At 42.8% G+C, this 144,179-nt stretch overlaps 2 protein-coding genes across 2 annotated transcripts in view; both read right to left on the reverse strand.

Annotated features, from left to right (window-relative positions):
• Positions 1-801: 801 nt before the first annotated feature.
• LOC137383848 (plakophilin-1-like) lies at positions 802-68,505 on the reverse strand. Its single transcript, XM_068057152.1, has 14 exons — positions 67,976-68,505; positions 67,171-67,274; positions 41,328-41,800; positions 36,531-36,660; positions 34,789-34,996; positions 30,931-31,096; positions 23,147-23,264; positions 19,637-19,804; positions 17,406-17,582; positions 16,837-16,990; positions 13,694-13,880; positions 12,745-12,829; positions 11,342-11,465; positions 802-4,647 (listed from the first exon to the last, which is right to left on the reverse strand). The coding sequence occupies exons 1-13, from the start codon at positions 68,163-68,165 to the stop codon at positions 11,361-11,363; spliced, it is 2,265 nt and encodes a 754-aa protein (XP_067913253.1). The 5' UTR covers positions 68,166-68,505; the 3' UTR covers positions 802-4,647; positions 11,342-11,360.
• Positions 68,506-139,640: 71,135 nt separating this feature from the next.
• LOC137383849 (tropomyosin-1-like) overlaps positions 139,641-144,179 on the reverse strand; it is a 15,610-nt gene continuing 11,071 nt past the window's right edge. Inside the window, exon 5 of the mRNA XM_068057153.1 lies at positions 139,641-144,179. This exon is cut by the window's right edge and continues 1,265 nt beyond it. The gene's annotated coding sequence lies outside the window, so the exon portion shown is untranslated.

Raw genomic sequence — 144,179 nt, forward strand, 5'->3', positions numbered from 1 at the left:
TGATCTGAACATTGCTGTGGTGGACAGATTTTTGATCTAAAGGGAATCAGGGATTATAGGCGTAGGCAGGAAAGTGGAGCTGAAACCATGATCAGGTCAGCCATGATCTTATTGAATGACAGAGCAGGCTCGAGGGGCCAAATAGCCTACTCCTGCTCCTATTTCTTATGTTCTTATTTCTTATGAGTACTACTACTTCCATGCATGTTACATACAAATGTTGCACCAACTGAGCTGCTGTGGTACAGCGGGCCAAATCTCATTCTCATCCCGACAGCGGGTTTCATAGTGAGGGGGCTGGAGAATCAGGATAGAATCGTTCAACATAGAACCCGACGCTGGGATTCCTGGTTCCAATACTCCAGGGGTTGGGATAGGCAGGCGGTAGCCTGCTCACCCAGAGGCCAATTTAAGCCCTTAAGTGGCCTTTTAACGGCCACTTAAGGGTCTCTTCCTGCTGCTGCTGGGATCTTGCCAGCTGTATGTTAATGAGGCCTGGCACTCTAAATGAACCAGACCTCCCACTGTCAGCAGGCTACCCAGTAGTTAAAATCCCCTCTGTTGGATTGTGACAGTCTCATGGATTTTAACTTCATAATTCATTTCTAGCTCCAGATTCAATTGACGTGATGAACTACAGATGGAAGTGGGCCATACCAGTTTGTTCAGATCCAGTAATATTACTTCACTGGACTTTCAAGTCATAAATTATGTAACTAACATAAAAACACACACAGAGCACAGCATCAACTTACAATTAAATCAAGTCAATGAGCCACCAAAACTCCTTCACTTAAAATAATTTTTATTCAGAAAGAAATTGATACATTTTACTGTAACATCAGAAATAAGGGCTCCAACTAGACATGATTTTTAATATTTTGTCGTTATACAATCTCAGACAAAAACAAAGTCTCTCCACACCACATTTCGAAAATATTAGCAAACAAATTGCATTGTAGCAGGTGTACTGGAGGCTCGGATTCCAGGCATCTACACACCACCCTTTCACATTTCCTCCCAAAATCCCTCTGGTTCTCCACCTCCCTTTCCTCTTTTAAAGGCCCTCCTCAAAACCTACCTCTTTGACCAAGCTTTTGGTCATTTTTTTCTAATATATCCTTCTTTGGCTCAGCACCCTTTTGGAAAAAAAAAATGATTACATCACGTGTAATATTTTAGAATTCTTTTCTACATTAAAAATGCTATATAAATGCAAGTTGTTGTTGTACTCAATAATATTGTAGATACAATGATCTGCACCCACACCCCTGCCACCTGCACTACTACTGTCACTTTCTCTCTAGTTTCTCTGTACACTCTCTGTTTTTATTGTATGCATTATTTAGTCTTTCTTTCTTGGTTTACAGTTCTCTATTATTTGTTTCACTGTTTTTCCATTCTCTCCATACTTCTTTCCATTTCCCTGACGTTCTGTATAAACAATGGACTGAGGTCAGGCCCCACTGAGGCCAGGAACAGATGAGGACGGGGCCTGAAAATTATGAGGCTGGCCTGTGTGCTGGTTTCCTGACCCCGTTCCCGATTCTTGACTTAACGGGAGCAGTTTAACTGCCTGGAGGTGGGCACCCAGTGCCAGGGCTCCAGACTGGCCTACAGGCCCTCACTGACTGCTTGGGTGAGAATGCAGCCAAAGGCAGCCCTGCAGTGGGGCACACCAACCCCCCAATGCCCAACCAACCCCCAACTCTGGTGGCCTAGCTGCTTGCTCTATTTTTAATTAAGTTTCGAAAAAAGTGGCTGAGAGGGCACCTTCCTGTTGAAGTGCCCCCTCAGTCACTTAACATTTACTGTGCTTCTCTGAAGTTGGAAGGCCTCTGATTGACCCTTCAGCTTAGAATGCCTGCCCGCTGGCCTTAATTGGACAAGAAACCTTTCTCCATGCCAATTAAAGGGGCACATGGTCAAAATTCCAATGAGCGACTGCTTCCCCCACCCCCCCAAACCAGGATGGGCTTGGGACCTGGAAACAGCTCCGGCTCCTGTTTCCCAGCCGCACAACGAAAATTCAGCCCTATACTTCTGCCCTGTCCGCCTGCCTATTCTCCTGCAGAAATTAAAACAACTGGAGGTGTAACCCTCCCATTTCTAGCCACATGTCAAATATGCAGTCTGGGGGCTCATTACATATGTAATGCAAAGCATGAAATGAGGCTAGAAATGTCAACAAATCAATACTGGATACAGGGGTTTCGGGAAGAAATACTTATGAGGTCTTTTAATAGTTAATGGTACTGTGCATTAATATTGGAAAACCAGCATGCTTTTGTAGTACAGCCACCATAGCAGGTAACCACAACAAAAGCACATTTGTTTTGAACAACTTACCAAAATAATATTTTCCCCAAACTACCCTCAGATGGAAACTGTTTTGGTCGCTCATGATAATGGTGGATGATAAGGCACTGTACAAGAAGTGTCAATGGCACAAAGTGAAACAGTAAATCAGCAACTTAACAGTCTCGGAATTGGTTGGAGGACAAATGTTTTATAATGAACAAGAAATGACTTTAGCAAATTAGTGGGATATCTCTACCTTACTGTTAGTTATGAGACAGAAGCTCAAGTATTACGGGTACAATTACAGGTCTAATACTAATTAGTATCAATGGGAATAACACTCAACAAAGCCTTACTTTTGGATTTATAAAATATTCTGCACAGTACAAGCTAGTACTTTTTAAACTGATTGCTGAAAAGTTCCCCCAAAGTCTGATTTTACAGCTTAGGTCGTTTAAAAAAGACACATTCAGCAAATACAAATCTATAAACACACAAAAAAGCATAAAGTGAGAATTCCCAAACTAATTTTCTTTATAAAACTAAGCAAAAGCTACCTTAAAATATTTTGAACCTTCTCTGTGTCTGTCTCCATTACCATTTTTTAAAAATCAGCATTCAATGCAATTAATTAAGTTTTGAGCATTTTGTGGATGTTTTTAAGAACATATTTTATAATACAAAGTTGGAATGTGTGCATTACAACATTATGCAACATTCAAGATTACAGGTTATCGTTATCGATTCCAAAGTAAACATACCCAAGTTGACTGGCAGTAAAACTTTTCTGTTAACGATAAGTATTACATATACTGCATATCAGATCAGTAGACCAAATAGAATTTTTCTGCATGGTTATAAAGTATTTTGTTGAAAGTCTGTCCTCGTTCAGACCCTTTAGATTAGGGCACATTCCAAGTATATTGCTGTAAAAGAAGGTGGTACATTTGGAATGACACACCTATTTGTCTTAAAGAACAAACCATTAGCATCATCAATCCAAAAGGTTTGTTTGTGGCATGCAATATTTAAGCATGCTAGATCAACCAAATACTTTCATGCAACTTTGAAGATGGAGAGGCAATTAATCCAAACTAAAGCTAGGTTTTCTTTTTATTCAGAAGAAAATCAGAATGTATTATTTTAAAAAGGTCACCGACAATGCTTACCGTCAGTGATTGTCATGCTAGTTCACAGTCATTAAAATTATAGTATTAGAATGGAGCCCAATATAAATGATTGGCTCAGAGAACAATCCACAAGTTAGTGACACCAATGGTAATAGGCTGCTTCTGTTCACTTATGTTTAACTCCTTTGGTACCAGATTCTTATTACTGGGAAGTTGTGTTTAAAATTTTCTCTAAGCTTTTTCTATTATTGCAGAACTATTTTGTGCAACATGTACTGTACATAGCAATCCCACAGAACCAAAAATGTTATGGACATTACAGAGAGATACAGATCTAACATATGTAAATTCCCAACATGATTTTAACAATGTATCAATGGTTACAGAGAAAGAAAGAAAGAAAGCATCATAAAGTATGTTCGTATACAGTGAATGTGTGTAAGCAGCATTACAAAAATGGCATACATGAAAGTGAAACAAAAAAAATCAAATAGATGGTCAATTAAACAGTGAAAAATTTGGCATTGTCATTTGTTATCTTTGTATTACAATTAGATATGTTTATAGTAAGTCACAGCATTTGGGCTGCAACATTTGTCTTCTGTAAATGCACGTTCATTATTCCTGCATTTTTAAGGAATGTTCGCAGAGGCAAATCAGAATGATGAGGAATTGATGCACATTAGAAGGATTTTTAAAAAAAAGCTTTATGTACTTATTTGAAAGGATTGGAATTATGAAGTTCTATCTGACACATACCTAAATATAGCAGTTATTCTAAAAGCTTTTCCACTGTAATAAGGTGGCAAAATTATCTGAAGTTCTTTTACACGCGCCTTTTCAAAGTGTTAACATCAGCATCAAATATACCCCAGAGAACACTGCACCGTGACTTTGAGCCAGCTTGCTGATTGTCACCATTATTTCAACTTGACTGAGGAAATGCTACAATGCAAACATTGAAATTTTAGTGCCGAAAAAAAACTTACCACACTGACTTATCAATGTACATTATGAACTGTAAGCCTGCAACGCTTAATTTTACAAACTAAAGCAAAAGAAGAGAAACAAAATTGTTATAATTTTAATTTCACCCCTCCCAACCCTGACCCATTAAATTGACTTGTGGATCAAAATACAGATATTCTGCATAAATTCAGCATAACTGGAGTTTTGCTGGGGTGATCTTTAGTCATCAATGATGAAGAGAATCCATCTGGAAAATAAAGTGGATTATTTTAAATACAGTGGATTAATTTTAGATGGTCAAATATTTAGCCCAACTAAAAAGCCTTTTTGTAGTATAGTATAGTAGAAATATAGAGAATAATATATAAGTTAGAGGGATTGTGGGAAATCGTATCAAGCTATAACAAGCTCACTGCAGCTGAAGTGAAAGGTCCTTGAAAACTGTCTGAGACAGAGTACCGTCTAGCAGGAACGCAGAGGCTTATCTCAAGTACATAAGAGTCCACAGGATGCAGGAACCTTGATATAAAGAACAGAGAACAAAGAACAGTATAGCACAGGAACAGGCCATTCGGCCCTCCAAGCCTGTGCCGATCTTGATGCCTGCCTAAACTAACACCTTCTGCACTTCCTGGGCCCATTTCCCTCTATTCACTTCCTATTCATGTATTTGTCAAGATGTCTCTTAAATGTTGCTATCGTATCTGCTTCCACCACCTCCCCTGGCAGCAAGTTCCAGGCACTCACCACCCTCTGTGTAAAAAACTTGCCTCGCACATCCCCTCTAAACTTTGCCCCTCGCACCTTAAACCTATGTCCCCTAGTATCTGACTCTTCCACCCTGGGAAAAAGCTTCTGACTATCCACTCTGTCCATGCCGCTCATAACTTTGTAAACCTCTATCATGTCGCCCCTCCACCTCCGTCGTTCCAGTGAAAACAATCCGAGTTTTTCCAACCTCTCCTCATAGCTAATGCCCTCCAGACCAGGCAACATCCTGGTAAACCTCCTCTGTACCCTCTCCAAAGCCTCCACGTCCTTCTGGTAGTGTGGCGACCAGAATTGCACGCAATATTCTAAGTGTGGCCTAACTAAGGTTCTGTACAGCTGCAGCATGACTTGCCAATTTTTATACTCTATGCCCCGACCGATGAAGGCAAGTATGCCGTATGCCTTCTTGACTACCTTATCCACCTGCGTTGCCACTTTCAGTGACCTGTGGACCTGTACGCCCAGATCTCTCTGCCTGTCAATACTCCTAAGGGTTCTGCCATTTACTGTATACCTCCCACCTGCATTAGACCTTCCAAAATGCATTACCTCACATTTGTCCGGATTAAACACCATCTGCCATTTCTCCACCCAAGTCTCCAACCGATCTATATCCTGCTGTATCCTCTGACAATCCTCATCATTATCCACAACTCCACCAACCTTTGTGTCGTCCGCAAACTTACTAATCAGACCAACTACATTTTCCTCCAAATCATTTATATATACTACAAACAGCAAAGGTCCCAGCACATATCCCTGCGGAACACCACTAGTCACATTCCTCCATTCAGAAAAACACCCATCCACTGATACCCTCTGTCTTCTATGTCCGAGCCAGTTCTGTATCCATCTTGCCAGCTCACCTCTGACCTTTTGTACCAGTCTGCCATGCAGGACCTTGTCAAAGGCTTTACTAAAGTCCGTATAGATAACATCCACTGCCCTTCCTTCAACAATCATCTTCGTCACTTCCTCAAAAAACTCAATCAAATTAGTAAGACACGACCTCCCTTTCACAAAACCATGCTGTCTCTCGCGAATAAGTTTGTTTGTTTCCAAATGAGAGTAAATCCTGTCCCGAATAATCCTCTCTAATAGTTTCCCTACCACTGACGTAAGGCTCACCGGCCTATAATTTCCTGGATTATCCTTGCCACCCTTCTTAAACAAAGGCACAACATTGGCAATTCTCCAGTCCTCTGGGACCTCACCTGTAGCCAATGAGGATGCAAAGATTTCTGTCAAGGCCCCAGCAATTTCTTCCCTTGCCTCCCTCAGTATTCTAGGGTAGATCCCATCAGGCCCTGGGGACTTATCTACCTTAATGCTTTGCAAGACACCCAACACCTCCTCCTTTTTGATAATGAGATGACTGAGACTATCTGCACTCCCTTCCCTAAGCTCATCATCCACCAAGTCCTTCTCTTTGGTGAATACTGATGCAAAGTACTCATTTAGCACCTCGCCCATTTCCTCTGGCTCCACACATAGATTCCCATCTCTGTCCTTGACTGGGCCAACCCTTTCCCTGGTTACCCTCTTGCTCTTTATATATGTATAAAAAGCCTTGGGATTTTCCTTAATCCTGTTTGCCAATGACTTTTCATGACCCCTTTTAGCCCTCCTAACTCCTTGCTTAAGTTCCTTCCTACTGTCTTTATATTCCTCAAGTACTTCATCTGTTCCTAGCCTTCCAGCCCTTACAAATGCTTCCTTTTTCTTTTTGACTAGGCTCACAATATCCCGTGTTATCCAAGCTTCCCGAAACTTGCCAAACTTGTCTTTCTTCCTCACAGGAACATGCTGGGCCTGGATTCTAATCAGCTGACGTTTGAAAGACTCCCACATGTCAGATGTTGATTTACCTTCAAACAGAAAATAAGACCATGGTGAATATAAAGGGCATTATGTAATTATGTAAGATTGGAAGCCACATGAAGAAATACCTGATTGGCCAAAAAAGACATACACAGCGCATGACAGCCTCAGGGATGAACATGATTGGGCACAGGGAGGGGTTAATTGGATAAGAGCCAGGATTAAAGGGACCCTCCTGGTTGGGTCTGCATGGTGGAGAAAAACAGAAACAAGAAAACAAAGAGAAAAGAAGAGAAGTTTGAAGACCAAAAGCTGCAAGAGAAGAGGTGTGCTCCCCGTCCAGGTCTAATATGGGAAGTATATCGCCTGTGTTAGACTGTAAATTGCTGCCTGAGTATATTGCATTGTTTGCATGAAACTGAAGAAAACTTGTTCTGACTTTGTCTCAATAAGTAGCTTCACAACTGAACTTTTGTCACACCGATCCTGTTGTAAGAGGTTAAATCCTCACAGATCAGCTCCTGACTACAATATATAAATTAGGAATACTTAAAAATATATTTCACATCAAAGAGTAGTACAAATTGTTTTGGTCAACAGAAACATTTTTGGTAGCTTAGAGCTCCCTTTTATTTATTTTTTATCATTTATATTATTCCCTATGTTTCTACTATACTGTCACTCCAGTATTAAATGTTAAATCATGTTATGATTTAATATTGTAAGGGTTCTATTTAAAGCGCCCCAGCACCTGCTTCCTGACAGCTGTCAAAGAATACTTACCTGACTGCTGTAGAGTGCGGCTGCTGTGAATCTGGCAGCAAAGCAGAAAGTGCTGGAGAAATCCAGCAGGTCAGGCAGCATCTGTGGAGAGAGAAGCAGAGTTAACTTGTCCAAGTTCACAGACCTGAAAGTTAACTCTGTTACTCTCTCCACAAATGCTGCCTGACCTGCTGAGTTACCACAGCACTTTCTGCTTTGCTGCTACATACTTACCCTGCTGTGTCCCACTGTCCTGTGAAGTTGCGATCCTCTTCTCCCACTCAAGAGTAACATTCTTTCTTGTAGGCATGCCGCACCTGGGTGAATAATCTTAATTTTGCACATTCCAGGATGTGATACTTAAATGTACCATCAGGATGTGTCCATGGAGAGGCAGCGGGTTGCATAATCTGCAGAGGTAAGTACCATTTAACATATTCTAATTGGGGTGCTGCCGCCATGCGGCCCGGGGGGGGGCACACCAAGGTCCCCCCCCCCCCCCCCCCCCACCCCACCCTCCGGTAATTTGCAGCGGGCCTTCTCAATGTCACGGGTCGAGGCGGGCTCTCCCTGCAGAGTTTTAGGGGCCCTTAACCCGCGGCGTTGAGGGGCCGGTAACATTCAGCCCACTATGTGTGCCATCTCGGATGAGATAATAAAACAGATGGCTGCTAGGTGACAGGCAAATAACATTATTTATGGGAAGTCTTTCAAGGATGTGTTGTAATGTATATAAGCCTGGACTTGGACCATAGATATTAGAATATTCTTGGAGAGGAACTTGACATGCTGACGTAGCTCAAGGCTATTCTTAGTCTGATCAACCCAAAACCTTTTTATTACTCTTATTGTGCACCAAAAGTTCATTCACCGTTTAACTGTTTAATAAGAAGAATCACTGTATTTTAACTTTTTATTCTTGCCTCTTTTATAACTATAATCATTCCAGACTCGGAGTTTCTGTTTCCCAATCCATAAGGGTCCAGATAACTCTGAATTTGCTTTAAAAGCATCGTGTATTGAGACAATTTTTAAAAATAAAAGGCTCTAATGCAATTGGTAGTAAAGATTCTGATGAGCGAGCCTAGATGCTGTTTCTCTACAGGTTGTTAATAAGCAATTCATTAGCCTGTCCTGAAAGCCAGAAAACACATCCTTTCTAACCATGAGCAGGGATAAAGATAGAACCAGTCAGATTCAGCAGAGGCAGTGACAAAGAGGTTAGAAATGTCACCTAGTTTTAAAGAGGGAAATTACATTGATATTTTTAAACTGATCTTTGAATTATTAGCTGGTCACTACCCTTAGCTGGAGAAAGAGTTAACCAGCTGCAAGACATGTGGCAGATGAATCTGGAAAGTGAGGCCGTGACAGATGAAGATGATCTTTGCCATTTATTACTAAATATCAGATTTCTGTCAATAGATCCAGATGACTTAAAAACCTGGTTATTTGATCAGAAATATAAAACTCTCAAACTGTTAGTCACATGGCCTCACAAGCACTGGTAGGCCATTGTGTGGAAGATAGACCAGGTGTGCCTCACCATCCTATGGTCAAACCAGTGATTTGAAGACAGGGAGGTCAAATGTTTTAAATGTGCTGAAGTAGGTCACAAAGTCTGATGGAAATGGGCTCACAAACTACAATATGGACAGTTAAGCAGTGACTACTGATGTAGATAGGTTGACCCATCACCTTCATCGGAAAATAGTGGGCTGAATTTTATAGACCCCCCCCCACCGCCATCATGGGTCATGGTGGAGGGCACCAGAAAATGTCTCCGGGAGAGGCCCGCCACAGACCCCGATGCCGGGAAGGCCGAGAGCCCCATTTAAATATTTAAATTAATTTAAATAATCAAATTAATTACCGTTACACTCCCGCCATATGTCCCAATGCAATATTCGTGCCAGTGGCTGGCACTCCCGCACCTTCGGATCCCCGTCCGGGGAACCAAAGTGGAACACGGGTGGGGAGGGGGGAGCAGGTAAGTTTCTCAGTGCGGGAGGGTGGGTGGTGGAGGAACAGGGTCAAAGTCATATCATTGGTGTTGGGGATGGTGGGAAGGGTTATAGTTTAAAGTTTATGCACTTTGCGGGGGAGTGAGGGGGGGGGAAGGTCAGGTGGACAAGGTAAGTGTTTTGTTGGAGCGGTGGAAGAGGGCAAGTAATTAATTCTATGGTTATAGGGGGATGAGACAGGAGTAAGATAAATTTATTTAGTTTTTTTAAATCAATGTTTCTTTAAATATTTAAATTAAACAGCAGGGCTTGAAGCCCTTTAAAATTGGCGTCAGCGCCTGCGCAAAGGCAGCTGACCCCATCGCCGGGGACGGACTGCCTGCCCCCTACACGTCATTGGGGTGGGCAGTCCACGCCGGCTATTTAAATAAGTCACCGCGCTTAATATCGGGCAGGCGGGCCACCATTGTTTTAGCCTGCCACCGATTTTCGTGGCGGGACCATAAATTTCAACTCAGTGAATGAGATACATACAAGGAAATTGCGAGATATTGGGTGCTGTTGCACAATAGTACATGGCATCCTGGTGAAGGACCAGCATTACATAAAAGACAAAGCTGCATTCACAGTCAGGAAATATGACTGACCGTAGAATCCTAGCAGCACTGTGGGTATACTTACCCTACATGAATTGCAGCGGTTCAAGAAGGTGGCTCTGCACCACCTTCTCAAGGGCAATTAGGCATGGGCAATAAATGCTGTCCTAGCCAGCGACAGCCACATCCCATGAACAAATAAAAAAAGGTACCCATGGTCAGAGTTTGGCTGCAATATTCTGCTTATGTAATTATCACTGGTGTGTTTTTATTTGTGCTTACTGTTTGATGTTTTAACAGAGAATGACATAGATGCCAAGGAGATGAAAGGAAAATAGGTCAAAGATAAGGAAATCAAGTTAATGCAGTGTGAGGCCAGCTTTATTGGCCCAGTGCAGGCAGCTGGTGGGTCAGCTCCCACCACTGGTGTGTGTATGGTGGCAAGTGGGACACCAGTCTTGCAGGGTTTCATAGACCTGAATATTAGAAAACTAGTAGGATTAAAAGCAGTAAACCTGCCACCCATGCTCAAAAGCTTCACGAAATGCAGACAGAAAGCTCATCCAACAAACTGACTTCGAAAAGGAACCACGTCTCAAGAGAAAGGGTGTTCAGTCATACAGGGAACAGAGTATTTGGGAAACAGGCTTGTACAAAACCTTGAGCAGGCAGACCCTTCTTTAAATATGTACACTAGGGCCACTTTATGTCATTCGGCCTCAACTATTTTAACTCTGGTCTGAGGTGAGAAGCCACTGCAGCTTTTCTGCCAGGTGAAGACAGTGAGAAGAAGATTTTGCTCAAGCTTGGTGACAATCTGAATTTAATGGGTTTCAGCCCAATTGTGGCCCAGAATGCCACAGGTTTACGTTAACTCAGATAAAGTCACTCGGGTTCCGACAAAGAATATGACCTTATAAAAAAAAGATTACCAAAATACAACATGTTAGAGCTAGATCTGACGCAAATCACACTCTGAAATTTTATTTAAAGTCAATGAAACTTAAGAAATTATTTTTACAGTTACCTTTAGAGTACTGAACATTTCAGTTAATGAATTTTTTGCTTAGAAACCTTCCAGAATTCTGCTGAGCTAATTTGACAACAGCTGATGTCAGATCATTTACAAAGTCTTTCTTGCCAAACCCTTCCTGTTAAAACACAAAAATATATTGGCACATTAGTGCATCTTTGTATTGAAGTAGTTATTTTTCAGCACTGTTAATCAAAACCCAAAGACCTTTCACTGTATCAAACAAAAAAAAAACTGGTATGTTTAATTTTTAAAAATCTTTTAGAAGACAAAACCATCCAAGCATTAGCTTTTCACTTGGACCCATAGGTTCCCCAGTGCAGTCACAATCCAGGTCCATAGCATTTTAAATCTTTAAGTCTCTCAGATTTTCAAGCTCTTCTTGTAGTACCCAAATTCTTATTTTCTTTACTTGAAAATGCAGTCTCATAGTAAGTTCAAGTCCTACTATGTAAAAACATCCCTCATCAATTAAGCCTTTACTTTCACCTTCAACTTTCAGAGGTGAGTGGCCCACCTCTGACTCCCCAAAACATCACCACCCACAAGACACAAGTCAGGAGTACAATACTCTCCACTTGCTTGCATGAGTGTAACTGTAACAGCACACAAGAAGCTTGACAACATCCAAGACTATCTGCAGGATGCACTGTGGCAACTTGCCCAGGCTTCTTTGACAGCATAGAAACATAGTGACAGGAGTGGGCCATTCACCTCCTTGTTCCTGTTCCGCCATTCAGTTAAATTATGGCTGATCAAAAGCTCAACTCTATTTACCCAACTGTTCCATATCCCTTGATATCCTTACCGAATAAAAATCCAGCAATTTGAGACTTGACACACATTCCAAACTCTCAACTTCTACCAATTACAAGGACAAGGGCAGCAAGTGCATGGAAACAGCATCACGTCCCAAGTTGCCCTCCAAATCACACATCGAACAGAATCGTACAGGAGCGGGCTGGTGGCGGGGAGGGGTCATAAAATTGAGTGGGAGGAGGTGGGGTGCCGTTCCTGACGCATACCCACCCCCGCTGCAGATTTATGAGGGGTGACGGCAAGTAACAGCCAGCCTGCCCCAGGCCAATCAAGGCCCTTAAATAGCCAATTAACTGTCACTTAGGGGCCTCCTCCCACTGCTGCTGGTATTTTACCAGTGGCCGGCGGGTGGCTGAGGTCCCCCAGGAGGCCGCAAAGTAAAATCTGGCGGCCTTCTTGCAGGTTGGGGTGGCCCTCATGATTGGGGACACACACCATAGAATTTTGGCTTCTCCTGAGATTGGAAGTCCTACCAAATGCCCCACACATGTGGCATGGCAGGGCAGTTAAAGCAAATTTTCACACACGCAAATGTTAATGCATAAAAATTAAGCTATGTCTAAGACCTTATTACGTACCCTTCTGAAGAAACTGTGCAAGTCTTTCTGTGCCCACATTTCATACAGGAAAAGACAAGCAGCTTTGCCAGCTGAGGGATGAGTACTATAAAAAGAAATAAATAAAATAAATAATACTTACATACACACTGTTTAGATGTACACAATTCTAATTAAACACATCATAAAATGTATTCTTGGAAGAGGGGAATGAATTAGCACTAAAGCTCAGAATTATAAACATAACTGATTTGAGCACATAGCTACTTTATGCTGGAATATCTTTTACATTGGTTGAAAAGTAATTTTGTCCATAGCAGTCCCTGCCCACAAAACCAGCCATGCCCACAGGACACATCTGTGGAGCTGCAATTGACTGCTGGTCACAGATCTTATGTACCAAGAACAGATGAAAGCAGTCAATTGAAGCCAATTTAACAGCAAGACTAAGAACAATAAATCAGGCAGTTGAAGAACGATCGATTTCCTGGCAATCGCACACTTTGTTGTGATGCTGGAGAATGCCCTGTTCCAGTCACAAATCAGTTAGACTGCTTCAGAATTCAGTAGTAGAGTTAGCAACTGCTTCACCTTTCCCGATTAATGTGAATTTAAATCTCAGTTATTTAAATATGAAGAAATATTAACAAATATTGGCAGATTTTACAGTCACATTTAAAAATAATTACTACAATACAATCTCTAGCAAGTTCCATTCTGAAGCAGGGGCAAAAAGCAGATCGAAAAAATATCAAAGGATTAGAGGAAGAGAGGAAAAAAAAATTAAACCAGGTCGAGAAAAACACCAACAGTGTTAAAAAAGAGTCAAATGGCCTATTCTTGCATAACAATGTTGATTCTACATTTGTTTTGAATAATAAATCACTCTTATTTGGCAAAATAAAGTTGACTTCAGTTACAGGCGAAGTTTGCTATAAGAAAACATCTCTGATACAGATCGCACAATTACCTGGATTTACTGAGGTTCATCAGATTTTTCAATACAGAACCCTGTAATACTGTTTTTGCCATGCTGGTATTACCGGGTATCAGATTTCGCATAATGTTACAGGCAGAAGCAATGGTATCATCCGAAGTCTTGGACCTATTGCCTCCCCCAGGGAGAAGTCGTGCTAACTCTGGCAATGTCTGAGATGCTGAGAGAGAATTTAAAAATTGGTTAATCATTTACATTTTTTGGCACTAATATTAAAATCACAGCCTTGCCGCTCCCAACACCTGAAATTTTTCATATTCTACTTGCTTTGTTTTAAACCACACTGCCCCTCCCCCCAACCCATGGTTTACAGCTGAGTGAGTTTCTGATGGACACTGCCCCAGAATAACTATATACTATATAAACTACCCTCTGCAAAAATTAGAATACAAATGCTTTCTGTGTTCGCACTGTATTTCTGTTTCCAGTATTTTGAGAGAGGTGTAGGCCTCTTAATAATTTAGTATGGATGGGTCAAGTGGTCATATAATAATCTTTGCATGGTGTCATTTCAAGATTTATAGAACAGAAATGGTAAATGGTTTGAAAATTCTGCATGAGCAATCCTACCCTCTTGCCGTAACTTTAGGAGGAGGCCAGTGGAGCCTCCAGAGAAATGGAATATGCGGTCATTTACACTGTTAATTCTCAAGAACCTTAACTAGATCATCTTCTATTGTACATAGTAACAGGAGTAGGCCATTCAGCCCCTCAAGGCTGTTCCAAAATTTGTACCTCAACTTCATTTACCCACTGTTGGTTCATATTCCTTTATGCCCTTACCTAACAAAAATCTATTGATCTCAGCCTTGAAAGGTTTAACTGACTCAGCATTCAGCCTGTTGAGGGAGAGTTTTCCAGATTTCCACTGCCCTTTGTGTAAAAGCATATCTTGTTCCTAGTTCCAAATGACCTAGCTCTATTTTTAGATTGTATCCCTTGGTTCTGGATACCCCCACTAGAGGAAATAGTTTCACTGTATATAACCTATTAAAACCCTGTATTATTTTAAACACCTCAATTAGATCACCCCTAACATTCCAACCTCAAAAGGAAAATACAAGCCAATTTTATGCAATTCGTCCTCTTAATTTAATCTTATAAGCCCCAATCTCGTTCCACTAAATTTGCGCTGTTCCCCTTCCAAGGCCAATAAATTCTTCCTGATGTGGTGCCAAAAATGAAATGCAGTACTCCAGATGAGGTCTGACCAAGGTTCAGTATAACTGAAGCCAACTCCCTCCCCTTTGTATTCCAGCCCCATTAAGATAAGAGCCAGCCTTCCATTTAAGTAAGTATTTTCGCTTGAAACTGTCTCTACTTCAATTGTTGACCACAGTAACTTAACTGCACTACTATTTGCAAGATCTTCTCTTACCATCAAATTGTTAACCAATTCTGGTTCATTACTCATCAGAGTCTAATACAGCCTGCTCCCATGTTGGTCTAAACATATTGTTCATTGTCACACCTATTTTCCTCATTACTTAAATGATGAGTCAACCACATTATTCAGATTAGGCCTGAGCCCAACTTTGTGCAGCTGCTGGCCTCCCAGTTCATGTGCATGCTATTTGTGTGGTGCCCAGATCTCTGCCCAGTTTATTTTTTACCCTATTGTTCCAGAAACTGTCCTGGATACTTTCTAGAAATTGTGGTTATTATTACTTGAGCTCTTTAGCTTCTCCCGGTCTGTATGAAAATTGAAATCTCCCATTCTAACCACATCATTTCTGCTACATGCATCCCTCATCTTCTCTGATTATACATCCCTCAAACTCCCATTAATATCTTGCATCATTTATTATTGCTTAGTTCTAATCAAGTTTTCATTGTCCGACCACCCTTACTTAAATCCCTTTCTCTCTTTTCCTGTAACTTTTTAAATCAATATTGCTACTTAAAAAAAAATATTCATGGAATATAGGCATCACTGGCAAGGCCAGCACTTATTGCCCAGCCCTAATTGCCCATGAGAAGGCAGTGGCAAGCCACCTTCTTGAACCTCTGTAGTCCTTGGGGTGTAGCTACACCCACAGTGCTGTTAGGGAGGAAGTTCCAGGATATTGATCAGTGATGATGAAGGAATGGTGACGTATTTCCATGTCAGGACGGTGTGTGGCTTGGAGGTGAATTTGCAGATGGTGGTATTCCCATGTGCCTGCTGCCCTTGTTCTTCTAGTTGGTAGCGATCACGGATTTGTAAGGTGCTGGCTATGTGCCAGTGGTGGAGGGACTGAATGTTTACAGTGGTAGGTGGAGTGCCTGTCAAGCAGGCTGTTTTGTCCTGGATCATACAGAGTGTTGTTGGAGCTGCACTCATCCAGGCAAGTGGACAGCATTCCATCACATTCCTTGTACATTGGGGGAGTCAGGAAGTGAGTTACTTGCTGCAGAATTCCCAGCCTCTGAACTGCTTTTAGCTACAGTAGCTCTGTGGCTGTTCCAGTTAGTTTCTGATTCACAAGTTCCCAACTTCTCTTTCGAAAGATCCTGGAGCCTGGAATATTTGTCTCCCAGTTATACCCAGCTTGTAAACAGATCTCTGTAATGGCAACTGCATTACACCCTTTAAGCTAAATTGTATTGTTTACGCTATGTGAATTTATTTACAGAACTCTTATGTGAATAACCATCACACTTGTTCTGGCTAGCATACAGTACATTGTTATACAACAACTTAAATATTTATCATTCCTGTAATTTTTAAACAGATATCATCATGTAATGCACATTGACATTTTCTCATAACACCTCTTTTTCTTATTTTTGGGTGACTTATTTAGTAAGCAAGTATGTAAGACAAGTAATACCAAGATTGAAGAAAAATATTTTAAAATGTCACCTAAGTATTCAATTAGACAGCATAAACACTTAACTATTGGTCATGGGACAGGGACAACACAGGGAAACTGGTATGACATATTCGAAAACAATGATCACTTGCAAAATGGGAAAATGTTTTATAAAATTTACAATTTTCGTTTATGAAAATGGATCCGACTGACTGACTGGTATCACCTCTAGCTGAATATGTGTCACAATTTTGGTTGTCATATTCAATTATATAATCAATTGCCCTGTTTGGGAGAGAGTGTTATCAACAAATGTCTCACCCAGTTGTGCTTGGAGGTTATTATGCCTTGACATGTTGTTCAGCAATGAAACTGCAGTTTTCTGTATGTCCGAGTTGTTTGAATTGAGAAGCTTTGCGACCTGAGGAAGTGCCTTTTCTTTATCTACTATTGCTGAACTCATCACGTATGATGACTTGGAAAAAAGTCAAAAGAAATTAAATATTTCCAAAACTGTGCAAATAGGATGAATGCATCTGTTAATCACATGCCCGTTTCGCCAAATACATCAGTCAGTGAATATTAACTGCAAGCTTTAAAGTTGATACTAAAATAGGAATGTGCTTCTTATTCTATTGCAACAAAAAAATGTAAGTAATGCGTTGTGTAAATGACTTGTGCATTCAATGGTTTGGCTGATTCTACCAAGTCTAATTTTGCATGGGATCATTATAATTAGCAGAGAGGGCACCAGATCAGGCTGATTTGACTCCAGAGATGAACAGGCAACATAATAGCCTGGTACAATCCCTCTTGTATGTTAAACAACAATGTTTTGCTAGCCCATCTTAAAGAACCCTACCCCTTCCCTTTATTGAAAGTTTTTGTACCATTTTGTTGCTGGCAGTAAGATTCTGCAGAGTTCCAGCACAAGCTTCCAGTGTAGCATCAGACTTGGATTTACCCAAAAGAGCTGTATACATTTTGATTGCTTTTGAATGTGAAAGGTTATTAACACCTTTGGGATTGTCATCCTCTTGAGAGAAAGGCATATTATATAAATCAGTCTGTGGAAGGAAAAGAAAATACTTAGTTTAAAAAGCTCAATACAAATATTCGAAGGGACGCTTTTCACTTTTGGCAGCAATGGTATATTGGTGGTTGCAGACTGGCCGTCTGATTTTCAGTTCTATTAAAGCCAATCGAGAGAAAAATCAGATGGGTCTTACAACAGGAAGCCCACCTGCCAAGAATGAGGCACATATTTCGCCACATGAACGTTAAAACTTAAAATTGTTGCTGGGAGGAAAAGAGGGCCTATCACAAGGAATTGCCAGGCCCCTCGCCAGAAAGACCTTTTTTGCATAGTAACAGACAGTACTTGGAAAGGACAAAGGGGTCACTCCCTACTCCATTTTAATCCACAATGGACTTTTGATTACCAGACGTTGAAGGTGGAGAGGCTAGCATTCCAGGTTAACTGCTAAAATGGCCGAATATACAAACAGACATGGTCAGACCAGATTAGTCAGATGGCTACAACAAAAACAAGAAATGCTGGAATCACTCAGCAGGTCTGGCAGCATCTGTGGAAAGAGAAGCAGAGTTAACGTTTCGGGTAAGTGACACTTCTTCGGAACTAGTCACATGGCTAACTGGCTGTTGGAGTTTTCTGAACTTGAACTTGCCACAGAGAATTTGAACTCGAAAGCTGTTTGCTCCTGGACTGAAAAGACCTCTCTCCTATCTGCTCTCACCTTGCTCTCTCCAGCTTCGGAAATCATTGATGACATATGGACCCCAAGAGAGAAAAGTCTCCTACAGTGAACAAGGTTTAAGAAGAATACTGGGCCCCAATGAAAAACAAGACTACCTACAATCAAGGACTCTACAGCGAGCTCAAAGCACAGTAAAAATACCCCTATTCAGAGATTGCCTCAAACCTCTCCACTATTTTTCTTATGCTCTTTTCTGTCTATATTTGCATCTGTGTATCGGGTATGCATGCTAGCGTAGAGCGCGGCATGTATCCGTAGGCATTAACCAAATTAGAGTTCAAGTTTAAGCTTTAATAAATTTCACTTTTCTTCTTTAAAGTGCCTTATAATTCTTTGCCTTATAATTGGAAAGCGGTGAACAAGGATTCACTAAGGGGGTGCTCAAAACATGTGTTTAAAATCAAACCCTGTTACAATAAGAATAGGTGAAGGCTGAGAAAGACCCCTAGACCCCTTTCTCACCTGGTCGTAACAATAATATATGAATATATGTTGGAAACTATAAAAACTCATCATTCAGTAGTTAAGCCACCTACCAGGGAAGGTGCTGCAGTGTCATCACAGACAGGAGCAACCTATAAAACTTCAGATCACCAATTTTTTCCAAATCATAGGAAATGCCTCTGTGAAAGTTCACATTGCTGATCTGTGCTACTGAGTAAGGCATACCAGCTTCCCTTCATCTTTTAAGAATGGCACAGGAAGCATTTTAACGTTCGCTGTTGCATAGATTAGGCATCTATTCCCTTGAGTATAGAGGATTAAGGATGAGCTAACTGAGCCATTTAGAATGTTTTAAGAATTTGTTAGTTTCTTTCCATCTACACTATTTCCTCTTGTGGAGGAGTCCAGAACAAGAAGGCATAAGCTTAAAATGAAAGAGTTAGGCCATCTAAGGTTGATATCATGAAATACTTTTTTACATAAAAGGATAGTTGAAATCTGGAGCTCTCTTCCCCAAAAAGATGCTGGGCTAGGTCAACTAAAAATGTCAAAACAGAGATAGATTTTTGTTAGACAAAGGTATTAAGGGATACAGAACTAAGGGAAGGGAAGGTAGATGGAGGTAAGATACAGATAAGCCATGATCTAATTGAATAAAGAACAGGGTCAATGGGCTGAATGGTCTACTCCTGTTCATATGTTCCTGGTGTTCAGAGAAAATTTGCTAAAAGAAACAGACTTTACTATGCATTTATCTTGCTCAGGGTTAGCAGAATTCAAAAGATGGAGAACTGGACTTACGACTTTAGAGGACTTAAAGCAGATCTGGATTTATTGAAATATTGTAAAAGCAATACTAACAGCATCTTTTCAAAATTAGAAAACATATGTATAGTTACCTCATCAAACTGATCACCTCCAGGGCTAAAACATCCTACAGAGGACTTCTTTGTTGCTTTATTTCGGCTGAGATTTTCATTCTTATTAATATGGGTGAAAGCAGTTGGCACTTCAGAATCCAAGTGGTACGAGAGGTTGTGTAGGATGCAAACACAGTTTTCAACAGACTGGCAGAAATAAAAGATGGTACCACACAGTTAATAAACAGAAAAACTCATTTAGCGTTTATGCTTTTTATTTAACAGGGGCCAGTTGGCTTAACATCTGTCATTGGAAAAATGACAGAATCCAAGTAGTAGAAGAACAATTAAACAATCGTAATAAAACCATGTTGACTCTACCTGATTGTATGAAAGGGAAATAGTATGACAAATTTATTAGAGGTCTTTGAGGATGTAACAAGTAGGGTGGATAAAGGGGGACCTGTCGAAGTAGTGTATTTGGATTTCCAAAATGTATTTGATAAGGTGCCACATAAAAGGTTACTACACAAGGTGCTCATGGTGTTGGGGGTAATATATTAGCATGGATAGAGGATTGGCCAACTATAGGAAGCAGAGGTCAGGAAAAATGGGTCATTTTCAGGTTGGCAAACTGTAACTAGTGGAGTGCCACAGAGATCAGTGCTGGGGCCTCAACTATTTATGATCTACATTAATGACTTGGACGAAGGGACAAAGTATATTGCAGCCAGATTTGTGGATGATACAAAGATAGGTAGGAAAGCAAGTTGTGAGGAGGACACAATGAGCTGCATTTTCAGAGACCTCTGCCGAAGTAGGCAGCGGACATAAAAAATGCAACCTGCGCACACGGATGCCACGTCACGTAGCCGTCTCTAATTCAAACGCGGCAGCTCATTTGCATGGCCGCGGTGCCTGCCCTTCACACTGACGTGGAGGGGGCGGGTCAGCAGTCAATGGCAACGGCGTCCGGCGCCACTGCGCAGGCGTCGGTGCCATTTTTAAAGGGCTTACAGCCTTCAATGGAGATTTCAAAATTAAAGGGCCAGGTCAGTTCAATTACCAAAAAACAGAATTAAATTTCTGTTGCATTCATTTCCCCACATCACACCCTCTCCCCAACCCCCCCATGGCATTTCAAAACATTCTCACCTTTTTCCCCCCCGGAATTTATTTATTAAACATTTGACCTTCCCCACCCCCCACAAAGTTCTATACCTTTGACCTTTGACCTTTACCCCTTCCTGTCACCTCCCTCCACCAATCCGCAGAGATGTCACCCCATTCCCCCCCTCCCGCACAGAGAAAAAATACTCCTCCCCCCTCCCCACAGGTGGAAAGTACCTGACAATTGGTTGTTTAACAATCTTAATTACCTGCCCGCCACCAATGTGTTTACCACTGATCAAATCTAGCGCCCGCATCTTGCAAAATTGGTCAGTGGTGGGACGATGTCGGGGAACTGGCCCAACACCGGCCCACACCATGGGCTGCATTTTAAGAAGCCCTTGACTTCGTGATCCGGGATGGGGGAGGGGGGGTCCCTGAAGATGGCTCTGGATGAGGCCCGCCATGGACCTCGATGCTGTTGGGGCCCAGCTCAATCCTCCCGGAGGCTGTGAGGCACCATGGCGGGTCCCCCACTGCTGGCAATGGGACCACAATTTGATTATTCAGATCAATAAAATTAATTAATTTACACACACTTATCTTGAGTGTCTGCCGCGATCTTCGGCACTCCCGTGCCTTCAGATCCCCATCCGGGGAAACGTGGCATGACACTGGTGATGCGGGAGGAGGGTGGAAATGGGGTCAAATACACGTAATGGGTGCAGGGGATGGTGGGCAGGGTTGAAACCTAGCTTTGTGCAGTTTGGGGCAGGAGAGGTCAGATGCGAAAGGTAAGTGTTTTGGGGTGGGGGGAGTGCAAATAGTTATCGTAATTGTTATTGGTGGGGTGGGAAAGCGGCAAAAGAAACGTATTTAATTTTGGTGTATATTTCTTTAAATATTTAAATAAGCTGGCAGGGCTGGCAGCCCTTTAAAAATGGTGTCAGCGCCTGCGCACAAGCAGCTGCTGCCATTGCCAGAGACAGACAGCCCACGCCCTCTACGTGAGGGCCGCCCCAACTATTTAAATGACGCGGTAGCACTGGCGATTTTTTTGAGCTCGCCACTGAGATCTGTGGCAACCTTGTAGAATCCAGCCTCATGTTACCACTCCGAGCCTCCATTCCCTCCACTATGGGGCTGATAAAATTCTGCCCACAATGTTAGAAATAACATTTTCAAGTTAGGTACAGGACAGATGTCTGCTTTGTAAAGGTGAGCCTGGGGGCATGCAAAATCTCAGGACTGTATCCTTAGGTTTACTTTTAAAACCTACATTAAGTTTCAGTTATTTTAAACACAATATTAATCCACTGAGTCATCAGTAACGAATTATTTAAAAAAAGTTCGCTTTATGATTGCAATTTCCCTTTAAATACTCTCTCATTCCATCTTCGCTGCCTTCGGAGAATACTTGGCATCAGGTGGCAGGACTATATCTCCAACACAGAAGTCCTTGAAGCGGCCAACACCCCCAGCTTATACACACTACTGAGTCAGCGGCGCTTGAGATGGCTTGGCCATGTGAGCCGCATGGAAGATGGCAGGATCCCCAAAGACACATTGTACAGCGAGCTCGCCACTGGTATCAGACCCACCGGCCGTCCATGTCTCCGTTATAAAGACGTCTGCAAACGCGACATGAAATCGTGTGACATTGATCACAAGTCGTGGGAGTCAGTTGCCAGCATTCGCCAGAGCTGGCGGGCAGCCATAAAGACAGGGCTAAATTGTGGCGAGTCGAAGAGACTTAGTAGTTGGCAGGAAAAAAGACAGAGGCGCAAGGGGAGAGCCAACTGTGCAACAGCCCCAACAAACAAATTTCTCTGCAGCACCTGTGGAAGAGCCTGTCACTCCAGAATTGGCCTTTATAGCCACTCCAGGCGCTGCTTCACAAACCACTGACCACCTCCAGGCGCGTATCCATTGTCTCTCGAGATAAGGAGGCCCAAAAGAAAACTCTCTCTCTTTTACAATTGATATGCTAGTGACTGAGCATAGTCAAAGTAAACAACAGGCTCTTTGTTAGCATTACTCACATTGGGGCATAACTGCCAGCTATTTCAAAGCTACAGATTGATTTGTTATTATGACAGATACAAAGAGGACTAATTTTTCTTTTATCATATTACAAGCCTTAGGACTGCTATATACATTAAATAAGCAGAGAGTTGGCAAGCATGTTGTTTCCTTACGGCAAGAATGCCACGTTATGTTTCTCCACCCTGTTTTCCGTAAATGGAATGAAATTGAGGAAACCCATCGAATTAATCAAAAAACATAAATTTAATACCTCACAATTATGCAATTTTGGAATGGAGCTGTACTGTTAATGGTTATTAGGTTAGCCCACATTTTCATAATTTGGCGATAAAACATACGTATGCATCTCTTTCAACATAATCATGAACCAATTAGATTAATTATGTTACTGACCTTGTCATCAGCTTGGTTGGCATCAATACATGTTTGAATATGAGACATGAGAGAATCAATTAAACCATGAGAGTTGCGCATCAACTGGCGGCTGGTCTGACCGGCAGAGCTCAGGTTCCTACAGAACAAGACATACAATAAGTTATGCATTTTTTTAAAACTCAGAATTCAAATTCGAGTGTCAAAGCCCAGAGTGCAGAGCACCAAATCTGAAAAAGCGAGTAATAGAAATGAAATAAATCAGGAAGTAATGATTACATGATATTAAGCTCAGAATTTAACGGTCTTCAGATTGCAGAAAAAGGAAGCATGGATTAGCTAAAGATTTGAAGCGTTAGGTGTAAGGGACCCGAGTTTTGGTGTCCGGAGAAATGTGTCAAGAACAACACAAATCCTTAACAAGTCTATTATGTTGTACCTTATCAAGCATCTTTTGAAAGCTCATCGACATATCCCTCCAGTTCAAACAACTCAATCAAGTTAGCCAAACATGATTTGCTTTTAACAAATACGTGCTGGCTTTCATTTTATTAACCCATATTTTTCAAAGTACCAGAAAGGGTCAGAAGGAAGGTGTGCAACTGAAGCTGGAACAAGGAAGCTGCTCTCACTCTCTCTCGCTTTCTCCCAAGCCACTTGACCCACGGAAGACACATAAACCTCAAGAAAGAAAAGACTCCCACATCGGTACAAGTTGAAGCGTGAACTGGGCCCCAACGACTTGCAAGACTTAGCGGCAACCAAAGACTCCACATTGAACATAAAGGACTGTAACTACCAGATATTGCCTCAAACTTTTCCCCTTTATTCTTTTCTATTTTTTCTGTCACTATCTGTGTGTGTGTTTATTGTGTATGCATGCTAGCGTGGTCGCGTCGCATATCCGTAGTCGTTAACTGTATTAGAGTTTAAGATTAATAAACTTCCACTTGTTTAAATCTAAGGAAACCTGTCTGATTTCCTTGCCTTTACAATTGGAGCAGTGAACAAGGATTCACTAAGGGGGGGAGGGGGGCTGGGGAGGAGCTAAAAACACAGTGTTTCTAAAATTAAACCCTGTTACGGTTAAACCAGGCAAAGGCTGAGAGGGAACCCCTAGACCCCTTCTCATCTGGTCATAACAATGTTGATTCAATACTTTCATTAAGAAATGGAAATTGTGTGTGTTGAAGAGATACAATGCAAAACAATATTAATAAAGTGAAATAACTACCAAAAGTGGCATACCTCAATGACGATTGGAGGTCTTTTACCATGAAACAGAAGAGAGAAAGCAGAACCCTAAGGAATCCCTAAATTAGTAAGACAGGAGGAGTTTCCGTAACAGTGTCATTGTACATGAGGTTACTGTCCGAGACTATGAGGAATGCATCAATAATTCCTCAATATTGCGCTGGATTTTGATCTCCCCCTGGCATCAGGTCCCATGGCTTATGGCGGGGGGAGGGGGGCACCTGAAGATGGCTTCGGATGAGGCCTGCCATGGACCCCGATGTCCGCCATGAGGGCCCAGCTTGAACCTCCCAGTGGCGATGAGGTCCATGATGGCCTCCCCCGCCACTGGGCGACAGGACCTCAGTTAATCATGTCGGGCGTTATAAATGTATTTATTTAATTTTGGGGAGGGTAACTTCTTTAAAAATGTAAATGTGCCGACAGGGCTGGCTGCCTTTTAAAAATGGCACCAGCACACAGTCAGTTAATGCCATTCCCAGCAATGGACAGCCCTGCCCCCCAACATGAGTGGGGGGAGGAGGGGGGGAGGCTGGCCCACCCAGGCCATTTAAATGAGCCACCACACAGGAGATTGCGGCGGCTCTTTGGCATGTGGCCCACACGGGCCGGCTGTCATTTTTAAAAAATTCAGCCCAATTGTTTCTAAACAGTCAACCAGAAAGTGGTACATATGATTCATTACAGCACTTCCTTGTTTTAATAGCTTTTCTTGAGATGCAATCATCATTAATTAGATCATTTGAACCACCTTATGCTCAGAACTGAAAATAACCACCACATAGTTAAAAGAAATTCAACTGATGCATGCATATTATATCCTACTTCTTATATTCTGCTTTATGTCATAAATAAATTACTGATCGAAAATTCATAATAGTTAGCAGATCTTCCTTATTTAATAAGCATATGAACAGTAGAAGGATAGCCAAAAGAAAGGTGGAGACAATTAAGGACCTAAAGGAAAATTTTCTTGTACAGGTTGAAATCATATCTGAGGTATTAAATGAGTATATTACGCCTGTCACCACTAAAGAAAGAGCAGGTACTCAAAAGGTTGGCAGTGCTCAAAGAAAAAAAAGTGGAGGACTTCAAATGGTGCACCCTTTGTTCAAAAAAGATGAAAGGGATAAACCCAGCAACTACAGGCCAGTCAGCCTAATGTCAGTATTGGGGGGAGCTTTTAGAGACATTTATCTGGGACAAAAATCTATTGTTACTTTGAAGAAATGGGTTAACAAAAAGAAATCCAGCATGAATTTGTTGAAAAGCAAATCATGCTTGACTAACTTGATTGAGCACTTTGATCAAGTACTGGAGAGGGTTAATGTTGTGTTGATGGGCTTTCAAAATGTGTTCAATAAAGTACAACATAACAGGTTTGTTAGCAAAACTGAAGCATAGGGGATTAAAAGGGCAGTGGCTCTGTGGATAAGAAATTGGCTAAGGGACAGAGGCAGAGAATGAAGGGTTGTTTTTCAAAATGGAGAGAAGTGTGCATACGTCTCTCCCGGGTTCAGTGTTGTGGCTACTGCTCATTTTGATATATATTAACCTGAACTTGGATAAAAAAGCCAAAATTTCAAAAGATTGTAGATGACACAAAATGCAAATGTGGTGAACAGTGAGGAGGATGGTAACATACTTCGAGAGGACACAGACTGGCTGGTGAAATGGGCAGACACGTGGCAGATTAAATTTAACGCACAGAAGCATGACTTTATACATTTTGGTAGGAAGAACTGAAGACAGGCAATATAAACTAAAAGCACAATTTTACAGAGGCTGCAGGAACAGAGACACCAAAGGATATATTTGAACAGACCTTTGCAGATGGCAGGATAAGTTGAGAATGCTGTTAAACAACATATGGGATCCTTAGCTTTATAAATAGTGGCATAGAGTACAAAAGAAAGGAAGTTACACTAAACTTTTATAAAATTCTGGAAAGGTCCCAGCTGAAGAACTGTGTCCAATTCTAGCCACCACAGTTTACAAAGGATGTCAAGGCCTTGCAGAGGGTACAGGAGAGATTTACTAGAATGTTACGAAGATGAAAGACTTCAGTTATGTGAAGAGACTAGAGAAATTGGGGTTGTTCTCCTTAAAGAAAAGAAGGTTAAGGGGAGATTTGATAGAGGTGCTCAAAATCTTGAAGAATTTTGATAGTATATTCAAGGCAAAACTGATTGCAGCAGCAGAAGGATTAGTAACCAAAGGACACAGAATTAAGGCAATCGTCAATAGAACCAGACACAAATAAAACTTTTTTTTCCCACACACAGAGTTATGGTGATCTGCAATGCACTGTCTGAAAGGGTGGTGGAAGCAGATGTAATAGTACCGTGCAAAAGGGAACTGGATAATATTTGAAAGGGAAAAATTTACAGAGCTGTGAGGAGGAGGCATGGGAGTAGAACTAATTAGATAGCTCTTTCAAAGAGCCAACACAGGTACGATACCTTCGTTGCTGTATTATTCTCTGAATCTATGATAATAGTGGCAATGATGCACCTGATTTGTTTCCATTTAATAATTGAATAATCTGGAAAGCCTGCACAGTGGAGGTGCATTGATGCATTACTCACAGCAATGCAAGAGAACCTGCTTGGCTGCACATTATACTGTTCTGATATATTGTTATGTTTTGAATAAAGTGCATGTTTTATATACACCAATAAGTTTGCAAGACAAAATGATACATCCATTCATAAAAGATTGAAAGAAGGTCTTATCTAAAGTTCATGTTGCGAATGGTGTGATCAATATTAAAGTCAACCCAAGACTTTTCTTCATGCATCACACCCAGTACACAGTAGCAGCTTTGTTTTTTTAATTAAAGAAATATATACTCGCCAACTAGAAATAAATCTCCAGTACACACCCTGCTCAAACGTGTAACATGATTTTTCAGGAAACACAGCACTATTCAGAGGAATGTGAAGGAAGTTGCTTAACTACAAATGTATACTCTTGATTTGATGTTCACATATTCATATTTCTAGCATTGCTTGCTGATAGTGGACAGGAGTGGAACCGCTGGATAATTTCCCCCTTCCAAACCCAGGGGCACTAAAGATCATTGCAGCCACCAATCTGGTTGATATCAGTGTTTCTAATGTAATGAAGAGAATTAAAATAGCCTCAAATTCAGTAAATTACATTCCTTAATGAATACAAGGGGACATTTTCATCTTTGGTGCCCCCAATCCAGATCTCCACAACCAGGAGTGCTAAAAGGAAAATTTACCATGTTAACTTTAAAGCATAAGAGAACTTTTCTCTGCTAAAGTGTGTAATTGCTGGTATTTATTTAGGGCTATATGAATGCCAAAGAGTAAAAATATTGCAATTTTATTAAAAGTTCAAATTCATTGTACTATGAAAGTTTTCTTCAATTAGAAAAAATATATATAAAGCTCCAGAATAAACTTCACACAGAAAGAACTACACTGGTTACTATGTATAGATTCACTACAAATGTGATCATGTAGATTACCTCTGATGTTTTTATTGCAGAAATAATCCTCATTCTAAAAGAATCCAGTTACAACTTTGCTGAAAATACTGAGTAAAAGGAAATTTTCAAGAACACTAGGACATTTCTGTATGTAGTGATCACAGCAAATCTTTCTCTATGGTACTTAGAGAAAAAAAAATTCATTTTTTCCCTATCCTCAAGTATAACAATGTAGTGCATGACCATTAAAGCCTGGCTACCCGACCCAACCTGACTACATTTGTCGGGTTCGGGTCAGGTCGGGTCTGTATTCGGTGCCCAGCATTCAGGCTCGGGTCGGGCTGGACTGAACTGTTTTGGTCATAGAGAGATGCAGCACTGAAACAGGCCCTTCGGCTCACCGAGTCCATGCCGACCATCAACCACCTATTTATACTAATCCTACATTAATCCCATTTTTCCCTCTCACATCCCCACAATTCTCCTACCTACACTAGGGGCAATTTATTTTACAATGGCCAATTTACCTAGCAACCCGCAAGTCTTTGGCATGTGGGAGGAAACCAGAGCACCCGGAGGAAACCCACACGGTCATAGGAAGAACTTACAAACTTCGCACAAGCAGTACCTAGAACCGAACCCAGGCCGCTGGAGCTGTGAGGCTGTGCCGCTTACCACTGCGCCACTGTGATTGTTTTCTGTTCCAAAAATATGTGTGTTATTTTCTGTTCGGGTCGGGCATTTAAAAAAATTAAAGGACTCAGGCCCGAGTCAGGCTCGGGTTGGCTGTTGTCGGGTCAGGCCCGGGTCGGATTTTAATTTTATACCCGAGCCAGGCTTTAATGACCATTGTGTCTATAAATACAAAAAGTTTTACAAAGGATTTGTAGTATATTGTACACTCTAAAAATTTAATCATAATTATCAAGCTATTTCTTAATTCACATTTGAAATTCTGGCTCCACAGCAACTGCAAGCATATATGTACAAACCGACATTACTCTTCAAATCTACTTGCCTGCCTGTTCCAATAACTTTCAACCCCCTTACAGTTCAAAAATCTGACTAACTCAGCCTTAAACATATAAATGACCCAGCCTCAACAGCTCTCTGGAGTAGAGAATTCCAAACACTAATGACCTTCGAAGAGAAGAAATTTCTCATGTCCGTCTCAAATGGGTTACCCCTTATTCTGAAACTATGTTCCCTAGTTCTAGATTCTCCCACATGGGGAAACATGCTGTCAGCATCTAGCCTTTAAGCTCCCTGAGAATCTTGTATGTTTCAGTAAGATCACCTCTCATTCTTCTAGACTCCAATGAGTATAGGCCCAACCTGCCGACCTTTTCCTTGTAAGACAACCCTTTATCCCAGGAATCAACCTAAGTGAACCTTCTCCAAACTGCTTCCAATTCAAGTATATTCCTCTTTAAATAAAACGAGACCAAAACTGTGTGCAGTACTCTAGGTGTGGTCTTACCAACATCCTGTACAGTTGTAGCAAGACTTCTCTCCTTCTATACTTCACCCCCTTGCAATAGAAGGTCAACATTCCATTGCCTTCCTAATTGCTTGCTGTACCTGCATGCTGACCTTTTGTGTTTCATATACAAGGACACCCAGAACCTTTGTACTGCAGCATTCTGCAGTATCTCTCCATTTAAACAAAATCTTGCTTTTCTATTCTTCCTACCAAAGTGGAAAACCTGATTTTTCCACGTTATACTCCATCTGCCAAATGTTTGCCAACTTATTTAACCTTTCCATAACACTTTGCAGACTCAGTGACCTCCTCACAACTTGCATTCCAATCTTAATATCATCAGCAAATTTGGCTACAATAGACTTGGTTCATTCATCCAAGTCATTAATACAGGTTGTAAATAGTTGAGGCCCTAGCACTGATCCCTGTGGCACCCCACTAGTTACAGTTTGCCAACCTGAAAATGTCCCATTTATCCTGACTCTCTGTTGTGTTAGCCAATCCTCCATCCATGCTAACATATCACCCCAATACCACAGCTCTTATCTTGAGCAGTACCCTTTTATGTAGCACCTTATCAAATGCCTTTTGGAAATCCAAATACACTACATCTACTGATTCCCCTTCATCCATCCTGCTCATTACATCATCAAAGAACTCTAATAAATTTGTCAAACACTAATTCTCCTTCATAACACACTACTGACTCTGCTTGAATGTATTATGATTTTCCAAATGTCCTGCTATTACTACTTCCTTAATAATGGATTCCAGCATTTTCCCAATGACAAATGTTAGGCTAACAGGCCTATAGTTTCTTGCTCTCTGTCTCCATCCTTTCTTGATTCGGGGCATTACATTTTCAGTTTTCCCAGTCTGCTGAGACCTTTCCAGAATCCAGAGAATTTTGGAAGATTACAACCAATGCATCCACTATCTCTGCGGACAATAAACAATAACCAAGCATATAAAGCAGACACAATGATAAAAAGAACACTCACATTTTGCTTTTCTTAACATTTTACTAACGCATGCACAAAAAGGTTAAAGTCCACATGCATATGCCGCAAGCATACGAATATTGGAATCACATGCCCAAAACTGGTGTCAAGTACCTTTTTTAAATATTTGTATAGCTAACCATGAAGAATGCATCATTTGTGACAGTAACTACTCTTCCTTAAAAAAGCTATTGGTTCCCCTTCCACAGTTAGGTATTCCGACACTATGACCTGTTTTAAGACCTTGGGGGATACAGTTTGGCCAACAACAGCAACAACTGGTGCCATGTGATTTGTGTAAACTTTACGAATCAAAAATTCAATTGGCCACTTTTGGATGCCCAATTAGCTTCATGTGGCGAGTCTCAAATGTATTGGACAACATTGCCCTAATGGCTAATTTCAGAACAGCATTGCTGTTGTTGGCCAAACTGTATCCCCCAAGGTCTTAAAACAGGTCATAGTGTCGGAATACCTAACTGTGGAAGGGGAACCAATAGCTTTTTTAAGGAAGAGTAGTTACTGTCACAAATGATGCATTCTTCATGGTTAGCTATACAAATATTTGAGTTTTATTTCCCCACCAATGCAACAGTGACTATCGTACCTTAGACATCCTGTAGCATTGTAGAAAACCTCTGAGTTAGTAGCTTTTAGGTTTCTGTACTCTTCAGAAGCATATGGAATAATCACAGATTCATTCAGGACTGGCAAGGCATCATTAATAAGGTCTTCCTTGAGGTTCTCACATGATGAAAGGTTCCATAAAAGTCCTAATAACATGAAAAATAATTAGCAAACCAAATATGCAGAGTACAAACTGAAGCAATCTCTTGTTTAGAAAGTAACATTATTGTGTATTCTGAACTTTTTTCCTCATTTTTAAAACAGCTTCCTTCAGACCACTCTCATGGAACAGAGAACTTGGCAAAAGGGCACACACAGCCTGTGCAACTTCAGATATCAGTTCCTCTTTATGAATCAATTGACAGCAGTCTATATGCAAGTGATTAACAGTGGCAAACTTCTACAGTGAACCACAACATTTGGCAGCCTACATCATGAGAAAAACATATTAAGTGGGTTGGACTAGTGGTCTGGTAATAAATACAAACAAAATGTTGGCATATAGGTGGATGTGCCCTTCCATCAGCTTTCATAACCTGCAGAAGACCAAGGAACCCACAGTAGTAAGTAATAGTTGACTGGTGCTGTTTTCCAAGAAAGTTCCCATTCCATATTGAAGTTTAAAAAGGTTGGCCAAATTAATAACATTTAGGAGGTATGTTAGAAAGAGTAGCATATCTAGATCTGTTTAACCACTTGGGACTACTGGTGCCATGTGATTTGTGTCAAGAAAATTATACATAGCTAGTATTATTATAATGGAAATGTACATTAATTAACCTTCCAGCATCATTGCCCATCCATAATAACTAAATTCCAAGTGAGCACAACACAATCATTTTTAGATGAATAGCATGTCAACCAGTAATTTAATCCAAATGATCTCTCGGCACAGACTAGGTGCTGATTTCCTAATGACATATTTCAGGATTCTTGATCCTCTTTTTGGACTGAGCTATGCTTAAGGGTTATGTTTTAAAACAAAGCAAATATGCAAAGATTAAAAGGGAAATGCTAGGCATTGGAGAACATAGATCAAAACCAGGTCAGCAGTTTGGGGATGTGGGTTGTTACAACTCAAGTCAGTTTCAAACTGAGAATGCGGATCTGTTGCTTCATCCCATACACTTTCTGTCAGAATGACCGGTGACTTTAAGCAACTCATCATCCCTTCTCAGATGGCCAGAAAAAATATTCACATCCAGTGAGGACAATTCTATTAATGTGGACACAGCGGGAGATATACTCCTTGGAGAAGGGGTAGTTAATTGGGATAAAAGTCTTGCTGGAAAATCCCTGGATGAGAATGTATTAGAGTCACAACTCTACCTTTTTTTTATTATTCGTTTGTGGGATGTGGGTGTCATTGACTAGGCCAGCATTTATTGGCCATCCCTAATTGCCCTTGAACTGAATTGCTTGCGAGGGCATTTAAGAGTCAGCCACATTTCTGTGGGTCTGGACTCACATGTAGGCCAGACCAGGTAAGGACGGCACATTTCCTTCCCTAAAGGACATTAGTGAACCAGACGGGATATTACAGCAATCGACAATGGTTTCATGGTCACCATTAGACCAGCTTTTAATTCCAGATTTATTAATTGAATTCAAATTTCACCAGCTGCCGTGGTGGGATTCAAAGTCATTTCCCCAGGACTAGAATTAAGAGAAAGATCAAAAGGAGCAGATCACAAGGGGATACCATAATTACATCCCTGGGTTATGCTTTTCTATAGTTAGATATTGAGCATTGCAGGCACTCCCCTAAATCTAATCTAAATCAGACCAGATATGGCAATGATCTGAGAGAATATCTGGAAGGTAGACACTAAACGTTTAGTGCCCAAGTTAATCTTTACTCAGAAACTAGGGCAGCTCATTCAGCTAAGGCGGTTACTCCACCATTTTTCTTTTCTTTTGCAGCTCTTAATCTTTTTAAATCCAATTTTCACTTTTCTCCAAAACCCTAAGTACTCTTACTCTGCAAGTGAGAGGCCCTTTTAAACACTTAATTGGCTCTGTATCAACTGTTTTTTAGGGATAGTGCACTGCTCATTCTCAGAATTTTTTTTGAGGAGATATTTTTGCCAAATTCAGTTTAGATCAAATTGTTTCAAATTCTAGAATTTGACGTCCTCATTGTTCAGTCATGTAAATGACCATCTTTCATCTCTTCCTTTCCAGTTAAGAAATTTATTTTCTCAACTACTCAAAAACAGTCAGAAGAAACTCTTCCGAGAGATCAGAGTAAGATCCAAAACAGCTGTACAGGCAAGTCTGTGCAGGTTTCAGTGAGAAAACTCAAATTTGGTTCCTTCAATGCAGTATCACCTCAAGGACACTGCTGTGCTGCTAATGCAGTCATTTATATAATGGCAGTTTTCAGAGTTGGGTTTTGGAGCAAATGGTATGGGGATGTTGCCTAAAGTCACCCGATGACATCTACATGTAAAGAATTGAGCTCCAAGTGGGCAAGATTACAGATTGACAGATTTTCAGGATAGGGAACTTGGTGAAAATTTTTTGGGGTGATATTGTGATCATATTGCTCCACTTTACTTGTTTCAACTTCCCAACACCACTTGAAAATGGGCAGTAAAAATAGGTAAATCCAGCACATGTGGTCCATTAGAGTTTTTTGTCTACTTGTTTGAGAGACTAGAAGAGTATGAGGCATCTCATACTATTTTCAGGAGTGTAGAAAGTTTAACTCATACTTTAGTTCATCATGATCAGGAACACGGGCTCACCCTTTGGTGGTGGCCACAAGAAATCTGGTGAAAACTTAGATGTTAATAAGAAGATAAGCTGCTGGTGTACTTTGGGAAGGCATATCCATCTTTCACAATATTTGCAAAAGTATTTTCTAAAAATATTTCTGGCTTGGAAACATGTGACAATTTTAGTAGACAGTTCTACTATCAACAGGGAGTGAAACATATCTGTGATGAGTGGCTCGCTTCCTGACCCCTCAAAGCTGATCTACCATTTACAAGCCTTAAATCAGGAGTGTGATGGAGTGTGCATCACTGGCCCGGATGGGTGCAGCCACAACAATGTTCAAGAAGCTCACCATCCAAGACAAAAGGGTTGACTTGATTTGTTCCTCTGCCACTGGACTCAATATCCATCCCCTCCAGCAGCAGCAATATGTAACAACTAAGAATGGCCAATAAATGAGACCTTTCCAGAGTCACCCATATTGAAAATGGTCAGTGGTTTCAACATTCTACTGATACTGAGTTTGTCGGAGGAATAGAGCATACGGTTGTCCTTGACCTCCTGGAGCAGTAGAGGAATTTGGTTGAGGAGAGTGAGACACAGTGATGTTTTAAATGGTTGAGCCAGTTCTGGCTATGAATGACTAGATCAGTTGTGCGCTATGAGATTTCAAAGTTGCAGCCCTCAAACTTAAGGTAATGGAGATTTCGAATGTACTGGGGGAACGATGCTTGTGGCACACATTGAGCAAAATGGTGGGACAAGCTGCAAGAGAATGCAGTGTTGTAGGGGTGATTGCAGACAGAGTTAAGGGAGTTTACGTGAAGGAGGAAACTGAGTAAATGACATGGCAGAGAAGTCAGAGCAAAAAGGTGTAAAAGAGTTTAGTTATATTTTGAAATCACTGAGTATGAAAAGTGACTTTTTGCAGAGGCTAAGGGAGGACATCTCAATGTTGAAGTTGACATGGGGTTTGGGAGGGTGGTACATAACAAGGAATTCCAGTGAGAGACAGGAAGGATGGAAAAAAGGTGGAGGTGCTTAAAAGAAAGTACCAGAGGAATAGGGGATAAGAGCTACTCCATAAGAAATCCTACAATTAATCAGAAGTTTGTACCAGTTATTTGCTTCTCTGTTTCTGGGTCATGGGTTTCTCTCAATAGCTGAAGTACTCGCTTGATTCCATCATTTCTCTTTACTTCAAGCTTGTTGGTGACGTTCTTGTAGACTGCATTTCGAAGGGCTCCACAGACAGATTGCTGAACATTGTTATTTTTGATTCCCAAGAGACTGATTAGTTGAGGAATTGCATTCATTTTGCAAATCTGGAAACAAAAATAGGATTTATTAATTCTAGCTGGATAAGTAATATTACATAATGAATTACTCAGGATGAATATTAGGAAGTCAAGCATCCAAGAATTAAACAAACAGTCAAACAGCTAGTGCCAGATAATGGTTTAAACTTTCAATCACTGAACAATTAATTAGCCTCAAATGTTTAAAATCTTGTATTTACATACAGCTTTTCAGAAAGGAACACCTTAGACTTTTTTTAAACGGGGAGAAGTGGATAGAATGCAAGAACTAAAAGACTTTGGAGGTAGCATTTTATGAGTTCTGATGAAAGGTCATTGACCTGCAACATTGGGCTGAATTTTATGGGCCTCCTTGGGACGGGAACGGAGGTGGAGGGAGAGGGCCATAAAATTGCATGGAAAGTTGCGGGTGGGGGGTGGGAATGGAGTGCCCGTCGCCTTCCAATTTAATCCAGGCCAGGGAAGGGCGAGGACAATTAAGTGGCCAATTAATGGATTCAATTTATGTGGATTCAAGCTCCACACCAGAGACCTGAACACATAATCTAGGCTGACATTTATGTGCAGTAATGAGGGAGTGCTACACTATCAGAGGTGCACGTCCTTCTCATTTGGAAGAGACCTCAAACAAATCCTGTCTGCCCTCTCTGCTGGAGATGTGAGATTCTACAGTAATATTGAAAGAAAAGCAGGGGAGTTCTTCAGATGTCCTGGCCAACATAGCTGCCTTAGCCAACAGCACTAGAAAAGATTATCTGGTCATATGTCTCATTGCTGTTTGTTGGGCCTTGCTGTGCACCATTAGGCTGCCATGTTTTCCTCATTACAATAATGATTAGACTTCAACAACAATTAATTCATAGGGTTAAATAAAGAGGGGTAGGAAGTGGCTTGTGTGGAGCATAAACAACAGCATGGATCTGTTGGGCGGAATGGTTTGCTTATGTGCTGTAATTTGGCTGTCATGCACTTTGGGACATCTTGGGATCATAAAAAGAAGTTATATGAGTTCAAGTTCTCTCCAAGTCCTGCAGGAAGATTCTGTGGTGAGAAGATTCTGTAAACTGCAATGGACTAGAGAAATTATGCATTACACTATTTCCCACAGCGCACAATCAGGAATTACACTGACAGGAAACACCGCGCCTCCCCACTGCTCCCCTCCCACTCCACCCCCCCCCCCCCCCCCCACCCCCCCACCTCCTTACTGGCCAATTTAAAAAATATATATATTACAGTACTTTGCAAACAATCAAACTTTCCTGTCATGTCTGAACCAAGTATATATGCACTATGAACTAGGATACTCTAGAATTGTCTGGATTACAAACGTATCCCTCAAATGACTACTGAAATTAGATACACATTTTAAAAAGAGATCAGTGTTACAAATCTACAATAATGTACAGAATTTACTTATTAAAATTATCAACCTTGTGGGACAAAAACACCACAGTGGGTGGCCAACCTTTATTTTTCTGCCTTTCTATTTTGTTCAAAGTTTTCTGTTTCAAGGGATATTTTTAATGTTTTACTTTACCGCTGCTTTAGCACTGTCCTCCTTAAAGCACTCATGCTGGATGTAGGAAGAAGCATATGCCAGAACTCTGGGATCATGACTGGATAAAAGCTGCACTGCTTTTTGTAGGTTCATGCCTGAATCAAGTTCTCTGGAAAGATTAACATAAGAAAACATTGAAGTATGCAGCTCCCCATCTTATCTGGATGAATAATGCATGTTTTTATTTACTATTGAGTAATATATTTGGATAATATCAATGTGGGATCCAACCATATAGTATTTATGAAGTGTTTACAAAACACCAATACATCCAGCCACCACCACATAAGCAATTGCCTAACTGCAGCTAATTGTATGATAGTTAGCATTGCAATATGTAGTTGCAGATCCTATTAATACAGCAGAATAAACAAAATAAATGTAAAAATAAACTTAAATCAAAGAAAGCTAATAGTAAACAGTAGTTGATACTTTTTTTTTGCATTTTGTCCCTCTTTGCTACTCCAGGCTATATTTTGTACCACTACAGTACAGTCCCCACCACTTATAGCAAGGACATTGGTGCCAACATGATATGCCCACTCGATGTATTGAACGGTTTATCCCCTCCATCTACAATACTCATGATGTTCAGAATAAAGAACTGAAATATCAATGAAATAGATTTAACGTTAAAATGATTCATTTTCATATTCAGCTATTCTTTTGCAGAAAGAATGACTGTGGATATTTTAAAATGCTCTTATAGGTAGGTGTAGTCATAAAGCTGATAAAAAATAAATGATTAAGCACAATTGTAAGAATAGGCAGTGGGAGTCATACTTCAGAGGAGATGAAAGATATTTGCCAGCTACTTTGTACTTTGAAATTTAACAAGATTCTATTTGCTCTGCTATTGCTGAGGAGTGCAATCTGTAATCCAACACCAGTTAGACACGCAAAAGCAAAATACTGCAGATGATGGAAGTCTGAAATAAAAACAGAAAATGCTGGAAATGCTCGGCAGGTTCAGCAGCATCTGTGGAAAGAAAAACATAGTTCACAATTCAGGTCGATGACCTTTCCAATCTCCAAGATATTCAACGTTCCTTGAACGACTGCTTTCGTCGCATCCCAAGATCCAAGCTCAACGCCATGTGCTGCTACATACAAGCTCCTAACCTTCTCTTCAGCAGCAAAGACAGGAGATTAAGTATGCAAGATATAAATTATAAAATATAAATGAATAATATGAAATACTTAGCGAACACCTGTTTCTGCCTGAAATTCCTGACAGGGTGGTACACTTATCATGCTCAAAGTGACAACTCTGTAGCTGACTATAATAGAAATGGAAATAGCTAGTGGATTTTGACGGAATCAAAAGTAAGTGGTTTTATCAATGGGAACTGTGCCATAACGAGATCAATGCTCCCATTTGCATCATAAAGATGATCACATTGGCTGTTCTGATCATTCTTTCACTAGGTATCTGCAGTTAATCTCCCAAGATTTTCTGAGCAGAATTCATTTAACAGTTGAAAAAAAAGACTGAAAACTGATGTGATCCAGATAATCTGGAAGAATTTATGACCGGAATCTACTGACACACAATATTCAATTCTCAGGTCCTTACTGTTCCTGGGAGGCTCCAAAGTCCTGCCATATATTTATCTACTACATTGAGAACAGGTTTTATTCCAGTGTTGACAAGCATAGGTTGTAAAGTTTCTCCCTTCATCAGTGCAAATACAGACAATGTTAGGAACAGTAGGTAACTAAAATGAGACTTAAGATCCAGGAAATGCCCATCAAAAAGTTTAACTTGACACCATTCTGAATCAGAAACTGAACCTCAGAGATAACCAGAGTAACAAGGTTATACTGTCTAGTGTCAAAAGACTGACAATAAATCGAGCTAACTCTCACATATAGTGTGAAAACCAAGGGCGCGAAATACTAATTTTTTGCCTGGTGCAAAAGTGGCATCATTTGGGCAAAAAGCAAGCCAGAATTTGGGGCTAAGTCAAATACACCAGTCATATCCCTTCTAGTAAACAGCTGAATTGGCTTCTTGCAGAAGAGACTCTCTCCCACACCTCCCCCACCCCTGCAAACCCCAAATGGTGCATGGATGTATATAAATGACAGGATTACGAGGGCCAAAGCTGTCTCCCAGAAATGTTGCCATTTATACCAGAATTGCAGAGGATTTAAGTTAAGCCTGTAGAAAAAAAAAACGACGTTACCCCCATGACTTGTCAAATCACCAAGTGGCTGAGTTCACAGGCTTTGAATGTCTACAAACTTTGTCTGGGACATCAGCTTTGACTGAAGCAATTAGAAAAATCAGTTGTGAACTAAGAAAGAGCTCTGAAAGCTGCCTTTCAATAGTTTCAGGTGCAAAATCCTTTCTTGCTACCATTCTGTCATGAACCTTTACCCTGGGGTTCACAGTGGGTATCTGCATATTTGTCTTTATGGTGGAAGGAGAAGAAATGAAAGAGACATGCAGAATAAGGCTACACCCAAAAAAGACCAAATAGGAGCACCCTTCCTCAACAGTCTATACACCATACTGCTAACTTCAAGATCACTCAGATGAGGTCTGATTAAAGAGGCAACAGTTCCATAAGTAAAGGAGCTCAGTGTCCATTACAAGCTGACGTTCAAATATCCTCTTAAACACACAGAAAAAAAAAATCAAAGAACATACTATCTTCAGAAAACTTCACATCACAAGGTAGTTCAACTGTGCACATCTATATTTATAGTACTTCTCATTCCTTGTATATTTACCCAGGTCTCTCTCTGTGTTAAATCTATCTCAGTGCTGCTCTGAGGTGGTACACGAAGACTAGGGATGCTAGTCGGGCTTGGCTGTGCTGTGGTACCATGAGCTTCTGGAGTCCAAAGGTCTTTTGCCTCTTGGCTTCTGAGGCCTATTTTCAACAGGCCACATCAACAACAGGTACATGGTAACCAAGCCCTGCATCTCATTGTTTACGTGAGGAAGAAACTGAGGAGCTGACTAATAAAAAGAAATCATGAGAGGATGGCATAATGAAGGTGAATTCTAGCCATGGCACTTATACAGTGTTTTAGATTTGAGTGCTCAATGATCAGTGGGAGGTCAGACCTCATGGTATCGATTAGATCCTTCAGACCCTGAGAGATGGTATCCTGCATCTTGCAGAAGCTGCTTTCCATCAGGTTGTTAAATTACTAGCACTGAGTCCTCAGGTTCAAGGCAGTGGCACTCACTGCCACAGCCACCTCCCTCCACAAAGTGTGTACCACATTCTTGACAGGACACAGCACCTGACCCCAAACAAACAGCCTGTCCCATCTGCTCTATATATTAATTACAAGGGCTGCAGGTCTGGCTCTCTAAAGATTTTGCTGGTTACCTTGACCTGGCTGTCTACCTCATTGCCCAAGCTTTATATTCTGCTGCTACACTAACTCTCTGTATATCTTCCAGGTATTTTCTAGCTGCACCTCAGTGTACTCCCCCCGCCATCTCTTGCACCTACATCCCCCGAATCCCCCAACTCCTTCCCTCCAAGGTCCCTTCAAGATACTTTCCATCTTCACTCTCTTCAATAGCCCATTTGAAGCCCAGCTCCCACCTGTGCTACTTCCACCTTCCCCCCGCCCCCCCCAAGTATACTGGAAACAGTTCAGGCAATATTTTAACAAAAATTTACTGACCTTGAAAGTTACAGCAGGATCAGCACTGCTACCTGAAGAAAGGTAGAAGTTGCACGCCACCATAGTTCTAACAGTGCAACATTGCAATGTATCATATCATTTCAAGCCCCTGGTGTTGCTATCCTCCTAGTGGACAACAACTCTGATTTTGCAGGGCATTCACTAAAATAGGAAAGTGTTAGATGCACAGATATGACCTACACACTAGATGCCACAGTAATTATGTTGTACAAAATGCATATGCTGCATTTTGACTCACGCTGAACTTTGTCTACTAGTAAGTAGCTTTAATGTCACACTCAGGTGTCAAATCTCACCATTAGCAAGATCTCTGTGTGTGACTCCTATGGTGGGACAGAAACAAGCAAATCCCTAAAAAGGCTAATGCTATTTTGGATTCATAGCAAAAATAATCGAATCTGGGAGGCAGTCGATAGAAAGATTTAGCAAAAACAATCTAGATTTATGGTTCTGAGAAAGCTCTGCTATTTCTTCCATCTTTATTGCTTTCTTTGTATGTGACTAGGAACAATGGGACCTTTAACACCCAGGACCATGAGCAGTAATCTTTTCTCAGTTGTATGACTGAAAGAAATGCACTATAAAATAATTTGAGATGGCATGTGTGAATTTCCCATCATTGCTACCAAAGCAATGCTGCACACAAGGAATACAAGCATATTAGTAGCGTCCAGCTTGCTAAGCCTTTTGGAATAGGTTTTAAAATTTAACCCCCCCCCACCAACAACTCCTCCCGTAACAACTGATCACTGGGCAACTGATACTCTTAAACTCTGGAAAAATCTGACTGTTCAGGAAAGACCCAGCATTATCTTTTATGAAGGGGAGCAGGCAGGCCCCTTTAGTACTGTAGGCAGGGAAGTCCTGCAGTTGTCAGAAAAATCCACATCTCGCCATGGCTTGTTCCCCAGTGCAGGCATGACTACCACTGGAAGCCTGCCAAAACTATTCTAATTAAGCTGACCAAGGGGAAATCTGCTGGGGCCAGGTTCAAGTTCGACAGGTGGATAGAAATCTTATCCCACTGACACTTCTGACAGTATTGTTGCCAAAGAGGAAAATTATAATCAAAATAATTAATTAAATCAAGATCAAACTTACCGAAATCCGTCTGTTCTCAAAATACTGCTTCCTCTTGTTGCCGTGTGAAATTTTGGGGTCAATGATGCTAACTGAACACTTTCCTTACTTATAGTATCTGGAAGCATTGAAGAAGGTTGGGACTTGATCCCGCCTATAAAAAGACTTCTGGTTCGGTCTTGAGATTGGTACTTCCTTCTCAGTGTTCTTAACGTCTGCGCATTTTGTAGATTGAGGAGATCTGGTTCACTTCGACTGGTTGAAATGCCTTGGGAGAAGACTTCATTGTCACCCTGTGGACTTTGTGGACTTTGTGGACTTTGTGGACCAGAACTTTTTCGATAATGTGATGGCATGCTGATAGATCTGTTTCCCTTCATGCTATAAGAGCTGAACTGGCCCCTTTGCCGGTATTCTCTCGTGATTCCTGCTCCATAAGTCCCACTATTTTCCATGCTAGAAATTCCATTCATGGTACCATTGTACTGTGAACCCTGGAAAAACAGAAAATGTGTAAGTATAGAATTGAACATTTTCAGTCTTTTTATTAAAAAGTGTTGAAAAAAAGATCCATGTAAATATATTTACTGCAGAGTAAAAACTAAAACCTAGAACTGCACGGTAAATATATGTATTCTCGGTACCAAATATAGTTAAGATCCTACAAGTCTAAATTTAACCTTGTTGCACCCATTTTGTAGGCCTAAAATGTGGGCAATGACAACCAAAGCAGCCACGCTTGATCTCTTTGGGAGCTCAGGCCACTGCGAAATTGATCGGGCCTTTATTTTAGGAGATCCAGAAATGAGCACAGGGGTCATTTCAATATTAAAATGAAGCTCCTCTGCTCATTTCAGACTTTGACTCATCTTTTGTTTGCCTTAAAATCATTGAATCTTACAGTACAGAAGGAAATCATATGGCTTATCATGCTTGTGCAGTCTCTATGAAATTAGTCCCACTCTCCAGCTCTTTCCCCATAGCTCTGTAATCGTTTCCTCTTCGAGTATTTATCCTAATTCCCTTTTGAAAATATTATTGAATCTGCTTCCAACACCCTTTTAGGCAGTGTATACCAGATCATTACCATTTATAAAATGTTCTTTTGACAATTACCTTAAATCAAAGTCCTCTGGTTACTGAATCATCTGCCACTGGAAACAGTTTCTCCATATTTTCACGATCAAAATCTTTCACGATTTTGAACACCTCCATCAGATCTCTCCTTAACTTCTCTGCTCGAAGGAGGAGAACAAAACCAGTCTCTCTACATAACTGAAGTATTGCATTCCCAGAGCCATTCTAGGATATATCTCCTGCACCTTGACATTCTTTTTAAAGTGTTGTGCCCAGAATTGGCCAAAATATTGCAGCTGGGATTTAACCAGTGTTTTATAAAAATTTAGCATAGCCTCCTTGCTTTGTACTCTATACCTCTATTTATTTATTGAGCCAGGGAAGCCGTATACTTTTTAAACAGTCTTCTCAATTTGTCCTACTGCCTTCAAAGAATTATGTACATATACTGCCAAGCTTCTTTTCCTGCAACCCCTTTAAAATTGTACCATTTAGCTTATATTGCTTCTTCTCATTCTTCCTACCAAAAGTGAATAACTTCACACTTCTCTGCATCAAATTTACTCTGCCACCCGTCTGACCATTTAACCAGTCTATGTCCTTCTGAAGTCTGTTACTATCTTCCTAACTGTTCACATTTCGTAGTTTTGTGTCCTATACAAACTTTGAAATTATGCTACATGTCCAAGTTCAGGTCATTAAATATGTCAAAAACAGCAGTGATCCTAACACTGACCCACAGCACACTTCCCGCCAGTCTGAAAAACAATTGTACATCATTACTCTCTGCTTTCTCTCCCTTAGCCAACATCATATCCATGCAGCCACTGCCCCTTTAATCCCATGGGCTTCAATTTTGCTACAATTCTGTTATGTGATACTTTATCAAATGCCTTTTGGAAGTCCATATATACATCAATTACACAATCCTCATCAATCCTTTCCATCACTTCAAAGAAAATCAATCAAGCAGTCAAACAGGATTTGCCACTAACAAATCCATGTTGACTTTCATTTACTAACCCATATTATTCCAAGTGCCATATAATTTTGTCCCAGATTATGACTCGAAAAAAAAATTCCCCATCAGCAACATTAGACTGAATGACCTGTATTTGCTGTATATCCTTCTCTTCCGTGTTGAAGGGGTGTAACACTTGCAATCCTCCAGTCCTCTGGCACCAATCACATTTCCAAGGAGAAGTGGAAGATTGTGGTCAAAGCCTCCACAATTACCACCCTTACTTCCCTCAGCAGCATAGGATGCATCCCATCTGGATTGGGTGACTTTTCTACATTTGTACTCCACCAACCTGTTAAGTACCCCCTCTTAGGGGCGGCACAGTGGCGCAGTGGTTAGCACCGCAGCCTCACAGCTCCAGCGACCCGGGTTCAATTCTGGGTACTGCCTGTGTGCAGTTTGCAAGTTCTCCCTGTGTCTGTGTGGGTTTCCTCCGGGTGCTCCGGTTTCCTCCCACAGCCAAAAGACTTGCAGGTTGATAGGTCAATTGGCAATTATAAATTGCCCCTAGTATAGGTAGGTGGTAGGGGAATATAGGGACAGGTGCGGATGTGGTAGGAATATGGAATTAGTGTAGGATTAGTATAAATGGGTGGTTAATGGTCGGCACAGACTCGGTGGGCTGAATGGCCTGTTTCAGTGCTGTATCTCTAAATCAAAATCATTTATTTTTACCCTATCCATTTCTCCACTACCTCATCTTTTACTGCTATATTGGCAGCATCCTCTTCTTCATTGATGACAGGTGTAAAGTACTCATTTGGAACCTCAGCCATATCCTCTACAACCACAAGACAATCTCCTTTTCAGTCCCTAATTGACGGCACCCTCCCTTGACTACCTGTTTACTATTTATGTTTATAAGAAACTTTTACCTTCTCTTTCATGTTACCCGTTAATCTATTCCCATATACTCTCTCTGCCCCCTTAGTTCATTTTTCAGCTCTCCCCTGTAATTTTGTATTCAGCTTAACTCTCTGTAGAATTATACACCTGATGTTTCTCATAAGATTCTTTTTCTGTTTCAGGTATGGCAAAGAAACATTTATACTTGCATGCTCTATTAACAGCAACAGCAATTTTTAGCTCTCTGAAAAGTTCAATGCTCAGTTTTTAAAAAGCTATTTGTTGTAGAGTTACTTCAGTAATGGCATTTCAAACTTAAAGAGAAATCATTAATGGAACGCAGCTTCAAGTTCAACTCAAAAAATGTATGTGTCTAAGTTTCTTTGTTTGTCAATTGGAAATTAAATTAGAAACGGGAAAAATTCAATGTGAAAATATCAAGGCTGATTTTACTCTTACAGCACATGAGTGTTAGAGATCACCCAGGGCAGAAAAAAAAAGGAATATCTCTCTCTGATAATGATACACCCATAACAGAGCCTTCCAAATGGTAATTAAAGTAAAATTAATGGGTGAAAGATGTGGCAGACTCTGTTTTGAGTGACTGTTTCTGCCTGACGTTTTTTTTAATGTGCATTATTCAGGTGATCCCTTCAGCTCAGATGCTTAAAAGGAAGACTTTCCCCATCACACCTTGGCTTATCCCCTCACTCCTCTGAGCATCTCACATTGTTCCACCCTTCTTATCTCCCATTTAAGATCCTTGTTTCTCTACTGCCCACCTAAAAGTACCATAAAAATTTTCTATACAAGCTATCTTCACTCCTTTCCTCCCTCAGCCTTTTCACTGAGCGACTTCTCATCCTTGATGATTTCAACCTCTGTCTCAATTTATCATGCTGTCTTTCCTCAGTTCACTGCCGTCCTTTCCTCCCTTAATCTCTCTCTCCATTTAAATACCAAAGCCATATTCACAACCACCAACTTGACTTGCCATCTCATGCAGTTTCACTACTCCCTTCGTATCAATCACAGATAAGGCAGTCTCTGATCGCTTCCTTGTATCACTCTTCAGCCACATCGTCCTTCCTTGTCTTAATCCTTCTTGCTTCCCTCAACTCACTCACAACTGCACTTTCAATGTCCCAACTGTTTAGCCTTTGGCCTGGCATTCAGTACAACATTTCTGTAGCCAATCTGCTCAACCACATCCTCACCCCTAACTTTACTGCATAGTTCCCACTAAAACCATGGCTCTCACACATCTTGGCCAACCTCCAGTATGGCCCTCATCTCCACTCCCTGAAGCAGATCACATAAAGCACTATCAGGTCCTGCTGTGGACTTCCAAAACTGTTCACTGCAAGTTGGAGGAGCTCATAGACTTCCCTGCCTCCAAGTTCGAGACCATCTGATCAGTTGCACTTGACCCTTCTCTCTCTTCCCTAGTCCACCAAACCAAACTTTCTCTCAAGTTCCCCCAATCCCAATCCTAGCCCTGAACTCATCATTCTTTAGTTTCCCTCCAGTATCCCCTTGGGCACTCTCTGAACTTATCTAGTCGATGGGAACCATGTCCTATTTCCCTCGACCCTATTCCCACTAAACTGCAGATCCTACAACTTCCCTTCCTGGTTCCCATGTTAAATGATATTGTTAATGATGCTCTTTCTTCAGGTATGTCCCTCTCTCCTTCAAATCTGCCATCATCACCATTGTCCTCAAAAAAAGTCCTTGATCCCATCATCATTGCAAACTGCCGTCCCATCTCCAACCTCCCTTTCCTATCCAAAGGCCTTGAATGTTTTGTTGCCTCCCAAACCCCTGCCAACCCTTCCTATAACTCCATATTAGATTCCTCCAATCAGGTTTCTGCCCCACCACAGTACCAAAACGGCTTTTATCAAAGTCACAAATGACATTCAATGTGACCATGACAAAGGTAAACTATCCTTCCTCATCCTTCTCGACCTGTCTGCAGCCTTCGATATGGTTGACAATATTATCTCCTCCGACGTGTCTCCACTGTCGTCCAGCTGGGTGGAACTGCACTCAACTGGTTCCATACTTAACTATCTAATCATAGCCAGAGAATCAGCTGCAATGTCTTCTCTTCCTGCTCCTGCACCATTACCTCTGGTATTCCTTATTTCTATTCTTGGCCCCCTACTAATTCCAATCTACATACAACTCCTTGGCAACATCATCTGAAAACAGTGCCAGCTTTCATATATACGCTGACGATACCCTGCTTTACTTCACCATCTCTCTCAACTCCTCCACAACCTCTAAATTATCAGATTGGCTGTCTGACATCCATTACCGAATGAGCAGAAATTTCCTCCGATTAAATGTTGGGAAATCTGAAGTCATTGTTGTCGGTCCCCACTACAAACTCCGCTCCCTAACTACCAACTCCATCTCTTTCCCTGACAACTGTCTGAGGCAAAACCAGATTGTTTGCAAACTTGGTGTTATATTTGACCCTGGGATGAGCTTCCAACAACACAGGCACACCATCACGAAGACTGTCTTTTTCCACATCTGTGACAACACCTGACTTCACCCCACCTCAATCCATCTGCTGTGGAAACCTTCATCCATGCCTGTTGCCTCGAAGCTTTAACATTTTAATGCACTCCTAGTGAGCCTCCCGCATTCTCCCTTCCGCAAACTTCAGATGACCCAAAATTCTACTGCCCGTGTCCTAACTTGCACCAAGTCCCATTCACTAGAGGTGTGCAAAGGAACCCCGACGCAAGCCTGAATTCTGGACCCAGAAGTCTGACCCCACTCGACCCGAACCCGACACATGCCGTCGGGACCAATTGGGGTCGGGTCAGGTGGCAGGCCTTTACATCAGTACATGGGTAAAGGCCTGCTACCCAACCTGACCCCGACAAGATCTGATAGCATGTGTCGCTTCGGGTTGGGTCAGGTTGGGCTTCTGGTCCAGCATGCGGACTTGGGTCGGGTTTCCTTTGCACACCTCTACCATTCACCCATCATCCCTGTGCTTGCTGACCTATGTTGGCTCCCAGTCATGCAATGCCTCAATTTTAAAATTCTCATCCTAGCTTTCAATTCCCTCCATGACCTCGCTCCTCCCTATTTCTGTCATCTCCTCCAACCCTACAAGCCTCCGAGATATATATGCACCTCTAATTCTAACCTCTCAAGCATCCCTGATTTTAATTGCTCGAACACTGATGACCATACTTTCAGCTGCCTGGACCCTAAGCTCTGGAATTCCCTCACAATACCTCTCCATCTCTCTTTCCTCCTTTAAGATGCTCTTTACAAATTACCTCTTAGGCCAAGCTTTTGGTCGTATGCCCTAATATTACACGTGGCTCAGTCTCAAATGTTGCTTTATAATGCTCCTGATGTGCCTTGTGACATTCTATTATGTTAAAGGAGCTATACAAATGCAAGTTGTTGTTGTATTCACTATATTATTTGCAACTTGTGAAATTAGTATTCCATTTGTTGATTCAAATGAAAACATTGAACTTATCCAAAGTTTAACACGAGTAATGGTAGCCCTGGAACTCAAACTCATAGTTGCCTGGTTAATAGTCAAGTTTGGATTCAAGTGCATCTGAACATTTCAATTATGGGCAACATTATCTTTAAAGAAATATGTGCATGCCTTGCAGAGACTAGAAAGGGTTAATGTTCAATTATTTCATTCTGGCAATTGGCCTAAAGTTTGATCAAGAGATACAGAACTTCAGAGCAGGGTGTGGCACAGCACAGCCTTCGGTGAAACAGAGTAGAAAAAAGAGAATTTGTCACCCACTATCTACTTAGTAACAAAAGATGGATAATTGCCACTTTGCCACCTTTTTAAAAGAAAACATTTTGCCCCCTTGTTTCACTTCTGAGGATATTGACTACTTAGTTTAGAAAATGAGTGTGTTGTTGCACTATTTGACCGTAAGGAGCTCCTTAGCTAACATTCCCATACATGCACTTTCAGGGTGGATCACTAATTAGTGATCAAAGAGTGAAAATTTTGATTGATTCTTTCATTGCCCCAACTACTGCCCTGACTGGATCCCCTTAGTGCAACTAGCCCACTGAGGGAGCAAGCAAGTTGCTTTATTAAGAAAATGACTAATAATGCAAATCTGGAATTTTTTGGAAATCACGTACAATCGTGGTTCAAAATCAGGAATGATACTGGAGCGAAATTTTGAAGAACAACTAACTCGGCTCAGGAAATCCTAAAGCACTTTACAGCCAATGAAGTGTATCCACAGTTATAATGTAGGGAATCACATCAGACTTTTCCTACTCTTCTTAGAACAGTGCCATGGGATCTTTAAGTCCACCTGAGAGCCAGATGAGGTTTTGGTTTAACATCTGTCCAAAAGATAATCACTGGGGAGCGGAGGTAGAGTGGACCCGGAGGGGCAGAGCATCGCAGCTGTGAGTATAAATAACTTACCTCAGGGATTTTGCGGCCGAGTCAATGGTCAGCGGAGGAAGAGTGGACCCGGAGGGGCAGAGCATCGGAGCTGTGAGCATAAATAACTTACCTCGGGGATTTCGTGGCCTAGTCACTGGGGAGCGGAGGTAGAGCGGACCTGGAAGGGCGGAGCTGCTTTCACTGCTTCAGTGTTCCAACTGAAACTGAGAAAAATCTGAAAAAAGTGACGTCACAGGAAAACTGGTAGGGAATCTGCACTAAATTTGAAAAACGAACTTGAAAAATTTGAAAAACTAATTAACTAAAGTAGAGATGGCAGGGCAGGCGATGTGTCTTGGCTGCATGATGTGGGAGCTGGTAGATCCCATTGCGAGCCACAGTGACCACATCTGCAGCAAGTGCTTGCAGCTCGAAGAACTTTGGCTTACAGTTGACGGGCTGGAGTCCGAGCTTCAGACACTGCAGCACATCAGGGAGGGGGAGAGGTTCCTGGATACTGTGCTTAAGGCAGTCACACCCCATAGATTAAGTATCTCAAATTCGGCCAGTAGTCAGGGACAGGAGGGTGTGACTGCAAGTGAGGCAGGTAGAAGGATCCTGAATTCAGCAATGGAGGAGCCTCAGTTCTTGACCTTGTCGAACAGGTACGAGATATTTGCTCTGTGTGGATGAGGAAAAGGACTGTAGGGAGGATGAGCAAACTAACTACTGCACTGTGGTAGGCCATTCAAGTGGGGGGAGCAAAAAGAAAAGTGGTCGTGGTAGGGGATTCCATAATTAGGAATACTGATAGCATCCTTTGTAAGCAGGACCAAGAGTCCCGCATGGTATGTTGCCTACCCGGTGCCAGGGTGAGGGACATCTCTAACTGGCTTGAAAGGATATTGAGAGGGAGGGGGAGGATCCACTTGTTGTGGTCCACTGGGACAAACAACATAGGCAAGACAAGGCAACAGTACCTGTTTGAAGATTATCAGGAACTAGGAAAAAATTAAAAAACAGGTCCTCAAGGGTTATAATCTCTGGATTATTACCCGAACCACGAGCAAATTGGCATAAGGATAAGAAAATTTGGGAAGTAATCACATGGCTAAAGGAGTGGTGTGGGAAAGAGGGGTTCCATTTCATGGGGCACTGGCATCACTTTCTCCTTTGTTATCTCTTGCCCCACCCCCACCTCACTTGCTTATAACCGGTGACATTTTTAATATTTGCCAGTTCCGAAGAAGGGTCACTGACCCGAAACATTAATTCTGCTTCTCTTTCCACAGATGCTGCCAGACCTGCTGAGTGGTTCCAGAATTTCTTGTTTTATATTTCAGATTTCCCGCATCCGCAGTATTTTGCTTTTATTATTAGAGAGAAATAATAAATAGGCGAATAAAGCATCAGTGCTGAGGGACAGGTTAGGGGGTATCGCCCAAATAAGAGTTCTATATACAAATGCATGGAGTATAAGGAATAAACTAGATGAGCTGCAGGCGCAAATTCAAATGGAAGATTATGATGTGGTGGCCATTGCGGAGACGTGGCTGCAGGATGGTCGGAACTGGGAACTAAATATACCTGCTTATAAAGTTTACAGGAGGTATATTGATATCCCTCCAGGGAAAATGGCAGAGGGGTGGAGTAACCTTACTCATTAGAAATAATATCACCTCATTGGTGAGGGAGGATATAATGAGGGGAAAGCATCCAATGGAGACCTTATGGGTGGAACTTCGGAACAGAAAAGGATCTAAAACTGTAATAGGTGTTGTGGATAGACCTCCTGGTAGCAGTTCTGAGGTGTTAGATTGTGTAAATGCACAAATTAGGCCAGTGTGTAACAAAGGCAGAGTAATATTAATGGGGGATTTATAACTTACACATAGATTGGGAGAGGCAGACTAGCACCTGTCAGAAATGTAGTGAATTTCTGGAATGTGTCCGGGATAGTTTCCTGCAGCAATATGTCCTAGATGTAACGAGGGGACAGGCAATATCAGATTTAGTTATGAGTAATGAGCCAAATTCAATTAGTAGCCTAACTGCGCGTGAACATTTATCAAATAGTGATCACAAGATCAAATTCAAGGTAGCGTTTGAAAGTGAAAAGCATGAATCAGCTACTAGAATTTTAGACTTGGGTAAAGCTGACTTTAATGGGATGAGACAGAGACTGTCCATGGTAAACTGGGAAAATTTGATAATGGGTCAAATGACTGAAGAACAGTTGAGAATATTTAAAGAAACATTTAACAAAATACAATGTACCCTCTTAAACTGTTTAAATTCCCCAGGCTCTTTGATCAGTACATTTTAGCCCTAACTACAAGTTAACAGCTAGTTTAATGTTACCAGGGCCCACTGCCCTCTCCCAGCCATACCTGCTCTTTGCTTTCTTCATTGAGCACTGAAGTTTGCTCAAATTGACATCCAGTTTTCTGGACGCCTAGGCTACACTTCTCTACCGGACAAAATTGCAAAGTACAGCTGGTGAAACTCTGATCTTCTATCCTGTTGTCTTCATCGTCCAGAGCATCCGCGGCCACGGCGTGCGGTAAGTCCAGTGCAGAGTGGAAGGAGCAGCGGAACCCTAGGGTAATAAGACCTAGTACAGAGGGGAAGCATTGAGAAAAAGGTGCCCCCGAACACGTAAAAAGCCACGACCCGGCCCCAGTTGACTACATCGCGGAACGGCTCCTCGGCCACAACTTCAAAGTGCCCGCGGGAGATGTGCAGCTCGTAGCGCATCTGCAGCGCAATGTCGGCGAATTTCTGCTGATACTGGCGCCCGAGGCTGTTGCCCACCTCCCGGAGGACGCGGATGAGCTGTGATTCCTAGCTGCAAGGTTTTTATGAAGATATGAAACAGGTTGCAAAGCAGACCCCTGTGGGACTCCACTGGTAACATTCTCCCAGGCTGATGACAATTGATGTACGGCAGTGGTTTTGTGCTGGGTTATGAACCATACCCCTTTGTCGTCTCCATTAGTAATCCTTGTGAGGAATCCTGTTAAACACAGCAGCAACCAGCACACCAAGCACAGCGAGGTCTTCTGGGATGGTGGGAACTGATGAAATGATTTATTACCTGCACCCCCTTCCCCCACCACCCCCGCTCTCCCCTCCCAGCTCACCCCCCCGCACCCTCTTCCCCCACCCCCTCCCCCCTCCCCCCCTCGCAACCCCTTCCCAGCTCCTCCTCGCACCATCTTCCCCCCCGCACCCCCTTCCCCCGCACACCCCCTACCCCCCCTGCAGCCCCCTTCCCAGCTCCCCCTCGCACCTCCTTCCCTCCACCCCTCCCCCTCGCAATCCCTCCTCCCACCGGCATCCACCTATGCCTGAGCAGGGGCCCTAACAACCCCACTGCCATGTGGGCGTCTCTAGAATCCAAGGCTAAGGGAGTTAACCCCAACAGAAAATCTGGAGCGGAACCCGTAGGCAGTTGTGTGTCACCTTTGGCATGTTTACGGCAGTTCCTGCAGCCATATCGGTGCCAAAAGTCATGCTCTGCACTCCTTTGGACCCCACCAGAAAGGCTGAGAGGGGGCTTTTGACGCTTGGGCAACTCACAATCCCCATACATTCGCCCAGGCATGCACCATGGAGAGGTCACGCCATAGTCGCCTCACAGCGACCGAAACAACACGGAAGGCAGCAGTTACGGGTTATAAGTCCAGCTCAATTGGTGCAGAGACTGGGCGCCATGGGTTGCCTTTGTCGGTGGGAGAGGTCATCGCACCTCACTGGACAGCTACCGCCCGCCTCAAACCGGGCATCTTCCGGTCAATAAGGTTCTGTCCTGCCACATTCCACCTGCTTCAATGGGTGCTTGGAACTCAGGGTCATTGCCGGAAAAGCGGACTGCAACACTGCACCAAACAGCACGATAAAAAAAGGAAAGGTACCAGCCCTCCGTTTTGCAAGCTGGAACGTCAGAACTATGTGTTCCTGGCATGTCGGAAGACTTTACACAAATCAACGATTCTCGGAAGACCGCCAACATTAACAACGAGCTCAGTAGACTCAATGTGGATATTGCAGCACTTCAGGAGGCACACATCCCTGCAAGCGGATCTCTAAGAGAGCAAGACTACACCTTCTACTGGCAGGGTAGGGATCCTGAAGAACCAAGACAGCATGGAGTGGGCTTCGCCATCAGAAACTCTTTGCTCAGCATGATAGAGCCACCTTCAAATGGCTCAGAACGCATACTGTCCATCCGACTGCTCACCGCCTCTGGTCCAGTACACCTACTCAGCATCTATGCTCCAACACTCTGCTCCCCACCTGAAGTTTAAGACCAGTTCTACGAGGAACTCCATAATATCATTAGTAGCATCACCAATACTGAACATTTGTTCCTGTTGGGGGACTTTAATGCCAGGGTTGGGGCCGACCATGACACATGGCCCTCCTGCCTCGGGCGCTATGGCATTGGAAGGATGAATGAGAATGGACAGAGACTGCTGGAGTTGTGTACCTATCATAACCTCTGCATCACCAACTCGTTCTTTCACACTAAATCCTGTCACCAGGTTTCTTGGAGGCACCCAAGATCACGTTGTTGGCACCAGCTGGACCTCATCATCACAAGGCGAGCCTGCTGAAACAAAGTTCAAATCACACGCAGCTTCCACAGTGCGGACTATGACACCGACCACTCCCTGGTGTGCAGCAAGTTTAGAATCAAATCAAAGAAGCTGCATCACTCCAAGGAGAAGGGCCCCCCGCGCATCAACACGAGCAGAATTTCTTATCCACAGCTGTTACAAAAATTTCGAAACTCACTTGAAAAAGCCCTTCAAAACACTCCCACAGGGGATGCAAAGACCAAGTGGGCCCACATCAGAGACGCCATTTATCAGTCCACTATGACCACCGATGGCAAACGTGTGAAGCAGAATGCAGACTGGTTTCAATCTCACTTTGAAGAGCTAGAACCTGTCATAGCCGCTAAGCGCATTGCACTGCTGAACTACAAGAAATCCCCCAGCGAGTTAACATCTGTAGCACTTAAAACAGCCAGAAGCGCTGCACAAAGAACAGCCAGGCGCTGCGCAAATGACTACTGGCAACACCTATGCAATTATATTCAGCTGGCCTCTGACACCGGAAACGTCAGAGGAATGTATGATGGCATGAAGAGAGCTTTTGGGCCAACCATCAAGAAGATCGCCCCCCTCAAATCTAAATCAGGGGACAAAATCACTGACCAACCCAAGCAAATGGACCGCTGGGTTGAGCACTACCTAGAACTGTACTCCAGGGAGAATGTTGTCACTGAGACTGCCCTCAATGCAACCCAGTCTCTGCCAGTCATGGATGAGCTGGACGTACAGCCGACAAAATCGGAACTCAGTAATGCCATTGATTCTCTAGCCAGCGGAAAAGCCCCTGGGAAGGACAGCATTACCCCTGAAATAATCAAGAGTGCTAAGCCTGCTATACTCTCAGCACTCTACGAACTGCTTTGCCTGTGCTGGGATGAGGGAGCAGTTCCACAGGACATGCGCGATTCCAATATCATTACCCTCTATAAAAACAAAGGTGACCGCAGTGACTGCAACAACTACCATGGAATCTCCCTGCTCAGCATTGTGGGGTAAGTCTTCGCTCGAGCTTTAAACAGGCTCCAGAAGCTGGCTGAGCGTGTCTCCCCTGAGGCACAGTGTGGCTTTCAAGCAGAGAGATCGACTATTGACATGCTGTTCTCCCTTCGTCAGCTACAGGAGAAATGCCGCGAACAACAGATGTTCCTCTACATTGCTTTCATTGATCTCACCAAAGCCTTTGACCTCATCAGCAGACGTGGTCTCTTCAGACTACTAGAAAAGATCGGATGTCCACCAAAGCTACTAAGTATCATCACCTCATTCCATGACAATATGAAAGGCTTAATTCATCATAGCAGCGCCTCATCAGACCCCTTTCCTATCCTGAGTGGAGTGAAACAGGGCTGTGTTCTCGCACCCACACTGTTTGGGATTTTCTTCTCACTGCTGCTCTCACATGCATTCAAGTCTTCAGAAGAAGGAAATTTCCTCCACACAAGATCAGGTGGCAGGTTGTTCAACCTTTCCCGTATAAGAGGGAAGACCAAAGTATGGAAAGTCCTCATCAGGGAACTCCTCTTTGCTGACGATGCTGCATTAGCATCTCACACTGAAGAGTGTCTGCAGAGTCTCATCGACAGGTTTGCGGCTGCTTGCAACGAATTTGGCCTAACCATCAGCCTCAGGAAAATGAACATCATGGGACAGGACGTCAGAAATGCTCCATCCATCAAAATCGGCAGCCACGCTCTGGAATTGGTTCAAGAGTTCACCTACCTAGGCTCAACTATCACCAATGTCCTGTCTTTCGATGCAGAAATCAACAAGCGCATGGGAAAGGCTTCCACTGCTATGTCCAGACTGGCCAAGAGAGTGTGGGAAAATGGCGCACTGACACGGAACACAAAAGTCCGAGTGTATCAAGCCTGTGTCCTCAGTACGTTGCTCTACGGCAGCGAGGCCTGGACAACGTATGTCAGCCAAGAGCGACATCTCAATTCATTCCATCTTCGCTGCCTCCGGAGAATCCTTGGCATCAGGTGGCAGGACCGTATGTCCAACACAGAAGTCCTCGAGGCGGCCAACATCCCCAGCTTATACACACTACTGAGTCAGCGGCGCTTGAGATGGCTTGGCCATGTGAGCCGCATGGAAGATGGCAGGATCCCGAAGGACACATTGTACAGTGAGCTCACCACTGATATCAGATCCACCGGCCATCTACGTTTCCGCTTTAAAGACGTCTGCAAACGCGACATGAAGTCCTGTGACATTGATCACAAGTCGTGGGAGTCAGTTGCCAGCGATCGCCAGAGCTGGCGAACAGCCATAAAGGCGGGGCTAAAGTGTGACGAATCGAACAGACTTAGCAGTTGGCAGGAAAAAAGACAGATGCGCAAGGGGAGAGCCAACTGTGAAACAGCCCTGACAACCAATTTTATCTGCAGCACCTGTGGAAGAGTCTGTCACTCTAGTATTGGCCTTTATATCCACTCCAGGCGCTGCTCCACAAACCACTGACCACCTCCAGGCGCTTACCCATTGTCTCCCGAGACAAGGAGGCCAAAGAAGAAGACGATATACCCCCGAGAGATAAAAGCTCCACTTCACAGAAAAAACAGCCATGGACAACTAAAGAGATTAGGGATAGCATAAAACAATAAGAAAGGGCTTACAAAAATGCAAAACGCAGCACAGATCCGGCCGAATGGGATAGTTACAAAGACCAGCAAAGGGTCACAAAGCAGCTTATTACAGCTACTAAAAGGGATTATGAAAGGAAACTTGCAAGGGATATCAAAATCAATAAGAAGAAATTTTATAGTTACATAAAGGGAAAGTGGGTGGTCAAGAGCAATGTCGGCCCACTAAAAGCTGAAACTGGGGATATTGTCATTGATAATGGGGAAATGGCAGACATGTTGAACAATTACTTTGCCTCAGTATTTACAGTTGAAAAGGAGGATAACTTGCCCGAAGTCCCGAAAAAATTAATAGCCGATAGGGGACAGGGACGTAATACAATTAACGTAAATAAAACATCAGTAACAAGGAAATTAATGGAACTAAAGAGTGAGAAATCCCCAGGACCTGACGGTTTCCATCCGAGGGTGTTAAAGGAAGTCGGGGACCATATTGTAGATGCCCTAACTATAGTCTTGCAGAGTTCCCTAGATTCAGGAGTGGTCCCTCTGGATTGGAAAGTTGCACATGTCACTCCACGTTTTAAGAAGGGTGAAAGGGGGAACCAAGGAAATTACAGACCAGTTAGCCTGACATCTGTGGTGGGGAAGTTGCTGGAGTCTATACTCAAGGATAGGGTGACTGAACACCGAGAAAAAATTCAGTTAATCAGGGACAGCTAGCATGGATGCATGACGGTAAGGTCATGCCTGACAAATCTCATTGAATTTTTTGAAGAGGTGACTAAGGTAGTGGACAGGGGAATGTTATTTATATGGATGTTACTTATATGGACTTCCAGAAGGCATTTGATAAAGTCCCACTTAAGAGACTGTTAACTAAGGCAGAAGTCCATGGAGTTGAGGGCAAATTATTGACATTGTTAGGAAATTGGTTGAGTGGTAGGCGACAGAGAGTGGGGATAATGGATAAGTACTCTGATTGGCAGGATGTGACTAGTGGTGTCCGACAGGGATCTGTGTTGGGGCCTCAATTACTCACATTATTCATTAATGATTTGGATGATGGCAAAGTAAGTCATATATCCAAATTTGCCGATGATACAAAGTTAGGCGGCATTGTAGAGAGTCTAGATGATAGCATAAAATTGCAAGGAGATATTGATAGACTGGGTGAATGGGCAAAACTATGGCAGATGGATTTCAATGTGGACAAGTGTGAGGTTATCCATTTTGGACCAAAAAAGGACAGAGCAGGGTACTTTCTAAATGGGAAGAGGTTAGTATAGTGGATGTCCAAAGAAACTTGGGGGTTCAGGTGCATAGATCTTAAAATGCCATGAGCAAGTGCAGAAAATATCAAAAAGGCTAATGGAATGCTAGCCTTTATATCTAGAGGACTGGAGTATAAAGACACAGAGGTCATGCTGCAGCTGTACAAAATCCTGGTTAGGCCCCACTTGGAGTACTGTTAGCTGTTCTGGGCACCACATCTTCGGAAGGATATATTGGCCTTGGAGGGAGTGCAATGTAGGTTTACAAGAATGATACCTGGACTACAGGGGTTAAGTTAGAAGGAGAGATTACATAAATTTAGTTTAGTTTAGTTTAGAGATACAGCACTGAAACAGGCCCTTCGGCCCACCGAGTCTGTGCCGACCATCAACCACCCATTTATATACTACTCCTACACTAATTCCATATTCCTACCTGTTTAGGCCTGTTTTCACTAGAATTTAGAAGGTTACGGGGTGATCTGATCCAAGTCTTCAAGATATTAACAGGAAAAGACAGGCTAGATAAAGATAAAGTATTTCCACTGGTTGGCAATTCTAAAACTAGGGGGCATAATCTAAAAATTAGGACCAGACCGTTCAGGAGAGATGTTCTTCACGCAAAGGGTGGTAGAGGTTTGAAACTCTCTCCCACAAATAGCAGTTGAAGCTCGAACAGTTGTTAATTTTAAATCTGAGATAGATTTTTGTTAAGCAACGATATTAAGGGATATGGCCCAAAAGCATGTATATGGAGTTAGGTCGTGGATCAGCCATGATCTCATTGAATGGCAGGACAGGCTCGAGGGGCTGAATGGCCTACTCCTGTTCCTATCTTCCTATGTTCCTATAAGACAATGCCTTCAAAAGTGCAGCACTCCCTTCAGCACTGTGCTGAAGTGTTAGCCTAGATTATTTACTCTAGTATGTTAAACCCACAACCTTCTGACTCAGGCGACAGAGCTACCAAACAATAATATGCTGTAAGCAAAATTGACGATACTTTTTCTTTACTTCAATCAGAGTCAAACTGATTTAGAGCAACTTCCTTAGATGCAACAACCAGAATTTCCCAAGGGTTTCTCCCAATTGGCAGCTGTAACTTTGGTGGACAATTAGAGGAAACTCTGTTTATGCATACATGCAAGGTTTCCACTAATCATCTGAACTTTTGGTGGCTGATCGAAGAACCAGCAAGGAAACTCCAGAAAAGAAGTAGTCTTCAAAAGGGAATTGGATAAATATTTGCAGGGATCTAGGGAAAGAGTGGGGGAGTGGGACAAACTGTAATGCTCTTCAAAAGAGTCGGTAGACTTGATGGGCTGAGTGGCCTCCTTATAGAACCATAGAAAAATTATGGCACAGAAGGAGGCCTTTCAGCCCACTGTGTGCCTGCCGGCAGAACAAACTAGCCCCCCAATCTAAACCCACCTTCCAGCACCTTGTCCATAGCCTTTCAGGTTACAGCACTTCAGGTACATGTCCAGCTACCTCTTAAAAGAATTGAGGGTTTCTGCCTCCACCACCATTCCTGGCAGCGAATTCCAGACACCTATCATCCTTTGGTTGAGATGGTTTTTCCTCATGTCCCCTCTAATCCTTCTACCAATCACCTTAAATCTGTGCCCCCTGGTAACTGACCTCTCCACTAAGGGAGACAGGTCCTTCTTGTCCACTCTATCTAGGCCCCTCATAATTTGGTACACCTCAATTAAGTCACCCCTCAGCCTCCTCTGTTCTATGGAAAACAACCCTCGCCGATCCAATCTTTCCCCATTGCTGCAACTTTCAAGCCCTGCCAACATTCTTGTAAATCTCCTCTGTGCTCTGTCCAGAGCAATTATATCTTTCCTGTAATGTGGTGACCAGAACTGTATGCAATACTCCAGTTGTGGCCTAACCAGCATTTTATACAGTTCCAGCATTACATCCCTGCTTTTGTATTCTCTACCTCGGTCAATAAATGAAAGCACTCAATATGCCTTCTTCACCACTCTATCTACCTGTCCTGCCACCTTCAGGGACCTGTGGACATGCACTTCAAGGTCTCTCACTTCTTCTACCCTTCTCAACATCTTCCCATTTATTGTGTATTCCCTTGCTTTATTTGCCCTCCCCAAATGCATTACCTCACACTTCTCTGAACTAAATTCCATGTGTCATTTTTCTGCCCACTCAACCAAACGATTGATATCATTCTGGAGTCTACTGCACGGCCAATTTTTGTGTCATCAGCAAATTTCCCAATCATGCCTCCCATATTTAAGTCCAAATCATTTATATCACAAACAGAATCTTTTGACAATCTGCAAACTCCTACCCGAGCCTGGAGAAAAAGTTTAAAATCTGAAGCTAGAAACGAACAGCAACTATATTCAGACGGCTTGTTGCAAAACTAGTTTAACAATGGAAGCCTGATCACATTCTTAAAACGTTACACCCAAAAGCTGGGTGGAGAATAGGTGTGGCATGGTTAAGGAGAACACCCTTTTAATCTTGTTTGTGTAAATATGCCATCTACAAAGCTTAAAAATATCAATGTGTAGAAAAACTCCTTTTATCTACTTTGAGCTGATTACAAATATGGATGTGTGCCAAAAATAAAGGAGAACATCAGCCAAGTGTCTTAGGTTGTACAATAGTCTTGTGCCAGACAAGTAAACAGAAAGAGGTTATCCATTATCCATTAAGCTTAATGGACCTTCAAGTCTGGCTTCTTGAGCATCACAGATTTAAATTGCTCCACCATTGGTGGCCATGCCTTCAGCTGCCAAAGCCCTAAGCTCTGGAATTCCCTTTCTCTCTGCTTTTTGTCAGTATATAATCAAAGCACAAGCAAGCTCATTTATGTTCCTTCTGATTTTGTTCATGTTTTATTATTTAAAAAATGGGAAATGAGATATTAATACAATAATAAAGTCAATTATTTATATCTGCTCTGTAAAATTGTAACAACATTGTAACATTGAAAGGAGATATTTCCAATGATGAGAGTCAAGAAATAGCTACATTGGCTGCAAAATGTTAGCAGAGTTGATATTTCTGGCTGGAAGGTATTTAATTATCAACAACAACTACTCACATTTATCTAGTGCCTGTAACCCTAAGGCACTTTACAGGAACTTTATCAAATAAAAGTTGATACCAAATCACATAAGAAGCTATTAGGACAGATGACCTAAAGCTTCGTCAGGGAGGTAGGTTATAAGGAATATCATAAATACGGAGAAAGAGGTAGAAAAGCAGAGAGAAAGGGAATTCCAGAGCTTAGGGCCTTGGCAGCTCAAGGCATGACCACCAATGGTGGAGCAATTTAAATCTGTGATGCTCAAGAAGTCAGACTTGAAGGTCCATTAAGCTTAATGGATAATGACATTACTCAGAGTCTTGAATACTGCTGCTAGTCAAAAAGTGGAATTATTAAGTATAATATTGGCTGAGAGTGGGAATGCACACAAGGAGGTTTTCTCTCCCCCTAACCAGGAAACTTAAGGTTGCATAGGGCTTTTTCCATTGGCAAAACTGGGAATATCATCTTTCATACAGGAAAATAATTTTGAACCGTCCTGGATTAGTCAATCGCTTCTAGGATATCATTGGATACTTCAATTTTCTCTCTCTATTAGAGAGAGGGAAAAAAACTGGCCAGAGTTGTGGTATCATTTCTATTTTGTGACTCCTAATGGAGCTGCATGTATATGGATGCCAGCCATTCCAGTCAAATAACCTGCTGATACTCACTGCTAAGGCACTATTCAAAGAGCAGGGAGTACTGCTATCCTAGCCATCAGACATCCCTCAACCAAGTGGTCATTTATTTCATTGCTATTTATGGACTTGTGTGTGCAAAATGGTTGCCATATAACAGTAACTACACCATGTAATGTGAAGTGCTTTGGGATGTTTCTGAAAGACATGGTGAAGAGCAACGTATGCTTCACTGGGGAAGTATCAAAATTAACAATGCAACACAGTATACAAATATAATCAAAATAAAGCTTTTTCTCAGTCTTTTCTCTTTGTGACAGCATTACCAGTAATGTACAAGGTACTCATGCTTTTAAAAGTCACCATATTGGATAAGGGATTGACAGCTCAAGCTCTGCAAACCAGTTAATTTTTCTGTCGGGCATTCATTGCAGCCGTTTTAGACTCTGTTTCCAACTCATTCTTGTTACAGTTTACTTTAAGGCAGATCTACAACTCATATTTTCAATATTTTAACATTGTTAAAAGGTCACATCCTTAATTTAATACATTTATTTCAAAAAAAATGTGAAGTAGGAACGTGTACACACAATTCTACCATTTGATAAATGTTAGAAGCTATCTTTAGCTGCCATTATGTGGCAATTTCCAGGTGCAAGTTAACTACAGCGTCTGATTAGACTCTTTTTTATGGTATTAGAAAAGCATGTTCAGCTTTAGCATTTTTGCATGAGTAATGTGTATTTAGGTTATTAGACATGAAGCCTGTCTGCGCATCACGCCTAGAGGTCTTTCTTAACTGCTCATAAAATGTTAATTGGGTTTTGTTCTGCTCCCCATTTCCAATGCTAATGTTTCAGATGACACTTCAACAGTGTGGCAAGCTGAGTTCCTGCCTTTTCACATTTTTCTCCCCAAGGCCTGGTACTCAATCCCACTGCAAACAGATAAAAAGGTTGAGTAAACGCTGCTAGGTTTAAAATAAAGTCCTATTGATACCAAACCTAACCCTTGGCCAACTGATCTTCTCAGCAGACCATGAACTGGAATGTATCCAGCATTCAGACATGAACAGGTCAATGATCCAGTGTTAATTTTGAAACCTGCAGTCCCACTTTGTTTTCAAGTTAATTTCTAATTTATAGCTCATTCACTCAAAACTTTAAAACAAACAAGGTCAAAGTACACCAACTGATGGCGATCTGGAGGAAAGCAGAACAAGAAGCCATATAGTGTAGAAGGACCAGAGGACATATAGCTGGACAAGATCACTCGGGACGGTGGTGGTATCCACAACTCGTTATGTGTATAAAGCAGAGTATCCACTTCAAAATATAATTCACGGGATACGATGTGTTGCGGGGCATCTTGCCTATTCAAATTCTCTCTTTTCTGCTGTCTGAGTGCATCAGTTTTAAATGTACTTTTATTTAAAGTCACAATTTTCTTTGAGTCATTTCTATAGATGTCTGCTTTGTTCAGTATATAAAAAAAGGTATTTAATTTCACATGCATAATTTTACGAACACTTATTGGCAGGTAAAGACCCTTTGGTCCATCCAACCTGCCCTCCACAATTTTGATACCTTATGTACTACAATAAATACACTCCACCCCACCCAAAAGCCATGTGATCACCTGGAAGATACAAAAAAAGGTAAAACCCCAGGCCAATTTGCAGGGGTGGGTGGGGGGGGTGGGGGGGAGGAGGATGGAGGGGTGGGGTGGGGGGGGGATGGTGTGTTAATGGGAAATCCCTCTCCGATCCATCTAGGCGATCAAACCTAGTCCAAGAGATTACTCTGGGCCTGACTTCCTTGCAGTGCCTCCTTTTTGTAGAAGGTTGTAGCCATAGCCCAACTTTCTCAACTTGCAGATATTAAGCCACCCATTATAATCTGACAAATTTAAATAAATAAGCTCAGTAATGATTTGAAATTATCAAGTTACAGTAAATAAACACCATTTATAAATGTGGAAAATCATTTAGTCAGTGGCTGTTGACCACATTAAAAAATGTAGAGCTGCTATTCTTTTGCTACAGATTTCCAGGCCTTTAAAAGCCAAGTTTAAAATTTTACCGCCACTAACTAAAATTAACAAAAACAACTAACCTGCTAGTCCCATATCCTTTGGATACATGTACAGCTGCCACCATTAATTTATTATTGAACTAAAACCATCATATGAATTTTCAATTTCAGTTTTAACAGCCTAAAAAAAACCTTTAATTTTCTTTTTTATATAGTGATATATTTTACAAAATTAGGCAGCTATGATTTAAAGTAGTTTCTTCCAGCATTGATATTTTGTTTCCTAGTACAATTAATACATGGGCAACTTACAGCTACCTGGAAAAGAAGCTCAATAATTTCCATCTTCACTGTCCGTGACGCATTATGGGTATATCCTGGCAGGACAAAATCACAAATGCTGCAGTCCTCTCAAAGGCAGAGCTCCCAAGTATGTTAGCACTAATCAAATAGAGGCCACTTTGGCGGATCGCACACGTCCACAGGATGGAAGACGGTTGCATACCCAAAGACATTCTGTCTGGTGAGGGAGCCGGGGCCAGATGACCAGTGGGGTACCCAAAGCTCCACTTCAAGGATGCTTGCAAGCGTGACATGAAGGCCCTAAATGTCAACTGTCACACCTGGGAATCAACAGCTAGTGAAAGAGGGAAATGGCGACACATCCTGTTGACTTGTGTGCACTACCACGACAACCAGTTGCTCCAGTAGCTTGGCAACAGGCACCAAGTCATAAACAACTAACAGCAACACTTGGCAGCTTCACATGCAGCACTTGTGGCAGAACCTGTCTCTCAAGGATTGGCCTTCACAACCATCAGCAAAGGTGCACCAAGAGAAGACATGCTACCTCCTCTCTCCTTACCATCCAAGGCTCCAAACACTCCTTCCAGGTGAAGCAGCGATTTACTTGTACTTCCTTCAATTTACTATACTGCACTCGCTGCTCACAATGTAATCGCTCTGCACTGCGGAGACCAAACGTAGATTGGGTGACCGCTTTGCGGAACACCTCCACTCGGTCCGAAAGCATGACCCCGAGCTTCTAGTTGCTTGCCATCTCAACACACCACCCTGCTCTCATGCCCACATTTCTGTCCTATTGCAGTGTTCTAGTGAAAATCAATGCAAGTTTGAGAAGCAGCATCTCATCTTTCGATTAGGCACCCTACAGCCTTGCAAACTCAACTTTGAGTTCAACAATTTTACAGCATGACTGGCCTATTTTAAAACAAAAATATTTTTTATTTTTTTTAATTTTTTAAATTATTTTATTTTTTAACCATCTGCCTGTTTTTCATGTTGTGCTTTTGGACAGAGCTGCTCATTATTCTGCCATTAACACTTTCTCTGGACTAATGCTTTCTCTTTCACCACAATCATTAACACTCTCTTTGCCTTTGTCCCATGACATCTTTGTTATTTAATCTCTCCTGCCCTCTGCCCTATCGCACACCTTCCCTTTTGTTCTCCCACCCTACTCCACCCGCACCTCGCACCCCCCCCCCCCCCACCCCCGGTCACTTGCTTAAAACCTAATACTTTTCTAACCTTTGCCAGTTCTGATCAAAGGTCACAGGCCTGAAACATTAACTCTGCTTCACTCTCCACAGATGCCGCGTGACCTGCTGAGTATTTCCAGCTCTTTCGGTTTACACCCAACCTAAATAGATTGCTTGCTGCATGTCCATCATCTTTCATAGATGGAAGGATGCCACCAATAAAATAAGTCCAATGTACTTAATGTCAGGGTGATAGCATTGGAAAAACATCAATCTAAAGTCATATTTTCTGAAATGTTTGGTCATGTTGTGTAATAGCTCATTAATTTGTGGTAATTATTGGTTATGAAATATTTAAAAGTATAGTTTTCATTGCAACATGTGAATTTGCTTGTAGAAATCTAAATTATGAATGTTATTGCCATACTGCAATATTAATATCATGCCATTTTTGGTTTTGAAAATAATAACAAATAAAAATGACATACAGTTCAGGCTAAGGCAATAAGCTTTAGATGGTGGAACCTGAATGCCAGCAACAAATTTCAGAACAGATTATTATAAACTAAGAAGCAAGGTAATCAAATGCTTGTAAACTGGATACAGCTTTTCATTTATGTGTCAGTGGTGTATTTAATTGTAATTCATTATCATTCTTTTTACTAAAGCATGGCTAATTGAATCTAACAATAGTAACCTAATAATATTGTGATCACATTGCCATTTTTGAAGAGTTATCAGTTTTAATTTTTTAATTTCAAAAGAATATTTCAAAACACTTGCTAGTCAAAACTGAAGAAAAGACAAATTTTGTTCGGTCAAGGGATACTATTACATTTTGATTTGCATCTTGAAAGCACTGTACTTGAAAATAATTCTTGAAACTTCGATACATAATCTAGGCTGACACATCAGTTCAGTTCTGGAGGACTACTGTCAAAGTTTTCATCTTTGTGAAAAGATGGTAAACCAATCCTCTGTCTATCTGTTTCCTGGTGGATACTAAAGGTTCCACTGCACTATTGGAACAGCTACTGGGAAGTGGCCATGTGTGCTGGCCAATATTCCGCCCACAAGCAACACCAAAAAAACAAATTAGCTGATTATTCATCGCATGGCTGCTTGTGAGATCTTGCTTTGTAAAAATTAGCTGATGAATTTATCTAAAAACAAGTTACCATACTTGAAAATTTAACCTTATGCTCCCGGCAATGTGGCATAATTCAAAAAGCTTAAGTTGAATTAATAAATTATAATGCAACCAAAGATATTTTTGCTCGATAAACATTCAACTTAAACAGCAGGTTGAATTGAACAATTTCAATAAAACAACACGAGAAGAGTTTTTTTTCCCCCTCAAAAATAAGCAGTTACTACAATGACTTGCATTTATATTGCACCTTAACTACAGAACAACTTCCAAAGTGCCTGGGTGTGTAATCAAAAAATGGACATTCGGTGAAAGTGGGAGATACTAGGAAGGGTCAATGAAAGCTTGGTCAAGGACATTTTAAGTAGAGTCCTAAAGGAGAATAGGAAGATGGAGAGTTGGAGGGATCATCGGGTTGACATTGCCATGAATGGGGAGGCAAAGGGGGAATGGAAGCATGGGCAAGATACTTGTGTAAATGGGGTTTCTGGTGTATTCCAGGAAAATTACAGTGACAGCAAAGGAGCAGCTCTGAGAATATTCTAGGACCAAGTGTCAGTTTACACTCGGTAGCACTGTCATCTTGTAGTCAGAATATTGTGGGCTTCAGCCCTTCTTCCAGAACTTTGATACATATGCTGGGCTGACACATCAGTTCAGTTCTGGAGAACTGTTGCAGCACTGTCAAAGTTTCCACCTTTGTAACAAGATGTTAAACCAACACTCCATTTGTCTGTTCCCTGGTGGATACTATGGGCTAGATTTTACCAGCTCCTCCATGCAGGAGTCGTGGCAGATTTCAAGCTAGAACGGAGGCAAGCTGATAAAATTCAGCCCTAAAGGCTTCATTGCACTATTGGAACAGATGATGGGAAGTGTCTGTGTGTACTGGCCAACATTCCTCCCACAAGCAACACCAACAAAAAAAAAATAGCTGATTATTCATCACATGGTTATTTGTAAGGTCTTGTTGTGTGCAAATTAGCTGTTGTCTTTGTCTAAAAAGAAGTTATTGTGCTTGAAAAGTTACTATTAAATTCTGTTCCCCTGCCTAACACCATCACCACAAGAATTGCAGCGGTTCAAGAAGGTTCAGCATTACCTTCTTGGGGCAACTCGGGACAAGGAGCTTCTCCAATAGTACCCACATCTCATGAACTGATAAATAAATACAACATTCAATTCCTAGATCTTGTCCTTTTCCTTTAGGTCATAATAGTTCTCTATTTCACATTTGTTATTGTCCAATAACTTGCATCATTAAACATAAATTAATTTAAATGATCTTTGAGTTAGGTACTGCTTCAAATTTTGTTAAATACCACTGAATTTTGACAGTGCAAAACATTAAATGAAAATGTATTGCTTAGAATATTTTATTCCCATTCTTTCAAGTAAATCAATAGGATGTTAGCAACATTATTGGAAATTAGATTTAAAAAATTTTGTAGAATCTACTTATTTGAAAAATGAATGTGGGCCACAACATATTAGACAACATTCCATAACCTGCTATGTGAATTGTAACACAATATTAAACTGATTTTGCATCCCCTTCCCACAGCTTACGAAAGCCTGTGATATGCTCCCTGCCAGCAAAGATCAAAGAATTGTGTTTCGTTTTGAAATTACCTTGCGCCTCTGAGTCCCTTGATTCTTCACGGTCATACTTTGAAATGCATTTCCAAAGTCAATAATGTCCCTTTGGTTTGTGTTCCATTGACCATTTGACAATTCTAATCAACAGACAGAAGCAGAAAAACCATATTGTAAAGCAATTTTAAAATAATATATTCAACTGCCATTTTGCATTGTGCATCAGGTCACTTAAAACATTGCAAACTCACACATCAATTGTCGGTTCTAGCAGTAGATCCCACAACAGAACTGCTATAAGGCACTTGATCTGACCCCAGGTAGTTTAATAATTGTATTGGGTAGTCTTGGTTCAATTGAGGTAATTGTGCAAACAGAAATAAACCCTATAAGACTAAGAAAATCAATATTGTTCTATAAGTTATATGCATCACTCCGAACACAAAAAATGCAAAGAAATGGAGCATATATGAACAGGTAAATTGTAACCATCATTAAAAAAATCTTTTTAGCTGTAACAAAGAATATGTTTACTTAGAATTACTTAAGGAGGTTAAAAGATGAAAATATTATTTAAGCATACGTGAAAACTTTGTAACTACCACTGTTGTTAAACACATTTTATGCAACACGTTAGAATAGTAATGCGTTCATATTAATTTAATTAACACAGCACACATCGATAAGGCAATGTAATAATACACATTAATCGCTATTATAATTACTGTAAATACAAGTGTGTGATAAACGCAAAAATTCTGATTATTTTCTTAATGGTATTTCTATAGAGAACAGAAAAGTGTCAAAGTGAACAGGACGAAGGGGCGGGGAGGGGTCGTACCTTTTTTACTAAACTTCTGCTGATTTAACTTATTCTGCATCATCATCCGCACTTGGCTGTTGACTCTCTTCTCACTGTCCACTCGGGCCAGGGTGCTCAGCCTCTCGGGCGGCGGCAAAGCCAGTGTGGAATTAGCTTGTTTGTCAAAACATTCACCAGCAGTAACTGTCTTTACATAAGCCATCGTCATTTTTTTCCCCCGTCCGTACTGGTAACTACAACCACTCTTCTACCGTGCTTGATTCCGCTTTTGCTTCTACCTTTCTACCTTCGTCAGAGTTTTAATACCTTTCCCTCGCCTCGCCCTGCGTTGCACCTTTAGTTCACAATCTGGGTGGAGTCATTGTCTGTGCGGTTGGCTCTTCTGTCAATCAAGCCCAGAGCATTTAAAGGGATCGTTTGCATAAAGCGACTTTTAAACTGTAAGGGAAGAGAAAATGTTGTAACTATACATAGCATTGAAAAGAAAATACAAGAATGGTTAAAAATTTCTCCCCAGTTCTCTCCCTTCCTGCCCTATGCTTCCTTTAGGATCTACAGTTCCACAAGGCAGAGCATATTCTGCTGCAAACTGAAGAGGCCACTATTTATATTTGCGCCGTGCAATTGATCAGTGTCATTACCGCGCCTTGTTCTCAGAGGCTAGAAATGACTGCAGTCTAAGTTTATGAATGTTCAAAGCATTTGTCTAATATGTCTCTCTCAATTGTTTTAAAAGAGGTGTTAATTGATTCATTTTGTGCAGACTGGACTCTTTAAACAAATGACTATCACATAAACCTTTTTGTCCTCAAATATCATAAGCAGTAATTTCTAGGCTATAGTTCGGCTTCTATATAGCATCATGAGTAATTCATAGCTAGAACTATTATTTTTTTCAAAATGAAGGGACGAATGACTATTCAGGTAACCTAAAATTAATATCTGGCCACTTAACCATAGGTGGTGAGAAACATTTTTAAAAACAATCATGATTTCTTTACTAAAAAAAGGGTCACTGACCCGAAACGTTAACTTTTAGTTTCGTTTTAGTTTTAGAGAAGGGTGTAAAAATGCAAAAACATGTTAGACAAAAAGGGTTATATCTTGAATTCATGTGATAGCGCAAAACGGGCAAAAGCAAATCAGCAGCCTGTTTTTATATCTCTCCCAATTATAAACCAAACTGCTGACTCATTATCATGCATGCTTTTAACTCTATGGCACGATGACAAGATCTAACCAGAGACCTGGAGAAAAGCATTGCAGCCGAGGGTTAAATGCAACAGTAAAAATTAGATTAGATTAGAGATACAGCACTGAAACAGGCCCTTCGGCCCACCGAGTCTGTGCCGAACATCAACCACCCATTTATACTAATCCCATATTCCTACCAAACATCGCCACCTGTCCATATATTTCCCTACCACCTACCTATACTCGTGACAATTTATAATGGCCAATTTACCTAGCAACCTGCAAGTCTTTTTGGCTTGTGGGAAGAAACCGGAGCACCCGGAGAAAACCCACGCAGACACAGGGAGAATTTGCAAACTCCACACAGGCAGTACCCGGAATTGAACCCGGGTCCTTGGAGCTGTGAGGCTGCGGTGCTAACCACTGCGCCACTGTGCCGCCCCAGATGATATTCAAAGGGGTGAAAACCATAAAAGTTGCAAATGCACTCAGAAGCGAGCATCAGCATCAAGAATAAAAATTTTGAATGACTCCTCCATCGAATCATTGAATAATACAGCACAGAAGGAAGCCATTCATCCCATCGAGTCTGTGTTGGCCTTTTCAAAGAGGAATCCATATCTTGCCAATGCCGAACTCTTTCCCCATATCCCTGCTATTTTTCGTAGAATCATAGAATCAAAGAAAGTTTAAGGCACAGAAAGAGGCCACTTGACCCATCATGTCTATGCCAGCCGAAAAACGATCCACCTATTCTATTCCCACCTTCCAGCATTTGGTCCTCAGCCCTGAAGATTACAGCAATTAACGTGCATATACAGACTCCTTTTGAATGAGTTGAGGGTCTCTCTCTGCCTCAACCACTCTTTCAAGCAATGAGTTCCAGACCCCCCAACCCTCTGGATGAAAAGGTTTTTCCTCATCTCCCCACTAATTTTTCTACCAATCACTTTAAATCAATGCCCCCTCATCACTGACCTTTCTGCTATGGTGAATAGACCCTTCACCTTTACTCTATCCACGCCCTTCAAAATTTTGTACATTTCAATCAGATCTCCCTTCATCCTTCTTTGTTCCAAGGAGAACAACCCCAGCCTATCCAATCTTTCCTCATAGCTGCATTTTTCCAGTCCTGGCAACATCCTCATAAATCTCCTCTGTACCCTCTGCAGTGCAATTATATTGTCATGCAGGCCCACTGCTGCCAAGAATGAGACACCTTAATTTCGCCACATGAACATTGATTTTTAAACTGTTACTGGAGTAAAGAAAGAACTTATTTAAAAAAAAACACCAGACCCTTGACTGGAAAGACATTTGCATAGTAACAGAACGGTACTTGGAAAGGACAAAGGGGCCACTCCCTACTCAAATTTAATCCACAATGGACTTTTCATTACCAGACGTTGAAGGTGAAGAGGCTAGCATTCCAGGTTAACTGCTAAAATGGCCGAATACACAAACAGAGATGGTCAGACTAGTTTAGCCACATGACTAACTGCTTGTTGGAGCTGTTTGAATTTGAACTTGCCACAGAGAATTTGAACTCAGAAAGCTGTTTGCTCCTGGACTGAAAAGATCTCTCTCCTGTCTGTTCCCATCTCCTTATCACAGAACTGAAGACCCATTGAAGACACATGAACCCCAAGGGAGAAATGTCTCTTACAGTGAACAAGGTTTAAGAAGAATACTGGGCCCCAACAAAAAGCAGGAATTACCTACAAGCAAGAACTACCTACAAAAGGACTACAGTGAGCTCGAAGCACAGTAACAAGAAACTCTTCCGATATTGCCTGAAACCTCTTCATTATTTTCCTTCTGCTCTTTTCTGTCTCTATTTGCATGTGCATATCGCGTATGCATGCTAGCATGGGGCACAGCGTGTATCCGTAGGCGTTAACTGAATTAGAATTTAAGTTTTTAATAAATATCACGTTTCTTCTTTAAAGCTAGGACGGCCTGTTCATGCTCATTTCTTTGCCTTATAATTGGAAAGAGGTGAACAAGTGTTCACCAAAGGGGAGCTCAATACACAGTGTGTTTAAAAACATAAACCCTGTTACAATAAGAGCAGGTGAAGGTTGAGAAAGACCCCTAGACACCTTGCTCACCTGGTCGTAACAACATCCTTTCTGTAATGAGGTGACCAGAACTGCACATAGTACTCAAGTTGTGGCCTAACCAATGAGTTATACAGTTCCAGCATAACCTCCCTGCTCTTATATTCCATAACTCGGCTAATAAAGGAAAAGATTCCATATGCCAGCTTATCTTATCGACCTTATCGACCTGTCCTGCTGCCTTCAGGGATCTGTGGACATTCGCACCAAGGTCGCTCACTTCCTCTACACTTCTCAGTATTTTCCCATTCATCATGTATTCCTTTGCCTTGTTTGACCTCCCCAAATGCATCATCTCACACTTCTGCAGGTTGAATTCCATTTGCCACTTTTCTGCGCTTTTCACGAGACCATCAATCACCTTCAATTTTTTATCCAATTCCCTTTTGAAGCTTGCTATTGAATCAGTATCCACCACCCTACAGGCAGTGCGTTCTCAATCCTAACTACTTATTGTATGAGGAAGGATCTTCCTCACTTTGTCTGGTTCTTTTGCCAATCACCTTAAATCTGTGCCCACTGGTTATTCTTCAGCTATTGGAAACAGTTTATTTACTCTATCTAAACTCTCCATGTGAGAGCAGCAGGGATGAAATGAGCAGCCAATGACCCAGAACATAGCTAGAGCAGTGGAGCCTTAGAGAACAGTGAGAGTGGCAGGGATAAAAGGAGCACCAGAATCCCGAGAGCACGACATGAGCATCAGAAGCCCGAGAGTAGAACAAGAGCTGCGGAGGCCTGAGAGCACAGCGAGAGCTGCAGAAGCCTGAGAGCACAGTGTGAGCACTGGAGGCCTGAGAGTACAACGAGAACTGCAGAGGCCTGAGAGCACAGCGAGAGCTGCAGAAGCCTGAGAGCACAGTGTGAGCACTGGAGGCCTGAGAGTACAATGAGAGCTGTGGAGTCTTGAGAGCACAGTGTGAGCACTGGAGGCCCGCGAGCACAGCTTGAGCACTGGAGGCATGAGAGCACAGTGAGAGCTGCAGAGGCCCGAGAGCACAGTGAGAGCTGCGGAGGCCTGAGAGCGCAGTGGGGGCAGCGGAGGCCTGAGAGCGCAGTGGGGGCAGCGGAGGCCTGAGAGCACAGTGAGAGCTGCGGAGATAAAAGGAACAGTTACTAAACAGTAACAATATAGGAACAGTACCAATAACTTTTATTTTATTAAATCAATAGCTTAAGTTAGATAAACTAATTCATTAATAAAATTTAAAATATTGAGTGAAAAACAACCTTAGTTAACTTTAATTAAATATATAAAAGTAAGTTCGACAGGGATGCGCAGATAGCACATTGTAACTGCATCATATGGGAGTTGATGAAGACCCATGAGATCCCAGGCAACCACATCTGCATTAAATGTCTGCTATTCAAGAAACTTTAGCTCAGAGTTGTTGAGCTACAGACATTGTGATGGAGGGAAAGAGTTATTTGGATCCAGGAGGCAGTCACACCCCTCAGGTTAGTTAGTAGTCAGGTCTGGTTAGTGATCAGGGAGAGGAGGGTGTAACTGCAAGTTGGGCAGGTAAGGAGACACAAGGGTTCAGTGCTGGAGGAACAGGTACGATGTTCTTGCTGCCTATCTGGATGAGGGCAAAGTCTGCAGAATGGATGAGCAAACTGACCATGGCACTGTGGTTCAGGAGGCCATTCAAGTGGGGGGATTGAAAATAAATGTAGCAGTGGTAGGAGTCAGTATAGACAGGTGGTTAAATACCGTTCTCTGCAATCATGACCGGAGTTCCAAAGATTGTGTTGCCTGCCCAGTGCTAGGGTTCAGGATATCTCTTTGTAGCTGGGGAGGAACTTGGAGTGGGGGGAGGGAGAGGATCCAGTTGTTGTGGCCAATGTAAGGACCAGTGACATAAGTAGAACTAGGAATGAGATTCTGCTAAGAGAGCTTGAAGAACTAGGAATTAAAACACAGAACCTCACAGGTAATAACCTCTGGATTATTACCTGGGCTACACACAAATTGACAGAGGGATAAAGAGATTAGAAGGTTTAATGTGTGGGAGGCAGTGGTTTTGATTCATAGGCCATTGGCCCCATACTGGGGAAAGAGGGAGCTCTTCCTTTGGAACAAGCTCCATTTAAACTCGGCTGGAACCAGTGTCCTGGTGAATTGAATAATAACTTGCCTCCTTTTAAGGCAGTGGATACCCATTTTTGTCCTCATGGGATCAAGTCACTGAAGGACACGGATAACAAGAATACTGGTGGATCTACACTGTCAAGCATGTTATGAGCAGAACTGAGAAGGTTGCCTTTTTTTGCATGAAGACTGTACCTGTGGAGTTCAGGATTAAAGGAGAGCTGCTGCCAGTTGGAAATTGGTGTTGCATCTTGGAAAACAGGATCTGGAAATCTACCAGAGGAATTTCAGAGTTTTGAAGAACTGTGTGACTGTAATTTGGTGCCATACATGGTGAGTGAACTGCCCAGTAAATTCGTGAGATCCATCTTTGTTATGTCTGATACTGAATGTGTAATTTGTAGTATCTTGACTCTGATTTATCTGGTAATTCATGTCAAATTTATGTTGATTTTGGATTGATTGTTAAAGTGGATTTTATAAAAATGAAATCTTGTCCATCTGTGTTCTTTTTAAATTTGGTAAATCCGGTTCTTTTCATTTATTGGTCTCCATGGGGATCACAACAAAATACACAGTAGGCCTGTAGAGAAAAAAAGACAGCAACCTGTTACTAACCTAAAATATTAACATTTCTTCTTTCTCTACAAATGCTGACTAACTGGGTGGGTGATCCCAACATTATCTGTCTATTTAAATAAGATCTCAGTATTTCAAACATATTAAAATGGTCAGGGTTACCAACATTACAAACCTTACCTTGAAGAAGTTATTGCCTTAAGAAGAGGAGAACCAAAATGTAAAGTAATAACTTTTTAAAAACAAGAAACTCTGAGAAAACTAATTACGCTATCCAGAATTTTAAATCTTGCCATTGTCTTATCCCTAACGTCACTACACCCACCCTACCTCAGTCTCTATTCATAACTCCAGCCTCTTTCATGTCGTTGCCTCCCACCCATTGGCAGTTGTCTTTAGTCAATTGTTCTCTTCTACGTTGCAAGGGGAAGGCAGGAGGTCCTCTTCCCCAGTTCATGGCTGAACTGATTACTCCACATTTCCACCTATCCCGATAACCTTCCACCCTGAGGAAGAGGAAGGATGAAAGGCTGTTCAGATTTAACTACCTTATGCAGTCGAGAGCGTATAGAATAAACTGCCTAGAGTGGCAGTGGGGGCTTATTGTAGCAGCAAATTTAAAACTGAATTGGATAGTGCCTGGTGAAAAATTTCTATAGAAGATATGAGAGTTATCCTCCTTAGATTGAGACCAGCCAGATGGATCACAATGGTCTTTTCTGATCCTGCACATTCCTATGATCTCATGATAATTTGCAGGGTAGTGGGCATTAGCATTTATGATTCAGTCCCTGTAGTCACAGAAACCCTTACCTATTCATGAAAAGGGTGTTATTGGAAGTAGTGACTTGTATGGCTATGTCCTTGGCATCAATAATGTTCTTCAATTTGAGCAATCTCAACAAAATGGAAACGTGCAGTGCTGCCTTGTTGTTCTCTGTGTGGATGTTGGATGATTTGAAAAGCCCTAACAAAGTGGGAATCTGTCACTAGCATAAGCAGATGGGGAGGTTTGACGGGTTGTTTTTGCCATTGTTTGGAACATCCTATCAGCATAAAGTTCAAAGCTGTGGTTGTCTTGACTGTGACTGAGCTAATTCTGTTCTTAAAGATCTATAGAGGCCTAGGTGATGTTTAGGACACATTAGCATCTGCTGAGAATGTGGGATACTGAGCAGGCCTCATACTTCAGCACTCCATAATGCAAAGAACAAAGGTATGATGCACAGCAATTGGGAGATTAAAATCTGGTCTGAAGATCCTAACATCCATTATTCAGACTTAGCATGTTCTTGTACATTGCCAGATTGAGAGCTTTCAGATTATAACACCTGAGCACTTCTTCTGGGATGTTATTTCCTCAAAAATAAGTAACAAATAAATATATTTTTGACATAACAGCCCAAGAGTTAAATTTGGTTCCAATTCACCTCAAAGCACATTGCATGATACGCTAAGCTGTATTATACAAACCCATTCAGCATAGGACAGAGGCAAGTCCACTGCATTCAGAGACATCACTGGGGCAATTTTCCAGGCAAGGGGAGGTAGGTATGCATGATTGCAAGGAGTCAAATTCCCTGAAATTGATGTTGGGTTGGGATCGTGACAACATCCTGCCCTCTTCCAGGTTTCGGTGGGGTGGGATTGAAGGCGAGTGGGGTACCCCCTTTGATCTGTTGGGTAAGTTATTAAAGTAATAAAAAGCCAATGAAGAACAATGTTAACCTTTATTTCTGGATTTCCCAGCCAGGGGACCTGTTTCCCGACCTGTCAGCAATTTTCCAGGGTCACCGACCTGAGTGCACAATGGAAAGAGCATCTTCAGTGAAACTGACAAACTGGGAAGGCTTTGATCAGTTACACTCAAGAGCTCCAGCTAGGGCCATTGAAAGACTGATGTTCAAAGCACTTCTTCTCTCCGAGAATGCTAGCACCGCCTGACAAGTGATTGCCAACTTTTTGGAAGGCACTTCACCTGTCTAGCACTTCACTCACCTTTGGCTGCACTTACCCATTGACAACCTTCACCACAGCAAGAGAGCAGCTTATGCAGCTCCACCTTGCACCTTTGATGAGGGGCAAGAGCAAAAGCCACACCACCACCAACAGCACCAGAAGCAGCAACAGGACCAACACCAGCTACCTTCTAGTCAGCTACATGCCCCTCCACAGGGCAGAGGGGATGGACACAGAGATCCAGCTCTAAAGAAGCAAGACCCCCAACATTGGATCTACAGGCAGACGATCAGCTCCCTTAACATGTCTGAACACCAATGCCTCAGGACACTCTGGCTCTCACAGCAGGTCACTGCTGACATCTGCAGCCTCCTGGAACAAGATCTTCTAGTAGGGGACATGCATTGCCAGTGGCCGACAAGGTGCCTTCACTGGAGGGCCACCCACAGTAAAACCTGCAAAGCAGATTAAATCAGAAATTTTCAGCCTCATAAAACACATATTTGTGCACTTGAAAAAGGATACCTATTCTGGCATTAACTGCATATGCACTTGCAGCAGTGATGGTGCCTAGAGGTTGTCACCAACATATCACCCCACCACCACCATACACCCCGCCGAAACAGGATTTCACTCATGTCAGCACCTAAACCAGGGTTTCCCAATATGGTACCAGAGCACCTGTGGGCACAATCATCTGGTGATTTATTTCCTTGAAAGTATTTCCTGGTGAATACAAAGTACATTTCCCTTTGAGAAGTGCTGGCAGTCTATAAGTGGCATCAGTGAAGTCTGAATTCCCACTTCCAAACAGGTGCCTGCCAATGTGTAGCGTGTGATGTTCTGGCTGCACACTTGATTCATTGTAATCATAGTTCCTGTGACAATGTTGAACAGATGTTTGCAGCAAGTGCCTCACCCACTGTGTCTCCATTTTTGGGTGCAATTGAATTTCTAGGCTTTAGGGTAATTTTGTCCCATTGTAATTTCTAAGTTCATTCTTCTTTTGATTATGGCTGTGAGCTGCTATGTTCATAAGGAATTGTACTGTTGCAGGTAGTGTTCAATAAGCACATACATCTATGGAGAGCGATTTAATTTGTGTGTGAAAGATATTGGTTAACATCTGAAATATGCATTAGTTGGCATAAAAAAGTGAGAGCTAGAGTTGAGATTCTTGATGATTCCCTTCTTTTCATTAGCTTTTCCAATAAGCTTTAACACTTGTTTGGTGCAGCACAGGTGGGAAAAAGCTGAATGCTTGTAGCTGAACAGTTTGCAGGCCTTTCTTGGAAGTAATTGACATGGTCTTCTCAGCCCTGCAGATACCATTTGTTGGTACAAACCCCAATATTACCTGGAATGATTAAGGTGCCACTAACCTTTTAGATAGGTTGGCAGCATCAGCAAAAAAAACTGTGCAGTTTTTGAGCTGAATCATTAACTACCTTGGGTTTTTTGTGAATCATCTGTACAAGGAAGAATGGAAACAAATAGCTACAGGATGCTCATGCTGTTAATCACACTGGTTTTGAAGGCGTAGAATATTTAATTTCTGAATTTAAGTGACACATTGGGTGTATTCGCTTCATCTATGGATGCACAATGGTTTTATATTTCATAGTTTAAACAATTATAAACATACAAACATATAGAAAATAGGAGCAGGAGTAGGCCATTCAGCCATTAGAGTCTGCTCTGCCATTCATTATGGTCATGGCTGATCATCCAACTCAGTAACCTGTTCCTGCTTTCACGCAATATCCTTTGATCCCTTTAAATCCTTTAATCCCTTTAACTCTTTCCCGAAAACATACAATGTTTTGGCCTCAACTGCTTTCTGTGGTAGCGAACTCCACAGGTTCACCACTCTCTGGGTAAAGAAATTTCTCCCCATCTCAGTACTGAATGGTTTACCCCGTATCCATAGACTATGACCCCTGGTTCTGGACTTCCCCACCAGCAGGAACATACATCCTGCATCTACCCTTTCAAGACCTGTTAGAATTTTGTAGGTTTTTATGAGATCCCCCCTCACTCTTCTGAACTCCAGTGAATATAATCCTAACTGACTCAATCTCTCCTCATTTGTCAGTCCCGCCATCCCAGGAATCAGTTTGGTAAACCTTCACTGCACTCTCTCAATAGCAAGAACATCCTTTCTCAGATAAGGAGACCAAAACTGCACACAATATTCCAGGTGTGGCCTCGCCAAGGCCCTGTATAATTGCAGCAAGACATCCCTGTTCCTGTACTTGAATCCTCTCGCTATGAAGGCCAACATACCATTTGCCTTTTTTGCTGCCTGTTGCACCTGCATGCTTACCTTCAGTGACTGGTGTACGAGAACACCCAGGTCTCGTTGCATATTCTCCTTGCTCAGTTTATAGCCATTGTTGAAGGGTATTCCCAAGCGCAGAGGCACCTGCAGTAAATATCATACTGTTTAAATGTTATTTGAGTAACTCGTAACATATAATTTTAGTGAACAATGAAGAGGTTGCAAGGCATCATGGAGCTTAGCCAGCTTGACCACATTCCACACAGGAGCTGAGTAACCTAAATTCAAACAAAGATTTATTCAATGAAAAGCAGATGTCCTTGTGGAATGCTGACAAAGATACCAGCCTGTAACAAGGTTAAGATAAGGTGGTAGGCGTACATGAGAACCAAGGATGGGGGATTAAAAAGGAATGGAAACATAATGAGTAATCCCCTATCTGTCCGTGGGCTGGTCATGCAGCCCCTTCCACGCCTGGTAACCGCTTCCATTGGTTTTTAATAATCAATGTATATAATCTGTAATTATTATGATTGGACCATGTCCAGCCAGGATGGGCTGAGTAACTTTGAAAATGTATAAGTATTGATGATTTTTCTTTGTTCGGTGGAGAGGCATCTGGACAGCCCAGTGACCTGCTCCCCGCCAGTGTAACTTAAATAAACTGTTTGACATTGGAGCAGACCTGAGTGTCGAGGGATTCTTCTAGATTCATTCCCGTTAACACCATTTAGATAATAATCTGCCTTCCTGTTTTTGCTACCCATTTATTCACATTATACTGCATCTGTCATGCATTTGCCCACTCACTCAATTTGTCCAAATCACCCTGAAGCCTCTCTGCATCCTCCTCACAACTCACCCTCCCACTCAGTTTTGTGTCTTCTGCAAATTTGAAGATATTACATTTAGTTCCCTCATCTGTATCATTAATCTATATTGTGAATAGCTGGGGTCCTAGCACTGATCCCTGTGATACCCCTCTCATCACTGCCTGCCATTTGGAAAAAGACCCATTTATCCCTGCCCTTTGTTTTCTGTCTGCCAACCAATTTTCTATCCATCGCAATACACTACCCCCAATCCCATGCACTTTAATTTTACATGCTAATCTCTTATGTGGGACTTTATCGAAAGCCTTCTGAAAGTCCAAATAAACTACATCCACTGGCTCCCCCTCATCAACTCTACTAGTTACATCCTCGAAGAATTCTAGTAGATTTGTCAAGCATGATTTCCCTTTTGTAAATTCATGCTGACTCTGTCCAATTCTACCACTGTTCTCCAGGTGCTCTGCTATAAATTCTTTGATAATGGACTTTAGGATTTTCCCCACTACTGATGTCAGGCTGACTGGTCTATAATTCCCTGCTTTCTCTCTATCTCCCTTTTTAAATAGTGGATTTTTAAATTAGGTGACAAAGGTCTGCATCATGATTATGTTAAATAGCCTTTATCTTTAGATCAAGGTGTTATAAGTATAATACAGATTCAAATCAAATAAAACTTCAGCAGGTTATTTTGCATATTGCTGATCAGCATATAATTAATTATGCTCTCATTGCGTTTCTTCAAATTTGGTGGTGGAATTGCAAGATTGACAAGTTTTTAAGAAAAATTCCCAACTTCTTTTTTCACTCATTCACTGGCAAGGGCAGCATTTATTGCTTATTCCTAATTGCCCTTAAGAAGGTAGTGGTGATCTGCCTTCCTGCACTGCTGCAGTATGTGTTGTTAAGTCGGGAGCTTAACTTTTTAATGCAGTGACAATGAAGTTACAGCAATATATTTCCAAGTCAGGTTGGAGTGTGATTTGGAGGGGTAAGTGGAGGTGGTGCTGTCCCATATGCCTGCTGTCCATGCCCTTCTAGGTGAAAGAGATCATTGGTTTGAGAAGCACTGTTGAAGAAGCCGTGGCGAGTTGCTGTAGGACATCTTGTACATTGTACACACTCAAGCCACAAAAGGTGAAGTCACACGGGATCAGAGGTGAGCTGGCAAGATGGATACAGAACTGGCTCGGTCATAGAAGACAGGGGGTAGTAGCGGAAGGGTGCTTTTCTGAATGGAGGGATGTGACTAGTGGTGTTCTGCAGGGATCAGTGCTGGGACCTTTGCTCTTTGTAGTATATATAAATGATTTGGCGGAAAATGTAGCTGGACTGATTAGTAAGTTTGCGGACGACACAAAGGTCGGTGGAGTTGCGGACAGTGATGAGGATTGTCAGAGGATACAGCAGGATATAGATCAGTTGGAGACTTGGGCGGAGAAATGGCAGATGGAGTTTAATCCGGACAAATGTGAGGTAATGCATTTTGGAAGATCTAATACAGGTGGGAAGATTACAGTAAATGGCAGAACCCTTAGGAGTATTGACAGGCAGAGAGATCTGGGCATACAGGTTCACAGGTCACTGAAAGTGGCAACGCATGTGGATAAAATAGTCAAGAAGGCATACGGCATACTTGCCTTCATCGGTCGGGGCATAGAGTATAAAAATTGACAAGTCATGTTGCAGCTGTACAGAACCTTAGTTAGGCCACACTTAAAATATTGCGTGCAATTCTGGTCGCCACACTACCAGAAGGATGTGGAGGCTTTGGAGAGGGTACAGAGGAGGTTTATCAGGATGTTGCCTGGTCTGGAGGGTATTAGCTATGAGGAGAGGTTGGATAAACTCGGATTGCTTTTACTGGAACGACGGAGGTAGAGGGGCGACATGATAGAAGTTTGCAAAGTTATGAGTGGCATGGACAGAGTGGATAGTCAGAAGCTTTTTCCCAGGGTGGAAGTCAGTTACTAGGGGACATAGGTTTAAGGTGCGAGGGGCAAAGTTTAGAGGGGATGTGCGAGGCAAGTTCTTTACACAGAGGGTGGTGAGTGCCTTGAACTTGCTGCCGGGGGAGGTGGTGGAAGCAGGTACGATAGCGACGTTTAAGAGGCGTCTTGACAAATACATGAATAGGCTGAGAACAGAGGGATAGGGACCCCGGAAGTGCAGAAGGTTTTAGTTTAGACAGGCATCAAGTTCGGCGCAGGTTTGGAGGGCCGAATGGCCTGTTCCTGCGCTATACTGTTCTTTGTTCTTTACTTCAATGGTGGCGAGAATGGACATTTAAGGTGGTGGATAGGGTGCAGATCAAGTGGGCTGCTTTGTCCTGAACGTCTTGAACTGCAGGGAATATTTTCCATTATGTTAACATCAGTGAAAAATACGTGCTGATTTGAATATGAACCTCTATGCTCACAGCAATTATTTTGTTGGCATTAGTGAACAGGAGAAAATATAATCCAACATGGCCCTTTCTTTCATTTTAACTAAATTTGTGAGCAGATTTTTTAAATGATCATGCTTTGTGAAAGATATGTTGCTCATTTTGTTCATTATGTCCTGTTCTATTAACCTTTCTGTGAAATATACAAAAGGGTCAAGGATGACCTGAAATAATGATCTTTTTAGTACACTTTTTTTGCATGTGTGGATAGTTTTAACCTCATTAAGGAAAGGAATATTAACACAATGAAATTGAATATTTTCCCACTTTCAACAACCAACGTTTTCATAAGGCCCTCCCTGATCAGGTATAGCACAGATTAGTTGCAGAGTACAGCTCCAGTTCATCCTTCAACTTTAAGGCTGCAGAGCAGAGCAGTTTCTAAGGCACTGAAACACACAATAAATATCTTCTGACAAAAGATCATCAACTTTAAACATTAACTCTGTTTCTCTCTCCACAGATGTTACCCGACCTGCTGAGTATTTCCAGCATTTTCTGTTTTTATTTCAGATTTCCAGCATTCGCAGTATATCATTTATGTACCAAAATAAAGTGACTCCCTGATTCAGTGTGAGTTCAGTGTCTTGCACAAAATCACACTGATTAAACTCACTCTCACTGTCAATGTCAAAGTATGCTTTCAATTAACAGAATAAAATCATCTTACGTTTGTGGCCCTCTTCTAGGCCTGCTGATCCTCAGTGTTATGTTTCACTGGCACTATTTGCTGACTTCCCTAATGCCAGCTTAAATAGCATTGGCATTTATTAATGTTATCAGACCATGATTTTTATAGATCAATGAGGCTTTCAGGTGAATGCCTCATACAACACTAAAAATATGTGCTTAAAATGTCGCAGAATGGGTGTGCAGTGTGGCTCTCAAATTGCCACTCCGCTGATATATTTACCTCCCACCACTGCAAGCCCCATTCTCAAGAGGTGTTGGGGAGGGAGGGGCATGGGCTAAAATCAGGCTTATAGTTTCTGCCTTTCTGAAGCCAGAGATGATATTCAAGAAAATTTACTTCTGAAAACAATGCATTTCTTAGCCCTCTTGAGATTGGTGCAAACACATAATAAAGCAGCTGACTGTATGCTCCAATAGGGGTGATTGTTGTAATGCGTTCTTTATGTTGTCTGATGCAACATAAATGAGATGCGTGGAGGCAAATTTGATGAAGAATCTCGAACAGGTTTATTACAGCTAAACTATTATATGCAGTACAGAGCAAGCTACAGAGCACCTTCCTCTCGGTATTAAAGTTGCTGAGTGACTCTGGCAAGGAGTCACTTGACTGCATCCTGGTACTTAGCTCATCAGCATACTAAGATCTTAAAGGGACATCACTCTTAAAGGTGATCACACAACATCCCTTTCTTTCCAAAGATAAGTTTTGTATGCTACAAGTAAAAACACATAATATTAGATAACATCAAAATTATTTACACAGGTGTAGAGATTATGAACTTTGCATGTGCAGAAAGGTAAGAGTCCATATATCATTTCAGTGCTGTGTTGGAGAATTTGCATCTAAGCTGGTACCGTTTTTTTCTGAAGTTTCTCTGCATTCTATTTCTGTTATTCTGACTTCAGCCTGCTAATATACTCTGTTGCTTTTCTCAAGATGACCACTTTTGAGACCTTGCCATTCTTGGAAAGTTCCGGCACCTTGCCTCGAAGAGCCAACAGATAACGTTTCCACTCATTCCTCCTCTGCCTTCACAGGACATTGCAAGACCTTCGCCTCTCCTCATCCCTGCATCTGAAGACCTGGGGCTCAAGGTTGAGGATTTGTTGGGGGAGGAGAACTTGGCCTTGTGGAGGTATTTGCCCATTCTGGCTCATTGTAGTGTTGGCGGTTCTCTAGAGAGCAGAAGTGAAGGGGCGGCATAGTTGTGCTGTTGCTGTTTCCAGACTGCATCGTTTGATGCTGGCCAGAGACAGCGAGCAGTTTCTGGTCCTTGGAGACTTCCCCGTGGCAATGCTCCCCACTGTCAGCCTTTGCTTCTTCGTAGTGACAACGTCAATCTCTTCTTCTGAGTTGCTGAAGCGCGAAGAAACACTGCCTTGACAAAGAACTTTCACCATCTGAGTTTGGAATTTTCTTCTCTTGGTGTGGCGTCTCTGGGAAGGGGCTGATACTTTCCAATCCAGAACCACTGAGATCCTGGAGGAACTGTGAATTATGTGGGTATACTTGTTTTTTTCTGCTGTAATTTGTACCTTGGTGACCTCGTGGATAGTTATGATGTTGAGGTCCTTGCATGCTGGTGGCCCTGCTGCTGCTGGTCCTCTTGTGTCGACCAGGTAGAATAATTGCGGTTTCCATGCCGACTTGCCATAGCTGCATTTCATTGTTAGTGTGCAACTGCAAGGAATGAGTGACCCATTATATGCAGATAACTTTGCAGTTTGCAATTGCATCATTGATTTCCAACAACACCGGTACATATCCTTCAGGATTCGGACGCCTTCCCGCCCCGCTCCAATTTTACCAGGGGCGGCGGCTGCGGGTAATGGCCCACCCATCTCAGGCAAATAAAGGCCCTGAAGTGGTCGATTAACAGTTTCATTTATTCATTCATGAAATATGGGCGTCGCTGGCCAGGCCAGCATTTATTGCCCATCCCTAATTGCCCTAGAGAAGGTGATGGTGAGCTGCCTTCTTGAACTGCTGCAGTCCATGTGGGGTAAGTACACCCACAGTGCTACTAGGGAGGGTGTTCCAGGATTTTGACCCAGTGACAGTGAAGGAACGGTGATATAGTTCCAAGTCAGGATGGTGTGTGACTTGGAGGGGAACTTCCAGGTGGTGGTGTTCCCATGCATTTGCTACCCTTGTCTTTTAGTTGATAGAGCTGCGGATTTGGAAGGTGTTTCTAAGGATCCTTGGTGCGTTGCTGCAGTGCATCTTGTAGATGGTACAAACTGCTGCAACTGTGCATCGGCGGTGGAGGGAGTGAATGTTTGTGGATGGGGTGCCAATCAAGCGGGCTGCTTTGTCCTGGAAAGTGTCAAGCTTCTTGAGTGTTGTTGGAGCTGCAGCCATCCAGGTAAGTGGACAGTATTCCATCACATTCCTGACTTGTAGATGGTGGACAGACTTTGGGGAGACAGGAGGTCAGTTACTCGCTGCAGGATTCCGAACCTCTGACCTGCTCTTGTAGCCATAGTATTTATATGGCTACTCCACTACTGGAGAGGGTGCAGAGGAGATTCACCAGGATGTTGCCTGGGCTGGAGCATTTCAGCTATGAAGAGAGACTGAAAAGGCTAGGGTTGTTTTCCTTGGAGCAGAGAAGACTGAGGGGGAACACGATTGAGGTATACAAAATTATGAGGGGTATTGATAGGTTTATAGAGGGTGATGATATTGGCGTTCCGCATGTCCTGTGGTACTGCTCCCCCGTCCCAGCACAGGCAAAGCAGTTCGTAGAGTGCTGAGAGTATAGCAGGCTTAGCACTCTTGATTATTTCAGGGGTAATGCTGTCCTTCCCAGGGGCTTTTCCGCAGGCTAGAGAATCAATGGCATCACTGAGTTCTGATTTTGTTGGCTGTACGTCAAGCTCATCCATGACTTGCAGAGGCTGGGCTGCATTGAGGGCGGTCTCAGTGACAACATTCTCCCTGGAGTACAGTTCTAGGGAGTGCTCAACCCAGCGGTCCATTTGCTTGCATTGGTCAGTAATTGTGTCCCCTGATTTAGATTTGAGGGGGGCAATCTTTTTGATGGTTGGCCCAAAAGCTCTCTTAATGCCATCATACATTCCTCTGATGTTTCCGGTGTCTGAGGCCAGCTGAATATGACTGCATAGGTGTTGCCAGTAGTCATTTGCGCAGTGCCTGGCTTTCCTTTGTGCAGCGCTTCTGGCTGTTTTAAATGCTGCAGATGTTAACTCGCTGGGGGCTTTCTTGTAGTTCAGCAGTGCAATGCGCTTAGCGGCTATGACAGGTTCCAGCTCTTCAGAATGAGATTGAAACCAGTCTGCATTCCACTTCACACGTTTGCCATAGGTGGTCATGGCTGACTCATAGATGGCGTCTCTGATGTGGGCCCACTTGGTCTCTGCATCCCCAGTGGGAGTGTTTTGAAGGGCTTTTTCAAGTGAATTTAGAAATTTTTGTAACGGCTGTGGATAAGAAATTCTGCTCGTGTTGATGCGCGGGTGGCCCTTCTCCACTAAAGGGAAAGTATTTTCCATGAAGTGTTACCTGAGGCATTACTCATCTTATCTCTGTCGCTAATCAGACATCGCTAATCCTCTTCCCAGCTATTAGGGAAGCTGCCTGGGGGTTGAATCTCCACACGGCTGTCCCGCACATTCGCCGTTACTTCGATAGCAATTCGGTGGCAATCTTAGTGTTGGCGCCGTTCTTATCTTCTTTCTTGTTTCTTATAGAATTGTCTTGGGGATTGGCAAACAATTTAGGAAATTTAAAAGCAAAATACTGCAGGTGCTGGAAATCTGAAATAAAAACAGTAAGTGCTGGATTTACTCAGCAGGTCAGGCAACATCTGTGGAGAGAGAAGTAGAGTTAACATTTCAAGTCTGTGACCTTTCATCAAATTTAGGAAATTTGTTGATAATAGCAACTTGCTGTTATGAAAGATTGTGACAAAGACTGTGAAAAATTGAAGGAGAACAGAGAGAGTTTATGGAATGGGCTGATGTGGAATAGGATACAGGGGCACATCTTCGCCCTTGACACCGGTCATTAAAGATAACAGCTCAGTGAGACGAGGCCAGAAAAAGTCATTGGGATCCTTGGCTATGTTTCTGGGGGCATAGGAGACAAAAACAAGGGGATGATGTTAAATTTGTACAGAACCTTGGATAGGCCACAGCTTGAGTATTGTGTGCAGTTGAGGCCATCTCATCATAGGAAGGATATTAAATGATGGGAACAGCCAGTGTAGATTCCCTGGGCTGTTAGCAGAAGTGAGAGGTTACAGTTAGAAACAGAACTCAAAAGTTGATTTATTTAGAGGTGAGATTATGGGGTGGCCCGTTAGAAGTCGTCAAATTGTTAAAGGGTCAGTAGTTGGTGAAATCAGAATGCAAGGGAATGAATCAAATTATAAAAAGGAATTGAAAGGAGCTTATGGAAACAGTGTTTACTTAGACCACGGGCTGCTGAAGTAGATCCATAAATTATCTCAAAAGAAAATAGATGGTTGCTGTTAAAGTTAATGAAAGGAGGAGAGTGGGAATTTCCAAGGTGGCTGATGGAGGGAAACACGAGCGCAGATCTGAGGGGCTATCATTTGCATCATTCAGCAATCTCCTGAACCTAGAAGGTGTACATGATGGCGGTATAGGATCCATGACTCAGCACCATACCGAAGGGTGGTGAGGACTATGGCTTTGTACACTTTGAGTTTGATCTGTGCTCTGAGGCTGTGGCTGCTCCACACACGTTTATAGAGTCTGCCGAATGTGCTGTTTGCTTTTGAGAGCCTGTTGTCCACTTCCTTGTCTATGGTGGCATCAAACTAGATGACGCTCCCCAAGTAAGTAAATTGCTTGATGGCATTCAGCTCGGTTCCCTCGATGACAATGCTTGGTGGTCAGTATTCTGTTTGGGGTGCAGGCTGCTGCAGGACTTCAGTTTTCTTTAAACTGATTTTTAGTCCGAAAAGTTGTGCCGCCTCAGAAAAATGTGTTGTTATATGTTACAGGTCTGACTGACTGTGGGCAAGAAGTGCATAGTCATTGGCGAAAAGAAGTTCACAGAAGAGTTTTTCTTGTGTCTTTGTGTGATCCCGAAGACGCCTGAGGTTGAAAAGACCTCCCGCAGTCCTGAAGCATACCTAAACTCCCTCCTTTAGGTCTTCCGTTGCCTGCTGCAGCATCATGCTGAAAAAGATGGTTAATAGGGTCGGGGCCAGCACACATCCCTGCTTACATAGAAACATAGAAAATAGGCTATTCAGCCCTTCGAGCCTGCTCCGCCATTCATTATGATCATGACTGATCATCCAACTCAGTAGCCTGTTCCGGCTTTCACCCCAGACCCTTTGATCCCTTTAGACCCAAGAGCAATATTGAAAACATACAATGTTTTGGCCTCAACTGCTTTCTGTGGTAGTGAATTCCACAGGCTCACCACTCTCTGGGTGAAGAAATTTCTCCTCATCTCAGTACTGAATGGCTTACCCCGTATTCTTAGACTATGACCCCTGGTTCTGGACTTCCCCACCATTGGGAACATCCTTCCTACATCCACCCTGTCAAGTCCTGATAGAATTTTATAGGTTTCTGTGAGATCCCCCCTCACTCTTCTGAACTCCAACGAATATAATCCTAACCGACTCAATCTCTCCTCATACGTCAGTCCCGCCGTCCCAGGAATCAGTCTGGTAAACCTTCGCTGCACTCTCTCTATAGCAAGAACATCCTTCCTCAGATAAGGAGACCAAAACTGCACACAATATTCCAGGTGTGGCCTCACCAAGGCCCTGTATAATTACAGCAAGACATCCCTGCTTCCGTACTTGAACCCTCTCGCTATGAAGGCCAACATACCATTTGCCTTTTTACCGCCTGTTGCACCTGCATGCTTACCTTCAGCGACTGGTGTATGAGAACACTCAGGTCTCGCTGCATATTCCCCTTGCTCAGTTTATAGCCATTCAGATAATAATCTGCCTTCCTGTTTTTGCTACCAAAGTGGATAACCTCACATTTATCCACATTATATTGCATCTGCCATGCATTAGCCCACTCACTCAACTTGTCCAAATCACCCTGAAGGCTCTCTGCATCTTCCTCATAACTCACCCTCCCACCCAGTTTTGTGTCATCTGCTTCAAGCCATTGGAGATACGGAAGGGACTTGAGAGGTCACTGTTTTGCTTGACTTGTCATTACTGATTTTCATGAAACTGCTTCACCATAGCCAAGATTTACTGTCGTTGGTTGAGATGCCTGTTGACCGCGGCAAGCCAACTGGGTGGTAGGGAGATTATTTATTTAGGCCACCTTTTCTAGGCCCTTCTCCAATTTCGGAGCAAGCAGTGCTGTCCTTCAGAAAGGCTGCTTGGTCGCTCAGGGAGCGACCGGGTGATGATGTCATCTCTAGGTCATCATCATAACGAACAATATCCTGAGCCGCCTGCATGCAGGGTTGAAACTGCGGCTGCCAGTGCCATCTTGCATTTGCTGTTTTTACCCCTTTCCCATCGCTACATGACTTATTTGTTGAGTTATGGTTGGGGTGGATGGATTTCCTTCCTGCCTGCGCAGTGGTGCTTTAAGGTGGAGTACAGTTTGCGCTGCCTGACCCCACCCTTTAAGCCTAGAGCTCATCTGTCGTGGCCCAGTGAACTGGGACAACGAGGTCTCCATGTTGTAGAGTTTCCCTCTCCTAGATGGGTTCCGACTAAGGTTTGAAGGGACCCTACTTCCCTTGCTATTTTATCCATAGCTGGTATACCAACAACCGTAGCCCACGCTATATGTTTTTTTTTAGAGATACAGCACTGAGTCTGTGCCGACCATCAACCACCCATTTATACTAATCCTACATTAATCCCATATTACTACCACATCCCCACCTGTCCCTATATTTCCCTACCACCTACCTACACTAGGGGCAATTTATAATGGCCAATTTACCTATCAACCTGCAAGTCTTCTGGCTTGTGGGAGGAAACCGGAGCACCCGGAGGAAACCCACACAGACACAGGGAGAACTTGCAAACTCCACACAGGCAGTACCCAGAATTGAACCTGGGTCGCTGGAGCTGTGAGGCTGCAGTGCTAACCACTGCGTCACTATGCCTTTGGTCCAGGACATGATGGTCACTTGAGCTGCTTGGAATCCTACAACCCTGGCCATTACCTTTGTCAGGAAAGATTTCCACCCAGGTTGTGTCATGTTCATCATTTCTCCCCTCACTACATTTTGCCCGTCAGCTGAGACAGTGTACTGGGGTGGGGCGCTTGGAGCCAGTAGTGAGAGCTGGGTGTAGATGAGGACCAGTGATTCCAGTCCATCCTACAAATTGGATGCAGCTTACTGAAAATACAAGGCTTCTGCCTCTCTCTGAACACCCCATACATCCCTATGGTCCTAATTAATTGAGAATAATAATATAGACAGACTATCTTAAGGAGATAGTACAAAGTAACACAAAGGAATTATCACAAATGATCAATCACAAAAATAGCATGTTACGTACGAAAATGCATCCCAATTTAGTTTAAAAAGAAAAAATAGTTACTGCTCGAAGTTTGTTTAAAAATAAAGCTTTTCAGAAAAGAACACATTTATAAAACAAAATAATTGTGTTGTTATAAAACAGTACAGACATTTTGACCAGATGAAAGCTCACAGCTAAATGGTAATGAAATTCTCAGCAATTCAATTAATTGTGAATGATACAACCACATATGGATAACGAAAGCAGGAGGAACATTTACAGAAAGGTAAACCCACGTTTGTAAAGGATGACTTAATCGATTAGAAACTGTATGAACGTGAGTATTTTGAATCGAAAAATGAGAAGTATTGAATTTGTCAACAATGCTTCTCAACCAATGGTAAAGGTGGCTGACTGTGTGACAAGAAAATCTACTCTTAACCTTTTTGCGAGGAGCAGCTTTGACAGAACGAGGTGCGGAGCGAACTTACAGCTGAGCGGTCAATTTCAGTGTAAGTTACAAGTTAATCCCCTTTTGTTTCGGAGGACCAGGGGACTGCTGGGTAAGGGAAAACTATTTATTTGGGCAGTTTTAAAATCTTTTTCTTTTTGTGAGGAGCAGCTTTGACAGAACGAGGTGCGGAGCGAACTTACAGCTGAGCGGTCAATTTCAGTGTAAGTTACAAGTTAATCCCCTTTTGTTTTGGAGGACCAGGGGACTGCTGGGTAAGGGAAAACTATTTATTTGGGCAGTGGCAGTACCCGAGACACTACACGTGTAGTGTCTCCCAGCCACCCTCCTCCTCTAACCAAAGAAAAAGGACTCTGGTGTGTTGATAAGGTAAGCTTTTTATTTAAAAAGTTCAGTCCGTCGGATTGCTAAGCGAACAAGTTTTGACTTTTTTTTTTCGTTTGGTTTTTCAGTAGATTTGTTGGGAATCTAGAATAGTGGGAATGGAGGTAAAGGCAGTTGTATGCTCCTCCTGCAGAATGTGGGAGGTAGGGATTCGCCAAGAGTGTCCCTGCTGACTGCATCTGCGGGAAGTGCACCCAACTCCAGCTCCTCGCAGACCGCGTTAGGGAACTGGAGCTGGAGCTGCATGAACTTCAGATCATTCGGGAGGCGGAGGGGATTATTGACAGGAGTTATAGGGAGGCAGTCACACCTCAGGTAAAAGAAGTAGGTAGATGGGTTACCGTCAGGGGAAGGAAAGGGAACCAGCAGGCAGTGCAGGGATCCCCTGTGGCCGTTTCCCTCAACAACAGGTATACCGTTTTGGATACTGTTGAGGGGAACGACTTACCAGGGGTAAGCAATGGGGTGCAGGTCTCTGGCACAGAGTCTGTCCCTGTTGCTCAGAAGGGAAAGGGGAAGAGGAGCAGAGCATTAGTCATTGGGGACTCTATAGTTAGGGGAACAGATAGGAGGTTCTGTGGGAACGAGAGAGACTCACGGTTGGTGTGTTGCCTCCTAGGTGCCAGGGTACGTGATGTCTCTGATCGTGTTTTTGGGATCCTTAAGGGGGAGGGGGAGCACCCCCAAGTCGTGGTCCACATAGGCACCAACGACGTAGGTAGGAAGAGAGATGGGGATTTAAGGCAGAAATTCAGGGAGCTAGGGTGGAAGCTTAGAGCGAGAACAACCAGAGTTGTTATCTCTGGGTTGTTGCCCGTGCCACGTGCTAGCGAAGAGAGGAATAGGGAGAGAGAGGAGTTGAACATGTGGCTGCAGGGATGGTGTAGGAGGGAGGGTTTTGGTTTCCTGGATAATTGGGGCTCTTTCTGGGGTAGGTGGGACCTCTACAAACAGGATGGTCTTCACCTGAACCAGAGGGGTACCAATATCCTGGGGGGGAGATTTGTTAGTGCTCTTCGGGGGGGTTTAAACTAATTCAGCAGGGGAATGGGAACCTAAATTGTAGTTCCAGTGTACAGGCTGTTGAGAGTACTGAGGTAGGGGATAAGGTTACAGGGACGCAAGAGGGCACTGGCAAGCAAGAACATGGTTTAAAGTGTGTCTACTTCAACGCCAGGAGCATCCGGAATAAGGTGGGTGAGCTTGCAGCATGGGTTGGTACCTGGGATCCTGATGTTGTGGCCATTTCAGAGACATGGGTAGAGCAGGGGCAGGAATGGATGTTGCAGGTTCCGGGATTTAGATGTTTCAGTAAGAACAGAGAAGAGGGTAAAAGAGGGGGGGGGTGTGGCATTGTTAATCAAGGAAAGTATTACAGCGGCAGAAAGGACGTTTGAGGACTCGTCTACTGAGGTAGTATGGGCCGAGGTTAGAAACAGGAGAGGAGAGGTCACCCTGTTGGGAGTTTTCTATAGACCTCCGAATAGTTCCAGAGATGTAGAGGAAAGGATAGCGAAGATGATTCTCGACAGGAGCGAGAGTAACAGGGTAGTGGTTATGGGGGACTTTAACTTTCCAAATATTGACTGGAAATACTATAGTTCGAGTACTTTAGATGGGTCTGTTTTTGTCCAGTGTGTGCAGGAGGGTTTTCTGACACAGTATGTGGACAGGCCAACCAGGGGCGATGCCACATTGGATTTGGTACTGGGTAATGAACCCGGCCAGGTGTTCGATTTAGATGTAGGTGAGCACTTTGGCGATAGTGATCACAATTCGGTTAGGTTTACCTTAGCGATGGGCAGGGACAGGTATATACCGCAGGGCAAGAATTATAGCTGGGGGAAAGGAAATTATGACGCGATTAGGCAAGATTTAGGATGTGTAGGATGGGGAAGGAAACTGCAGGGGATGGGCACAAACGAAATGTGGAGCTTATTCAAGGAGCAGCTAATGCGTGTCCTTGATAAGTATGTACCTGTCAGGCAGGGAGGAAGTTGTCGAGCGAGGGAGCCGTGGTTTACTCAAGAAGTTGAAGCGCTTATCAAGAGGAAGAGGGCGGCTTATGTTAGGATGAGACGTGAAGGCTCAGTTAGGGCGCTTGAGAGTTACAAGCTAGCCAGGAAGGATCTAAAGGGAGGGCTAAGAAGAGCAAGGAGAGGACACGAGAAGTCATTGGCGGATAGGATCAAAGAAAACCCTAAGGCTTTCTATAGGTATATCAGGAATAAAAGAATGATAAGAGTTAGAACAGGGCCAATCAAGGATAGTAGTGGGAAGTTGTGTGCGGAATCAGAGGAGATAGGGGAAGCGTTAAATGAATATTTTTCGTCAGTATTTACAGTAGAGAAAGAAAATGTTGCCGAGGAGATTACTGAGATACAGCCTACTAGGCTAGATGGGATTGAGATTCACAAGGAGGAGGTGTTAGCAATTTTGGAAAGAGTGAAAATAGATAAGTCCCCTGGGCCAGATGGGATTTATCCTAGGATTCTCTGGGAAGCCAGGGAGGAGATTGCAGAGCCGTTGTTGTTGATCTTTATATCGTCATTGTCGACAGGAGTAGTGCCGGAAGACTGGAGGATAGCAAATGTTGTCCCCTTGTTCAAGAAGGGGAGTAGAGACAGCCCTGGTAATTATAGACCTGTGAGCCTTACTTCGGTTGTGGGTAAAATGTTGGAAAAGGTTATAAGAGATAGGATTTATAATCATCTTGAAAAGAATAAGTTCATTTGCGATAGTCAGCACGGTTTTGTGAAAGGTAGGTCGTGCCTCACAAACCTTATAGAGTTTTTCGAGAAGGTGACCAAACAGGTGGATGAGGGTAAAGCCGTGGATGTGGTGTATATGGATTTCAGTAAGGCGTTTGATAAGGTTCCCCACGGTAGGCTATTGCAGAAAATACGGAAGTATGGGGTTGAAGGTGATTTAGAGCTTTGGATCAGAAATTGGCTAGCTGAAAGAAGTCAGAGGGTGGTGGTTGATGGCAAATGTTCATCCTGGAGTTTAGTTACTAGTGGTGTACCGCAAGGTTCTGTTTTGGGGCCACTGCTGTTTGTCATTTTTATAAATGACCTGGATGAGGGTGTAGAAGGGTGGGTTAGTAAATTTGCGGATGACACGAAGGTCGGTGGAGTTGTGGATAGTGTCGAAGGGTGTTGTAGGGTACAGAGGGACATAGATAGGCTGCAGAGCTGGGCTGAGAGATGGCAAATGGAGTTTAATGCGGAGAAGTGTGGGGTGATTCACTTTGGAAGGAGTAACAGCAATACAGAGTACTGGGCTAATGGGAAGATTCTTGGTAGTGTAGATGAGCAGAGAGATCTTGGTGTCCAGGTACATAAATCCCTGAAAGTTGCTACCCAGGTTAATAGGGCTGTTAAGAAGGCATATGGTGTGTTAGCTTTTATTAGTAGGGGGATCGAGTTTCGGAGCCACGAGGTCATGATGCAGCTGTACAAAACTCTGGTGAGGCCGCACCTTGAGTATTGCGTGCAGTTCTGGTCACCGCATTATAGGAAGGATGTGGAAGCTTTGGAAAGGGTGCAGAGGAGATTTACTAGGATGTTGCCTGGTATGGAGGGAAGGTCTTACGAGGAAAGGCTGAGGGACTTGGGGTTGTTTTCGTTAGAGAGAAGGAGGAAGAGAGGTGACTTAATAGAGACATACAAGATAATCAGAGGGTTAGATAGGGTGGATAGTGAGAGTCTTTTTCCTCGGATGATGATGGCAAACACGAGGGGACATAGCTTTAAGTTGAGGGGTGAAAGATATAGGACAGATGTCAGAGGTAGTTTCTTTACGCAGAGAGTAGTAGGGGCGTGGAATGCCCTGCCTGCAACAGTAGTAGACTCGCCAACTTTAAGGGCATTTAAGTGGTCATTGGATAGACATATGGATGAAAATGGAATAGTGTAGGTCAGATGGTCGGCGCAACATCGAGTGCCGAAGGGCCTGTACTGCGCTGTAATGTTCTAATTCTAATTCTAATTCTAATTCTAAGTGCTTTATCTTGTTAAGCAGGAGGCCTACTCCGTGAATTTAAGATAACAGTTTACTTTGGATCGTCATGGATATTCTAAGCCATTTTACTGTAACATTGTCAAGGTTAAACTTTTGGATTCTATTTTAGAAATAAGATTTATGCTTTTACATCTTTTAGTAATCCTTTATGTTATAGTATACCTAGCCACTTAAATTATATCACAAGTTCAATTCTTTGATAAATTTATAAAAGTTAATAAATGTCTCATGTAGCATTCTGTATACAACAAGAACCCCCTCTCTGTGACTCCTTAAGTGGAGAGATACATATTGAAGACAGTTTCCCAGACCCTTATAATATCTGGGATATTTATGACAGCCATAAACTATTAAAAAATAGACTATTCGAAAGATGGTAATATTCTCTGTTAGTTTCTTTCTTTGCGGGAGAGCTAATTCAATTCTTCGGACACAAATAAGTTTCTGTGGGAATCTGTCTGGTTTGAACTTAATTGAAAGAGATTCATAGGGAAGTATTCCTGATTTTGTTTCGTCCCAATAAGGGGTTAAAGTCATAAATCACTTCATAAAGTGCATCCCATGTCCAACTAACTCCATGGCTGCTATTGGAGAAGAATTTCCAGGGGGTTCATTCAAACTCCCATCATAACATTTGCAGAATCTCCAGAGAATTGATATAAAACAGACAAAGCTATGTTGAGAGATCAGAACTCCCCCATAAATTCTACCTTTTTAATGTCTTTACACAAACGGAGATCAGGGAAAATATACTTGTTTGTGCTTTGGAACACAGATTCATGATTATGATGTGGAACAATTAGCCCAAGGGCTCTTAGTATTTTGTTACTGCCCATGCATAAAAGGGAATTTCACATTGTCATTGAGAGGCACACCCAAGTATATCATCAACCTCTACAAAGACTTCGATTTGTCACACCCTGAAAACTGGTATATTTACATTACTTCACATGCACCAGATGGTCTCTTCAACATTAATGCCCTTTCCAGGATGATTCACCCACAAATTAAACTGCACAATAAACCGGCACATGGCAGTTTCAAAACTAGAAGGTCACTCTTGAACTATATTGTTCACATGCAAGTCAATGTGCTTGACATACAAAGCAATGTTATTCACTCAGACACTAATAGGTTTGAAAAACAAGATGTATTCTAATTCTGTGTATGTCTTTTATTCACGCATAATCTTAAAGCCTAAAAAATATGATAAAACAAAATTGTGGAAAATGTTGTGACAACAAAACTGAAATATAGTAATTTTTGTGTGTTACCCACATAAATAATGAGTCTAAATCCTGTAAGTGTGTGGTGCAAGTGGATTGTTAATATTACTGATATAAGTTAATGGGTTTGATCTAATAGGCATTAGGGAGACATGTTTGCAGAGTGGCCAAGGTTGGGAACGAAGAATTCCAGGACACTTGACTGTTAAAAGGGCAAAATGGAAGAAGAGGTGTGGGTGGGATGGGTAGCAGGGAACCCTGATGATAGAGGATGGGATAAAGTCAGTTGAGAGAAAGGATCTAAGCTTGGAAAATCAAGATGTAGAATCAGTTTGGGTGGAACTAAGAAACAACAACGGGCAGAAAACATTTGTGGGAGTAGTATGGAATAGAGTATAAATCAAAAAATTACAGGAAGCATTTAACAAGGATATTATAGTAATCATGGGAAAATTTAATCTTCAGATTGAGCAAACCAAATTTGCAGTAATAGTGTGGAGGACAGGTTCATGGAATGTATACAAGATAGTTTTCTAGATCAGTATGTTAAGGAACCAACTACATAACAGGCTATTTTAGATCTAGTATTGTGCAATAAAAAGTATTAATTAATAACCTGCAATAAAAGCGCCTCTAGGGAAGAGTGATCATAATATAATTTTATATTGAGTTTGGAAGTAATTTATTTAAGTCTGAAACTTTGGTCTTAAATCTAAATAAAACAAAGTACCAAGAGACCTCAGATCTCCCTAACATTCCCCCACTCCACCAGGCCTTTGATTCATCCCATCAGACCCTTAACATCTCCCTTACCCCATCAGGACCCAACCGCCGTCCCCTACTGTCTCCGATATCCCCCGCCCCCACCGAGGCCTCCAATCTCCCCAACCCCATGACCTCACCACCCAGGCCTCCGATTTCAAACCGCACACCAATGACCACCCCCCCGCCACCCCCTTGGGATGCCAATCTCCAATGCACCCAGGATCGACCCCCAACCCCCTTCCCCCCCTCTGTCCGAGATCACCTCCACTGATCAGACCCTTCCCCTCTTCCCCCACCAAGATCTCCACAATGCACAGTGGAATCCCAACTTCCAAGTTCCCTGTAACTTTCTAACCCACCCACTCCTGGTGGGTCAGGTTAATTAAAAATTCAGCCCTATGTGACACACTAGGATTGTACTATGCACTTTTATTCAGTGACTACTGTTCTTCTTCCAGGAGAAAGACAGCTTTCAGCTGTTGAAGAAACAGCAGAAAAGTGGAGAGAAGCATTGTACATAGCCTTGGTCAGACCGCACCTGGAGTACTGTGTTCAGTTTAGGGCACTGCAGCACAGGTAGAGTATATAGGTTTTGGAAGGGGTGCAGTGAAGATTCACCAGAACGATACCAGGTTGAGAGGGTTAAATTATGAGGATAAATTGCATAAATGTGAGTTGTATTTCCTTCAGTATAGAATATTGAGAGATGATCTGATAAGGTATCTAAAATGTTAAAAGTATTTGATTAGATATATAGAATGAAAGTATTTCCTCTGGCAGAGGAATCAAGAATGAGGGGGACATAATTTTAAAATTAATAGGGAAATCAGGAAACGCTTTTTCACATCAAGGGTAATAGAAATCTGGAATTCTCTTTCCTGAAATGCTATGCATGCTGGGGCAACTGGAACTTTAAAGACTGAGATCGAAGCCTGAGTGTTGGATCAGAATCCTTAGGGGGAGGTCGGAGGCCTTGCAGGGCTGACATTGTGGGGAGGGGTGCAGTTGGGATGGAGGTTAGGGGAGGCTGAAATCGTAGGCCTCGTGGGGAAGATCAGAGGCTAGGGAGAGAGGTCGGAGGCCTCGTGGGAAAGGCCGGGGGTTGGGCGTTCAATCACATGGAGGTTGTCCAGGCAGCCTCGCTGGATCAGGCAGGTAGGCAAAGAGGCACTTACCTCATGGATCCGACAGTCTTCGCCTGAGTTTAGCCTCCAGTTAGCCTGGCTGTCCACAGTTAAATTCAAAACAGCCTCATTATAATATTTAAATTGCCAACCTGCCTTCTAGGAGTGGGTTGGTTGCCCACCCTCCCCACCCCGATTCCGCCTCCATTAAAACTAGAGGTCGTCAGGTTGGAGGTGGGTTGGGGTCAGGTTTCATATTTTTGTCTCTTTAACATTTTCATCCACCCATTTTTGGGGGTTAAAATTGCCCCATGGCTCTGTGCAGCTCCTTGCTGACTGCATAAAATCATTAGATATTTCAAATTTTTCATTAGCAATTTTCTAAATCTCTGAAAAATAAAGCCCACAAAATTAAGCTATCATTTCAATTAGGTATGTATTAATGGAGATACAGGCAATGTAAAGTTTTAGTGAAAAAGGTGATGGAGAGGGAAGAAAGGGAGATGCGAATCAACACATAATGCATTATAAGGTCGTCGCCAAAGAATATAGAGAAATGCAAGGTATTTAAAAACACTGATGACAGCTAGTAAATGATCTCAGGTGCATTCACACTTGGGGTTTTGCATGACATCCAGACAAATTTTCATCTGTGATTCATTTTATCAAACTTGTGTTACAATTGAGTCAGGAGTCTGGTTTTGATCTGTATGTCTGAACATGCCCAAGTCAAAAAGGCACAAACAAACTTATTGAGTTCTTTGAAGAAGTAACAGAAAGAATAGACAAGAATAATGTCGTAGATGTAATATAATTTGGATTTCAAAAGGCCTAAGGACATAACAGATGGAGTCAGGGAACAAGTAGCAGAATGGACAGCAAGCTGGCTACAAAACATAACAAAGAGAAGGGGTTAAAGGTAGTTACTCAGACTGGCAAAAAGCGGGAAGTGGTATTCCACCAGGATAGGTGATGGGATCATTGTTGTTCAGCATTTATGTAAATGATTTAGACTCAGGAATCGGAATCTCAAAATTTGCAGATGATACCTAATTGGAAGATATAATTAATACAGGAGAGGACTTTGACAAAATGAAGGAAGACAATAAACTTGCAGAATGGGCATGTAATTGGCAAATGATCTTCAATCAAGATAAGTGTGATATTGTACACTTCGGTAGGAAAAATAAGGAGGCCACATACTCCTTAGAAAATAAGTGTCTAAATGGGGTTAAAGTAGCAAAGGGATCTGGGGGTATTAATACAGAAATCACTAAAAGTAGTGATGTAGGTTAATAAGGCTATTTAAAAAAAACAAAGCTCTGGGGTTAATTTCCAGAGGGATAGAATTGAAAAGCAGAGAAGTTATGTTAAACTTGTATAGAACTTTTGTTAGAACACACTTGGGAGTTCTGTTGGGAATTCTGGTCTCCATATTATAAAAAGCATATACAGGCATAGGAGAAAGTGCAAAAAAGATTCACTGAAATGATATCAAAACTGAGAGGCTATACCTATCAGGAAAGATTGAACAAGCTGCATCTCTTTTCTCTGGAAAAGGGAAGACTAAGAAGGTGACTTGAAAAAGGTCTTTAAGATTATGAAAGGGTTTGATAGAGTAGACTTAGAGAAGATGTTTCCACTTGTGGTGAGATCAGGAGTTAATATAAGATAGTTGTTAATAAATCTGATAGACAATTCAGAAGTTACTTTTTTAGCCAGAGAGGTTAGAATGTGGAATTCACTATCACAAGGAGCAGTTGAGGTGACTATCATTGATGCATTTAAAAGGAAGCTAGATAAACATGTGAGGTAGAAAGGACGAGAAGAATATGTTGATGTTGTAATATTCTGAGCATTGTTAGCTTATTGGAGAAACAGGTGTAAAAGAAACAGGAGCTTTATTGAAGTACGAAATTACTTTTCTGGCTTATGTCTTTCAAGAGACTGCACGAGGGATCCACCCCATGTGGTGTTATATCACTTCCTGTGATGAGGTACACAGTATGATTAGCATATACCACTTAGAATTAACACATTAACAATTCAATGTCTAGTATAGCACATTATACTACATCTCCCCCATTTTCAAAAATGATTTCCATTTCTACATGAACAATAGACGTGGTCATTTCACAAGTCTACCAAAACAAGTACTAGTCTCCTTTGGAGATGATTCACAGAATCACAGAATCGTTACAGCACAGAAGAAGGCCTCTCGGCCCATCGCGTCCACACCGGCTTTCCGAAAGAGTCCCTCAGTTCCATTCCCCTGCTTTCCTCCCATAACCCTGCAGATTCTTCCATTTCATATAACTGTCTAATTCCCTTTTGAATGCTTCAATTGAACCTGCCTCCACCACATTCTCAGGCAGCGCATTTCAGACCTCAACCACTCGTTGCATGAAAAAGCTTTTCCTCGTGTCACTTTTGCTTCTCTTACCAAATACTTTAAATCTGTGCCTTCTCGTTCTCGATCCTTTCACAAGTAGAAAAAGTTTCTCTCTATCTACTCTGTCCGGACCCCTCATGATTTTGCATACCTCTATTAAATCACCTCTCAGCCTTCTCTTCTCAAAGGAAAACAGTCCTAACTTCTCCAATCTATCTTCATAACTGAAATTCCTCATCCCTGGAACATTCTCGTGAATCGTTTCTGTACACTCTCCAATGTTCTCACGTCTTTCCTCCAGTGCAACACTCAGAATTGGATGCAATACTCCAGCTGAAGCTGAACTAATGCCTTATACAAGTTCAACATAACTTTCTCACTCTTGTACTCTATGCCCCTATTAATAAAGCCCAGGATACTGTATGCTTTATTAACCACACTCTCAACCTGTCCTGCCACCTTCAATGACTTATGTACATATATACCGAGGTCCCTCTACTCCTGTACCCTTTAGAATTGTACCTTTTATTCTATATTGTCTCTCCATGTTCTTCCTACCAGAATGAATCACTTCATATTTCTCTGCATTGAACTTCATCTGCCACGTGTCTGCCCATTCCACCAATTTGTCTATGTCCTTTTGAAGTTCTACACTATCGTCTTGATAGTTCACAATGCTTCCAAGTTTCATATCATCTGAAAACTTTGAAATTGTGCCCTGTACACCAAGGTTTAGGTCATCAATATATATCAGGAAAATCAAGGGTTCCAACACTGATTCCTGGGGAACTCCACCACAAACTTTCCTACAGCCCGAAAAACATCCACTAACCACTACTCTTTGCTTCCTATCACTCAGCTAATTTCGTATCCATGTTGCTACTGTCCCTTTTATTCCAAGAGCTACAAGTTTGCTCACAAGTCTGTTGCACAGCACTGTGTCAATTGCCTTTTGAAAGTCCATGTACACCACATCAACAGCATTGCGCTCATCAACCCTCTCTGTTACCTCCTCAAAAAACTCCAGCAAGTTAGTTAAATATGATTTTCCCTTAAGAAATCAATACTGGCTTTCCTTAATTAACTCACATTTGTCCATGTTACTATTGATTTTGTCCCAAATTATTTTTTCTCGAAGTTTTCCCACCACCGAAGTTAAACTGACTGGCCTATCATTGCTGGGCTTATCCTTACACCCTTTTTGAACAAGTGTGTAACATTTGCAATTCTCCAGTCCTCTGACGTCAACCTCGAGTCGAAGGAATACTGAAAAGTTATGGCCAGTGACTCTGCAATTTCCACCCTCACTTCCTTCAGTATCTTTGGATGCATCTCATCCGGCCCTGGTACTTTATCCACTTTAGGTACAGACAGCCTATCTAATACTTCCTCTTTATCAATTTTAAACCCCTCTAGTGTCTAACTTACCTCCTCTTTCAATGTTGCCTGGGTTGCATCTTCTTCCTTGGTAAAAACAGATGCAGATTATTCATTTAATACCTCAGCTATGCCCTTTGCCTCTTCCTTCGACTCGGGGTTGGTGCCAGAGGACTGAAGATTTGCAAATGTTACACACTTGTTCAAAAAAGGGTGTAAAGATAAGCCCAGCAACTGCAGGCCAGTCAGTTTAACTTCGGTGGTGGGAAAACTTCGAGAAAAAATAATTTGGGACGAAATCAATAGTCATGTGGACAAATCTGGTCCCTCATCGGCCCCACTCCTCCTTTTACCACCCTTTTACTATTTATATGCCTGTAGAAAACATTGGGATTTCCTTTAATGCTAGCTGCCAGTCTCTTTTCATGCTCTCTCTTTGCTACTCTAGTTTGCTTTTTCACTTCCCCTCTAGACCTTTTATATTCAGCCTGGTTCTCAATAGTATTTTCTACTTGGCATCTGTCAAGGACACTTTTTCTTCTTTATCTTAATCTCTACCTCTTTTATCATCCAGGGAGCTCTGGATTTGTTTGCCTTACTTTTCCCCTTCGAGGGAACATATTTTGACTGTGCCCGAACTATTTCTTCTTTGAAGGTAGCCCATTGTTCATATACGAGTTTTCCAGCCAGCTTTTGACTCCTATTTATTCACCCCAGCTCCATTCTTACCCCATTGAAGTTTTTAAAAAATTAATTCATGGGATGTGGGTGTCGCTGGCCAGGCCAGCATTTATTGCCCATCCCTAATTGCCCTTGAGATTTTGGTGGTGAGCTAACTTCTTGAACCACTGCATGTGGGGTAGGTACACCCACAGTGCTGTTAGGAAGGGCATTCCAGGATTTTGATCCAGCGACAGTGAAGGAATGGTGATATAGTTCCAAGTCAGGATGGTGTGTGACTTGGAGGGCAACTTGCAGGTGGTGGTATTCCCATGCATTTGCTGTTCTTGTCCTCCTAGTTGGTAGAGATTGCGGGTTTGGAAGGTGCTGTCTAAGGAGCCTTGGTGCGTTGTTGCAGTGCATCTTGTAGATGGTACACACTGCTGCCACTGTGCATCGGTGGTGGAGGGAGTGAATGTTTGTGGATGGGGTTCCAATAAGGCGGGCTGTTTTGTCCTGGATGGTGTCGAGCTTCTTGAGTGCTGTTGGAGCTGCACACATCCAAACAAGTGGAGAGTGTTCCATCAAACTTCTGACTTGTGCTGTGTAGATAGTGGACATGCATTTGGGAGTCAGGATGTGAGTTATCCACTGCAGAATTCCTAGCCTCTGACCTGCTCTTGTAGCCACAGTATTTATATGGCTACTGCAGTTCAGTTTCTGGTCAATGGTAACCCCTAGGATGTTGATATTGGGGGATTCAGCGATGGTAATGCCATTGAATGTCAAGGGGAGATAGTTAGATTCTCTCTTGTTGGACATGGTCATTGCCTGGCACTTGTGTGGTGTGAATGTTACTTGCCACTTATCAGCCCAAGCCTGGATATTGTCCAAGTCTTGCTGCATTGCTGCACGGACTGCTTCAGTATCTGAGGAGTCACGAATGGTGCTGAACATTGTGCAATTATCAGCGAACGTCCCTACTTCTGACCTAATGATTGAAGGAAGGTCATTGATGAAGGAGCTGAAGATGGTTGGGCCGAGGACATTACCCTGAGGAACTCCTGCAGTGATGTCCTGGAGCTCAGATGATTGACCTCCAACAACCACAACCATCTTCCTTTGCGTTCGGTATGACACCAACCAGAGGAGAGTTTTCCCCCTGATTCCCATTGACTTTAGTTTTGCTAGGGTTCCTTGATGCCATACTCGGTCAAATGTTGCCTTGATGTCAAGGGCAATCACTCTCACCTCACCTCTTGAGTTCAGCTCTTTTGTCCATGTTTGAACCAAGGCTGTAATAAGATCTGGAGCTGAGTGGCCCTGGCGGAACCCAAACTGAGCATCACTGAGCAGGTTATTGCTAAGCATGTCCCGCTTGATGACACCTTCCATCACTTTACTGATGATTGAAGGTAGGCTGATGGGGTGGTAATTGGCCAGGTTGGACTTGTCCTGCTTTTTGTGTACAGGGCATACCTGGGCAATTTTCCACATTGCCGGGTAGATGCCAATGTTGTAGCTGTACTGGAACAGCTTGGCTAGGGACGCGGCAACATCTGGAGCACAGGTCTTCAGTCCTACTACCGGAATATTGTCAGGGCCCATATCCTTTGCAGTATCCAGTTTTCTTGATATCATGCAGAGTGAATCGAATTGGCTGATGTCTGGCATCTGTGATGCTGGGGACTTCAGGAGGAGGCCAAGATGGATCATCAACTCAGCATTTCTGGCTGAAGATTGTTGCTTCAGCCTTATCTTTTGCACTGATGTGCTGTGTTCCCCCGTCATTGAGGAGCCACCTCCTCCAGTTAGTTGTTTAATTGTCCACCACCATTCACGGCTGGATGTGGCAGGACTGCAGAGCTTAGATCTGATCTGTTGGTTATGGGATCGCTTAGCTCTGTCTATCGCATGCTGCTTATGCAGTTTGGCACGCAGATAGTCCTTCTGTTGTAGCTTCACCAGGTTGACACCTCATTTTGATGTATGCCTGGTGCTGCTCCTGGCATGCCCTCCTGCACTCTTCATTGAACCTGGGTTGGTCTCCTGGCTTGATGGTAATGGTAGAGTGCGGGATATGCAGGGCCATAAGGTTACAGATTGTGGTTGAGTACAGTTCTGCTGCTGCTGATGGCCCACAGCGCCTCATGGATGCCCAGTTTTGCATTGCTAGATCTGTTCGAAATCTATCCCATTTAGCACGGTGGTAGTGCCACACAACACGATGGACGGTATCCTCAATGTGAATGCGGGACTTCGTCTCCACAAGGACTGTGCGATCCCAGCCTTCCCCCAGTTAATTATTCTTACCCTGGATTGCTCTTTGTCTTTTTTCATAGTCCGCCTAAAACTTATGATACAATGATCACTATCCCCTAAATTCTCTCCTACTGATAGTTGATCCACTTGGCCCACCTCATTCCCAAGAACCAAGTCTAGCAGTGCCTCCTTTCTCATTGGACTCGCAACATACTGTTGTAGAAAATTTTCCTGCACACTGTCACGCAGGCCCCTACCTGCTAAGTATGAGGCATATTAATTTCACCACATGGACATTAAATTTCAAACTGTTGTTGAAGTGAAGAAAGGACTTGCTTTAAAAAATTGCCAGATCTTGGCTGGGAAGACATTTGCATATTAACAGACACTGCTTGGAAAGGAAAAAGGACCATTCCCTGACACATTCAACCCACAATGAACTTTTGATCACCAAAGGTTGAAGGTGGGGGAGCTCACATTCCAGGTTGACTGCTAAGATGGCCGAATACACAAATGGACATGGTCAAACCAGCTAGTCATCTGACTAACCTGCTTTGCAATCTGGGTTTTTCTGAATTGTAGAAACAGTTTGAACTCAGAGAGAGTGTCTGTTTGCTGCTGGACTGAGAAGATCTCTCTCCTGTCTACTCCCATCCCTTTCTCACAAGCCTCTGAATCCACTGAAGACACGTGAACCCCAAGAGAAAAAAGTTTCCTACAGCAAACAGAGTTTAAGAAGAATACTGGGCCCCAACAAAAAGCAAGATTTACCTACAATCAAGGACTCTACAGTAAGCGTGAAGAACTGTAACAAAAACTCTTCAGATATTGCCTCAAACGTTTCCACTTTATTTTTCTTCTGCTATTTTCTGTCTCTATTTTGGATGACTGTATCGCATATGCACGCTAGCGTGGGTTCACCGTGTATCTGTAGGTGTCAACCGAATTAGAGTTTAAGTTTAATAAATTTCAACTTTTTTTTCTTTAAACCCAAGAAAGCCTGTTTGTGCTGGTTTCTTTGCCTTATAATTGGAAAGTGGTGAACAAGGATTCACCAAGGGGGAGCTAAAACACAGTTTGTTTTTTTAAAAAAATCCTGTTACAGTAAGTCCAGGTGAAGGCTCTTTGTCACCTGGTCATAACAACACACTCTCGGAACTCTTGCCCCTTACTGCCCTTTACACTACTATTATCACAGTCTATGTTTGGATAATTAAAGTCCCCCATTATAACTACCCTATAATTTTTGCACTGTTCTGTGTTTCCTTGCAAATTTTTCCCCCCATGTCCTTCCCACTAACTGGTGGCCTACAGGCAACACTGAGCAATGTAACAGCACCATTTTTGTTCTTTAGCTCTAGCCAAATTGATTCTGTCCTCGACCCCTCTTTGACATCCTTTTACCCCAGCACTGCAATGCTCTCCTTAATCAATACTGCCACCCCTCCCCCTTTTCTCCCTTTCCTATCTTGCCTGAACACCTTGTATCCGGGAATATTTAACACGCAGTCCTGCCCTTCTTTGAGCCAGGTCTCTGTTATAACCACATCATATTTCCACAGGGCAATCTGCAGCTGTACCTCACCAGTCTTATTAACCACACTCCATGCATCCACATACATGCACATTAACCCTGATTCAGACTTTATTACTTTCTCCCTTACTCTGACCCCACCTGTTAACGTACTATTCCCTACTCTTGTGTTATCCATCTCCCCCCATATTCTGTGCATATCGGTATTTCTCTCTAATATTTGCTCCTGGTTCCCACACCCCTGACTAGTTACCAGTTTTGCTTCCCTCCAATCTGAGCTCCCTCTCAGGTTCCCATCCCCCTGACAATTTAGTTTAAACCCTCCCCACTAGCACTAGCAAATCTCCCTGTGAGGATATTCATCCAAGTCCTGCTAAGATGCAACCTGTCCATCTTGTACACGTCCCACCTGCTCCAGAACCAGTCCCAATGTCTCCGAAATCTGATGTCCTCCCTCCTACACCAGTTCTCCAGCCACATGTTCAATCGCTTATTTCCCCTTTTCTTATGCTCATTTGCACATGGGACTGGAAGTAATCCTGAGATTACTGCTTTTGAGGTCCTGCTTTTTAATCTCCTTCCTAGATCCCTAAAATCTGCTTTCAGGACCTCATCACCCTTATTACCGATGATTGGTACCGATGTGGACCACAATCTACGGCTGTTCATCCTCCTCCAGAAGGATGTCCTGCAGCCGCTCCGTGACATCCTTGACTCTGGCAACAGGGAAGCAACACACCATCCTGGAGTCATGTTTACTGCCTCAGAAACACTTGTCTGTTCCCCTAACTAATGAATCCCCTATCATAACTGCTCTTCCACTCCTCTTCCTCCCCTCCTGTGCAGCTGAGCCACCTGTGATGCCACAAACTTGGCTATTGCTGCACTCCTCTGAGGAACCATCACCCTCACCAGTATCAAAAATGGAAAACCGTTTAGTGAGTGAGATCATCTCGGGGGACTCCTGCACTACCTGCCTGCTTCTCTTAGACTGTCTGGCGGTCACCCATTCCCTATCTGCTTGCATACTTCTAACCCACGGAGTGACCACCTCCCAAAACGTGCGATCCATGTAGTCCTACGCCTTGCGGATGCACTACACTGACTTCAGCCACCGCTCGAGTTCCAAAATCTGAAGCTCAAGCTTGTGCAGCCGGTGACACTTCCTGCAGATATGTTCGACTAGGACACATGGTGCGTCCATGACTCCCCACATACGGCAGGATGTACATTCCACTTGGCAGAGCTGCCCTGCCATGTCTTAACTTTACAGACTATTTGTTATAAGTAGGATAGCTTACCAGGTACTCACCAAACAGCTCCTTCCACTGCACCGAAGCAGGAACCAAATACTGGAGGGTTACAAAAGTAAGAAAAAAAATGTAGTGCTGTCTCCCCCCCTTCATCAAACTCGCCACTCACCAAACTTGAATCTCCACACTCAGCTTTCAGTCTGCACTCCGTTTCAATTGATTGCAGTTTCAAGTCCTGTAAATGGTCTCTCTGATTCTGCTGTGCAAGAGTAGAATTTATAGATGACTCAGGTTCACACTTCTCTTTGTCCTCTGGATATGTGGATGAGTGCAGCACCTCTGGTCCATTAGATTTTGTAGAAGACTGATTCCAGGATAGAAGGCTGCTTCTGTATAGCCACCAATGCACGTCTGTTCCGTCTCATCATACCATGCTCTGTTAAGATAAGGTAGAGACTTGGGCATGTTGCTTGTTCAACCACTTCTCCAGAATGAACTTGGTCTCAGATCCCAAACTGGCTCTCCTGGTTGTAGGTCTGGTAGGTTCCGTGTCTTGTAACATTTTCCATAGTTTCACATCTGGTTGGAACGATCTCTATTCTCTTTCTCCCTCACTTTGTTCAAGTCATCAACTTGTACTTGCAGTGTGTGAATGAGAGTAGGGAGTTGAGTTTTCAGTTTTCTTCCCATTAAGAGATCACATGGCGGTTGTTGTGTAGAAAATAACCACTCTCAAGTCCACGGGATTAAAGTAAATAAAGGTTTTTAATCAAGCACAGTGCAAGGGAGAAGTATCTGGTGTTCATCCAGGGGCTTCTCAGTGAAACAGAATTTGAAACACACATTGTTAGCATACAATCACCATTACTCATTTGTTCCCACTCCCCGACACATTCCAGGTCTGCAGCTTGATCAATAATCTGGATTGTATTGCCCCACTAACATTCTCCTGCCATCTCCTCCCCAGTCTTGAAGCTGCCAGTTCTCATGGTTTATTGCATCATGTCCTGTCTCCAGTCGCACCCTTATCTCTTTGCTTAGTGAAGCAAGGACAGCATGTTTACACCGGTGTGGAAACAATTAGGTGCTGGGTTGTACAACTTTCCCAGAACAATGGCCAAGTATCCCATCATGCCCTGGTTCCCCACAACTATAGTGATTCCGTATTCCCTCTAAGACTGTTAATGTATCCTAATGCTAAATAATCTACTAAAGTTGCTATTCTGGTCCCACCTGACCCAGGTGGGACATTCCCGACATCCTCCACTCACCAATGGCTCCAGGAATCCTACTGGAGTTCAGTGGGCTTCGGTTCTCTTAGTCCACCATTCTCTTACGGCTTCACCAAAGTCCTATTGACCTGCGCTGGGCCTGGAACCTCCTTCCCGTTATATAGTGTAATCTTCATAAATATTCCCAAGTTTCATATTCCCTGGGAGAGGAGCTCCGACTGCAGTGGATACCGGGGTTTACCCTTTGTTGGCCAGCATTACCATCTGCACCGCTTAGGCCACCATGAGCCTTTGGTAGCAACTGACTAACAGGACCACAAGGGACGCAATGGCTGCAGCGATCCTTCCCACTATCCACCAGTTATACTGCATTTCTTGCCACCTTGGCCCTATTGTCGGCCAAGTCCTCCAATCTCCTAGCCACTCCTTTGCTAGGTTCACCTGTAACTTGTCCCTCGTGATTGCTTGACGGCTTAGTTCCATAGACCTCCTTGTGGTGGCTAAGGTCCTCTGCACCGCTTCCCAGGCTATTCTTCCCTGGACGTCATCAATCTCTAACGAGACATCCCACCAGGGGCTGAATACATACCCCACGAGGACCCTGCCTATAAGATGGAAATCCCCCACCATAAAGAAGTCAGTGATCTGTAAGCAGAAAGTGTGGTTATTTTCACACTCCAATCCTCCATATAAAAATCTTGTCCTGTCTGTCAAAAAGCACTACTGTATCGGGGAGGTTTGCACTGCCTTAAAGGCTTTTTCAAGAGGATTGACTGATACCACTATGACAGAGCCATTACTGATGGGTCTCAGAGTATTGCAAGAGCAGATGATGTAATGCAGCGACTCAGTACAACATTTTTGTGTTGTCATGAAAACAGTACCATTTAAACCTGTAGCTATATACCCGCAGGATCCCACCTGATACACTAGCTCATCCCTCACTACTCCGAGGGATATGAATTTATATCCCCCTGAATAAGTTACATTGGCATGTTCTTGAGGTATAATCATCAGGAATTTGATTGTTTTCTCTACTCCCCCCCCCCTTATAGGCCAAGTGACTATCAGTTCCTATCTTTCCTCATGTATATTGATAAGATCTAATCTTTTCATAGACTGGTGTATGTGTTGGGGGGCCTTACCAAATCTTATATTTTCAACATCTGAAACAATATTATCAACCAAGTCCCAAACCAACATGTCCCTTTGAGTTCTCAAACAAATGGAGGCAGATTAGTTTATCCCAACGTGATGTTCAATCCAGTATTGGACGTTCTTGAGGTGCTCCCTCCTTTAGGTAGTTGTACATACTGTCCTGGATTCAGGCAAGTGGTTCTGTTGATATTTAAAGGTGGGCACCTCCCATGTTCCTTCAGTTACCAGGAGGGTGATCACCATTACTGCTACCCACCACTCTGCCATTGCTCTACTGGTTTACCTGAAACAAAATAATTAAGAGATCTGCTGCTGGCTCTCCTGTAGGCAGAAACAGAATGTGACTCATGTAGTTTGACCTGAGACCATGCTAGTCATGTAGTTTGACCTGAAACCATTGGGAGTGGTGGCATTCCTGGCAAATAATATACCAATCCCATCACTTTAAGATATTTCCTTTTATAATCTATCTGTACAGGATATATCTGTATCAAACTTCTGAGCTGACAAACAGTGATGTTGTTTTCATATTTAGTCCAATATTTACTGTTGTCCAAACAGAAACCACCAAGACCGTATGTGTGGTTTGATTGTTTTCCTAGAATTTCTTTAAATTTCAGGTTAGAATACCAATTCAAATTAATTTAATTTAATTCATCATATTCAATTCAATATTCAATTCTGATCAAATTCCTGAAGCCGCCAACAATCTGATTGCAATAAATTTTGAAAGTTGTATGGTTAGCTTAAACTCCTAGCGGAAGGGGTTAACTTTCTGCTAGTCTGAAAGATGGTGGGGCGAACGTTCTCAGATGGATTAATTTGAGTGATGATGTCACCCCTCCTTTTCCGATGAAGACAGACCAAATCAGAAGCTATGAAATAGTCTTAATACATACTTTTCAAACAAACAAGAAATTTGTATTTCAGAACACTTCCTTCTGACAATGTTTCAAAATTCCAAGACCCCTTTGTCAAAATCTCTTCCTTTTAACAATTTGAACTTAAAACACATAGACTGTTTCAGTTTCAAACTATTTTCCAAGTTCCAATTAGCAGTATCCAACAATAAAAATTACCCTGTTCTCACATGCGTGAATTCATATCTGGATTAAAATTCCCATGCTTATCAAAATACAGTCAGGTTGTGATACTTGGTTAGATATCACAACTCAAATCTTAAAACTTAAACATAGAGTTTGTTTACACCTTCCTTTTGATCCAACTCATATTCCTCATTGTGAAATTCCTTTTTTAAATGTGCTGACACTCCTTTTGCACAACCACCCTTTCGGGAAGAAAGCACATGAAACTTACACATATACATTATCCACACAATTTCTGCAACACTCATTCAACTTAACAACTGAAGATGAAAGAAAGAAAACAAAGGAAATAAAGTGCATCAGTGGTCTTGGTCCTTCATTTAAATCTGCTAAACTTCAAACAGCAGCTTCTCACAAGCATGGGGTGAAGGAAAGGGTGATCTTTGAGTTTTTGATCCACAGGAACAATTGAATTGACAGTACCGAGTATCATTACTTATCGTTCCACCCCCCCTTAAAGGAACCCTTCTCTCTCTTCCCTTGCCAAAACGAAGCGTGTGCTTTAACAGCTTCTAATCCATTTTATACAGCTATCAAAACTTTAGAGCATCATGCAGGACCAGGCCACTGAGGATTAATAAGCCATTAGTTCAGTGACACAGTCAGAGTTAACAAAGACAGACAAGGAAATCATAGGACACTGATATAATACACAAACAGAAACTTATGCACACATGAGTTTTCTTCCTGACTCCTACCTAAGTCTATTCAGGACAGTTCCCTAAAATGGTAAAACAACCCCAAATTATTTACTGCCTACCTTCTAAGACCCTTTATCTTTCCTTATGACTGCTGCGCACCACGCGCCCACTCTCTTGGCCTTTTGTGCCCATGACACAGAGCTACAATTCCCTTTTATGTTTCATCCTTTGTTTATTTGTTTGTTCTTTATATTAGATGACATTTTAGTTTCTTAAAAGTATCTTGCTAAATTACACTGGATATTTTGCATCTCAAAGTTATCCCAAATTCAAATAACAGTGTTGCTGGGATGACTAGTTTTGTTCATGTTCCTTTGATTTCTTCCCAAAAGAAAAATTTCTCAACATTCATAGAAACCACCTCGGCTGCTTGTTTTATTCCCTAGATTTTGATTTTCCCTTTAAACTTCAAAACATCTCCATCAGGGAAGATAGCATTTTACATTAAACTCCGATTGTTTCAAAACTTTTAACATTTTGTAAGAGATTCCTAATACAAGGATTTTTAAAATACAACAAATTTGATTCCAAATTCCAATTCACAACAATAAACATTAAAAAGTCAAAACTGCCAATGTTATAAAGAGCAAGCCTTATATCTGGAATTAAATACTCCCTCATACCATGAGATGATAACTTCTAAGTTTTTTGTGGTCACTAGTGAAATCCCAGTTTTCCCAACTTAACAGGTCAGTTAACTTTAATAATTTAAATTTAATTTAAATGAATTCTTATTAACTGCACATAGGACAGGATAGCACATGCTCTTTTAAAAGAAAAGGTAAATTATATAATTTTTTGTGTTCTTTCTTCCGACGCCTCTTCAAATGACTGTAAGAAACCAAAAACTAAAGAAAAGTTATTTAACATTCTTACAACAAAGACTTAACACCAGCCTCTTAATCTAACTTTACAATCTTTCCAATATCTCCTTTAGTGGGGAAAGTCTTTGCTCGAGTCGCTCTAAACAGACTCCAGAAGCTGGCCGAGCGCGTCTACCCTGAGGCACAGTGTGGCTTTCGTGCAGAGAGATCGACCGTTGACATGCTGTTCTCCCTTCGTCAGATTCAGGAGAAATGCCGTGAACAACAGATGCCCCTCTACATTGCTTTCATTGATCTCACCAAAGCCTTTGACCTCGTCAGCAGACGTGGTCTCTTCAGACTACTAGAAAAGATTGGATGCCCACCAAAGCTACTAAGTATCATCACCTCATTCCATGACAATATGAAAGGCACAATTCAACATGGTGGCTCCTCATCAGAGCCCTTTCCTATCATGAGTGGCGTGAAACAGGGCTGTGTTCTCGCACCCATACTTTTTGGGATTTTCTTCTCCCTGCTGCTTTCACATGCGTTCAAGTCCTCTGAAGAAGGAACTTTCCTCCACGCAAGATCAGGGGGCAGGTTGTTCAACCTTGCCTGTCTAAGAGCGAAGTCCAAAGTATGGAAAGTCCTCATCAGGGAACTCCCCTTTGCTGACGATGCTGCTTTAACATCTCACACTGAAGAGTGCCTGCAGAGTCTCATCGACAGGTTTGCGGCTGCCTGCAATGAATTTGGCCTAACCATCAGCCTCAAGAAAACAAACATCATGGGGCAGGACGTCAGAAATGCTCCATCCATCAATATTGGCGACCACGCTCTGGAAGTGGTTCAAGAGTTCACCTACCTAGACTCAACTATCACCAGTAACCTGTCTCTAGATGCAGAAATCACAAGCGCATGGGAAAGGCTTCCACTGCTATGTCCAGACTGGCCAAGAGAGTGTGGGAAAATGGCGCACTGACACGGAACACAAAGGTCCGAGTGTATCAAGCCTGTGTCCTCAGTACCTTGCTCTATGGCAGTGAGGCCTGGACAACGTATGTCAGCCAAGAGCGGCGTCTCAATTCATTCCATCTTCGCTGCCTCCGGAGAATACTTGGAATCAGGTGGCAAGACCGTATCTCCAACACAGAAGTCCTCGAGGAGGCCAACATCCCCAGCTTATACACCCTACTGAGTCAGCGGCACTTGAGATGGCTTGGCCATGTGAGCCACATGGAAGATGGCAGGATCCCCAAAGACACATTGTACAGCGAGCTCGCCACTGGTATCAGACTCATCGGTCGTCCATGTCTCCGCTTTAAAGACGTCTGCAAACGCGACATGAAATCCTGTGACACTGATCACAAGTCGTGGGAGTCAGTTGCCAGCGTTCGCCAGAGCTGGCGGGCAGCCATAAAGGCGGGGCTAAAGTGTGGCGAGTCGAAGAGACTTAGTAGTTGGCAGGAAAAAAGACAGAGGCGCAAGGGGAGAGCCAACTGTGTAACAGCCCCGACAAACAAATTTTTCTGCAGCACCTGTGGAAGAGTCTGTCACTCTAGAATTGGCCTTTATAGCCACTCCAGGCGCTGCTCCACACACCACTGACCACCTCCAGGCGCTTACCCATTGTCTCTCGAGATAAGGAGGCCAAAGAGATAAAGATGAATAGTCAGTAAGATATGTCTTTAATTTAAACTGCAAAAAGCAATAGTAGATTTTCAACTTTGGTCCAATTAAAGCAAAGTGTTTAAAAACTTCAAATTGGACTTCTGCCAGGCATTTCCAAGCCTTCAAGGCTGAAGCTTATCTCTTACAAAATTGTGTATTGCCTTTTCACAGTTTCAAAACTGACTTTTAAAATACGAATAAAACACTACACCAGTATCTTTAATTTAAAATGTAATTCAGTTTTTATATTCCATTTCTGGGCGCACAATCTTAAATGGAAATGAACACACTCAGCAATCACATTCACACTTTCTTAATTCCATACAACTTAGAAATATTGATTCCTATAATGGGTCATGAATTCAAAGTACCAGAAATCTGCATTAAATTCCCAGTCCCAATCCCAAGGAACACACACAGGTTCAACTAGTTCACACCCAAAACATGACTCGAGGTTCCCACAGAAATATACATGTGCAAGAATAGAACAAGTAACAGACTCATAGTTTCAACATTAAAGCCAGACAACAAAGGGTTAACAACTGTTAGCTGCACAGCATACAAGCTACATAGACAAGGACATAAAGTCGTTGAAACTTCTAACATTCATACAGACCCAAACAAAGACACAGTAACTTGTTTTTACTCATTTTAAATTTCACTAAAGCATCTTGTTTAAATTGTCCCTCTTACCTCAATCTAGTACCTTTCATTTTCCCAGTCTGGCTCTTGTCCTTCGAACACTTCTATCTCTTCATCTATCTCTTTTCCTGAGTTAGCCTAGCTAATTCAGACTTTCCAGACTGACACATGGTAAGATAGCAACTGCAAAATATAATTATTCCCTTTTATCTGTTCTTTCCACCATTCTTTATACTTATCCAGGGTCCTCGAGAGATTGCAACCTTCCTGATCATTTTATCTAAAGTTATTATTGTTTTTAGCTGCCAAAAATGTGGTGAGTGACCCTTTGGGTCCCCACTCCAGATCCTTATTTGCCATGGCTGTGTTAGCGGGAATGAATCTAGAAGAATCACTCGACACTCAGGTCTGCTCCAATGTCAAACAGCAATGAGTTACGCCAGCGGGGAGCAGGTCACTGGTCTGTCCAGATGCCTCTCCACCGAACAAAGGAAAATCATGCATACTTATACATTTTTCAAACAGTTACTCAGCCCATCCTGGCTGGACATGATCCAATCATAACAGTTATTGATTACATACATTACACATATTACCAATTAGATTACTCATTAGGCATCAGGTGGCTACGTGATCAGCTCATAGCAAGCCCCCTGATCATCTTGTGATGTTTCCCAGACCCCCTTATCAACTATCCTTGAGTCTTCACAATGTATCCTTTTACCTTTATCAAGCTTGCATTCCTGATTGCTTTGTGCAGTCTGCAGTTACACAAAGCAGCTGTCTTATACACTGATATGAGGGGCCCTCCTTGGTCAGGCTAATTGTCTGTGCTAAGCAGTACCATGCTCAAGGCTGCAAGCTAGCTAACTTGTCCCACAATGCCTTGGGTAAATACTCCATTTTGTAACAATATGTGGCTACACTTTCATCATATATATATATATATATATATATATATGTGTGTATTTATTTAGCTGCATCGGCCACAATTTTTCCTTCTACAATCCCCCCTTTCGGTAAAGGACTACCCCTAGTCCTGTTAACCAACATACCTGCTTTATTATCCCTGTTTTAACCCTGTCCGGTATTCCCTGCCTCTACGTGCTGGCCAGTCACGTGATTTCAGGAATCCCGGTCACTTAAATCAAATCAATATGACCCAAATTATCGTGTCCCTTTGAGGTTAACCTCCTGTGTTGTTCCTTTACCAAAGCCTTTGCTTTCTTTCGCTTAGTATATTGTTCGCATGATCTACAAGTCAATATTACCCCGGTGGGAGCCGGTACCAATTGCACTCCCACCAACACGTGTGATATTATCCTGATTCAAGGGTGAATATTGACGTTCATCCCCCGATACCAAACTCTTCCCCGCCAGCTTGTATTTTGAAGTTCCTGTTCATTATTTTCCTTGAGAACCTTTAACTTTCTTTTTAACTGATGGTAAAGCTTCACTGAGTGACCTACTTTGTCCCGTAATCCGCTCAATTTCTCATCTATGTGTGGGATTGGGGCTTGCTCTGACTCTTTATAATGCTGGAGGTGATCGTGGAGCTGATCAGTTTCATTCCTGGTTTCCAGCCCCCGCTGTTGGATATAAACTATACAGGCTAGTCCTATAGTGACTGGTTGTTGAGGGGTAAAACAGAAGTCTGGGTATGGTATGGGACAGCGTCAACTTCCATAGCAGTATGATGTTTCGATGGTGGAAACGCAGTACTTTCCATTTCCCTGGCACCCCGACCGTGCAAAATCTCTGTCAGATAATATCGGAGGGAGGTATTGCCCTGTCGATCCAATCTGGTACCTCCCCCCTTTGGAGCTGATCGAGGTTGTGTCTCATTTGTTCCACCATCCACAGCCCATAAGTGTGGCACAATTGTCCCTGCCGGGTATGGCATCCAAAGTGATTAAAAGTCTTGGCATGGGCCTCCAGCACTGCTATTCCATCTAATTGTATTTCCATTGTTCTCTGCCCCAGACCTGTTTGATTGGGCCCCCTCAGCTTGAATTATGAGCTCCCTTATAACCCTCCAGAGTCGTTCCACATTCTCGTTTACCGCTAGTGTATGTAAAGAATTGATTAAAGAAGTCCCAGTATTGATCCCTGTTAGCTCATCATTTAATATTTTTTTTTCTCTTGTATCTATGAAATGGGTTACGCCCCCTTATCCTTGTGGCCCCTGTGGCGTCAGCAGCTTGCCGCACTATTACAGTGGCTAACATACTATACATATTCTTAGATAAAAGCAAAATACTGCGGATGCTGGAAACCTGAAATAAAAACAAGAAATGCTGGAACCACTCAGCAGGTCTGGCAGCATCTGTGAAAAGAGAAGCAGAGTTAACGTTTCGGGTCAGTGACCCTTCTTCGGAACTGACAAACGTTAACTCTGCTTCTCTTTTCACAGATGCTGCCAGACCTGCTGAGTGGTTCCAGCATTTCTTGTTTTTAATACATATTCTTAGCCTGTTCTGAACAATACTCTGGCATCCGGATACCTGAGACATTGATCAACACAGGCACAATTTCATGTTTTACATTATCATACAATGCTTCCCCTGGGCTTGATGTACCCACACACACCCATGTTCCTTTCAACTTTCCTTATCATCTGTTGCCCAATGGGAGGGGCACAAACAATTCCAAAGACACAGCTCTCAGTTACCCCTTCCCCTTTCTGTCTGGTCACGCGGTTAGCGCGGGTCATCTGTGGAACACCGTACACATACTGCATCTTTGCCCAGATTCACCATAAGCCATGCAGTCAAGTAGGTTTACTCGCCGTTATACACTTCCCATCCAACATGTTGTGCAATGCCCCATAGTTCATATAGTCCATATTAATACTCCTTTCATTAATCCGTTGTGCATCCATTACCGGGTCTTTGTTCTTCCTCTCCGGATATTAGCATCAGGCCCCACAGCCACTGCAGTTCTTTCCCATTCTCCACTAGTGGTTATATCTGTAACTTAAACACACTGCCCTGGTGGTCACCAGGTGTTAGTACTTGTCCATGTTGTGAGTATCCCCTAACAAGGGATACATGTCTACCTGTGAGGACCGAACACGTCCTGGGGAATCCAGGAGTTAATTTATATTCTTGGAAATTAGCTGTTTATTTCACTATTTGTTTATCCCCAGAATTCCTTTATTAGCGCTTGCATCAGCCAGATCTGATTGCCAATTCCCATTAGTTATAATTCTATTTCATTTTGAGCCCTGGAGAACCTTTACAATTAATATTCATAATTCCTTAAAACAGAAATCAAACATTTCCGTTTGATTCCAGACATTAGTGTATATTATTTGTGGTTTTTTTTAAACCTTTGATGACATTTTAATTCCTTAAATAACTTGTCAAATTAAACTGGATTTTCGACATCTCAGATTATTCCAAATTCAAATAACAGTAAATTTCCCTTTGAAAGCTTTAATTAACCACTCATATCAATTTAATTTTGTTTATCGATTCCAATTTCTTATGCCCAGACTTGGTGATATTGCATTTTTTTTAGTAAAGACAGAAGTGCTTGCAACTATTTCTCCTTCTCAAGCACTTTGTCTCATTGATGAAGGTAGCTGCAGCAAGGTTAATTTATTTGCTTGTCTCCAAGGGGGCGGAGCAAAGCATTCTCCGCTGCGTTGCTTTACGTAACCCTTTTTTTTATCGAAAAGAACTAAACTCCATTTTAAATGGTTGTTGATATCCTTAGGATTTTCAAACAACAAAATCTTTAGTAACATTATCAACTTCAAAGGAAACCATCTCCATCAGGAAAGACAGCATTTTAGATTAAACTCCAATTGTTTCCAAACTTTTAGCATCTTTTGTAAGAGGTTTCTAATCCAAGGATTTTTTATAAAACAAAGATGATTTCAAATTCCAATTTACTGAAATAAATATTTAAAAATCAAAACTGCCGATGTTATCTGAGTGAGTCCTATGTCCGGAACCTAAGACTCCCCCAAAACTCGACATGCTAAACTTGAAAGTTCATTGTGGTTGCAAATGACATTTCCAGGTTTTTTTTTAATTTAACAGGTCAATTAACCTTAACAGTATGTATTTAATTCAGACTTATTAACTTATAATACTTATTAACTACACACAGAACAGAATAGCACGTGCTTTTTAAAAAAAAGATAGGTAAATTACGTCATTTTTCTTGTTCTTCAGGCGCCTTTTCAAATGACTGTAATAAAACCAAAAACTAAAGAAAAAGTTATTTAACATTCTTACAACAAAAGACTTAACACCAGCTCCTTACACAAACTTTAATCTTTCCCATTATCTCCTTTGCTTATCCTTCTCTCCCTTAAAACCAATATCCAATTCCTGACATTTGCTACTTAAAACATGTCTTTAATTTAAACTCCAAAAAACTAGAACAGATTTTAAACTGGAACTCCAATTAAAGCAGGAGTTGTAAACTTTAAATTGGATTTCTGCCAAACATCTTCAGACCTTCAAGGCTGAAGCTTATCTCTTAGAAAATTGTTCATTGCCTTTTCACAGTTGCAAAACCAACTTTTAAAATCAAAATAAAATTTTAACTTAAAATATAATTCAATTTTATATCCCATTCCTGGGTGCACAATCTTAAATCGAAATGAACACACTCAATAATCACTTTTCACACTCATTCAATTCCAAACAACTTAATAGACTCATGCTTTCAACATTAAAGCCAGACAACAAAGAGTTAACGACAGTCAGTTCTACAGAACACAAGTTCCACAGAACACAAGCTGCACATCCCAGACATTCAATTAATTCGTGGACGCTTCCAACAATCACACATTCGAATCAAAGACACAGTAACTTGTTTTTACTCTAAAACATCGTCCTTTGTGTCACTCTGCCATAAACTTAGTGAATGCTTTTTTTTTCTCTGCCAGTTGGCAGATAATGGACCCCCCCGGTCCCCACTTGAGCTCTATCTTTTCATTGGCCAGGCTTGGGTAGGATTAGAACCGTTAGAATCTACTCTCAGAGATCTGCTTTTAACTTAGCGCAACTTGTAGTAGACCATCTCCTGGCTAACTGTCAGGTCACAAGTCTGTCCGTATTTCATACAACAAGCTTATGATATATATATACGCATACATATATTCCAAACTCTCCTTGACAGTGCCTACGTCTCTTAACGAACTACCTACCACCGTTTGACCATTGTTCAGATCCTGTTCACAAACTTGCCATTCGTCGGTCGCGAAACACCACCCGGCCCCGGGATAAGCTTTAAAGATACTCACCCGGTATTCGTGATGGCATCAAGCAACCGCCGAATCTTGTTCTCAAGTTCGGGATCAGGCTCCAGCCAACTCTCCCTTGCCCCCTTTGTTCCCTTCGCCCATTTAATTCCTGGCCTTCACGTGGGACTCAGTCGTCCTCTTAATTCCGGCTCAGGCTGGGTGATTGGGATATCAGGGTTGCAGAAGAGTTGACTTACCCCTGATCCTGCCGACAGCGCCAATTGTTAGCGGGAATGAATCTAGAAGAATCACTCGACACTCAGGTCTGCTCCAATGTCAAACAGCTTATTGAGTTACGCCAGCGGGGAGCAGGTCACTGGTCTGTCCAGATGCCTCTCCACCGAACAAAGGAAAATCATGCATACTTATACATTTTTCAAACAGTTACTCAGCCCATCCTGGCTGGACATGATCCAATCATAATGGTTATTGATTACATACATTACACATATTACCAATTAGATTACTCATTAGGCATCAGGTGGCTACGTGATCAGCTCATAGCAAGCCCCCTGATCATCTTGTGATGTTTCCCAGACCCCCTTATCAACTATCCTTGAGTCTTCACAATGAATCCTTTTACCTTTATCAAGCTTGCATTCCTGATTGCAGACTGCACAAAGCAGTTACACAAAGCATCTGTCTTATACACTGATATGAGGGGCCCTCCTTGGTCAGGCTAATTGTCTGTGCTAAGCAGTACCGTGCTCAAGGTTGCAAGCTAGCTAACTTGTCCCACAATGCCTTGGGTAAATACTCCATTTTGTAACAATATGTGGCTATACTTTCATCATATATATATATATATATATGTGTGTATTTATTTAGCTGCATCGGCCACATATTTTATAGTCTGACTATTGTTACTATTTGTGTAACCTCTCATTACCCTATGATCGTTCTTACTGGGAAACGGACCTCTGTTCAGTCTCTTTCAGTGAACAGGATGTGTAATAAACTGGTCTGCATTTTCCATCCATCTGTATCTGACAGAGTACAGCTCCCAGTCCTGTAGATGATGCATCTGCAGCAATGATAGTGGGTAGTTCTGGGTGATAGTGAACTAACACATCAGGTGATATCAGCATCTCTTTGATTTTCTCGAAAGATTTCTGTTGTGCTTCCTCCCAGCAACATGTACTGTCCTGTCACAAGAGTTGACGTAGTGGCTCATTTCCTGCCAACTTAGCTGTCGTCACTTTACGACTGGGTTTACCACACCCATGAATCTCAGTCATGTTCCGACGAGCTGGAAACTCCTTGATTGCTCTTGTCTTCTGTGGATCAATTGTGATACCAGATTCATCCACAATATGTCCAAGGAACTTGACAGTCGGCTGTGAGAACCCACATTTGTTATTGAGTGTAAGTCCTGCTTCCTTTAGGCATTGCAGTACAGCTCGCACTCTAGTGTCATGTTCTGCCCAAGTGGATCATGGATCAGGATATCATCCATGTGACATATGACTCCACCCAGTCCTTCTAGGATGCTTGACATTGTCCTCTGGAAGATTTTAGGCACTGATGTGATACCACAGGATGGTCTGTTGAAGCAAAACCTTCCAAATGGAGTAATAAAGACTGTTAGACTCTTCATCGAGGGGTACTTGCCAAAGACCACTATTTGCACCTAGTTTCATGAAGGTTGAACTCTTCCCCAATTTATTTAGAGATACAGCACTGAAACAGGCCCTGTGGCCCACCGAGTCTGTGCCGACCAACAACCACCCATCTACACCAACCCCACAGTAATCCCATATTCCCTATCACCTCCCCACACTAGGGGCAATTTCCAACGGCCAATTTACCTATCACCTGCAAGTCTTTGGATGTGGGAGGAATCCAGAGCACCCGGCGAAAACCCACGCAGACACAGGGAGAACTTGCAAACTCCGCACAGGCAGTACCCAGAATCGAACCCGGGTCCCTGGAGCTGTGAGGCTGCGGTGCTAACCATTGCGCCACTATCCCGCCCCAAAAAGTTAGGTTAAACTAACTTGCCTGTAGTTACTGGGCTTGTCCTTGTGCCGCCTATAATTTAGCTAAGCTCTTGTCTGAAGACGACATAGGATGAACTTTATGTTCAACTGCTTTGTTCAGCTGCGCAAGATTGACACAAATTCTGATAGATCCATTGGATTTTAGCACCAGGACCATCCCTGAGCACCAGCTTGTAGGCTCTGTCATAGGTGAAGTAACTCCTTGCTTCACCATAGAGTTGATTTCCTTCCTCACTTTTGGCAAGAGTGGGTGAAGAACTTTTCTGGCTGTAAACTGGCATACTGGCTTCATTTCTAGTTGTAGCGTTATGTAGTTTGCTGTCTTCAGCTTTCCTAGTCCTGTGAACAGCTGTGCGAATTCAGCTCTGAATGGTGATAAATTGGGAAAGGGGAGGTGCAACGAGACCTGTGAGTCCTTGTACACCAGTCACTGAAAGCAAGCATTCAGGTGCAGCAAGCAATTAGGAAGGTGAATGGTATGTTGGCCTTCATTGCAAGAGGATTTGAGTATAGAAGCAAGGACATCTTACTGCAGTTACACAGGGCCTTGGTAAGACTATATCTGGAGTATTGCGTGCCGTTGTGGTCTCCTTATCTGAGGAAGGATGTTCTTGCCATGGAGGGAGTGCAAAGAAGATTTACTAGGCTGATTCCTGGGATGGCAGGATTGACATATGAGGAGAAATTGGGTCGACCAGGCCTATATTCACTAGCATTTAGAAGAATGAGAGGGGATCTCATAGAAACCTACAAAATTCTAACAGGACTAGATAGGCTGGCTGCAGGGAGGATGTTCCCAATGGCTGGGGAGTCCAGAACCAGGGTCACAGTGTCAGGATACGGGGTATGCCATTTGGAACCGAGATGAGGAGAAATTTCTTCACTCAGAGGGTGCTGAACCTATGGAATTCTCTACGGCAGAAGGCAGTGGAGGCCAAATCATTAAATATATTCAAGAAGGAGATAGATATATTTCTTAATGTCAAAAGGAGCAAGGGATATGGGGAAAAAACAGAAACAGGGTACTGAATTGGATGATCAGCCATGATCTTTATTGAATGGCGGAGCAGGCCCGAAGGGTGAATGGCCTACTCCTGCTCCTATTTTCTATGTTTCTATGTTTTGGCTGATCTTCTTGGCTTTACAGTTTCTCTACTCTGCAAATCAGGTGCAAGTCAGGACAAGTTTTCCTGCTCAAAAGTGAACAACTCTAATTTTGGATCACATGCAATGTTTCTGTGATTTCTTTTTCTTGCTTTTGGAGGGTTGCATTCAGTTCTCCTATGACTTTAAATTCTATCCCTCCTGGCCCGTATAATTTTTTGCTTGATGACTGAAGAACACTTCTTTCTAACCACGGTTCAGCATCAGAATGAACTGAAACTGCTGCTTCAGTGTTTAGCTTAAAGTGCATCTAGTTTCCCTCTACTAGGATCTCAGCACTTCAGCCACTTCTGCTTAGTTCCTGGATTTCTCCAAGGAAAGGCAGCTCAATATCATGGATATCCTCTACTTAATGGATCTTGCCACCTTTCGAAGTTTTCCCTTTATGCATATTCTGTCCTGGCTTTTTGCTACAGCACAGAGTCTGAAGTGGTCCATCTTTCTGCAAAAATGGCATTCGGCCTCTTTGGCGGGGCATTTTCCTACCTGTGACACTCTTGACCACACCTATTGCAGTTGGCCTGGGCTGCTGATAGACTCTCCTCCTGTCTCCCCTGCTTCTTAATGCCAGATTTCCCTTTCTTATATTAAATAAACTCTACTGAGTCACTACTTTTGGAGATGTGGCTCTCCCTGTCACCTCGAACCACAGATTGAGTCTGTTTCCTGACCTCTGCTTGTCTGCTTAGTTGGATTGCCTTTGCTAAGATTATATCTTCTCTGGACCGCAAATGGTTAGACAAGGCATCATCAAACACTCCAATGACAATTCTGTCTCTGATCAGCTCATCTTTCAAGCTGCCATACTCACAGTCCTCTGCAAGTTTATTCAGGTTGTTTATAAATGCATCAAACCTTTCCCCTTGATGTTGGATTTGATTGTTAAATTTGGCATGCTCGACAATGATATACTTTCTCAGATTAAAGCACATATTGAGTGCTTTGATTACTTCATCGTACATGGCTTTCTCCTCATCAATACCCTCTGTGTTGAGAATATCATCCACACAGTCACGCATCGCATAGAACAGTGTACTGACCTGTTCACTGCTCGGCTGCGCAGCAAGGCCCAATGCAGTGCAATACCTGACAAATCTCTGATAACACTTCAGCCATGTCTCAGCTTAATTGAGACCTGCAACTTTCTCAAAGCTTTCCAGCAAAGGTAGGAACTTTTCCATTGTTATTTTTCACCCACTGCTACCATGTAATATCCTGTGCATTGTTAGCTAAATACAGAATATCTAAAGAGTCAGCTGTTGTAAAACAAACGGGAGCTTTATTGAAACAGGTCTTACTTATCTGGCTTACATCTTTCAAGAGATTGCATGAGGGAGCCACACCATTTGGTGTTACATCATCTCCTGTGATAAGGTACACTGTATGATTAGCATATACCACATAGAATTAATCCATTAACAACCCATTGTCTAGTATTGCACATTATACAACAGATGGGGTTTAGGTGAAGAGAGTTAGGAGAAGGCATGTGTGAAAATCGGGGCGATGGTGGCCTAGTGGTAATGTCACTGGACTAATAATCCAGAGACCCAGGCTAATACTCTGGGATGGGTTCAAATCCCACCATGGCAGCTGGTGGAACTTAAATTCAATTAATTAATAAAAATTCAATTAATTAATGAAAATCTGGAATTGAAAGCTAGTCAGTAATGGTCACCATGAAACTTTCATTGATTGCTGTGATAAACCCATCTGGTTCACGAATGTCCTATAGGAAAGGAAATTTGCCGTCCTCACCTGTTCTGTCCGACATGTGACTCCAGACCCTCGCAAACCAGTCGGTTGTACAAAACCGCTGTACAAAATTGGAACAGGAATGAAATCGGGCAGAATCCCAGCATCGACCTAAACATCGGAAATGACAACAGCAAACCCAGCCCTGTCGACCCTGCAAACTCCTCCTTAATAACATGTGGGGGCTTGTGCCAAAATTGGGGGAGCTGTCCCACAGACCAGTCAAGCAACAACCCAGCATAGTCCTACTCACAGAAACATAACTTACATCCAATGTCCCAGACACGACCATCACCATTCCTGGGTATGTTTTGTCCCACCGGTAGGACAGACTCAACAGAGATGGCAGCACAGTGGTATACAGTTAAAAGGGAGTTGCCCTGGGAGTTCTCAACATTGACTCCTGACCCCATGAAGTCTCATAGCATCAGGTCATACATGGGCAAGGAAAGGTCCTGCTGATTACCACCTATTTCCCTCCCATTAGTACTTCTCTATGTTGAACACCACTTGGAGGAAGCACTGAGGGTGGCAAGGGCACAGAATGTACTCTGGGTGGGAGACTTCAATGTCCATCACCAATAGTGGCTCGGTAGCACCACTATTGATCGGGCGGACCGAGTCCTGAAGGACATATCTGCCAAGATATCTCACAAGAGTGAAAAGACTACTGGAACTTGTCCTTGCCAATCTACCTGTTGCAGATGCATCTCTCCATGACAGTATTGGTAGAAGTGACCACCCCACAATCCTTGTGAAAAATAGTCCCGTCTTCACATTGAGGCTACCCGCCACCATGTTATGTGGCACTACCACCATGCTAAATGGGATAGATTCAGATCAGATCTGGCAGCTCAAAACTGGGCATCCACGAGGAGCTGTGAACTATCAGCATCAGCAGAATTGTATTCAAATCTGTAACCTCATGGCCTGGCATATCCCTCACTCTATCATTACCATCAAACTAGGGGAGCAACCTTGGTTCAATGAGGTATGTAGTAGAGCATGAATGGAGCAGCACCAGGCCTACCTCAAAATGAGGTGTCAACCCTGTAAAGCAACAACCCAGGACTACAAGCATGATAAACAGCTGAAGCAGCATGCAATATACAAAGTTAAGCAATCCCACAACCAAGAGATCAGATCAAAGTTCTGCAGTCCTGCCATATCCAGTCGTGAACGGTGATGGACAATTAAACAACTAACAGGAGGAGGAAGCTTCACAAATATCCTCATCCTCAATAATGGAGGAGCCCAGCACATCAGTGCAAAAGACAAGGCTGAAGCAGTTGCATCCATCTTCAGTGAGAAGTACCAAGTGGATGATTCATTTTAGCCTCCTCCTTAAGTCACCAGCATTACAGATGCCAGTCTTCAGCCAATCCAATTCAGTCCATGTGATATCAAGAAATGGCTGAAGGCACTGGATCCTGCAAAGGCTATGGGTCCTGACAACATCCCAGCTGTAGTACTGAAGACTTGTGCTCCAGAATTAGTCATGCCCCTAGCCAAGCTGTTCCAGTAAAGCTATAACACTGGCATTTACCCAATGTGGAAAATTGCCCAGGTATGTCCGGTACACACAAAAGAGGACAATTCCAACCTAGCCAATTACCGACCCATCAGTCATTTTTAAAAATTCATTCATGAGATGTGGGAGTCGGTGGCTAGGCCAACATTTATTGCCCATCCATAACTGCCATTGAGAAAGTGGTGGTGAGCTGCCTTCTTGAACCGCTGCAGTCCATGTGGGGTAGGTACACCCACAATGCTGTTAGGAAGGGAGTTCCAGGATTTTGACCCAGCGACACTGAAATAACAGTGATATAATTCCAAGTCAGGATGGTGTGTGACTTTGAGGGAAACTTGCAGGTGGTGGTGTTCTCATGCATTTGCTAATCTACTCCTGATCATCAACAAAGTGATAGAAGGGGTCGTTAACAGTGCTATCAAAGGGCCACTCAGCTTCTGACCTCATTACAGCCTGATCCAAACCTGGACAAAAAACAGAACTCAAGAGGTGAGGTGAGAGATGCCTTTGACATCAAGGCAACATTTGACCAAGAATGGCATCAAGGAAACCTAGTCAAACTGAAGACAATAGGAATCGGGGGAAAACTCTCCACTGGTTGGAGTCACACCTAGCACACAGGAAGATGGTTGTGGTTGCTGGAGGCCAATCGTCTCAGCCAAAGGACATCGCTGCAAGAATTCCTCAGGTAGTGTCCTAGGCCCAACCATCTTCAGCTGCTTCAGTAATGACCTTTCCTCCATCATAAGGTCAGAAGTGCGGATGTTCAGTAATGACTATATGATGTCCAGTACCATTCGCAACTCCTTAGATACTGAAGCAGTCCGTGTCCATATACAGCAAGATTTGGACAACATTCAGGCTTGGGCTGAAAAGTGACAAGTAATATTTGCACCAGACCATCTCAAACAAGAGGGAATCTTATTATTTCCCCTTGACAATCAACAGCATTACCATTGATGAATCCCTCACTATCAACATCCATTGACCAGAAACTGAAATGGACCAGCCACGTAAATACCGTGGCTACAAGAGTAGGTCAGAGGCTGGGAATTCTGCGGTAACCCACCTCCTGACTCTCCAAAGCCTGTCTACCATCTACAAGGTACAAGTCAGGAGTGTGATGGAATACTCTTCACTTGCCTCGATGACTGCGTCTCCAACACCACTCAGGAAACTCAACATCATCCAGGACAAAGCAGCCCGCTTGATTGGCACCCCACCCACCACCTTAAACATTCACTCCCTCCCCCATCAACACACAGTGGCAGCAGAGTGTACCATCTACAAGATGCACTGCAGCAACTCACCATGCCTCCTTCGACAGCACCTTCCAAACCCGCAACCTCTACCACCTAGAAGAACAAGGACAGCAGACGCATGGGAACACGACCACCTGCAAGTTCTCCACCAAGCCACACACCATCCTGACTTGGAAATATATCGCCATTCCTTCACTGTTGTTGGATCAAAATCCTGGAACTCCCTCCCTAAAAGCATGTGGGTATATCCGCACCAGATGGACGGCAGTGGAACAAGAAGGCAGCTCACCACCACATTCTCAAGGGCAATTAGAGATTAGCAATACATGCTGGCCTAGACAGCAATGTCCACATCCAACGAACAAACAAAAAAAAAGCTATGTATGTAACCACTAGACAACAGACTGTAGATGCATTTATAACTTAGCAAGTGGGCATGTCATGTGTGGATAAGATTTAACTATAGTTATGCCTCACTCTGGTCATGACTAAAGATAAAGCTCATGTTCTCCATGCAATATGACTTGGGACTCAGTTTATTTGATCATATTAACTTTATTTCCAATTGATGTAGATGATAATTGGACAGGAAGAATCCAAGCATGAAATTCCTTCACTGCAAATCCAAAGCCTGATTTTGCACACAAAACAGAGACTATAAAATGGGTGGGGCATGGGCGGGAACGGAGGCAAGGCTGAGTTATACATGATACATTTCTTTGGAAATACAGAGATCATAATGCGTGCCTGAAACAATAAAAATATTTTGCAATTCTAATTGTTAGAAATTTATTTCAGTTTTAAAACTCTCCATCAACCTATTAACCTTAATAATTAAGGTTAAAATAAACAATTTCCAGAACAGCATCTATGAATTGTTCAAGGGGAGGCAGTGGTGTAGTGATAATGTCACTGGACTAGTAATCCACAGGCCCAGGTTAGTGCTCTGGGGATATGTGTTCAAATCCCAAATCGTAAATTTGAATTCAATTAATAAATCTGGAATTTTAAAAAAAGCTAGTCTCATGGTGACTATGAAACCATGTTGATTGTTGTAAAAACCCATCTGGTTCACTAATGTCCTTTAGGGAAGGAAATCTGCTGTCCTTACCTGGTCTGGCCTACATGTAACTCCAGACCCACAGTAATGATTGATTCTTAAAATGCCCTCTGAAATGGCCTAGCAAGCCACTTAGTTCAAGGGCAATTTGATAAGGGCAATAAATGCTCACCTAGCCAGCGACACCCACGAACAGATAAAAAAAAACTTTAATTGTTAAATTACAATGTAAAAATTCATATTACATAATTTCAGTTACCTTCTGGGATTTCATTTACAATTTTACAGGGCTGAACCAGAAGCATCCAGACTCTACCATGACCTCTGTTGATAAAATATATTGATACCTTGATATTTTTAGATGTTCAATGATAGAATGAGAGTTGCACACAACACATTTGGGAGAGAAGGTGTTAAATATTTCCATTTTATTTTTTATAAAAGCATCCTCCCGTCGCAAACATAATTTTCAAGCTGAAGGGTGGGGTGTGGGTATTTTCTGACAAGCCTCAGCCAGTTTTTCCTATTGTTAGGAGGGCATCAAAGGTATTGTAAATTAATTAACCCTCCCGTGTTCCCTCCTTCCCTGTAAGAGCCTAACCTCCTATCACGTTTCACTAACTGGAATTCTAATTGGGCACTCATTGGACTGGATTTTATAAGCTTTTCAAAAATGGCGACCTGCACGCCAAAGAGCCACTGCAATCTCAAATAGGCAGGGTGGGCTGTCCCCCCTCCCCCGATCCCGTGGAGGGGACAAGCTGTCCACCCCCAGCAATGGTGTCAGCTGCCTGTGCACAGGTGCTGACGCCATTTTTAGAGGGCTGTTAACCCTACCAGCTTATTTAAATATTTAAAGATAGATTGAATGAAATTAAATAAATACATTTATTTGCCCGTCTCCCAACCGCCAATAACAATTAAATTATTTGCCCTTCCCCCCCAAAACACTTACCTTTACCATCTGACCTTCCCCTCCCCCCAAACTGCACAAACATTCACCTATAACCCTTCCTGCCATCCCCCTACACCAATGACGCTAATTTGACCTCACCCCTCACCCCCACCACACTGATAAATTTACCTCCCCCCTTCCTCAGCAGTGTTTTGCCTTGTTTCCCCAGACGGGGATCCGAAGGCGGGGCAGTGCCAGCCGCCGGGCCGAAGATTGCGGCGCGACATGAGGAGGGGGCGGGAGATTAATTAATTCACTTATTTTAATTCATTTAAATATTTAAATTGCAGTCCCGTCGCCGCTGGTAATATCGGGCCAGGGCCTGCCGGCATCGAGGTCCGTGGCAGGCCTCATCTGGGGCCATCTTCAGGGCCCCCCCGCCACGGATTCTGACGTCGAGAGTTCTTTAGAATCCAGCCCATTGTGTGGGAAATATCACAGGCACTACCCACAGGCTATCACTCTGTGGCATAGTTATTGCAGCAACACACTGCCACTGGAGTGCTACTTTTAATAAATTAACTTTCAGGCTACATTTCAAGCTATTGCTTTGACTTCCCGAGTCATGTATCCATTCTCCAGCAGCCTGCATCCAGCTGGTGGCATCATGGTTTTACATTAAGAGTACAGCGGTGGCTTCTAATTCCTGGTAGTTCAGCCGTGAAACTCGGCATCAATTTTCCATGGCAGGCTGGTTCGAATAAAGGCCTCAAGTGAGACTTCGACGAGGAAGCTGGCAGAAAAAGAATAGTATAAAACCTCCCCCCAGTGTATATGCAAACCCCAGAGTACGCTGATCTGTAAATGCTAACATCCACAATATTGAAAGGACATTAAATGCTGTTCCAAATTCAAATTAAGCTGGAACTAATAAAAATCTTACAAGATGCAAATTAGTCAGTGCAAGTAGCAATGTGACAGCTCATAGGATACGTAGAAGGATTATTACACCCCCTACTGGTAATAAATTTAAACTCTATCTATCGAACTGAAACTGTATCCATGGCAAATACAAGAATCTCCTCTCAATGGGAGGGGAAGGAAGTGTGTTAGAGTTAAAATTGACAAAGAATAATTAAATAATATTCTAAAATCTAGGCTTTATACAACAAATCCTCCACAGCAAGACTCATTTCTGTCTGTTACAAACTTCACGGGCCTGCGGTAGATAATCTTTTGGGTTATGCGTCACCAATTAATTTTTTAAGCAGTCCTCGGGCAGAATTTGAGATTCCGTTTGGATGCAGGACCAAGGGCTGGAAGGCCGGAAAATTGCCATTGGAGATTGGTGTGCTGGTTTGTTGGCATGTTCCCACCTCTGGTCCATTTTAGTAGAGGCAAGTTTGAGGATGGTAAGAGTGCGGGTGTGCAGTGGGCGACGGCGACCTGCCTGCAAGCGGTGGGTGGCCAATTAAGTCCAATGCATTGAGATGCCGCCCGGTGGCAAACTGGGTGGGGGGGGGTGGGGAGCGGGGGGTGGAGGGGTGGAAACCAGCGGTCCGGCAACGATTAATACTCCCGCCCCACTCCTTCCCTCACCCGACATGGCGAGATGATCACAGGCCGCAGTCTGGCAGCCATGGCCAGTTTTAATCTAACCTTTAGCAAAACTAAAGGGCCTTAACTGGAGAGCACACCCTGACCATTAGTTAGCCATTCCTTCCTGACGCCAAGGAAACACAGTGTCAGGACCCAGAAATGCACCTAATGTTGGCGTCCTGACCTCGGAATACAAATTCTGTCCCTCATGTCCCTTATCATTGGGATTACCTTTACTGCCATATGGAGATAAACAACAATGACCAGGGAATCATAACACAGACTCCCTGGGCTGAATTTTACCGACCCCTGATATCAGAGGTCTATGCTGGGGGGGGCGGGGTGGGGGGGGGGGAAAGAGGCCCACCACGGGCCTCCACGCTGGGCAGACCCGGCCCCATATTGTTGGTGGTGACGAGAACCGATTTAAGTATGTTAATTAATGTTAATAAACGAATGAATGCTCCTGCCAGCCGTCCCACTCTGATATTGCGGATGGTGGCCAACACTCCCGCACCTTCAGATCCCTGACCAGTGATGTAAGGCGAAACACTGATGGGGCGGTGGTAGCAGGTAAGTTCCTCAGTGTTTGTCAACTTTGGGTGGGGGGGGGGGGGTGCGTGAAGGGAAGGTCAGGTGCGGAAGGTAAGTATTTGGAGGGGGGGCGAGAGGGCAAGGAACGAAGTGTTTGGTGGGAGAGGGGCTTGAAACTTTTATTACACTTTATTGAAAAATGTAAGTCTCAATTCCTTTAAAAATTTAAATTAAATGTAATGGTTGGAAGCCCTTTAAAAATGGTGCTGACAACTGCACAGTGGCACAGGACACCGTTGCCGGGGATGGAGCACCCGCCCTCTCCACGTCATCGGGTGGGAAGGGGGAGGGGTGCGGGGGGTCTGCACCGGCCATGTAAATGAGCCGCCATGTTTAATATCGCAGCAGCTCCGCGGGGTAAAGCCGGCGCATGCGGGATATACACGTGCGGTGGATACTGTGACCTTATCATGCTGCTACCTGTGTTTTCCCGTCTTTGAGAAAGGTAGACTGAAAAGCAGTTCCATGAAATAAAGTTGATTGCAAAATAAATCAGTTTGTTGGTTTGCAAAGGATGAAAGAAAGAAGAGAATACAGTTTACTAGTGAGATATGTCTCTATTCTCATAACAACTAGCAAAATAAATGACCTTACCACCATTTTAGGCAGAACTCACTCACAAATTAGCTGTCACTAAGCTAATTGGTTGTAAATTTGTGGGCAGGTGATGTTGATTGGTGGTGTAGGATTTTTCGATTGTGCTCTGGGGAGATAGGGCAGAAAACCTCCTGCTGCTCTTGCTAGCATTTCCCACTTTTATTTCTGGCGTGGTCCACTGGCTTTCTGTTTTCTCAATTTTTAACATTTTTTCACCTTTTCCATGGACGTGCCCATCAGTGTTTCTTTAATATCCATTCTCAGGATGTGGGCATCCTCAGGATTTGGGCAGCAATGGAATGGTCAGCATTTATTGGCCATCCCTAGTTGCCATTGAAGGTAGTGAGACTTCTTCTTGAACTCTGTGTGCTGTTAGACTCAGTGGCGAAAGAGGAAGTGATATATGTCCATGTCAAATAGTGTGTGACTTGGAGGGCAACTTGGAAGTGATGGTGTTCCAATGTACCTGCTGCCCTTGTCCTTCTTGCTGGTGGAGGTCATGGGTTTTGGAGGTGCTGCAGAAAAAGCCTTGGTGAGTTGTTGCAGTGCATCTTGTAGATAGGTCACAATGCAACTATGGTGTGCCGATGATGGGAGGGAGTGGATGTTCAAAGCAATGATCGCATGGGCCAGAATTTAACAACACAATGGGGTCGCAGGACCGGAATCAGAAGTGGGTGGCAAAGGCCCTCCCACTACGACCTCTGCTCATGCCGTGATAGTGCACCAGCTTTTGGAGTTGACGAATAGGCACGTGGGGGCGGGCGAGCCGTGAACCTGCAAGAAGGTGCTGGCAGCCTATTTAAAGGATCGCCAGCACCCAAAATAGCTCTCAGAGTTGGCCTGTCATTACTGTCCAGTTATGTGCATAATTAAAAACCTTTGAGCACCAATCAGCACTGCAAACCACCCTCTAGCCACTCAGACCATCTCTTCAGTGGAATAGCAGCACCCTATTTTCAGCCTGGGACCACCCTCCAGCCCATTAAAACCAGCTCTCATATGTCAGTCACCAAAAGGCATCTCACTGGACCCACAGCATCTCACTGGAAGACACTGAAGCACATGTAACTCATTTGTGGCCATGGCAGATGCAAGAACCCTGGTGGCTCCATAGTTCAGCGACGACTCCCTGCAAATCCTCCCATGTCTTCTTCCAGGCTGCTGGGGCAAGGCGGGAGATCCTCTTTCCTCGAGACCAAAGCAGAAGACCCTCCCCAGTAAACCAGGCATGCCTAGATGGAGGTTGCAGAGGAGGCAATCAACCATGGGGTCGTCCAGAGAACCTGGATCAAGTGCCGCAAGCGGATCGACGACCTTCTCTGATCTGTCAGGGTGGGTGAAAAATCTCAGTCTCCCTTGCGTTGGAAGCAAATGGCTGGACATGCGGGTGCAGGTGTTGAGATGTGGGAACCCACCAGATGGAAGGGCTGCAACAATGTCAGGGGTTGCATGCTTGGCACAAGGGTGCAACTGAGTGTCTGGCAATACTTGCTTGACACTGGCTCCAGAGGCTGCAGCAAGCGCGTGGAGCGGGTACTGTCTAGTCGAGAATTGAAATGATTCTGATGTGTTTCCACAGAGGAGGGCCCAGAATGCCAAAGGGGCATGGACCGGAGGTGGCATCCCCACTAGTCATCTTGATGCCAGTGGAGGAACAGGCATGGAAGCTGGCTGGCAACCAGGGAGGCTGATCCATCGCGGAAGGTGAGGCTGGATCACCTATTGAGGAGGGCAAGTCCTTCAGGTACCTGGCATGGGAGGGAGAAACAGGTGAGTAGGAGGGATGATTGCACATTCCAAGTTACAGACATGTGGCCAAGCTGCAGCCTACTCTGTGTGCTTCCGTCTGGAATGTTGCGTTGGTCTGATCTTTCGGTTTTCTCCTGCAGATGAATTCCAACAGCCAGGCAACATCTCCGGGGGACATCCAACCACATCTGAGGAGGAGGAGAGAACCTCAAGGGGTGCAGCGTCACATCCTTGCCCCACACCCTCCAGCAGCTTAGATACTATCATCTCGGTGGGTAAATGGTTGAGATTCGAGGTCACAACCTGGTACCAGAACTGCACACGTGCCAGAACAGCTGTCAGAGGCTGTGATAGCCGAGGCCTCTGACATTCAGAGGAGTGTGACAGGCCAGGCCTTTGCTGAGCCACAAGCTGATGAAACTTTGGAGTCGTCCATAAGGCAGCAGATGCTGGAAGTGCGGTGTGACGTGTATGGAGATCTGCCAGGGATTCCAGAGGGTATGCACACCATGGCACGGACAGAGGAGTCGTCCATCCAGTCCACGACTACTGCCTTTTCTCTCTCGTCTGTGGTCATGGCCTCCTCCATCGAGAGACTGGCGACTCTCCAGGAGAGCCACATCCAGCAGGCCAGTCAGTGGATGCCAGAGATACATGCAGACGTGCATGCCACTGCCTTGTGGCTGAGCGCAAGGGATCAGTGCCAAGGGGAGAGGGGACGAGGCATCTGGAGTCTCCACCAGATTCTCGTCCTTCTCAGGTAAGCAGGGAGGTCCAAGTGTACCTCACGTAGGTGAAGGCTCAACAGCAGTCTGCATTTGGGGGCTCCTGACGTGGACAGTGGCTACTTAGCCCCCCTGCCAGTGACACCAGCAACTCAAGTTTCCACTGTGACAGAAAGGGATCCTGCAACTGTTCAGCAGCCCCTCAGTATGCTGGGCACCCCTCACACACCACCCCATGGCCACAGGCATCACAAGCTGCATCTGCAGGTGGCTAGCAGGTCGCTGTTGTCCTTGGGTGCCATTCCACTCTCCATCCTTCTCCGGCTCTCCTCCTCACTGGAGGAGCCTCCTCTGGAATAGACAATGCCACCTGCCCTCTGAATATATAATGGGGGCACCTTGCCAGTGCCTGCTGAGAGGACACGCAATCTCAACCCCCTCTTAGATATCTCTTCCAAGATGGCCCTGGCAGGAGGACCACTTGCTTGAGGGGGCATAAGTCAGCCAACAAATTTCTGCCATTCTCCTTTCCATTCTCATTCATCACACTATGCAAAAGCAAAAGAGGAGACTGCAACAACTACAGGGGCATTTCACTCCTTAGCGTCACACAGAGAAGGCCTTTGCTAGGGTCATACATAAAAGACACCATTTACTTGCAGACCAAGTGTACCCGGAAGTGCAGTACGGTTTCTGTGCCGGCAGATCTACTGTGGATATGATCTTCTCCATATGCCAGCTACAAGTGAAGTGAACAGGATATACCCCTTTACCTTACTTTTGTAGATCTCACTAAGGCATTCGACACTGAGTGAAGAATGGAGTGAAACAGGGTTGTGTCCTAGCCCCCAGTGTTTGGTATCTTCTCCATGCTCCTGACCTTCACCTTCCCTGCAGATATGGAAGGAGTCTACCTGCACACGAGGTCAGGGGGCAAGCTCTACCATCTATCAAGGCTGAAATCAAAGACAAAAGCACATGTCCCGATCAGAGAACTCCTCTACGCTGATGATGCTGTGCTAGTTGCTCACATGGAAACTCAACTACAAAGACTCATGGACTGTCTCTCCTGTGGCTGTAACTTACTCTCCTTGACTGGAAGCATCAAGAAAACATGGGACAAGGTGTTCCATCTCTGCCCCTGATCACACTAAATAACACCCCACTGGAAGTGGTTAGCAAATTCTGCAGCTACAACCTTTGGCTGACTTGCAAAACACTCATGGAATAATACCAAGCTGACCCTTAGGACCAAGCTGATAGTTTATAAGTCCTGTGTTCTCGGCCCCTTGCCGTATGGCTATGAAACATGGGAGACTTACAGCTACCAGGAAAAGCAGCTCAATAATTTCCATCTTCACTGTCTGCGGCATATTATGGGTATATCCTAGCAGGACAAAAATCACAAATGCAGCAGTCCTCTCAAAGGTAGAGCGCCCAAGTCTGTTGGCACTAATCAAACAGAGGCAGCTTCGGTGAATTGGACACATCTGCAGGATGGAAGACGGCCGCGTACACAAGGACCTTCTGTACAGTGAGTTAGCCAGGGCCAGACGACCAACGGGGTACACAAAGCTCCATTTCAAGGATGCTTGCAAGCATAACACGGAGGCCCTAAATGTCGACTTGGGAGTCACTAGTTGGCGAAAAGAGGGAAATGGCGCCACATCCTGTGGACTGGTGTGCACTAAAGGCTGGATACCTGACCTGAACCCGATGACATGCGTCAGATTCGGGTCGGGTCAGGTCGCACTTCCGGGTCCGGCTTTTGGGCTCGGGTTGGGTCGGACATGTTCTATCACAACCTCAGGTAAGTGGCTCCAATGTTAATACACTTTTTGGACTTGAAAGTTGGTTTAGTTACAGTTTTTTTAAGCTTGTGCAGATAAGCAACAAAGTGAAAAACAGAAGGTAGATTAACTGATGGTTGGGTCGGGAAAAAATGGAAGGACTCGGGCTGGGTTGGGCTCGGGGTTGGATGTGATTCTGCTGGGCTCGGGTCGGGTTTCATTTGCACACCCGAGCCGGCCTTTAGTGTGCACTCCTGTCACGACCAGTTGCTACAGCAGCTTGGTAACAGGTGCCAACATCAAAAACAATAACTCTGTGTCACTTGGCAGTGTCACATGCAGGACTCGTGGCAGAAGCTGCCTGTCAAGGATTGGCCTTCACAGCCATCAACAAAGGTGCACAAAGAGAAGACACCCCACCCAAATGGATTGTTTGCTGCGTGTCCATCATCTTTCATAGATGGAAGGATGCCAAACCACTCATTTAATTTGAAGGCTCAACTTCACTAGCCCGAGTCTTCCAGGCCCCAGCATCTGCTGCCCCTGTTGCACTTAAAGCTGTTGAGAGCCCAGTACAGCCCATGCACATACCACAAAATGCTGTGGAGCTCGTAAAATGCACGTCAATTGGATTTCCAAATACCTTAATTGACCTTTATCAGCGAGCAAGTGAGTCCCCCATTTTGCTTGCCATCCACTGCATATAAAATGGCGTTCAAGCATGATGGTGTTAGGCTGACATTATCGTGGCCCATTTTTCATCTATCCCTCCTCCAATGTCTGTATTTCAAAGGCAAAGTTCCTGTCAAAGTTTCCTCCTGGCTAGCGTCAAACTTCATGAATGTTGTTAAAGCTGTGGCTATCCAAATAGTTGGTGAATATTCCAACACACTCCTGACCTAGAGGGATTTTGGGGAGTCAGGAGGTGAACCACTTGCTGCAAAATACCCAGCCTCTGACCTACTTTAGTAATCATGGCATTTAGTGTGATAAACATTTAAATGTTCTTGGTTTCTCTTTAATAATTCTTTCCATTGCCTAACAGAGAAGATTATTCATACCATCTAATCAGTGCAACAATAATTCCTCTCCGAGTTCATTAGAATCAAGAAATAAAAGGGAAACCTATTAAAATAGTCTGTTCTGGGACCAACCCAACAAGCTGATCTGTACTCTCACCACAGATGTTGACTGATGCAACCTGGCTTGTTGGGCTGGATCTTGTTCTCCTCCCAACAAAGGGACTCGTGGTGCGCAGGAGGGATGCGGAGAATCGTAGCGGCAGCAGCTGCCACAGAACCAGACGCCGGGATTCCCAGTTCCGATTCTCCCTGGGCAGGATGGGCCGACGATGGCCTTCCCGCCCAGAGGCCAAATAAGGGCCTCTTCCCGCTGCCGCTGGGATCTTACCAGCAGTGGAGGGGACCTCCACCGTGCGGAAAGGATGCCTTGGAAAATGAGGAGCCCGCACTGTGGGTTTGTGGGTGGGTGGTGGGTCCCTCCTTTGTGGACAATTTGTGGAACAGATGTACCCCCTGGGATGCCCCTTCCCCTGGACCGAACACTCAATTCCCACATCACCCTCAATGGGGACTTCTGTCCTGGCCCCAGTGACCCCATCTCACCTATCTCTTCTCTGGGGTTCCAGCGCTGGGCCTGTGTCCAAGGCCTCTGCAGTACCAGCAGTGGCCACTGCTCCCGGTGGTGCTGCTGATATTGCTGAGCTGCTGACCCTTTGATTGGCTGGCAGCTATTGGGGGTGGGTCCCCATACCTATGAAGTCTTTAAAGGGTTGGGGATCTCGCCTCCTTAAACTTTCACCTTAAAAGACCAGAGGATCATTCCGGGTGGGGGAGGATGCGGCTGAAGAAAAAATGCAGAGGTGGGGTGTTTTTGGTCTGGCATTGGGAGCCCCGCCTCCTGAAAGATCCAGCCCATTTGAATTTTCTGTTCTTGTTTCAGATTTCCAGCATTTGAAGGTTTTTACTTTATGACCTAAGCTTCCCAACCATAATACCAACAGTAACGTATTCATTACAAACATGACATTACAGTTAGTAAACCTTGGCCATGATGTTTACATGCTAGTCCATCTTCTATGGAAATTCAGGTGCCTTACTCACTTGGAACGAGAGACTGAAACCTCAAACTGGTCTCCCCATCTTAATTTTTTGCTCAAAAAAATGGAGATTATTTTTTTTCCCATTGGATGGTTGGCTGTGGGAAAAAGCTACCAAGAGTTTGGGGGCTACATTTGGGTTGAAAGTTGAAGGGATAATACAGCCCTTAACAACTCCCTTCGCATCCCATTCTCTAATCGCCCTTCTCACTATCTTCTCCCCTTCCTATCATTCCCTCACTCAACACCATCCCTACCTCAACCTCTGAACTACCCACTAAACCGACAATCTTCCTCTTCTCCATGAATTTATCCTCACCCAATCCTCCATCTACTTTCTGCCATTCCCACTTTTTTTTGCTCAAGGATAGGCTTGAGGAGCCCAGATTACCACTCACCCTTAACCTGTTCTGTTCTCTTCTCCCCTCCCTCAGAGACTTAGTTTGCGTTAATATTCAACATTCCTTTATAAATTAGAATGAGGGAAGAAATTGTTTATTGGTCTCACTGTAAACAATTAGCAATTACCTTTCTTAATTGTCACTAAAATACAGATGAGGGTTAATTGGTTTCAAAATTGAAGTAATATGAGCATTAACAAATCTCACGCTTTCCCTCTAACATCAGTCTTTCCCATTCTCTTTTTGCCCCTCTATTTACTATACTTTCTGAAGTTTGTCGACATAAAACAAATGCAAAAACAAGTATTTGATTGTTTCACCAAAACACACTTCATCTTTTGCATGTGTTTTTATTACAAAAACACACAATATAAATTGTACCTGAATAAAGCCTTTGAATGGTCCCTTGCTAGTCAAATCATTTTTTTTTTTAAATAGCTGATCAGAAATGCTAGAAACTGGAAAAAAGTATGCCATCAGTATATAATGGTACTGATCTGCCCTCGGGGATTAGGCACTCTGCACATGCTCAGATTTCCCAATCTAAGTTCATCTGAAAGTCAAAGCTCTGGCTAAAAATATTTGGCTTTTGGGTGAGGCGAGGCCTTAGAGTAAAAGTTTTAATGACACAATTATAAAAGCAAATTTAAATATTCAAAAGAAATCGTACTATTGTAAAATATGTCATCGGTAAATTTCAGTTACCGAGGAAAATAAGTTGGGAGTATAAAGAAAAATTCTGAGAATATTTGAGTAATTTGTAGGAATCCAGTGGCCAGGTTGCACAATCACAGGGTGACATGTTCTCAAAATGAAACAGCATCTACCGTAGATGTCAAATGCGATGATAGGGAAGAGTGTTTAACATTGAAAATATCCATCTGCCACCAACAGAAGTAACGGGTACTTCATGAGTTTTCAATGAAACATGTCCTTGCATACTGAATTTAATATATAATGGATAAACATTCATGAAATCACCAATAGTAGTTTGGTTTTATTGAAAATTAAATATAAAAGTGGAACTAAAGAATTTATTTCGTGATCAAGTTCATACTTCCTCTCCACAATACCCTCCCCCCATTAACTTCCAACAGTTAATACCAATTTTAAAACATACAGGAAAGCTGCTGCAAACAATACATAATTAAGAAACTGGATCCAAGATACACATCTCAATATTATGGTTAAACCATTTTCCTACATTTGAATAAGACTCATCCTACGAGTAAACCAAAGACACAATACCCAGGCTTTCTACCTAATACTGCTATACCCAAGAGCAACACTATTATACATAAAAACCATGTACTCAATGCAACTGTGCATAGTAGTACACATTTATCTCTGCGCAGCATTCACTTTTGGAAGCCTTGTAGCACCAGGCTATTTGGTAGATTTATTTCTCCCCTGCTTCCCTCTCTCATAGGCATCTTAAAACATAGGGCAGTATTATAATCCTTCCAAGGAAGGCAGCACATGCACCTTTGAGTTGACTTCCATTATGAAAGCAATGTGCTCCTTCCACTTCAAAATAAATGTAGGAAAATGAAGGCAATTCATTAGTATTTGAGGAACTGTTTAGTAAACTCAAAGCAGAGATTTCCTGACTATTTCAAGGTTTTAAAATAACCTTAGCCCTGGGGAGCAGAGACCAGAGTTCCAGTCACTGAATATTGCATACCTAGCAGGATATTGACGCTTGACTGGGTTGATGGCTCGCATTGTATTTAGCCAGTCCCCTGTACTTAATGACCTGTCCACATAAAAAGGGATGTTTGTTATAGAAACAGTCTAGAGCATGATCTGCTGGTTATAAAAGCAATGGAAGAAATGGGATGTCTGGTTTACCGTTAGTCGTGGATGAGAAAATAATCTTAAAGTATTCCATATGATTTGCATTTAGTAGAACAGCCTACATTTGAAATTCTGTCATTCTTTCATCTCCATTTTATTTAAGAATGTAAACTGCATAATTATATTTAACTAATAAGCCCATTTTTAGGTTAATCGAAATAAATGGTCCAATTTCCATGTAATTCAATGCTATTTATTGGTTGCTTAATTGTTTGTCCTACCTTGATGGATGAAACAGATATGCCAAGTGATTAGAAAGCTATAATACAACTTTTATAAGATACTGATACCTCTAAAGTTATAACTTCTTATATTTCAGTAAGCAGTATTCTCCAATCAGGAGAATCCTCCAGTTTAGGGGATTAAACTAACTTTATATAGGGCACAATGGTTTAGAGCTATCTAGGTTGGTCACTAAAGGTGCAATGTTGCTGTTGCATAGAATGGAATTTTTAAAAATAGTTTTTCTTCAAAACCTTTTTGGCATAGTTGAAAACTGATATTTAAAAAATGTTCTTTTTGACTCAGTTGTTCCTGCTTCTTTCCTTTTAGCACTGCATTTGACATCACACCCAGAAATACAACTTTATAATCATGGAGGATATCTGTTTGCATACTTTGTATTGTATATATGAAAGTAAAGTACTGGAGGAAAAGCTAGATCACAATATCTTCTTTTTGAATTTTAACACTGTTAAAGTCAGAGTCTGATTTGGCTGCTGCAATAGGTAGGTAAATTAATTATGTGCACAGAGACCATATAGAATTAAATATTCTTTGCAATATACTCTAAATGTATGTGGAAAATAGAGTATAGTCACACTTTTTTTCTCCATATTTTGGTTTTACATTCATTACCCTGAAGGGGATGAAGTGATTGTTATAGGTAACAATAATGAATTTACTTATGAAGCAAAGTATGTTATGACAAATCAGGGCTGGTCAACAGGCAGCTGATGGATTCACAGATATGTGATTATAGTATTAATCAAAAAAGTACATCAAAAAGTATTGATCACCTCGATCAAAAAAGTTGTCAAACAAAAATTGCTCATGATTTACTTTTTTTAAAAAGGATAGAAATAATAGTTCAGAGTTGGCAGAAAAAAAAATCTTAGCAAAAATAAGAGTGGATGGAAATGGAGGTAGCTTTAGACTTGTGTTGGAAATTGGAAGGTAGGGGACCAAAAGTCGGCATAAATAGTATAAAGTCCAATTTTCAGGATGTGATGAATGGTGTTCCGAGGCCACAAATGGTTACCATATTTATGAATAATTTGGCTGAAGGAAGACAGAGATCCAAGTGTGCAGGTGGTGCCAAGTAAGAAGAGACAGTAAGTAGTGCAGATGAGAGCAGGAAGTAGCAAAGAGATAGAGATTAAGGAAGTGGGAAAAATGAGTTCAATATGGCCACTTTGGATGGAAAAAAAGATAAATCACAGTATTTTCTAAATGGTGAGAAACTAGGAATTTTAGATGAGCAAAGAGGTTTGAAAGTCCAAATTCACAAATTAATAGCTAGTAGACAGGCACAAAAAAAAATCAAAAAGGTTAATAGAATGTTGGTCTTTATCCCAAGTGGACTGAAATACAAAGAGGAAATTCATGCAGTGAGTGGTTAAGGTCTGGAATGTGGTGCCTGAGAAAATGGTGGAGGCAGGTTCAATTGAAGCATTCAAAAGTGAATTAGATAGTTATCTGAAAAGGAAGAATGTGCAAGATCATGGGGAAAGACAGGGGAATGGGACTGAGGGAATTGCTCTTTCGGAGTGCCAGTGCAGACATGATGGGCTGAATAGCCTCCTTCTGCAATACTACAATTCTGTGATTCTGTGAAGTTTCAATTGTAGATAGCTTTGGTCAGACTCCACCTGGAATACTGCATTCAATTTTGTGTGCTGCACCTCAAAGGACATACTGGCTTTGGAGGGGGTGCTGCATCAGAATGATACCAAAGCTTAGATTTGGGTTAAATTATGAGGAGAGGTTGCATGAACCTGGCCTGTATTCCCTTGAGTATAGTAGATTGAGAGGTGATCTGATCAAGGTATTTAAAGAGTTAAATGGATGATAGTTTCGCTGGATCTATCCTATTCATCTGATGGGAGAATTAGGAACAAAGGGAGATAATCTTAAAATTAGAGCTAGGCCATTCGGGAGCAAAAATTAGGAAGCACTATTTTTCCCCCTCCACATACAAAGGGAAGTAGAAATTTGGAACTGTATCCCCTAAGAAGCTGTAGAAGCGGTCCACAAAAAGCAGCCCAAATCCAATTACCAATTAGTGCCCCATCAGTCTACTCTTGTTCATTAGCAAAGTGATGGAAGGTGTCGTTGACAGTGCTATTACATACCACTCACACAACAATACCCTGCTCACTGACACGCAGTTTGGGTTCTGCCAACACCACTCAGCTCCTGAACTCATTACTGCCACGGTTCAAATATGGACAAAAGAGCTGAATTCAAGAGGGTAGGTGAGAGTGATTGCCCTTGAAATCAAGGCAGCATTTGGCCAAGTGTGGCATCAAGGAGCCCAAGCAAAATTAAAGTCAATAGGAATCAGGGGGAAAACTCTCCACTGGGTGGAGTCATACTTAGCACAAAGGAAGATGGTTATGGTTATTGGAGGCCAAACATCTCGGCCCCAGGACATTGCTGCAAGAGTTCTTCAGGGTAGTGTCCTACGCCCAACATCTTCACTCCAATTATCATTGATGAAGCAGTTGTTCAGTACCATTTATGACTCCTCAGATGCTGAAGCAGTCTGTATCTACATGCAGCAAGACCTAGGCAACATTCAGACTTGAGCTGACAAGTGGCAAGTAACATTCATGCCACACAAGTGGCAGGCAATGACCATCTCCAACAAGAGAGAATCTAACTATCTCCCCTTGACAGTCAACAGAATTCCATCACTGAATCTCCCACTATCAACGTCCTGGGGTGACCAGAAACTGAACTGGACCAGCCATATAAATACTGTGACTACAAGAGCAGTTTAGAGCTGGGTATTCTGAGGCAAGTAACTCACCTCCTGTTTCCCCAATGCCTGTCCAACATTTACAAGGCACAAGTCAGCAGTGTGATTAAATACTCTCCACTTGCTTGGATGACTGCAGCTCCAAGAAGCTTGACACCATCCAGGACAAAGCAGCCCACTTGATCAGGACCCCACCCACCACCTTAAACATTCACTCCCTCCACCACTGGCAAAGTGGCAGCAGTGTCTACTATCTACAACATGCAGTGCAGCAACTCACCAAGAATCCTTCAACAGCACCTTCCAAACCCGCACCTCAACCACCTAGAAGGACAAGGGCAGCAGACGCATGGGGACACCACCACCTGCAAGTTCCGTTCCAAGTCATACACCATTCTGACTTCAACTATATCGCCATTCCTCCACTGTCACT

The sequence above is a fragment of the Heterodontus francisci genome, chromosome 25, assembly GCF_036365525.1.
Source record: "Heterodontus francisci isolate sHetFra1 chromosome 25, sHetFra1.hap1, whole genome shotgun sequence".
Lineage (NCBI taxonomy): Eukaryota > Metazoa > Chordata > Chondrichthyes > Heterodontiformes > Heterodontidae > Heterodontus > Heterodontus francisci.

What these genes read in the sequence shown, in the direction of transcription:
- LOC137383848 (XM_068057152.1), bottom strand. Translation starts at nt 68,165, where the DNA reads ATGACGATGGCTTATGTAAAGACAGTTACTGCTGGTGAATGTTTTGAC. An exon ending in AGGACAGTGCTAAAGCAGCG is followed by an intron (nt 34,997 to 36,530) that starts GTAAAGTAAAAC and finishes TTTTGTTTCCAG; the next exon opens with ATTTGCAAAATGAATGCAAT. An exon ending in GAGGTGATCAGTTTGATGAG is followed by an intron (nt 17,583 to 19,636) that starts GTAACTATACAT and finishes TTCCTTCCACAG; the next exon opens with ACTGATTTATATAATATGCC.